At 41.7% G+C, this 138,776-nt stretch overlaps 8 protein-coding genes and 21 non-coding genes across 33 annotated transcripts; 8 read left to right on the top strand and 21 right to left on the bottom strand.

The window, feature by feature from the left end:
- Positions 1–885: 885 nt before the first annotated feature.
- Positions 886–957, bottom strand: TRNAM-CAU. Its single transcript has one exon. It is a non-coding gene; the product is annotated as a tRNA-Met (tRNA).
- A 2,498-nt stretch (positions 958–3,455) lies between these two features.
- Positions 3,456–3,529, bottom strand: TRNAI-AAU. Its single transcript has one exon. It is a non-coding gene; the product is annotated as a tRNA-Ile (tRNA).
- Positions 3,530–4,086: 557 nt separating this feature from the next.
- Positions 4,087–4,160, bottom strand: TRNAR-CCU. Its single transcript has one exon. It is a non-coding gene; the product is annotated as a tRNA-Arg (tRNA).
- Positions 4,161–5,228: 1,068 nt separating this feature from the next.
- TRNAI-AAU lies at positions 5,229–5,302 on the top strand. Its single transcript has one exon. It is a non-coding gene; the product is annotated as a tRNA-Ile (tRNA).
- A 688-nt stretch (positions 5,303–5,990) lies between these two features.
- TRNAR-ACG lies at positions 5,991–6,063 on the bottom strand. The gene has a single exon. It is a non-coding gene; the product is annotated as a tRNA-Arg (tRNA).
- A 3,189-nt stretch (positions 6,064–9,252) lies between these two features.
- TRNAV-UAC lies at positions 9,253–9,325 on the bottom strand. The gene has a single exon. It is a non-coding gene; the product is annotated as a tRNA-Val (tRNA).
- A 2,275-nt stretch (positions 9,326–11,600) lies between these two features.
- TRNAT-AGU lies at positions 11,601–11,674 on the bottom strand. Its single transcript has one exon. It is a non-coding gene; the product is annotated as a tRNA-Thr (tRNA).
- A 6,886-nt stretch (positions 11,675–18,560) lies between these two features.
- POM121L2 (POM121 transmembrane nucleoporin like 2) lies at positions 18,561–21,620 on the bottom strand. The gene is given in 4 exon segments (XM_036869503.1): positions 18,561–19,114; positions 19,117–19,968; positions 19,971–20,258; positions 20,261–21,620. Coding segments are annotated over 4 exon segments (3,054 nt in total).
- Positions 21,621–23,495: 1,875 nt separating this feature from the next.
- Positions 23,496–23,567, bottom strand: TRNAM-CAU. Its single transcript has one exon. It is a non-coding gene; the product is annotated as a tRNA-Met (tRNA).
- Positions 23,568–29,639: 6,072 nt separating this feature from the next.
- On the bottom strand, positions 29,640–29,712 carry TRNAK-UUU. The gene has a single exon. It is a non-coding gene; the product is annotated as a tRNA-Lys (tRNA).
- A 6,174-nt stretch (positions 29,713–35,886) lies between these two features.
- On the bottom strand, positions 35,887–35,960 carry TRNAI-AAU. Its single transcript has one exon. It is a non-coding gene; the product is annotated as a tRNA-Ile (tRNA).
- Positions 35,961–38,409: 2,449 nt separating this feature from the next.
- On the bottom strand, positions 38,410–44,908 carry PRSS16 (serine protease 16). Its single transcript, XM_036869545.1, has 12 exons — positions 44,839–44,908; positions 44,603–44,763; positions 43,667–43,766; positions 43,395–43,524; positions 42,497–42,620; positions 42,150–42,227; positions 42,015–42,062; positions 41,268–41,558; positions 40,372–40,513; positions 38,820–38,999; positions 38,595–38,740; positions 38,410–38,478 (listed from the first exon to the last, which is right to left on the bottom strand). The coding sequence occupies exons 1-12, from the start codon at positions 44,906–44,908 to the stop codon at positions 38,410–38,412; spliced, it is 1,539 nt and encodes a 512-aa protein (XP_036725440.1).
- Positions 44,909–46,603: 1,695 nt separating this feature from the next.
- TRNAI-AAU lies at positions 46,604–46,677 on the top strand. The gene has a single exon. It is a non-coding gene; the product is annotated as a tRNA-Ile (tRNA).
- Positions 46,678–49,502: 2,825 nt separating this feature from the next.
- TRNAL-UAA lies at positions 49,503–49,585 on the top strand. Its single transcript has one exon. It is a non-coding gene; the product is annotated as a tRNA-Leu (tRNA).
- Positions 49,586–56,514: 6,929 nt separating this feature from the next.
- TRNAS-CGA lies at positions 56,515–56,596 on the bottom strand. The gene has a single exon. It is a non-coding gene; the product is annotated as a tRNA-Ser (tRNA).
- A 7,659-nt stretch (positions 56,597–64,255) lies between these two features.
- TRNAI-AAU lies at positions 64,256–64,329 on the top strand. The gene has a single exon. It is a non-coding gene; the product is annotated as a tRNA-Ile (tRNA).
- A 2,922-nt stretch (positions 64,330–67,251) lies between these two features.
- On the bottom strand, positions 67,252–67,325 carry TRNAT-AGU. Its single transcript has one exon. It is a non-coding gene; the product is annotated as a tRNA-Thr (tRNA).
- A 4,241-nt stretch (positions 67,326–71,566) lies between these two features.
- Positions 71,567–71,639, top strand: TRNAV-UAC. Its single transcript has one exon. It is a non-coding gene; the product is annotated as a tRNA-Val (tRNA).
- Positions 71,640–74,109: 2,470 nt separating this feature from the next.
- LOC118903992 (histone H2A type 1-J-like) lies at positions 74,110–83,908 on the bottom strand. 2 transcript variants are annotated; one of them, XM_036869619.1, is made up of 2 exons: positions 83,503–83,908; positions 74,110–74,467 (listed from the first exon to the last, which is right to left on the bottom strand). In XM_036869619.1, the coding sequence occupies exon 1, from the start codon at positions 83,898–83,900 to the stop codon at positions 83,511–83,513; it is 390 nt and encodes a 129-aa protein (XP_036725514.1). In that variant the 5' UTR covers positions 83,901–83,908; the 3' UTR covers positions 74,110–74,467; positions 83,503–83,510. The 2 variants fall into 2 exon arrangements, with proteins under 2 accessions (XP_036725514.1, XP_036725513.1); XM_036869618.1 differs by lacking the exon at positions 74,110–74,467 and adding an exon at positions 80,845–81,377.
- Positions 83,909–84,212: 304 nt separating this feature from the next.
- On the top strand, positions 84,213–84,593 carry LOC118904002 (histone H2B type 1-K-like). Its single transcript, XM_036869629.1, has one exon. The coding sequence runs from the start codon at positions 84,213–84,215 to the stop codon at positions 84,591–84,593; it is 381 nt and encodes a 126-aa protein (XP_036725524.1).
- Positions 84,594–85,652: 1,059 nt separating this feature from the next.
- Positions 85,653–85,967, bottom strand: LOC118904008 (histone H4). The gene has a single exon (XM_036869639.1). The coding sequence runs from the start codon at positions 85,962–85,964 to the stop codon at positions 85,653–85,655; it is 312 nt and encodes a 103-aa protein (XP_036725534.1). The 5' UTR covers positions 85,965–85,967.
- Positions 85,968–91,909: 5,942 nt separating this feature from the next.
- On the bottom strand, positions 91,910–92,628 carry LOC118903519 (histone H3-4-like). Its single transcript, XM_036868673.1, is given in 4 exon segments — positions 91,910–92,076; positions 92,079–92,379; positions 92,453–92,466; positions 92,619–92,628. Coding segments are annotated over 4 exon segments (492 nt in total).
- A 100-nt stretch (positions 92,629–92,728) lies between these two features.
- LOC118903986 (histone H2A type 1-like) lies at positions 92,729–93,124 on the bottom strand. The gene has a single exon (XM_036869610.1). It carries the CDS (start codon positions 93,122–93,124, stop codon positions 92,729–92,731), a length of 396 nt encoding a protein of 131 aa, XP_036725505.1.
- Positions 93,125–93,438: 314 nt separating this feature from the next.
- LOC118903994 (histone H2B type 1-J-like) lies at positions 93,439–103,800 on the top strand. 4 transcript variants are annotated; one of them, XR_005021910.1, is made up of 4 exons: positions 93,439–93,834; positions 95,517–95,570; positions 102,809–102,849; positions 102,984–103,009. XR_005021910.1 is itself a non-coding variant. In XM_036869622.1 (2 exons), the coding sequence occupies exons 1-2, from the start codon at positions 93,451–93,453 to the stop codon at positions 95,521–95,523; spliced, it is 384 nt and encodes a 127-aa protein (XP_036725517.1). In that variant the 5' UTR covers positions 93,439–93,450; the 3' UTR covers positions 95,524–95,570. The 4 variants fall into 4 exon arrangements, 1 of the variants encoding a protein (XP_036725517.1); XR_005021912.1 differs by lacking the exon at positions 102,809–102,849 and having other exon boundaries at positions 102,984–103,800; XR_005021911.1 differs by having other exon boundaries at positions 102,806–103,800.
- Positions 103,801–109,550: 5,750 nt separating this feature from the next.
- TRNAS-GCU lies at positions 109,551–109,632 on the bottom strand. The gene has a single exon. It is a non-coding gene; the product is annotated as a tRNA-Ser (tRNA).
- A 5,846-nt stretch (positions 109,633–115,478) lies between these two features.
- TRNAP-CGG lies at positions 115,479–115,550 on the bottom strand. Its single transcript has one exon. It is a non-coding gene; the product is annotated as a tRNA-Pro (tRNA).
- Positions 115,551–129,718: 14,168 nt separating this feature from the next.
- TRNAS-GCU lies at positions 129,719–129,800 on the bottom strand. The gene has a single exon. It is a non-coding gene; the product is annotated as a tRNA-Ser (tRNA).
- A 2,868-nt stretch (positions 129,801–132,668) lies between these two features.
- Positions 132,669–132,741, top strand: TRNAA-UGC. Its single transcript has one exon. It is a non-coding gene; the product is annotated as a tRNA-Ala (tRNA).
- A 3,171-nt stretch (positions 132,742–135,912) lies between these two features.
- On the bottom strand, positions 135,913–136,005 carry TRNAI-UAU. The gene is made up of 2 exons: positions 135,969–136,005; positions 135,913–135,948 (listed from the first exon to the last, which is right to left on the bottom strand). It is a non-coding gene; the product is annotated as a tRNA-Ile (tRNA).
- Between the last annotated feature and the right edge of the window lie 2,771 nt (positions 136,006–138,776).

Raw genomic sequence — 138,776 nt, 5'->3', positions numbered from 1 at the left:
ACTTAGGGTGCTTCCTGTTTGAAGGAATTTACACTTCCTTGTCATAATGTAAGGACCCAATTAAAGAGCACTTTCACTAAAAGTTTTCCTCAAAAAACGGAAAAAAATTTTTTTTCCTAAGACGTCCCATGTGTGTGTTTCCCCCCTGAGCTTGACAGTTAGATAGTGATGCACAGATCTTTTTATTTTAACACACCATTTCATTTTCTCCTGCCATTTCACATTTAACTCCTTTGCTTCTGTTTTCCCCACAGAGTGCACGCGAATGGTGTCTTCATGGTAATTGCAACATGTATTGCTTTCAAAAAGGATTCACAAAACATTCGCATTAACTTGATCTAAATTGATAAATCATGCATAGGAGCGAAAAAAAAAGAGGCGACAAAAGGTAGTAGGAGACTCGCGCCCAAGTAAAAATGCAACATAGTCATCGGGCAGAAATCAGGAAAAAATGTTTTTCTTTCGAGTGTAAAAAGAAAAATATAAAACCCTAACTGGAGTGAAGTGTGTATTTTATTTCCTGGAAGAAATAATACTGATCCATTGGAAACGAACGGTAAATTTTTTAACTATTCTCGAGTGAGAAGGGCTAGAGATTCGCCTCTCTTTTGAAATGAGTGAGGAGGATGGATTGTTCCCCACCTCCGTCCCCCCCTCCCAACTGGCAAAAGAAAAAAGAAAAAAAGAAAAGAAAAGAAAAGAAAAAGAAAAGGAAAGGAGGGGAAAGGAAAACGCTAACTGGTTTACAACGATTAGGTAGGGGCTGGCAATGGATTCTAGAGGTGGTCGAAGAAGAAGGTGCATCTGTAAGTTGACGAGATTTCTTCATGCTATGTTGTGCCTGCGATCCAGGAGAAAAGAACTGGGCGTTAGAAGAAGGAAGCTTAGCAGAGGATGGTTTCGATCCATCGACCTCTGGGTTATGGGCCCAGCACGCTCCCGCTGCGCCACTCTGCTGACAGGCCGCCACGCTGAGCTCCTTTTTTCCCACTATGAACATCATGAGCTATGTCATGTGCCCGCGTATATGCAGATACATTTTGGTTTGTCTATAGAATCGAAAGAATAAACTTCCCAGCAATAAGAGGAACAAAGTTCTGTGACATTGCACGTGTAAGGACTCAGATCACTCTCAAAAATATCATGCTGGACCCCCAAAATGCCTCACAATAGGATATGCTGTATGATTCCACTTCTATGAAGTTCAAGAGCAGGCAAACTGTCTGGTGCTAGAAATCAGACAGCGATTAGCTTGCAGGATGCAATATTGACTGGTAAGGGGGCATAAGGCGATTTTCTGGACTAATGGGGATGTTCTCAGTCTCCAGCTGGGTGGTGGTCACATGGGAGTAGGATACATCGGTAAAGTTTATCAGCTCAAACTACACATAAACTCTTTTCATTTAAAAATATACTTCAATAAAGTATTGGGAAAAGGGTACCACAGAGAAGTAGTAACCTAATGGAAAGGAGAGACGGGCGTGTGTGTGGGGAGAGAGAGAGAAAGAAAGGGGACTAGAGGCAGCAAGGGAAGGAAGGACGGAGCGGGGTCATCCCGGTGGACTCAGGCGCTGGGCGGGTCCCACTGATTCATCCAGTCTCAGCCTCTGAGGCTGTGCTAAGTGGCAGTCATCACCAGGCCACCGAGAGGACGACCGGAATTCACCCACGGGGAGGCACTGACGGAGCACGTAGGTGTTCCGATGCCCCGCGGGCGACAGCGGGGCGGCGGTAAGGAAAGAGCGCCCGGATCCCACGCCCTCCAAGGCTCCCACCCCCTCATCAGAAAACTCCCACCTTCAGCCCGCCAGCCGGACAGAGATCCGAATGCCCGTTTTGGCGGCCTCGGCCCCTCAGCACTCCTGGACTCAGCCCTGCTCTCACACAAGAGCCCTCCTCTCCCGCAAACAGCCCTGGCCCAAACCCCCCCCCCCCACCGCCCCCCAACACACACACACATCACACTCACACACCAGAGGAGACCATCTGACCGGCGCTGAGGCCTTGTAGCCTGAGCCCTCCAGACAGGTTGGCCCAGTTGGAGCCTGGAGGCCCAGTGCAATAGCTGTGCACACTGCTTGCCACACGCAACATGAGGCCCCACGTTTCCCAGAAAGGCAATGCCAGCTGCCCTGAGACAGGCCGCTGCACTAACCAGCCCGCCCCTCTCTGCTCCCCCGGAGCCTGCAACCCGCAGCACACACCGAAGAGGCCTCAGCTTTCCCCCTTCGTCCTCCAAAGGGCAGAAAGTCCTGTTTCCAGCTAAGACGAAATCTCAAGGATCAGATACACCCTCCTGCTTGAAAGAAGCAAAACCTGACAAAATAGACGAAACAGTTTTCAAGACACCAAACATCAGGCAAAGAAGGATGGTACTCCCTGACAGAAAAAAAGGAATGAGCGATTTTGCTGGGAATGAGGTGAGATCTAGGACGGCACCCTAGTCCTTACTGCCCTGAGAGAGTTTCCAGGCCCCAGTGCATGCAACAGGAACCCAGGCGGAGGCTGGTGAACTCCCTGAGTTGAAGTGACGGGGCGGATAGTCCAGGAGACCAAGGCAGCTAGAGCTGGCAGGACAGAGTACCGGAAAGGAGAGAGCCGTGAGAAGAGAAACCTCCAGAAAGCACTCCACGTGGAGCTTAGCACTGGTCAGCGCACGCAGGTAGGGAAACTGTACAAGTCTGGGGAAGGACTTCCCACAAAGATCAGAGAAGTTACCATGATACTGAACTGTCCTTTCAAGTCAGAAGCAACGATATGAGATGCACGTCTGTCTAAGGAATCCAGATTCGATTCCTGTCCTTAAAAGAAAAGAAAAGAAAAGAAAAGAAAAGAAAAGAAAAGAGAAGTCTGTGTTTTGTGTTTCTTGCTCAAAGTGTTCAAAGTGCTGCCGACATGGAGGGAACAGGAAGTATCCTGAACCAGTCCACCTGGCGTGGTCCTTCCTCACAGGGCAATCTCGGCTGTCAGTTCCTCTGAAAGAGTCGTCAGAGACGTGGAAAGAACGACCTTTGAAGAACGCCTCTTTACTTTGTATCTCTTGAGGATTTGAGACAGGACGTTGATTGCGCAACTACTTTGGAAAGAGAATTTAAAAGCGAATAAGCTTGTAACAAAAGGTTGCGAGTAATCTTTTCCACCTTTTCCCGCCCAGTTTTCGTGTTAGGTCGAGCTGCCACTCTTGTGCCCTCTGGCCCTGCACGTCTCTCTGTCCTCAGCCACTGGTCCCGGAGGAAAGAGAACACTGCCTGCCGGGAAGAATGTTCACGTTGTGGTAGGACGAGAGCCGAGTTGGCTAAGGAGTGGATAAAAGGTATGCGAGGGAGGTGGATTTGGAACGTGTTATTATGGAGAGGACTCTCCACTCCTCGCAGTCGTGTGTAGGTTAAGAAGCAAGAAGTTTCCTCTGAGAAGAGTTAGCAGGTGAGAGTCCCTGCAGCGGTGACCGAAAGAAGTGGCCAGTACGGGGGTCGAACCCGCGACCTTGGCGTTATTAGCACCACGCTCTAACCAACTGAGCTAACCGGCCACCGAGGATCGGGGCGTTCTTCTCTTCTTTCGTTCCTCTTGCGCCCTCTCTCCCTCCCCGCCCCCAACCCCCAACCCCTTTAAAAGGTTAAGTAAGTTCCAAGTGTAGCTTCTCTCAGGAGAATTTGGTTATTGTTGTTGCTTTCCACCCTTAATAAACAGAATGAGACGCTTTCTCTTGATAGAAAGCCAAAGGGAAAGAAGGCACACTGGTTTTCAGTCGTATTCCTGGACGTGAAAGAGGAAGCCGACGTTTTTGGAGGAAGCTGCGGCCAACGGCCGGGGGAATCCATGGAAGTATGTGCTGTTGTGTAAATGGCTGGCAGTCAGCCCCTGAACTAGGAGTGAGTGCAGGCTCTGTCATACAAGACGGAATATGGTGCCTGAAGGATATTCCGACGGGTCCGATTGTCGATGCTCGCGGAGTCCCCCAGGTTTCCGGGTGAGACTTGGTTGGCGTTCGGGAGCCGTTCGTAACCAGCCGCCTACCTGGTTTCTCGGAAGGTTCCTGAGAGGTTCAGGAGGATGCTTCAAAAAGCAAACTCCGGAGAGGTGAGATGTATCCCGCCCGGTTTCGAACCGGGAACCTTTCGCGTAGGAGGCGAACGTGATAACCACTACACTACGGAAACTGCGCTTCCCTTGCTTGTGCTTATTCCCCCCCACCCCCCCCGCTGGTGTGTCTAAGAGAGAAGAGACTTTCTGGCTAGCCCAGGTTCGGCCACGTTGAATTGCTTCTCTCCTCCAGGAAATGATCGGGGTTACTGCGCTTTTGTATTAAAACCAATAATACTAAAGTCAATGAGTCACACCAGGCAAATACTACCCTTAAGCGAAGAATTCCTTTCCAAAGGCAGGACAGACATTTTAGGCAGCGTCCGGGTACAGTAGATTTCTGAAAATTGCTCGATTTTGTCCTATGTGGGTTATGTGACCTTAGGAAGTTCTGTGATCACCATCTCTTAGGTGCCAGAACATGATCGCAGAAAAGTAACCGGGATTCGGTGCCCTTGAACTCTGGCAGCTGCCCATTCTGTGCCGGGGCAGTGTTTGACCGACAGAAACCGAGGGACGACGGAGAGGGGGAAATGCCCACTGGTCTGCCAGGCAGTCCTTTCTTGACCCCTCTGACCTCAATTCTGTGCCAATTGAGCACTAATCAACCAGAGTCAGACTAAAATTGCTGTTGTTGATAACATCGTTAATGTAGTAAAATTGCTGTTATAGATATCATCACTAACGTCCAACGTCAGTTTGTTTCTGCAGGGCAAGTTGAGCTAAGAGATCCCCGAGCCGTGGACCACCTGGCCAGAGAATGGTAAACCGGAAACATCCTGACTCCTGAAGCAATGATTCCGAAATGTCAGAAGTCGGTGGTCAATGCCAGCTTCTTTGTTCCCCACCCACCCGCCCCCCCCCCCTTTAAAAACACCCGTATCTCAAAGACGAAGGCGGAGTGGACGTGAGACTTGTCTCGCAGTCCCTTGCTTGGCGCCGTGCAACCCAAGGCTTCCTTTTGGACAAAGGGCTGCTGTCCGAGTTTGGCTTTCTGTGTAGAGGGCACAGCAGATCTTTGGTGGGTTACACATGGAGCAGCTAGGTATCCGAGGACCGTGAAAAGTAAACGTTTGTCTTTGCCCGAAGAGGTACTGCGGGAAATGGTGGTTAAAAGTTTTAAGCGAAAGGGCCTGGCGTGTCGCGGCCGGTTAGCTCAGTTGGTTAGAGCGTGGTGCTAATAACGCCAAGGTCGCGGGTTCGATCCCCGTACTGGCCACGGTCGCTTTTACTCCTTACCACCCAAGGTGGTTACACGTCTCTTGCTGAGACTTAGAAAGCTCAGGTTACTTAAAGAAAAGAAAAAAAAAAAAAAAAAATCAACACGTCACTCACGTTAACCCCTCGTTTTGGAACTGTCGAACCAGCGCTCTTCTGGAAGTCGCGGTGCTGGGAAGCAAGCTGCGGCCTGGAATCTTGAGTGCGTGGTGGTCAGGACCAGCTCCGATATCCGGTCCGCACAAGCCCGGCCTTTCTGGATTTACCATTGCCTCAGTCAAAGCCTCTTGTCTTTCTATTCGGAAGGGGTTGAGGGGTAAACCAGTGAGGCTAATATTGGTGAAGACACTCGTAGATCCACATTGTTTCTTTCTTTCTTCTTGTTCTTCCTCCTCCTCTTCTGTTTTCTTAACGCCTCTTTGATTTGAATCTGTGTATAGGTGTCTCTGTGTGATCCTTTCTCCATATTTGCGGTATGAGATTGAAACCAGAAAACGTTAGACTGTGAGCGTTCCTGTGATCGCCTTTGAAGGGTCCTTCCGCGTTGCGCAAGAGGCGGGATTGATTGCCCTGCGGGGCAACAAGAAGCAAGGTGAGGGAGCTTTTCCCAGCACGTCATTGTGATCCGAGAAAGTTTGAAGAACTGGTCGGCGTGTCGATTGCAAGGCGATCGGGTGTCAAAAGGGCTCCGAGCCAGCCAGGAGTCGAACCTAGACTCTTCTGATCCGTAGTCAGACGCGTTATCCATTGCGCCACTGGCCCCCACGCGAAACAAGCGCTTAAGTATGCCTATTTAATTAAATGAGACCTACGAAGTCGCTGGTTCCGGAATGAGGATAGAAATAACCGCAAAACCTTTGACTCCGACAGATTCATGTAATTTGCGGTGAATGTACAGAATACAACGTTGTTTTCAATTTCTATATTTAAAATCATAAGAATTGTAACCCTTAGAACATTCCATACGTGATAGCAAGCATGTCATTCCCTGAAAGCAAGTTTTCGCCTGCGAGTGCTCTTTGCTAATTTTTGCAATCAATCTGTTGATCTGCCATGCTTCCACCCGCGTCATATATTCTTATGTACTTCTATTGGACCCTGAGGATGTGTGCGCGGATGACTAATGACTGCCCTGTATTCTCTTTAATTAAGTGTTATAAAGTAGTGCACATTTATTTGGTTTGGAAATGCATTCGGCTGTAAGAATCACATCTTTTCCTCTTACTGTTAAAAGAGTAAGCCTCACTAAGAGGGAGAATCATGGGCAAATTCTGTGATGAACCATGCATCGGATAAAAGCATGCAAAAGTCAACGGTAAAGGCAAAAAGAGGCAAGAATTCAGTCATTCAGTAAAGGTACACACATTCCAGAAATCAAATTTGACACAGAATGTGGGAAGTTAGGAACTGATTTAATACCACATACATTTCAAACAGACAGACATGCTCTTTTTAGACAATGTGGTTGTATGTTTATTTTAGTTTTCAAATTGGGCAAAAGAGACGCCTCAAAATGTACAACTGCCTCGAGAGAAGGATCTTGGATGTTGAGAGAGAGACACGGTATGGTAATGTTCTTGACGGCACAAACTTGGAATCCAGAATGCAATGCTTTCTCATCCCAGCTTTGCCATCTTTCACCAAACTGGCTTTTGCCATGAAAGAGAGGTGTACAGTGCTAACAGAAATGTGAAGATTTACTTAGAAAGTTTTATCTGAAGGAGTAATGGTGGAGGTCAAGTTTCAAGGTTGAGGAGATGTTCACTAGGTATAGAGAAGTATTTGAGGTAGAACGAATAATATGTGCACACATCCCTGGGAAATAAGAGGAACTGCTTGCAAGTAGGACAGTGTGGTTGGGAGAGAGGGGGCAGTGAGGTACGAAATGAAGCTGAAGACATAGGAGTGGCCATGGAGAGGATTTCAGGCCATAATCTTCAGGGCCACATAATAAAATAGCCATCAGATGTTTAGGTCATAGGCAACTCTTTTAGAAACACTGCTTTCTGTCTGTCATACTTTTGTCCTCTCAAAGTTCACAGAATCTGAGATCTAGTCTGACCTAATCTAAGCAAAAGCCAGCTAAAATCCCCCCAAACATTTGAGAAAACTCCCAGGCATTCAGATCATGTGACTCCCCTTAGTCCACGAGGGACAAGAGCCAGGGTCCCTGTAGAGAGGCAGTACTACTGGCACTGGCGTCCCAGGAAGGGAGGCGTTTAATCTCCATCTTTAAAATAGACATTTTTACTTCTGGTAATGGTAAAAGTTAAATGGTTAAAGCAGATGTAATGGTATGGTTTTGGGGTTTTTTTTAATGGTTAAAGCAGATGTAAAAGGTATGTTTAATAGGTCGCAAAACAGGCTGTTCTAGTCAGGGTTAAGTTTTAGTTAAATCATATGTAAGCCATAATGACTTCCCCATATCTTAATATGTGAACATTTCTTCCATAACCATCAAGTAGAAATACTGTATGCGGTACTTCATGTGTTTTTGTAAATAAGAAAATCGGTGTCTAAAACACACACACCACCAGCTCAATATACTATCAGGACATTTCCCCCTGTCCTTCCTCTCTTCTGAGAAATCCCTCACACAGCCCGGCAAATCCAGAGTGCGCTGTTCATGGCCCTGACTCCGGGAAGAGGCGGGCTTCCTGGTGGCAACGCGGGCCATCTCCGCCCGCCGGGCACGCACCTTGAGTTGAGCGGGATGCCGAGCCCCTGAAGCGTCCGAGAGGAGCCCCTGCCGGCCTCGGTACCCTGCCTGCGAGGGCCCCCGCGCCCCATTCCGCGTACGTCTGTCCCACAGACTTGTCTCTAAACACACACGCCGGTAAACCCACCCTCACCCCTTTCCGAGCCCGGCCGGGACTGTTCTGTGCCTACAAGGCAACTGCCTTTTGAACCCACGCAAGCGACAGGTCTCTGCGCCCAAAGGACAACTCGTGGCAGCGAGCGGCCACCCCTCGCAGGCAAGCCTGGGTGGCTCAGGCCAGTCGGCCTACGGATCCCGGCGCGCAGCCTGGGCTTCCGGAGAAGGGGCGACTTGGCCTTGACCGCGTTGTGGAAGCACCTGAGCAGAGAGACCCGGATCAAGGCGGGCTGCAGACCGAGTCCCTGAGGGTATTGACGGGGGTACGAACGCGGACCCCGGGAACTAGGAGAAAAAGGAAAGGACAGTGAGGTTAAGCAACGGCCTCTGCCGGACACGAAATCCCCGTGTAGTTTCTGGGGACGGGAAACGTTTCTGATTCATTTCCTCCGCCCTCTCCTCCATTCCTTTCCACCTTCTCCACACACAAATTTTATACTGAAGGTTTCTGAAAATGTTTCTGGCAAGGAAAAAAGAAAATGCCAGAGATGGAAGACATCTGGAAACATCACCTTTTGTTTTTCGTTTGTTTGTTTTACATCCTTGTTTGTCTGATGGCATTCATTCACTTATTCAATTCTAATTGCGGTAAGCACACCTCAGCTGCTTCCTGGCCATTTGCTTGCATTTCAAATCATTTGCCTATACAGTGAAAGTGAAAACAGTAAGGTCTGTTGAAGAAAATTTAGCAAAATACTCCACGCCTTTGAGATGAGCAACTATACGTTAGACAGGACATAATAAGGACTAAGCATACAAGAAAGATTGCTACACTGTATCCCCCCCAAAACTGAACACGTTTTTCCTCAAAAGTCCATTAGGAGAGAAAAACACTAGGCACAGACTGGAAGGACATACTCATAATTCACACATTGTAAAAGGTGTTGGAGTCTGAGGAACCTACAGATACGTGAAAATACAGTAAGTACTTTAACAAGATGTAGGTCTGAGCACTGCTGCTGTGAGGCTAGGTTGGAAGCCCTTTGTTTTGAGGTCGGGCACCTTAGAGAGGGCAGCAAGGTAGTAAGGAAGTAGTTGCACTTGTGGGTAAAGTGTCAAAAGCCTAGGCAGAGAGCTGTTTCCGCCCGGTTTCGAACCGGGGACCTTTCGCGTGTAAGGCGAACGTGCTGACCACTACACCACGGAAACGTCGCACGCACGTCGCATTTTACAAGTCCAATAAAACGGCATTTGTTTGGTGCTCCCCAAGTCTAATAATTTTGAGTATTTCTCTTTTAGTATATTTTCACTCACTCACCTTGCTTTCCCTCCTTTTGAAAAACGTGCTAAAACAAGAATATAGGAACTCTACGACTCATAACCAAACGTAACTCAAAAGCAGAGTCCAAATTCCTTCCCCAACATCAGGCAGCGTAACCTCAGGCTCCTAGGGCATGTGATTACAAGGAATTACCCGATAGTACCCTGTGACTTTCATTTCCATCTCTCTTGCTCATCGTAGGACCCAGGACATAACACACAGAGCCCTGAAGACCCCCAAGCTACCGAGAGAGCATGCTTGTCTGGAGGAGACTGCTGAGCGGGGCGGGGTGGGCTGTGCCCCAGGAGGGAGTGACGAAAGGAGTAGTGTTTGGGAATTCATGGGACCGGACTTTGTGCCGAGTAGGTTGAGGTGGGAGTCGTCAGTCAACTTCTTATCCAGTGTCACTCACACTGCCCTGGAACGCCTGTGCTTCGAGCCATGTCAATCTGTGCAACAGCTGACGTACTAGCCTATACTTTATTTTTCTCCTCACTTCACCTGCCCTTCGTCACTGTATTTGTCCACTTCCCAGCTTTTACCTCAAGGATCAGGAAGGTGCTCGGCAGCAAAACCATGGTCTTTCCTCGAATTCTCTGTGAGAAATTCGTGATAGGACAGCTCTGCATCAGCACGTCTGACAAAGAGCAAAGCTGAAAACTCCTGCTCTCAGCAACTCACACTTGGATTGGTCACAAGGCTGCAGGAAACAGAGAAGAGAGACAGTATTTCCCAGCTAGCAAGATTGGAGTCCGTTTTTTCCCTGATATCGAGTTGGCAGCATAAATGATGATTTATTATTTTCCAATAATTTGATTAGAAGTTTATTGTTAAGCAAGTAATGAGTAGCCCCCAACGTGGCCAATCCTGACCCTACCAGATGTCCTGAAAAAGTATGCAAGCCTGAGGTGGCAAAGGGCACATGCACTGAGTATTATAATAAGTTTGCATGAAATCAGTTAATTACTTTTAAAATTGCCAAATGAAACCACAGAGATAAATGGTCGTTCACTTTCTGGTACAGATGAACTTATTTGCAAGGCAGAAATAGAGACAAAGATGTAGGGAGCAAAGTTATGGATACCAAGGTGGGAAGGGGGAGTGAGATGAATTGGGAGATTGGGATTGACATATATACACGACTATGTATAAAAGACATAACTAATGAGAACCTACCATATAGCACAGGGAACTCTGCTCAATGCTTGTGGTGACCTAAGTGGGAAGGAAATCTGAAAAAGAGGGGATATATGTGTACGTATAACTGATTCACTTTGCTGTACAGCGGAAACAGACACAACATTGTAAAGCAACTACACTCCAGTAAAAATAAACTAAAAACAAAAAAAGAGGAAACGGTTATAACACTACTTGGTTTACACTACTCTAATTTATATTAGAATTTTTTTCTTGTTCTTTTATTTGTTTTGGATTAGATTTGACTAAAGGCAAAGGAGTGAAAACAACTCCAGATTAAGTAATGGGTGTGGAAAATAGCTGTAAACATATGAAAGTGCAGAAATTGAAAGCACACCCATTGAAACTAGATCACTAGTTCAGTAGCCTTGCCTCACACTGTATGGTCCACGTAACAGTAATGTAGATGTCACTCATCTGGGAGACTGTAGAAATGGTGACTTTCAGGCCCTGTTGCAGATGTAGTAATCTAAAATCCTCACTGTAATGGACCATACCAGGTCATTCATGTGCTCACAAAATTTTGAGAAGCATGGCTCTAAGGCGCTATTCAATGTGCCAAAAAGTTATCGGGCGCAAAACTGGGGGGATCTGAGGGGAGAGGTTGACCATTCAATGAATCAATCAAGAAAAACGAACGTCTCCGTTGTGTTAAAAGTTCTAGGAGGCAAAAATAATTGAAGAGGTCACACAAAACCGAACTGGCAATGTCTGACACCTGATCTAAAAGGTAAAGGAAAGACCAAGAAGCAATCACTCTAGGCAATTCTAATCTTCATCTCATGATTTCAGGGCAAGTATTCTGGGTTTTTAGCACCTTTCAAGGCTCTTGGGAGAGTTGTTGATATTATATTTATTTTGTAAGCAAGGGGACTAATGCTGTCCTCTCTCCTCCTAGGACTTCAACGCATATCAACTCCAGTTAATTCCAATTTGTACTTGTCATATTTAAAACATTGCCTCCTAAGGCCCCGCTGGGATTCGAACCCAGGATCTCCTGTTTACTAGACAGGCGCTTTCACCAACTAAGCCACAGAGCCAATTATGACACAGTGCTGATTCTGATAGTATTTGAAGTAGATGTCACTTTCCTGTTTCACCAATGCATTTCTCAAGAATTTTTGACTAATGCTAGAGTCTCGGGACTATTTCTCAGAATTTCTATCAAGTTCTTTTCCTTTCTCTCGCCTGAAATATGCACAGAAGTTTACATGCTGTGCCAAGACACGAAAAACTTTCTGAGCCTCTGGACCCTTGAATAGGTAGCCAACCACTTCACTTCTAGGAGCTTCTTCAACTTCGTTATAGGAGATACTTCTCAGTTTCAAATCTGCAACTGGGAAATGATGGTGCTTATCGGTCTTGAAACATAACATGAACTGGAGCACTTTGAAGGACTTCACCACACCTTTTGCTACTCTTACTGTGAAAAAGCAATATCTTACAAAAGAGAACTGTGCTTTCCAATATTGATATTGGAGCTATGTGGCAGGTAAAGGCATGCAAAAGGAAAAAAGAAGGTAAGAATTCAGCAAATGTATACACGTTAAGAACGATGTTTGACACAGAGATATAGACAATATAAAACTTAGGTAGATACGTCTTACTTAAAAATGTCATAAAGTTCTTAACTGGTCCTAGTTCCTGAAATAAACAATCAATGCATAAATATCAGAGAGTTATCCTCTCCTTTGAGAATGAGAGGCAGTATGGAATGATGCTTGAGAGCACAGACTGTGATGCCAGGCTCCATTGGTTCTTTGTTCCAAACCTGTCATTGTATTTGTGACCTTGAGAAAATAATGTAAAATCTCTATTTCTTGTTTTCATTTACTCAAATTCTTTGGGAAGTGCTGGCAGATAGTGTAGGTTATGACTAGCCTCAATCTGTAAGACTTCTACAAGCGTGTTATATCTAGGCCAGGTACACAACATTGCTTCCTGAGCTGATAGAGAATAGTGTAAAGAAACTGCCTGTATCTCTTGCAATAGCAGGCAATTTGTTTCCTTTTGTTGTTCCTTTTATTTCAACAGCTATAGCTGCCTTCTGTAAAGGTAGGTCACATTTTCCACTCATTTCTATTTGAAGAACTCCTTTGTTGTAATCAAATCTGTATGATTTAAAATTTTCTGCCCAGTGCAATACACCTCTCCTATTGTATTTTAAGTGTCAGGTATTATGTGTATTAATGGGAAGACTAAGTTAAATTAGGAACCACCTGAATTTATGCATATCAGAGATGCCTAAAACTTACACACACACACACACACACACACACACACACACACACACACACACACACACACAAATCCACTCAGCATTAAAGTAATCTATGAAGTCTTTAAGAACAAAAAAGAAGGCGTGATGAATATTACCTGGGAGAAGTCTGAGCTCTGTGAAGAACCCACCAAAGAACATTGAACTGGCCGCTGTTCTTTCTGAAAAACTTGGATTTTATAATGGGACCATGGTGTGATAGATAAACCCAGTTTTGTGGGGCAGGATGTAACAAAGAGAAGTGGTTCAGATGTTTATTGGCCCAAATGGAAATAGTTTAGGGCCAAGATAGGAAAGAAAACACTTTGGGTGTGATTTGAAACTTTGTGAGAGAAACCCACCAAACTTCAAGTTCAACATAAACCAGATGGCTCCATTTCAGATGTCTTTTACAGGCTAAAGACAAATCTCGTTGGTCTGGTTTGCATTTCAGTGTGTGAATGGGACTCTAGGAGAGTATTTGGCAGGACAGGTATACATCATCTAGCACAGATAACCATATAGATATCTCTGCCATGTCCCTCACCAAAATAAAACAACAATATCACATTCCTTCAGCTTTGAACAACTACTTATCATGGACCTACTGTCAACCAGGCGTTTGCCTCAACACTGATTTCAGTGGTGGCAAAGAGATATGTTCCTTATTGTAATTTTTAAAATTAAATTTTTATTTTGGAATAATTTTAGAAAAGTTGCAAAGACAATACAGAGAATTGCCTTATACCCATTACCTAGTTTCCCTTAATATTAGCTCCTTCCATTACCATGGTACCTTTGTTAAAACTAAGAAACCAACGTGGGTACTTTACTAATAACTAAACTCCTGACTTTGTCTATATCACATCAGTTTTCACACTGATGTCCCTTTTGTTTCCAGGATCCTACATTGTATTCAGCCTCCTCTAGTCTGTGACAGTTTCTCAGTGCTGATGAAGTATTTCTGTAGTATACTTGACTGTTTTCCAATCTGGGTTTGTCTGATATTTTTGACATGATTGGTTTGGGGTTATAGGTTTTTGTGGGAGACCACAGAGATAAAGTACTGGTCCCATCGCACCATAGCAGATGTTACATGATAGGAGCATAGCTTACCATTGGTGATGCCAACCCTGATCATTCTGAAGGTAGTGTTTGCCATTTTTCTCCCTTGTGAAGTTCCTATTTTTTTTCCTACTTCCTACTCTACTATTTAGAAGTTAGTCACTAAGTATGGCCCATATACCGGAAGGGAGGGGATTAAGCTTCATCTCCTGGGGTGGGGGGGGGGGGGGGGGGGGAGTATTTACTTATATTAGTTGGAATTCTTCTGTAAGGAAAATGTTTCCCTTCTCCTGTATTCATTGATTGATTTATATCAGTATGGACTCGTGAATATGTATTTTATACTTCGGATGATAATCCAAAACCACACTATCTGTTGTTCAAACTGTTCCAGCTTTGGTCATTGGGAGCGCTTTCCCTGCTATAAAGAGACAATTGGCAAAGCTCTTTCTTTCCTACTGTGTTGATATTAATAAATTTTTTTTCACACATCATATAAAAAAATCGTGTTTCATCTTTCGCTGAACTAGTTAAGACCCAAGTGTGGAAGTGTAGAAAGTGTGGATGGTTTCCCAGTTTATTTTTGGACGAAAATAATCCAATAGGGTCAGTTTCTTTGCAAGAATCAGTTACCCAGAGGAAAAATAATATGCCCAAAGCCGCTCTATTTCCTTTGCTGGTCACTCACTACTATCCTTTCGCCCTGTAGATGGGATTCAAACGAGGACTTCAACCTTGAGGGAAATCAAAGATGTACGTCCAAATCTTTTTAAGTTCTCCGCGCGAGGTTTGTCTCTCACCCTGAGGTTAATTGTGACATCGCAGTGGACCTGAGACTGGAAGAACTCTCATCTGTGTTGAAATCTAAGAGGAAAGTCTTGTGGCACAAATTGCCCGGTGCGGGGACCGAACCCACAACCTTGGCGTTATTAGCAGCAGGCTCTAACCAACTGAGCTAACCGCTAGTACGCTCCTCTGTAAGCAATTAAATGAAAAGGAAACAAAATGGTTTCTTCAAATTCTCGGGGCGGGGTGCCGGGGGGGGCTGGGGGGCCGGAGGGGTGGGGCGGGGGGAGGCGGGGAGGGAGGAGAAGGAGAGGGAACACAAAGAACCGAAACAACCGAAAAGTAACGTTAATTTTTTAAATCTCCACATTCTTCCTATTTCACTCTCCCCCATCTCGGAGTTAGGAAAAAGAAAAAGAGAAAAAAAAAAAAAATTTGGCCTGATTGAACTCTGCTTCTTGGAGGCCTCCCTCTAACTGACGACTCTGAGCCCCCCCCTAAAGATCAGATTCAAAGTCCCCGAGTGAGGCTTCCTTCCTCCTACCTATTTAAAATAACTTATAAAAATAAATTATTTTTAAAATAATTTATAAAAATAAATTATTTTTAAAATAATTTTATTTCATACTATCAGAGTCCTTAATCCATCTGGAATTCATTTCTGTTAATTGTATGAGATGAGGCAATTTTCTTTTCTTTGAAGAGTTTAGCTACTTGTACCAACTGCACTTGAAAAGTTCATTAACTTCCTGCCGTTCTAAAACGACGAATTTAGCCCTGTTTTTCATATTCTATACCCTCCCCGTAAGGGATCTCACCTTTTCCGAAGGTTTCGATATTCTAAGGTACATTGACAATGCTCCAGTCTTTCCCTAGCCCTCACCAGACACTCCATACATTCATTTGCTCTAACCAAAAACCTTTGCTTTATCCCGGATTCCTCTCTTCATCTCACACCTCACAACCCCTTTAAGAGCAAATCGATTAAATATATATATAAATCTGACCACTTCTCACCACTTGCATTGTAAGCGTCCTCGGCTGGGCCACCATTGAATCCCACCTGGATTCCTGCAGAACCCTCCTCCCAGTCTCCCCGCTTTCACTCCTCTACCGTCCCATCTCAGCCAGCAGCCAGAACAATCCTAAAAATGAGTCAAGTCATGTCATCTATTTGTCCCAAAGCCTCTACTTGTTCCACATCTCACTCTTGGGGACTTCCACCAGGTTTTCTCTTTGCCTGGAATCCTCTTCCCTCATACTCTGGCATGGCTAAGTCTGTCAGTGAATTCAAGTCTTTGCTCAGATGTCAACCTCTCATAAGAGCTCAGATGAAACTGTAGCGCCATCTTAATCCACCTACCCTGCTCTATATTTTTGCCATGCCGGTTACAATCTCTTTCACATGGTAGTTATTTCCTATTATGTTTATTGTTTATTTTTTAATCACACCCCCTACTAGAACATAAACTCCACAAGAACAGGAATTTTATCTGTCACTGAGAACATCCCAAATATTAGAAGAGTGCCTAGTAACCAGCATCAGACGCCCAGTATTTTTTGAGTGAATGAATGATTGAATGTGACAAATATTTCCTTCATATTCCTTGGTCATTTCACACTCAGTCTATACAAAACTCCATGTATTCTGCCAAAATTACATTTTCCATCCTCCAAGTCAGATGGCTAAGGGTCGGTCTTCTCCAACTCCCCCTTACCCTTATTCTGCCCATCTCCTCTGCCCACACGGTGCAATCTGTCACCAAGTCCTGCTTCTTAATCCCTCCTCTCTCTACTGCCTCCCCACGCCCACTCTTAACTACCTGGTTAACAATCCCTGTTAACCAGGTAATTAATTACCTAGTTGGAATGTATTGTATCTTTCATCTTTGTTGGTGTCTCCGCAGTCTCCCACACATTTCCAAGCCTCCAGCCTGTCCCCATTTGACTCCTCCCTCACATGACAGCCAGAGCAATCTAAACCCAAGCTTGTCTCTTTCCTACTTAAAATCTTTCCATGACTCTCCGTTGCATTTGGAATCCTGTGCACACTGCACGATATGGTTTATAAGCATATCCATAATCTGCCCCTTCTTCTCCCAAACCATGTCTGACTCCTTGAAAGTTATCCAGATAGATGCGTTCTGTCTTCCAGACCCTCCTTTGCACGTGTTTTGTCTTTGGCCTGAAATACCCTTCTCCAGTTGCTAGAACTGGAGAACACACACCGTAAAACAGAATTCAAGTTTCAAGACTTAGATAAGAAAGGACCTTCTGCCCTGCTTCCATTCCCTTAGTACCTGTCGCTTGTTATGGAATCACTGGCTTACTTACCAGTCTCCCCACTAAATTGTAATCTCCAAAGCAGAAGTTTTCCTTCACCTCTGAATGTCTGGTGCAAAGCACGATACAAGGTATATAGACATCACCGTATAAATGTTAAATTATCATGTAAAGAGCTGTAGAAATTGTCTAATACTTTTCCTCTTGCCCCCCTCTGTAAGATGGCAATCTTGGGTTGTGGAATGCCTTTCAAAGTAGAAACAGCATGGATATTTAGAGTCGTATATACCTGGGTTAGAGGTCTGACTTTGGTGATTTGCTGTAGTGAGGGAGAAGCGAACACAGACTTTGGAGCCAATAGGGTTGAAATCCCAAATCTAACCTTTTCTAACTGGTTGACCTTGGGCAAGTTTCTTAATATCTTTCTGCCTCTGAATAGATATGAGTTTTATAGCAATTCCTGTATCATAAACTCATTTCAACAATTTATTTTTATTTTATCAACCAACTTAAGATTGCTTATTTTTCCAATGAGGTCTCTTCCAATGTATCCATAAAACAGGAGACAGATGTATTCAGGGAGTCATTCTTGCCTTTTCTTTTTTTCCATCAGGATGACATGTGCTAAGGAATATATCGTAGCTACTCAAAGACCTCCCATTGGTTACAGTACAGAGGTCAGCTTAGGTATCTGCTCTTCCTCCCTTTCTCCCTTTGTTCTCAGGCCCAAGAGTTTTCCTGCCCTACCCACCCTATCTGGGAGAGATGTGAGGGTAGAGGGTGATTTTATAAGGTACACATTAAAAGAAAAGTAGAAGCTTTGGTTCCTTAATTGAGCATTTCTCACTCGTAATTATGGAGGAATTATGACCTATGGTGTAAGGAAACGAAGCAAGGTTGCACCACTCTCTTTTTTCCTCCCCTGGCCCTCCCACGGATGCTCTCATGGGTAGACCATTGATCCTCCAGGAAAAGTTGGCTTCAAGGTCAAATTGCATTAAAAGCTTCTCCAAAATAAATAAATTAAATTAAAAAAAATCTTCCCCAAGAACCAACTGAGGAGCAAAATGGCAAGAAATGAGGAATTGGCCTCCCTAGGGGACCAGATAAAGGAACCACTTCTTTGAGCCAAATAAAAGCAGGCTAAGATTTAGAGAGAATCTATTCCTCTTCCCGAAGATGCAAGAGAATATGGGTTGTACTTTTTGCCTCCCTGGCACGTTTGTTCCCAGAGAAAACAGCAGGAGGCAGTGTCCTGACTGAGCTCACCCTTGACACAGAAAGGAGTGGGTAGGGAGGGGAAGGCAAGTCTCCGTTCAATTCCAAAGCTATGGTTCCACTCATTTTCATTCTGCTATCACCACTAGATACTTTAGTCCTTCATTTTCCTCTAGAATGTAGGTTAGGACCACAAAGTGAATGTGTAAAGCTCTCACCTTAGATCTGGGGTATTTTTGCTGTAGAAAATTAGAAGTGACTGAGGCACTTCACTATGCTGAGGTCCAAATCAGAGTACGAATGGCAAGGAACACAAGTTATTTCTTGTGGGCATGAGGCCTTCGGGAATGCCCTTGCTCCCTATTCTTCGGGGATTTTGATTTTGCCCCAATGGAAAAGGAAGGGGCTGACAGTCTGAAAGATCTTCTCCCAACAGAGCCCTGGGGCGGTGGAGAGGGCATCCCAAAGCCGAGGCTGCTGCCTGCCTTAACTGATCCAGTGACAGGGGTGCTCTGAGCAAAGGGGGTCATGGAGGGGTCCCCAAACATAGTTTTTCTTGCAGAAATGCTGGCCTTCCCCAAGGCAAAATGTGTGCCCTGGCTGGTCCGGCCCTGGTTGTTTGGGCCGCAGCCTGTTCCCAAGGGTGTGATGCTGCTAGTGGTCCCACTTGGCTCTGCTCCAGTGCTGAATGCTCCAGGGTTGGAGCTCATGTCTGGGGCAGTGACGCCCATCCCAGTCTCCTCACAGTCTATAGGGGTCACTAATCCCCCAAAGTCAAAAGGTCGTGGGGCTGTACTGCCAAACACTGAGCCACAAGCCCCACTCCGGTGGGTTGGGGTGACAACTCCCAAACCGTTCGTATTAGCTTGACTGGAGTGCTGCCAAAGGCCGGCCAGAAGCTGGCCGGGATGTGAAAGGTGGAGGCTGATGGTGCCAAACCCCCAAAGGCTGCCTGCGCGGCACCGCTGAAGGATGGCTGGGCTGGAGTCGGTGTTGGGATTGAGGAGGCCACTGGTGAGCTTCCAAAAATGAAAGAGCTACTGAAGCTTGGGCCAAGGGCTGGTTGGGGGACTTCTTGCTTCTGCACATATGCAGCCCCAAACGCAGGTTGGGGAGTGGCTCCCAGGGATAGTGGGAAAGGTGGCCTTGAGCTTGACTCCAAGGGAATCGTGAATGCTGCGGTCGAACTGGAGATCCTGGATGACAATGCAGGCTGGTTGGTGGTTACTAGGGCTGAAGTTGCCAGAGGGCTACCCACGGCGCTACAATTGGCAGTGCTCCTGGTAGGGGATATCTGGACAGCACTGGGAAGAACCTGGCTAAAGATGGTGACTGTGTGCACAGTAGGAACGGTTGGACGCTGGCATAGTGGGAAAGTGAAGCCTGCAGCTGGGGAGAAGCTGGCCCTGAAGGCACAGGCAGCCCCGAGAGGGAAAGGGGGGCAAGTGGAAGGGATGGAGCAAGTGTTGCCCATGGTACTGGTAACATTCACTACACCAAAATCCAAAGGTGGCTTAAAAGAGCCTTTGGATGTGCTGGCTGGGGTGGTGGACACGACTACAGAGGCAGCCTTGACCAGGCCATGGAAGAGACGGGTAGAAGCAGGAGTAGGTGGAGGAGAGGTCTGCTTGAAAGAGAAAGGAGCTCTCACGGGCATAGTTTTAAGTGGTCTTAGGCTGCCAAAGATAGGCTTGAAGGTGGGAGTTGAGATACCCGGAGGTGTAAGATGCTGTAAGATGCTGCAGCTGTGATTGAAATTCTGGAATATGAGGAGCCTCCTATCTCACTATTGGCTGGGAGCCCCAAAATGCGTTTTGACAAGCGTTCAGCAGAAGTTGCAACAGGAGGTGTAGATGCAGAAAGATGGGGACCTGGGCTGCTCATCAATCCAAACAAAGTGCTTTGCATAGTGGGTGCTGCTGGGATAATGGCAGGTGAGTCTCGGGGTATGGCAGCCTGAGACGTTGAAGGTGGCCACGTGGTGTCAGTGACTGGTGATGTGGGAAAACAAGGGTCAGAAGGATGAAAGTAGTTGTGGGTTTTGAGTCTGAAGAGGTGCCTGAAAGGGGCTCTGACTGTGAGCACCCACGTGGGGCCAGCAGGCTCGCTGTCTTCAGAGGCGAGTGGGCCACACTGATTGCCTCTCCGGTAGGTTGTGGGAAGGCCAGTGGACTTGGAGACTTCTGCATTTTATGTAAGCTTTCCAGCGGAGGATCAGCGCCCTGGGACAGGGAAGGCTGAAGAGCAGACCAAGTGTCAGGGACAGAGTCTGTGGTGACCTCAGTCGTATCCTCTCTGGCTTTGTTGCTCCGTTGGAGTCCAGCTTTCTTCCCTAAGGCCAGGTCTTCAGGAACTGCATAACCAAGCTGAGGAGGTGGAGTCAGGGACAGCAGGCTGCCAGGGCTTGATAGAAGCAGGGGAATCTGATTTTGCTGCCCAGAGCTGCCAGATGTTTCTCGGGACTCGTCTGATACCGGTGGGACTGGAGAGTGAGACGGATGGCCATGTTCTTTCCTTGTTATTGGCCACTCTGGTATCTGGAGTGATGTACTGGGAATACTTCTCTTCCAAGGCTCAGAGAAATCTCTAGAAGAGCTGTAAGAGCTTGTAATAGCATTTCTTTGGGAGCTAAGGGGGCCACCTGTGTGTGTGCTGGCCAAGGAGTCCATGGAGGAGCAGCTGGGCCTGTTATTCAAGCTGTGATCCGAGCCCCAGCAGTCGAGGCTTCTCTGCAGAGGCCCAGGCCTGGGCACAAAAGAAGTGAGGACTCCATTTTTCGTCAGAGGCTTAAACGCAGATGGTCTGGTCTCTGGAATCCTTCTCCTACTGTCCAAGCTCTCATGGAACAGTCGTTCTTCCCACCTCACTTTCCCCTTCTTGCACTCTCTGAGGGCCCTCAGCACTGTCTCCTTCGCACATGGGTCTGGGGGCTTCTCAGAAGGTGAGAACCCTGCAGAGTTCGTTTCCTCTGCTGCGGCAGTGGAGGGGGGCGCTGTCCGCTCACGAGGAGCGAGCCTGATGGTCACCGGGCTCCAGATTGCCCTGGGGTGCCGAAGAGACCAGATACTCCGCTTGAAGTAACTTTCCCACCCGTCTGAGGGAAGAGGCCCCATGATGGAGCTCCGGGACCTGTTCATGGGAAAGCGCCTCCAAGCCTCGTTGACCACCCACGCGTTGGGACTGGTAGGATCCCCGTTCGGCGGCCTCCTCGCAGGTCTGTGCCGAGGGGCAGGGTGGGCACGATGGACGTGCTGAACCCGGGGGACCTGATGAAGGGGCTGAGCTGGCCGGCCGTTCAAGGGCCTCTCCGACAAGTCTGTGCGCCCCTCTGCTGGGGATGACGGCGAGAGTCCCAGCTTGCCCACGTAAGTGCCCATGTGGAGCAGTGAGGCGGAGTCGGTGACTCTGACTTCGGGTTTGGGCTCCCGAGGTTTCTGACGCCTGCTGACTCAGCCGCAGTCGAAGTGTTCCGGTGACGGTTGGGATCCCTGCGCGAGGAGAGTGAAAGGGTCTCGGGGCGCTCCTCACCCTCCAGGTCCTGCATCCGAAAGTGAGCGGCCGGTGGAAACAGAGGACACGCGGGACCTCGGCAGCCCCCGTAGCCTGCTCTGCTAGTTTGAGGCCTAAGCTGGCCGCTCTGGCCTCTTTTCTCTCCTCTCCGGGTTGCAGCGCGCGGCACGAGGAGAGGGATTGGAGAGGAAGCGCGCGGCCGGAGTCCCAGAGCTAGAGTCGAGCAGGCGCCGGGTCTCCAGACTCCGGCTCCCGGCCCCGGCACCGCTCCGTCCGCCCGCCCGCCCGTCCCCCGGAGTCGGAGTAGGGAGGGCAGTCCGAGCCCCTCAGCGTGAGTCGGTGGAGGTTGGGGGCGGGGGGCGGGGCGCTGGCGGGAGCGCGGGACCGGAGACCCGGGCGCGTGGACCTGGGCAGCCCAGACGGCGTTCGTGGCGCCAGCAGCGGGGAATAACGGAGGCCGGGTTTGCTGCTTGGGGATTCCCGCCCTTCTTCCTTTCCTTTGCCCTTTCCTTTCTGCAGCCAGTAGGTGTCAGTCATTTGCCTCCGGGATGACAAGCTCCGGACGCAGCCACCATCCAGGGTCGCCTCCCCGAGGCTGACTGTGTGTCGCCCTCCGATTGTTCGCACTTTGAGTATGCAGGTACGGTGGCACCGTGGCGGGGTCTCGAGGCTCCGGAGGGGGCCAAAGGGATTTCTTGTCTGCCGACCGAGAACCTGAGCGCCTCCGCAGGCACCCGGCTTTGTCCCTCGCTCAGCAACCCCCCCGCCCCCCCGCCCCGGCCACCCTCTCCAATCGCGATCCTCACCTAGCCCAGTGGGGTCGGAGCGCCAGGAGGGGAGCAAAGAAGTGGGAGATTTAATCTGCGGCTGAATATTCAGGCTAAGCCAGAGTGAACTAGGGCACTAACATTCTGAGAAATTCAAAAACGAATAACGTTTTAAGATTTCCAATACCATTCCTTCCAATAACGATAAAAATGGCACGGATTGAATACGATTCTTTCAAGAAAGGTCATTTTAGTTGTTAAGTTAAGGAACTCGGAGAACGAGTTCCATTCAAAACCCACACTGTCCAAAAATGGGTCCAGACATCTCCCACTTCATCGATCTCTTTCTCCTTGAATTTGTATTTCCACAGAATTTTACGCCAATATAATGTATGTTTACGCTTAAAGTCTTTATTCCATCGTTCTACTATACTAGTCTGCACCAAATAGAGGTATAGACACTGAAATCTGAAATTTTGATATGTGACGGAACCACAAATCTGTTATAATTAATTCTTTTGGTTTCATTTATATTTGCATTTACTAATAGAATGCAATCAATCAGAACATCGTAATTAGATAATAAATTTGAAAGGCCCTTTACTGGAAGTTGTAACAGAAGTAAATATGGAATGTATCACCTCTTTCTCCAAGAGGTCGCATACAATATATTGATATAAGACCACCTCCACTGAAGGAATATTTCCATTGCTCCTCTACTGGACACCAGGGATGGAAGGAATTTTACAATTCGGGGCAGTGTGTCCCTTCAGATAGGTAGAAGAGTTTTGGAACTGCCTAGTGAGAGAATGGTGGGATTTCAAAGTAAGGTGGGAAGCAAGAAGCCAAACTAGCGGATTCTCAAACTCGTGGATGTCAACTGGTTGAACATGGAAGAGGTAGAAATTGATTCGGTTTTTGTGCGTGCTTGTAGCCTAGTTGGAGTAAAGTTGAGCAAGGGACGGAAAAGCTCTGTAGCAGAGGATGGTTTCGATCCATCGACCTCTGGGTTATGGGCCCAGCACGCTTCCGCTGCGCCACTCTGCTTCACCTTGGAAGACTGCCACTGGTCTTCCCTTCGATGATTATGGCACCGTTTCTGCGCTGAACATTTTTTTCGATTTCCTTTCTTTCTGATGGTTTTCGTCGCCCCTCTCTCTCGAGGCACGTAAGAGATCAGCTCTTCCGCAACCAGATGACCTCGGGTCATCACCTTCGGGTCTGCAATTCTCCAGCCTGCCCAAGAGTGCCCAAGCTCGTCATTGAACCCCCTCGCCAGCACCCCTCCCCACTCCCTGGAGCCGCTAGCCTCTCGGAGCGGAGGAAGAGCCCGCGGAGCAAAACTCTGGGTGGACCCTTCTCGGGGAGAAGAGCGGAAGTCGTGGAGCCAACTCTGCTGCCGCCGGAAAGGAAACGTGTTAACCATCTCCTCTGTTACCTGTCGGAAAATCTTAGATAACACTTTGAGTAAAAGAGAGGCATTTTGTTTGCTCGCAAGGGCGCAAGATTTTCAGGACGGTGTGCCTGAAATAGAGTTAACCCAATTTGTTTCTCAAATTATTACACGGGGGTCACAATTCCGATTGTATCTCGTTTGGGGCCGTTTGGACTAAACAAATTTTTTAAAAGATAGGACCTTCCTTTTCTCGAGGCTTATATTAGAGAGCAGAGCCTTTGGGAAGTTCCTGGACACAGCTCTCGTTTGCAGCTGCCTCTGCGATGACGCCGCTAGAAGGGACCGGTCTGGAAGGTTGTAAATCTTTTCTCTTTAGTACTGGAAGCTTTTGGAGAGTGAGCGTAGAGTGTCCCTTCAGTCACATGGCTAGGCCGAGGCTTGTATGCTAGTGTGTTTCTGTTTGTTTGTTTTTTCTCCTTGTACTCCATGTCCCCGTCCACAATAAAACTTAAGGAGCGATGGTGGAGTGGCGAGCTTAGCAGCTCGCACCAGCAGAGTACCCTCCTCCGGTCTGCAGCCACGCGCACTGCCCTACCTGAGCCCAGCTATGCAGCTACCCCAGCCAAGGAAAGCGAAACTCCATTATTCCTTTGGGGCTCTTACCCCGACCCCCCACCCCGAGATCTTTGTCATCTCAGGGAGATGCTGCCATCTTCAAATTGTACCCTCTCAAGAAAGTCTTTTTTCAAAACTTTTCTGACTGCAACTCAGTGTCGAAATACATTTTAAGTCACAACTCAATATAATATGCAAACAAATGTATGTATATATATATATATACACATTTATACATATGAGAGAGAGATTTATATATATATATAGGACATATATGTCCTTTTTTTCTTTTCCTTTTTTTTGTAAAACTGTGACTACAACTTCCCTCTTCATATTGTCTTCTTGAAAAATTTGTCATGTGTTGAATTTTCTTGCCTATTCCCTACCCCAGGGCATTTTTTGAGGGCAGGTTTCATTTACAGCCCTGCAGTCCTTGTGACTATTAAGCAACCATTAGCACTGAGTTTAAAGCTGCTGTTGTGGGAAACAGCCACAAGACGACAGCAGTATTACGTTCTCAACTATTGTTACTAGGGCAACAGAGTCTTCCTGGAGGTAGTGTTCCGAGGTTGTAAATTAGAGTGCAATGTGCTGGGACAAGCCCCCAGAAGTTTATGTCTCCTTACTTATGTTTGTTTTTTAAATTTAATTTCTATTTCTTATCGGAGTAAATTTGATTAGAGTGTTGTGATTGTCTGGCTGTACAGAATCTGCTCAATGATTCATACATATGTCTGTTCATCTTCGGATCCTGTTACCATGTATGTTATTACAGAATGTTGAGTAGACCTCCCTTGGTATTTGGTAGGTGTTTTGTCATTATATATTTTATATGTATTGGTGATATATAATTCATATAGTTTATATGTTATATGTTTATATACATTTAACATACATTAGTATATGTATGTTAGCCCCATAATCCTAATTTATCCATCCTCCCACCTTTCATTTTGGTTAGTAAATGAGAAAGATAACTATCTGAATCTACCTCTATCTATCTGTCTATTAATCATCTATACCAATATCGATATAGCTGTAGATAGATGATAGATATTTGGAGAGACAGAGAGGCCAAACTCTACCAAACAGTATTTTACTGCATGGGTTTATTCTGATATTTCCTATTTCTATTCCTATACCTTCTATTTCATTTATTAAAATACCATTCATGACCTTTTTTTACATTGATTTTACCCATTCACTTCTGAGTGATTTCAAAAACACTGTCACTTATATAATGGTATTCAAAATGTCTCTTCCTTTTAGAGTCAGATAAGGAAGATGTGAAAGACAGTGACCGTTCCACAGTGGTCAAAGAATTAAGGAAATGGTTCTAATGCCACCAGCTTTTTTTTGGTATCAAACAGGACACAGTGTTAACTCTCCCAGAGACTACACTCCACATGCCCCTATCTGTGATTATTCCTGCAGTTAGTGAAGGGAAATCACACTTATTCTAAACAGTCCTCTCTGATTAGGGTTTTTTTTTTTTTTCCACCTCTATTTCACAGTTGTGATGTGGATTCTTTTTCTCCTCATCTGCTGAAGGATTCTTGCCTGTGTGACTAAGTAGGTATCTGTCCTCACCTCTTAGAGAATATTTTGCTTTTATTTCTCTATTTTACCATGTCCAACATATTGTTCTGATGCTGTTCCCTCTGTGTAGAGAATTCTTACCTCAGATATCTAGAAGATTTATTCCCTCGCCTCCTTCAAGCTTTTGTTCAAATGTTGGGATCAATGGATCCAAAGGTTTTGGACAAATGCGGTCTGCCCTCCATTTTCCGTGACTACTTCAAACGATTTGCCTATTAAGTTCCCCTAACGTTTCTTCTAGGATGAATAATTCTCACCTTCCTTTGCTGTGTTGTCACAGTACACTGGTTGCAGTGTTACCCCATTCATTCAGCATTTACTCTTCCTAGCTGTGGTTTATGGCTCTCTACAATCAGTTAGATGTTTGTATACTGGAAATTTCAACCTTAAAGTATTTGGGATCATTTGAGATACTTGGAGACATGACTCACCACACTTCAGCCCCACACTGAGAAGAAAAAAAAAAAAAAAGAAGAGGATAAAAAACCTTCCTTCAATCTTTTAATAATATTTTAAAATAAGAAATTCCTGTTGTTGATGTCTGAGGGTGATGACATCTACTGGATGAGTTGATCTGTCCAGCTAATTGTTCAGTGGCTGTTCTGAAGTAGATTTTATCTGGTAGGTATTAATATATGATAAAAGATCCTCAACACTGTGACAATTCCCACAAGTCAATCCACATGCATTTCTCCACACCTCTGGTCTCTAATCTTCAAATCTTACTCTTTTCAGATTCCTGACCTTCCAGCCAACCATTCCCTTTTGCCTAGGATTCCATATACAGCTTTATCTTAGGCCACTTCTCTCTCCATGTAAAGAGGAACATCAAATGAACCATCTAAAGCTCTAACCACTGGGAGGATTTCTTTTCACCACTATCTTGCAGGGTTACTTCTGAGTGGGAGATTGTGTCACAGCAGTTCATTTAGAGCTCACAGCACCATACAGAACTCACCTATCTATGAACCAAGTGATTTGATTACCAAGGGCTCTTCTACCTAATTCCCCACATAATGGTTCTTAACTTCTCTGATATGTCAGACTGGACATTTCCACGGACATTTCATTAGTCAAACCAAGTCACATGGCCAAGTTCATGAGGAAGAGGAAGTGTTTATATTATATAATAAATATATTATTTCAATGAAATAATCATAAATAATTATAAATTCACATGAAGTAATTATACTTATAAATTCACATGAAGTTGCAAAGATAATGTATCAAGGTGGCATGTATCAATAGTTCATTTTTTTTTACTGTTGAGTAGTATTCCATAGTATAGATGGACAACAGCTTGTTTAACCTATTCACCTATTAAGGAACATTTTGGTTGTTTTCAGGTTTGAACTATTACAAATAAAGCTCCTATAAATAATAATGCACAGGGTTTTGTGTGGATATAAGTTTTCATTGTTCTGGGATCAATGCCTAGGAGTGGAATTGCTGAGTTGTATGGTAAGTGTGTGTTTAGTTCTTTAAGAAACTGACAAACTACTTTTCAGAGTGGCTACACCATTCTATAGTCCTATGAGCAATGTATAACAGATCCAGTTTCTCTGTATTCTTACCAACCTTTGGCAGTTGTTACCATTTGTTATTTTATCTCTTACAATAGGTGTGTAATGATATCTCACCATGGTCTTAATATATATTTCCTAAATGACTAGTGATATTGAACATCTTTTCATGTGCTTATTTCCCATTTGTATATCCTCTTTGGTGAAATATCTTTTCATGTTTCTTGCCCATTTTCGAATTGGATTGAGTGTTGTTAATGTGGAGTTTTGAGAGGTCTTTGTATATTCTAGATACATCTTAGCCAGATATGTGATTTGCAAATATTTTCTCCCAGTCTGTAGCTTGTTTTTTAAATTTTCTTAAGAGTCCTTTGCAGAGCAAAAGTTTTTAATTTTGATGAAATCCAGTTAGTCAAATTTGTCTTTTATGGATTGTGTGTTTGGTGTTATGTCTAGGAATTCTCCACCAAGCCCCAGGTCCCCCAAATTTTCTCATATTTTTTCTAAAAGTTTTAGAGTTTTATATTTTATTTTAAATCTATGAACCATTTTCAGTTACTTTTTAAATAAAGTGTGAGGTTTAGGCTGCAGTTGGCTTCTTTTGCCTATGGATTGCTCCACCCCAATCTTGTGAAAAGACTTTTCTTCCTCTACTGAATTGCTTCTGCACTTCTGTAAAAAATAATTTAGATGTACTTGCATGTGGTGCTTTCTGGATTCTCTATACTCTTTCATCGAAATATATCTCTCCCTCTGCCAAAAATGTACACTCTTTTTTACTGTGGCTGTATAATAAGTCTTGAAATAATAAGAATGTTTTCTTCCACTTTATTCCTGTTTTTCAGAATCATTCTAGTTATTCTAACTCATTTGTCTTCCTATATAAATTTTAGAATAGTCATGTCTATAGCTACAAAAAAATCTTACCTGGATCTTGATAGGAATTATGTTAAATTATGTTAAACCTCTATATCATTTTCAGGAGAGTTGACGTCTTAGCTATGTTGAGTTTTATAATCCCAGAATCTCTCTCCACTTATTTAGGTGTTTGATTTATTTCATCAGAATTTTATAGTTTTGTTCTTTCCAGCATGTACATGTTCACATGTCTGGATAGATTTTCATCTAAGTGTTCCTTTCCTTTTTTAAAAAAAGTACTGTCTTTTAATTCTGGGGTCCACATGTTTATTGTTAGTATATAAAAATACAATTGATTTTTCTATTTTGATCTCCTATTCTGTGACTTTGCTGAACATAATTATTAGTTCCAGGAGGATTTTTCTTTGTTTGTTTGTTTTTAGGTTACTTAGGATTTTCTATGTAGACCATCACATAATCTTCAAATGGCATGGGAAGTACAATCCTTCCACAGAGAGGGAGGGGGGAAATGTATATTTCTAAAGAGAAATACAATCCACTGAGCAAGAAATTGCACCATCAACACACAACAGGACAAAATTGCAGAAACGTATGGTAAAGTATGCCAATATTTCTGGGTAGGGTGAGCATTTCACCTAAAGATCATACTGCAGTATTTGTGAAATAACTCCCTACCATTTGGGTTTATCATTAGAATGTGACATTTCCATGGTTTAGTGGAGGGCTTTCCCATCTGCCAAGTAGCTCAGTTGTGAGAGTGAATAACTGAAAATCTAAAGGTCCTGACCCAGAGAATACTTTACCCAACAAATATAGTTTCCAGTTCCTTTTCTAAAACACCCTAGTCTAGAGGGATAGCTTTCTTATATTTCATGGGCTATAAGGGTTTTGTACTGTGTTCCTCAGGAAGTCTCTATTATTAAAAACTGCTAAAATCATCTATTGTTTGGAACAGAATATCAAATCTCAACCACTAGTTAAGGCTGAAGGTAACTGACTTCTTGGCATTTTCTCACTGTAGGTAGATAAAAGTCATCAAAGTTTAACCCACATTTTCTTGGGAGAAAAGCTTAAGTACTACTGGCCCATGGAAACACAGGTCCATAGCGCCTGGACAGGGACTTGAACCCTGGACCCTCAGATTAAAAGTCTGATGCTCTACCAACTGAGCTACCCAGGCTCTGGAAGCATCTCTTTATTCGGTCTCCTTTGTACAGTTCAATTGCTTTGGGAGCATTCTTAACCGCCAACAGAATTTTAATAAATTCGATATTCCCCCTCACATTTTTTTTTCAGTGGACATGTAACATTTTTCTTCATAAGGTTCAATTTTTCTGAAGGATAGAGTAACTTATATCAAAGGAATTTTAAAACTATAGTAATTTAATACTTACCAACATCTCTTGAGAAAGAGAGAGAAGAGAAAGCCCTTGTTAAACTTCTGTGAAAGATTTTCCTTTGATTTTTTATTTCCTTGAATTTGTGATTGCCATCCCGTGTCTCTCATAAAATTTTATTCCAATACAACATCTTTATATATTTAGTATCTTCTTGATTTTCCTACCATGCTTCTCTGTACCAAATACAGGTATAAACATTGAAGTCTGATGTTTTTCTTTTGAACCCAAATCTGTATTAAAAATACTTCTTGTGGATTGTGCTATATCTGCATCTACTTGCACATAATTAATCAAAGCATAATAAACAGATAATAATTTAAAGACCCTTTAATGGAGGACATAATGGAAATAAATGTGGAATTTGTCCTCCTCCCTCCTCCATGAAATCGTGTACAAGACTACGTCTACTGAAGGATTCAGTTCTTCCCATTGTTCCCGTGATGGGAATCCGAGAGGAGAGCATATTTACACCCCGGGGCACTGTGCCACAGCCAAATGAGTCTTAATTTATCAGAAATGTCTTAATTTATCAAGCAGAAGGGCGAGATTTTTCCATGAAAGGTGAGAACGTGGGACTTACGTGCCACACTTCTATGGCAGGCTGATACTCTGAGAGGTGACTTTTGAAAGGTAAAACCTTAGGAAAGGTGAAATATGTAAGATCTAGAAGTAGATTTAGTTCAACTGTTTGAATACAGCTTAACGATGGAGTTGCTATAAAACTTGCAGCCAAGGTTGGTTCCGATGCATCGATCTCTGTGTTTCCTGTCCAACACGCTTCAGCTGGTCCATTCTGCTTATAAACGGATGTTCCCTCGTCGATATTCAACTCCGTTATCACAACTGGGTTTTCAAACACAAGAATGGCTTCTTTTCTTTCCTTCTTTCCCCCGTCTTTTTCTTCCTCCCCCCTAGCTCAGCTCACTGCTCCCTTTACTCGGCCTCTTTTCGGTCCCCTTGAGAACCACAGGGTTCCAGCAGCGCCCCCAGGCCTGCTCGTTTCCAATCCGGCAAATATTCAGTCTCTGAACCCGCTTCTTCAGAAGCTTGTCTGGGCTCACAGGAGGATCTGCAGGGGGAACCGAGGAGGGGGCGGCGGGGCAAAGCCTTGAGGAAAACCCTCGCTTGAGAAGAACCTGTCAAAAATCTCAAGAGGTTTTTCTTTGCCTGCAAGGGAGCCAGATTTTCAGAATTCCATTTTCGATTGGATAACATTTGGATCCGTTCTGACAGAGGACAGGAGTTCCTGTGTCTGAAAACAGGATTTTCGTTTTCGGAGTTGGTCTCGGAATAGGGCTTTTGGAAGCCTCTGCACACCAAGGCTCCTGTTGTTCGCGGCTGCCTCTGCGTGCTACCTTCCAGAAATTGCACTGCTAGATGCCGAATAAGAACTTCACTCCACACAGAAGTAACTAGAAGCCACAAAAATATTGCTCACCAAATCCAAATCTTAAATCTCTCTAATTTAACTTCCCTCCAAACGTCTATAGTCCTTCCTCCAGCAGGAGGGTGAATGTGACAGAGAAGTTGGAGTGGAAAGGGGCAGGGCAATTCCTGACTGTTTCGTGTCCTCTCTTGCTTGTGGACGTCGAGGTTGCATTTCCCCTGGAATTCCTTCTCCCTTTCCCATTTGCCAGTTCCTACTTGTCCTTTGGATCTCAGTTCAGACATTACCCACTACCTCTTCCCCGAAGCTTTTGCTGACTCCTCAAGACTGGTTTAGAAACTCCTAGAATACACCCAGGATCCCTGAAGTTATTTCAATCTTATTAATAGTCCTATTTACATGTTGTATTATAACTATCTCTTGTATGAATCTTACATTTGCACGCTCAGGGCTCAGTCCTTAAATACCACGTATATGCAAATGTCTTTCCATCTTGGACTGCTCCTTCAAACTCCAAATTCACAAACGCAGCTGCCTTCTCGACAAGTATTTTATACTTAACATTGCCAAAGACTGAATTACTAATCTTCCCCCCAAACTTTCTCCTCCCCAATCTTCCCCCATCTCAGTAAACAACTACTCCATCTGTGCAGTTATCTGTGAATCTTTGCTTTTGCTCAGATCTTACATCTCATCTAACAGCTCCACCTTCAAAATATATCCATAATTCAACCAGTTTTTACTATTTCATTTACTATCATACAAGAAGGCCTATCAATTTCTTGCCTAATTTAAAAAAATCTTTATTTTATATTAGAGTATAGTTGATTTACAATGTGTTAGTTTCAGGTATACAGCAAAGTGGTTCAGTTATACATATACATATATCTATTCTTCTTTCAGATTATTTTCCCACATAGGTTATTACAGCATATTGAGTAGAGATCCCTGTGCTATACAGTAGGTCCTTGTTGAATATTTATTTTATATATAGTAGCGTGTATATGTTAATCCCAACCTCCTCCCCTCTCCTTTTTTTTCCTTTGACACAATTTTACATTAATTTTTGTTTCCTTTCTACAAAACCATTTTAAAGGCATTTTACTGATTGAGCACCTCAGGTTTTATGTGAAGTTGCTCCTGTCGTGAATAAGGAGGGAGTTCTTTATTCTGGAATTTTGCTTCTGTCTTTTCCTCCAGGCCAGTTCTACCTGGCAACAAGATACAATTTGAGGTGAAGTCCAAACAGTCCTCATTTCACTTAAGAAAGAACAGAGTCTTAGCCTGCCCTGTGACCAATAGTGGTTGTGACCATAGCTGGCCATTGGGAACATTTCCAGTATGTAGATCCTCAGGTGTTTCTCGGGTCCATCACCTCAATTTTTGCAGTAGACCCGTCACTGGTCCCCTGGTTTCTAGAAACCTTGCCCCTTTCCTGTCTATTCTACACACAGAAGTAGTGCAAAATTCCCCAAGGGTTTGAAACTCTCCAAGAGTTTCCCTCCTGTTCAGTAAAGAAACTGAAGTGTTTCTAGTGGCCTGCAAGAGCCCTCCCCTCCTCCCCTCCACCCTCCTCTCTAGTTCCTTGCTCTTCCTCAACAAGTCAGACATACTCCTGCCTCAGTCCTTTGCACAGTCTGCTTCCTCTGCCTGGAAACACCCTTTCCCAAATACGTGCCTAACTCATTTCCTCATATCCTTCAGGTCTGCTCAGATATCACTTTCTCAGTGCAGGCTTACCTGTTCAACATATTTAAAATTACAAGACATTAAAAAGAAAAAAAAAGCCATCCCTATTATCTTTTTGCTATATTTTTAAATTCATACTTATCACCATCTACTGCACTATACATTTTACTTATTCATTGGTCTGCATTTCCCATTACAATGCAAACTCCATGAGGATAGAGTTTTGCCCATTTTGTTCGCATGTTTAGTCCCAGTATCTCGAGGAGTACATGTTAAATAGCAGCTACTCATTAACAATTTGTTGAATACATGTTGAATGAATGGTCTACCAGGGTACAATAAATGAGTTTTTCCACAGGTGGATATACAAGCAAATTTCAAGAGTTTAACCTTGAAAGGGGACAGGAATGGTCTGTTCATAGGTAAAGGTTCTGAATTCCATTTATATAGCTCCCTGTTGTGGGTGTGTGTACAAACCTGACTGAGTTGCTAACCGTGGGTCTTCTGTTTAATTATGTGACCCACCATTGCTAGTCAGTGCTTGTGCAAGGACTTAAAGCTTGACCCTGCAGTTAGGACTAAGCACCTAAGACTTCTAATCCCATCTGGAGAGGTGCAGATGTTCATCTGTGTAATCACTAGTTGTTCCACTTTCCAAACCTTCAACTGTCCAGGAATAAACCCTGACTCCTGAGCTACTGGAGCTAAGGCTGGATGAAGATAATACATGAGGCTCTGAGGGAGTGGGAATCTGTTCTAAAGAGGACACATTTTCCTATAAGGCTTCTGAATAGTGCTTTTAAGAAATTGTATTTATTTGGTTGTTTTGTATTTTGAAAAAGTAATATAGAGTTCAAAACTTTATAAATAGTTATACAGTTAAAAGTTTCCTTCCCATCCCTGTTACTCACCTACCTGGTTCCTTCTCTTTTCTCCACCATCCACAGGTTTCTACTATTATTAATTTGTTACTTAAACTTCTGGAGTTTCTTTGTCCACTTGCATGTAAATATATAGATTCATATGTTCTGGGTCTTGCTTTTGATACCTCACAATATGTTTTGGAAATCTTTACTCATTGATAACATAGAAAGCTTCCTTGTTTGTCTTTGCTTAGTTTTACACTTTGTTGCAAAACAAACATACAGAGAAGTAAATAAAACCTTATTTCTACAACTTAACAATTAATTACAAATTGAACACCCATTTAACCATTACTCAGGAGCAAAAAAAAAAAAAAAAAAAAAGAGCATTGCTGCACTCCAGAAGCCCTCAGTATGTCCCTTCCACTCACCCTGCCTTCCACACTCTTCTTATCCCCCCAGAAAACTACAATCCTGACTTTTATGGTAACCGTTTTTTACATTCTTAATACATTTTACCATCTACACATACATCCCTAAACAATATACCATAATTTTGTGGTTTTTAAATTTATATAAGTATAATCATACTAAATGTTTCCTTTGTGTCTTTTTTTCACAAAATTATGCTTGTAAGATTCATCCATAGTTTTGTGTATAGCTCTGATCTGTTCATTGTCAACTGTTGAATAGTATTCAACATTATTTATCCAATTTACTGTAAAGGTTCATTCAGGTTGTTTCCAGTTCTTGGCTATACACACAATACTACTATGAACATTCTTATACAGATCTCCTTGTGCACATATTTCCAACAACTTACTAGATAGAGTCTAACTGTTTTCTAAAGTAGTTGTATCAGTTTAGACAATAGTGGTGATGAAAGTTCTTATTATGTCACATCCTTGCCAAATAGTACTTCTTGTCATATTAATTTTAGTAATTCTGGTGGAAGATCAGTAGTATTTAATTATAGGATAACTTGCATTTTCCTAATTTCTAATAAAGTTGGTTGCTGTAGTTTTAAAAATATATATTTCCACAAATTCTTTGGCACTCCTCTTATCAAAAGGTGGAATCTGATTGCCTTCTCCTTGACTATGGGCTGGGCTTAGTGACTCGCTTCTAAGAAAGAATGGAGCCGAGGTGACGCTGTTTGACGTCTCAAGCTAAATAAAAGACAAACATCTTCTGCCTGGCTCACTCTCTCAAGAAGTCATAGACTTCATAGAGTCATGGACTCATAGAAGTTCTTTATACCATATTTTCATGCTAGTCCTTTTCGTTATTTATATTGGAAATATCTTCTCCCATTCTGTGTTTCATTATTTTATAGTTTTTTTTTTTGATAAACAGAGTTCTTCATTTCACTTAAATTTATCAAATTTCCCCTTATGTTTAGCGCTGTTGTGTCTTATTCCTTTAGAAACCTTCTCCTATCCCAAAGTATAAATATAAGTGTCTCTTACAAAAAGGTAACTTCTATAATCCAAAACCACACTATTTGTTGTTCAGACTGTTCCAGGTTTGGTCATTGGGAGCTCTTTCCCTGTTATAAAGAGACGATTGTCAAAGCTGTTTCTTTTTTAGTGTTGATATTAATATATTTTTTTCACACGTCATATAAAAGATCTTGTTTCATCTTCGCTGAACTAGTTAAGACCCAAGTGTGGAAGTGTAGAAAGTGTGGATGGTTTCCCAGCTTTTTTTTGGACGAAAATAATCCAATAGGGTCAGTTTCTTTGCAAGAATCAGTTACCCAGTGGAAAAATAATATGCTCAAAACGGCTCTATTTCCCTTGCTGGGTCACTCACTGCTAATCTTTCTCCCTGCAGATGGGAGTCAAAACAGGACTTCAACCTGAGGGCACATCAAAGATGTGTGTTCAGATTTTTTAAAGTTCTCAGCGAGAGGTTTGTCTTCTAGACATCAATTGTGACATCGTAGTGGACCTGAAACTGGCAGAACTCTCAGCTGTGTATGAGTGTAAGAAAGTGGTCTATCTTACACAGTTTGGCCCGTACGGGGATCGAACCCGCGACCTTGGCGTTATTAGCACCACGCTCTAACCAACTGAGCTAACCAGCCGCTAGACGTCAAAGGTATTCCTCCTTAGGTAATTAAATGAAAACGAAATAAAACGGTTTCTTCAAATTCTTCTGGGGCTGGGGAAAAGGGAACATAAAGAACCAAAATAACCCAAAATTAACATTAAAAATAAAATCACATTCTTCCTATTTCACTCTCCCCTATCGTGGAGTTAGGAAAAAGAAAAAGAGAAAAACTTAACATTTGGCCTGAATGAACTCTACTTCTTGGGGGCGTCTCTCAAACTGACAGTTCTGACCCCAAACGATCAGAGCCCCGGAGTGAGGTGTCCTTCCTCCTACCCAGGGAAGCCCGGGGGCCAACGAGAAGATGCTCCAAGCCAGATTTGGCGGCGGGCGGATCACGGAACTGACCACGGAGCGGCCACGGAGCAGGGCTCCGAGGGCTCGGCCCCTGCGCGTGCCTCTTGCGGATGTACTTCGCTCCTGGAGACCCATTCGGACAGATCCCAGGACATGAGACCTGCGAACTTGCACTCTCTTGCCGCCGGCCTCGGCCTCGGCCTCGGCCTCGGAGTGATCCTGAAATGCCTTCCGCCCCGCGCACTGTGTGGTGGGCCCTGACCCGGAGCAGAACTACGTCCCCAGAATCAGGGGCCTTTATCTGGACCAGAAGAGAAACATCTAGATCTGAGAAGGGTGGCAGCGTCGAGACTCAAATTGAGCAACTTCAGAGGAAAGAGGCAGAAACACCTGCACCTGCCAGGTGCAGAGCAGCCCCGGCTTTTTTCACTGGCCAAAGGGCCTCCAGAGAAAACCCTCAAAGGCTGAGGTAATCAATATTCTGGAATACCTGAGAGCTAGCCCTGGCACCACAGACACATTGGTAGGGAAGTTCTGAGAATACTTAAGGGAAAGTAGCCCAGCACCAAACCCAAACCCATTCGAATAATAAATGGAGAAGTTTGCAAAGGAAAATGAAAGAAGTTGCATCCAGCAAAGTAGGAGGAAAACCAAAAGTATGTGAAGAGTTGAGGGTTGACCTCATTCTTTCATTTCTCAACAGGTACTGAGCACCCACGATGTGTCAGACCATGGTGCACATGCTAAATATATAAAGGGACACACTGAGGCTAGACCTCAGCATGAGGGGCTGTGGTTAAAGAGCAGTAAGTGGTACAGGGTAGCACCCGGTGAGCGGGGCTGGGATTAATCCTCAGAAGAAAAAAAAAAAGTTACTCCTCAGGGTTTGGAGTCAAGAAAGGCAGGGAGTGACTTCCTCACAGAATGGGCTTTATGGCTTCTGTTACCATCCCAGCCCCCAACCCCCTTGTCCTGACTTGCCTTTACTTCTCCTCCACTTCCCAGCTTCCCAGAGGCACTCAGTCGCCCTGACTTGCTAATTCCTGCTCCTGGTGGCTGCTGCTCCGAGTGGTGAACAGGGCACTGCTGGCAGTGCTAAAGCAGGCTAAGCGGGACCCTTAGTACTGGGGTTGGACCCCTTGGTACTGGGCCCAACCTCTTAGAACTTGGGGGTGTCCCCATCAAGAAGGTTTGACCAGAACCCTAAATCCCTAGGGTTGGAAGCTGAAAATGCCCGAGAGTGACATTTAATTATGGAAAAAGATGGTGAGTGAAAAAGATGGAAAACTGAAAGACAGAGAAAGACAAAGATTAAGTGACAGGAAGAGAAATAGAGACAGTGGGGAAGAGCATAAGGGACAGAAACAGAGCCTGAGGGAGAGAGATATTGAGAAGATAACGAAGGAGAGACGGAAAGTCTGAAGAGAGGGAAATAGAGGCAGAGAGAGAGAGTGAGAGAGAAAGTGACTAAAGGGACACAGGGACCAGAAATGAGAGACAGGAGTAGAGCAGTGGAGATAACTAAGGACCGAGCAAGCAGGAGAGGAGAAGAGTAGAGGAGATACTGACTGAGAGACAGGGACAGAGACACAGACACAGAGAAATAAACAGAAACAGACTAAGACACAGAGAGAGACAGAAAGGAAGATATCCAGAGAAACAGGAGGAGGTGGAGAGACAATTTGAGACAGAGACAAGTTAGACAGGAAGAGACTGAGGGAGGAGGGCACAGTGAGACAAACAGTGAGAAGCAGAGACAGGTCAGGGTCTGAGGTCCAGAGAGAGACATGAAGCAAGGCACCCAGTCCAGGAGCTGAGCAGAATTTGAGACAGAAGCTGATTTGCAGGGGGAGGAGAGGAGCATAAAGAGCCATATTTCTTTGACATTTAAAATAACAATATTCACGATGAGAATAATCACTTATATTCACATAACTCTTTGTCTGTAACAAAGCACTTTTAGTTGGGAGTGAGGACGTTTGCAGACACAAGTCAGTTTTATGCAGAACAGGTGCTAAATCTGAATTGCTGGGAATTTCCTCTTTCAAAACAAGCTTTCTCTTGTCCAATAAGTGTATACATCCAGGACTGAGGTGGCCACACAGGGAATGGTGAGGATGTGGGGCTCAGACCCCACCCCTAACCTGGCTCTTCTTTGCCAGACCAAGCCAGGTCTGCAGCTGCTGGAAGATGTTCTGTGGTGAGGTGGAGAGAATTTGGACAGTCAGACTCCAGCACTTGCAGAGAGCAGGAACATGCAAATTAGTATGCAAGTGACAATGCAAATCACCCAGAGCTTTTTCTCTCTTACCTGGCGTGCTAGGCGGAGGCTGGGGGAGTCTGAGGGTCTCTCAGGTGCCATGTCCAAGCAATGAGAAGCACTAGGGATGAGAAGGGCTGACTCTGAGGGTCCCAAAGGCTGTGTTATACTTAGCACATGCCAGGGGTCTATATCCCCTGGAAAGAAAGGAGAGAATGGTGTGTTGAGCTGGCGCCAGGTAGACACTAAGGAGTCAGGTTCTGATAGCATGCTCACCATTAACAAACAGCACTTGGGTGGCCCCTGGGGTCTGGCCACCATAGTAGGAGTTCGTCTGGGACACAGCCTGGGCTATGGATGAGGCTGAAAACCCGAACACCTGCTCACATAGCTCTAGTTTGGAGGGCAGAGCTGGGAGCTGGGAGAAAGGGCATCCAGGGACCTCACAGGTGACATCTGTGGAGAGAGGTATCCATAAGTGTGGAGTACATAGCCATCCCCCTACCTCTTTAATAATCATTTACAGAGCTCTCCCCACTGATGACCAAGACAGCTCTAGACCCTCCTTTCAATGAGTTCACGGTCCTGTCAGAGACATACTCAGCCCCAGACAGCGATGGCCCAGAATGATCAGGGCTGTTATGGACAAAGGCCTGGAGTAGGGGTGGGGCCATCTCAGAGGGAGCAGAGTGGGCTCAGGGACAGCATCCTGCAAGGGATAAGACCTTAAGGAATTAGCCGGTGTGAGGCAAACAAAGAGAGGAAAGAGGAAACCGCATGTGCAAAGGTCTAGAGGTGAGAAGGAGCCTGGAGTGCTGAAAGCACAAATTGGACACCTGCTTAATATCCATAGCTCCCCTGTGCTTTCAGGGTAAATCTAACTTCTCAGCCTCACATTAATTCATTCCTTCCTTCACCATTTATTTGAGCACCTACCATGTAGTCAGATATATGTTGAACAATATATTGGGAACATAGTGACAACAAAACAGCCCCAGGCTTTGCTGTCACAGGACTCACCGTCCAGAGGGGAGATAGGCAATAAAGAATGTATGATAAGACTGTGGAAAGTGCTAAGGAGAAGAACACGGAGCTAATGGGGTAGGGGGCAGGGAGGCAGACTTATCTTGAGAGATCGTGCCCCCCTTCCTGAGGAGGGGACATCCTGTGTTGAGACTTGGAAACGAGTAAATTGTGTGAAGAGGGGAAGATAAGTAATCCAAGAAAATGCCTGAGGATTAGGAAGATTGGTGTATCGGGCAGGGGGTGTCAAAATATGCAAAGCCCTGTGAGGAAGTTGCATTGTATGGGTGAAGGGAAGGCCTAGAGACCAGAGAAGAGGCTGCGTCAGGGATCCAGGCAGGAGAGCATGGGGACCCCTACCAGGACAGCAGAGGTGGGAAGAGAAAGGGGTTGGGTGAACTGCCGAGTTGTCCAGGATAAACAGTGGGCAAGACTCAGTGATTGACAAGCTATGGGGATGACAGGAAGAAGGCATGCAAAGCACTGTTAGGGTTTCTAGCCTGGTAACTGGAGAGGGTAGGGCCATTCCTGGGACAGGCACATAGATGAAGAGCAGATTGAAGGGACGATCACTCATGTTGAGGGCTAAGTGTGTGAGTGAGAAGGTACATGAGGGTCAAGCGCACATGCACACTCTAGTACGGCTGTTCACCCCACACCCCACACCTGCAGGTTAAACGAGGCCCAGCAGTCCGGCTAGTTGTCCTATGGAAATGAAAACGAGTCCAGACTACCTGTTAGATAGCTTGTCTGGGCATAGCACAGAATGTATGTTTTGGGGGTGAGGGTTAGGCCAGTCACTCACAGTAGCCAAACTCGGTACAGGTCTGGTACAACCACTGCCGGTCGCCAACGCCGGCCACTTGGGGTTCTGTGACCTTCAGCTGTGCCACTGTCTCTGCTCGAGAAAAGCTTAAACACTTCTGGCCCAGGCTGTGTGCGACAACCTAGGGGACAATATACATACATACATACATACATACATACATTCCTCCCTTCCTCCCATCAAGCCAGAGCATGGAGCCATAGATCCCTACAAGTCAAAAGTCAGAAGTCAGAAGAGTGAGTCCCTGAGTTCTCCTGGGAGTCAGTCGTCAGAGGTGGTGGGGACCTAGGTCCCTGTGGGTTAGAGATTAAGGTACTAGATGACCAAGAACATCTTACCTGTGAGATTTTGGACATGTGAGAATATCTTAGATCTCAGTTTCCTCAGCTGTGCCTACCTCGAACTATTGTGAGAATTCAATGAAATAATAAATGTGAAGCACACTGCACACTACTTGGTGCAGACAGCGCTGGAAAAGTGACAGCTGGATTGTAGCTGTGGATTCCGAGGCTGGGAGCCCGGTCTCTAGGAGAACTGTGTCCCCAGGGCTACCTTTTTTCATTCTATAAATACTAATTGAGAGCTTTCCGTGTGCTAGACGCTGTTGCAGGCTCCAGGAAGAGGCCAGAACAAGGTAGGCAAGCTAGATAGTAAGCATAGTCGTTAACATTTGCATACGGTGTGCCAGGCTCCCTGTTGAGTGTTTTCCATGCCCCTACTTCATTTCACCTCCGAGGTCCCTATGAGATGTCATACCCATTTTACAGATGAGGAAACTAAGGTGCAGAAGGCTTTACGCTTGCGGAAGATCACACAGCGGAGGTGGAGCAGGAACCCTTGTCTGCCGACGCCTGGCGATGCTCAGGGGTGCTCACCTGCACTGCCCGACGAAGCCCGCGGTAGGGCGCAGGGCTGCTGCAGTTGTCCCGGTCCCCGAGGAGGAGCCCGCAGAGCTGTCGCACACTCAGCGGCGCTCCCGCTTGCCCGTCGTACTGCACCGCCCCTCCCACGAGTGCCTGCAGCGCCCCCAGAAGCTCTGCCTGGTCCGCAGCGCGCCCCAGGGACCCACATGCGCCCAGCTCCGCTCGCAGCGCTGCCTGAGCCGAGCCGCCCGCGCGCAGCCGTCGCTCCACCTCCGCAAAGGCTGCGGACGCAGCAGCCCGGCACTGTTGGGAGCGAGAGGCAGCGTTGGCGAAGACTCGGACCCGGGCCCCGGCTTTTCCCTTTCCATGACCTGCATCCTCCCTGGGCTCCCACACTTTCCCGGCGCCAGATTCATCCCGGGGGCAGTTGAACGCCACTCAGACCCGAGGCCCCGCCCTCTTCCGGCTCCTCCTCCGGGTCGTCCCCCAGGCCCCGCCCCACAGTGGAACAGCCTCCTGATAGGGTCTTCCGTCCCCAGGCCCCGCCTCCGTATCAGCCCCGCCCCTGTTGGGTCTCCTCCCTTCTTGGTACCCGGACCCATCTTCAGCTCCCGCCTTCTTCCCAAATCCACCCATCTCTCGGGGATCCCAAGTCCCTCAGACCCCGACACCTTGCAAGCTTCAACCTTTTCTTTTGGCCCCCATCCTCAAGGCCTCTTCTCTCTCCCTATCCCCCTCGGACTGGGTCCCACATCCTACCTCCGGGGATCCGCCAATCGCAGTGTTCATTAGGCTTCTAGACACCACCTAAAAGTCCGACCGCCGGAGAGTATCAGGTGACTCCGACCACTGAGGCCCTCCTCCCCACCCGGACCCACCGCCCGCCATCCTTACGTCATTATACTCGGAGAAATCCAGTATGGCCCGCACCGGAGCGGAAGAGGCGACGGAGGCGAAAATGAGATGGGGAAACTGAGGGAAGAGAAGTTGTCAGCCTGGGGGCTTAGGGACTGGGATCCCATATCTTCCCGCCCCTGTGTCACTCACTCGTTGTGTGATCTTAGGCAAGTCCCTACCTTCTATACACGGGACTCCCGTGAAGGCAGATTGTAGGAAGCTCTTCTGGGCGGAAAGGAGGGTGTGGGAGGAGGGAGTGTGGCGGGCAGGTATTCTATTATCTGAGTTGGGGACCCCGGAGTCCAAGTTCCCTCCCCCCAGTCCTCTCAGAGGAGTCCCGGGACCTTCAGCCTGGCCCAGGCAGCCAGGGAGCCGGCATAGGAGCCTCCGAAGCAGAGCCAGGGGCTGGAGAAGGAGACGTTGAAGAGGCGGGAGAGTGCGAGGCGGGCAGAGACCACATCGGCCAGCCTAGGGTCAGAGGGGAGGCTGGGTCAGTCCCCATCACTGGGAATCCCTGAAGATTCCCCCATTGCATAGGCGGGAATGGAGAGTGGAGGGAGTCTGGCCAGAAGCTAGGGCTCTTTTCTCATGATGTATTTCTGAGAACTCCCCATGCCCACAAACTCATTTCTACATGAGTGCCTAGGTCAGGGGAGACCCATCTGGAAAGCCTCCACCATTCTCTTCCAGACTAGGTGGGAGAGGAAAAACCTCCAAGGCAGTTTGGGTGAAAATCTAGCCTGTAGGAGAGATCAGAGAGTTAACTGGGGAGCCAGAGCCAATCAGACCTTGTGGCCACTGCAAAGCTTTTGTCTCTACTCTGAGTGTGATGAGAGACATGTGAGGGATTTGAGCCGGGAGAGAGGTGATCTGGTTTATGCTCTAATGATCACTCTGCTTCATCTGGAGAATAGACTGGAGGGATCAAGGGCAGAAACAAGGAGACCAGTGAGGAGGCTGTGTCATCCAGGTAAGAGATGCTGGTGGGCTGGACCAACAGGCCATAGTGAGACAGCAAAACGTAAGAATACAGTGGAAGGGGGGATTGAGGGAAAGGGAAGGAGAGAGACCCAGAGATGGGGAAAGAAAGAACAGGGCACTGAAAGACAGAGGCAAAAACATGGGACCAGAGACTCAGAGGTCAACTTCGGGCAGTGGAGGAGAGAGACACAGATGCAGAGATGCCAAAACACAGACATCCGCAGTCCCATGACCCCAAACACTTTCCCGACCCCTACTCACGCATGGCGGCTGGACAAGAAGCGGAGCTGGGCCACGTCGAGCCCCTCAGCGGGTATACTCAGGCCATAAAATCTATGTTCCAGACCTATCACCAGGGCCCCCCAGACTGGGGCCAGGGTTGCAGGGTGCCCTGTGAAGAGTCCAAAGGGGGTGTGTGTGAAGTGGGTGTCAACTCCTGCAACCCTCAGACCTCATAGCACTGCAATATGCAACTCCCCTTCCTGGCCTCCACCAATTCCTCAGCTATGTCTCTCCTCACCCTTGCATCTTACCTCTCATCACGGAGCCAGGCCCAAGGCTGCCTTCGCCTCCCAGATGCAGGAATACAGGCCCATCCTGGCTGGTCCAATGTTGGTCATTTACCCAATACCGCTAAGAGGTAGGATGGGGAAGAAGAAATGGGATTGTGAGAGTTCTGACCTGTTCTTTATTCCCTGTTCGCTCCAGTCTCTCTCCCTAATGGATCTCTGTATACTTATAGTATCTGAAATAGGTTTGTTTATTTAAGTGTTCATTTCTCTCCTGTTTGTCTCCTCATCTAGAATGTAAGATCTACAAGAGCAGATATTTTTGTCAGCTTTCTCACTCTTATATCCCCAGGGTCAAGAGTAGTGGCTAACACTTGGTAGGCACTTGCAGTATACTGAAATAATAATTGTAGAATAAGTAATGAATGCAGATGGATTTAGGAATAGGGCCTACGTGAGATGACCTCTGGAGACTGTGGATAGAGTAGGTGTGAAAAATGGTAAATCTGTTCATTCATTCACTAGATATCTTCAAGTGCCTATTGTGAGCCAGGTCTGGTTCCAAAGACGGTCCAGATTTTTGCTCCATACTGAGACTTGGTGGTGGGTTTAGTGTTTAATCTGAAGGATGCGGGGGCAGTGTTGAGGGGCAGTGAGGGAGTGAGAGTGAATGACAGGGAAAAGGAAAGACTGAAGGACAGGACCTGAGGGACAAAAAAAGTGGGAGGCTGAAGAAAGGAAGGGGAGACTAGGGGGTAGAGGGCAAATCCAAAAATCAGAGGGGCTAGACTAAAGGGCCATAAGGGATTCTGACAGCAGGCATCGGATAAGACTGAGGGGGAGAGGGATGGGGAGACAGAGGTGTAGAGATAGGAATGGAAAGCAGAGACTGAGGGGCAGGGTAGGGAGACTGAGGAGGGGGGCAGGGGACACAGTGGACTCCCCTTCTCCGGGCCTCACCTGCAGGAAGGATCGTCTGTCAGAGGCATTGAAGGGGTCCAGTGGCTGCTCCAGCCACCCCTCTTTTGGGAGGGCCACACCTCCCTGGTCCAGGCTCAGGCCCAGGCCAGAGCTCTCCTGAAACCGCTGAATGTGCTCACCTAGGCGCCTAAGGAGGGAAGCTGTGGGACGTGGAGGGGAAAGAGTCAGTCCAGGCCCCCTTAGGAGCCCCTGCCTGACCCTCAGGATCCTCCTACCTGGAGCTGAGGACCCCCAGAGGGAAACCATGAGCAGAGGGCCCAGCCACAGGACAGGCCCAATGGCCATGCCGTCCAGTCCTCCGTGCAAGGGCTCTAGGTGCTGTGTTCTCCCTGCTCACTCAAGACTTCAGCTAACATTCCCAGGGCTGGCCTTTAAATTTATAGTCTTTGATCAGGAGCTCAGGTTTCTTTTCTGACTCCTGTCCTGGGACAGGTCAAGCTTCTGCTGGAACCACTAAAGCGAGGCAGGGACGCCAGAGTCTGTATATAGAGACCTGCTGGTGTGTCCCCTGGATATCCAATTACTTCTCTCTCTGCTCCCGATTTTCTCCTCTCTTGCCCCCTGATCTCCCTCCCCTCTGGCCCTCAGTCTCCCTGCCTGCGCCTCAGTCTCTTCTTTCCTTCAGTCACCACTTCTTTCTACCTCAGGACCCCCTCTTGCCCTCTTCCTCTCTCTGCCCTCAGCACACTTTCAGTCCCCCTCAGTTGCCCCAACACTCAGTGTGTCCTTCTCTTTGTTTCTCGCTTCTCTTTCAGTCTTCTCTCTACTTCAGTCTCTCTCTCATTTAGTCTCACCATGTCTATTTTCCAGTCTCCCCCTTTTCTGCCCCTCATCAACCCCACCCCCAACCCTCTGACCCACAATCTCACCACGTTCCTTAGAGTCCTTAGAACACTTTGAATATCTCAGGCTTGCTCCTGCCTCAGAATGCTTGCTCCTGCCCTTCTCACTCTGTGGATTCCTATTTCTCCATAAACACTCATGTCGTGCTCCCTCACCTCAATCAGATCTCTATTCAAAGGTCAGACAGGTCTTTCATGGTCAGCTCTTTACAAATTGTCAAACCTGTAGGTCTCCTTTATTCTTTACTCTTCTTCATAGCAACTTATCACTATCAGAAGTATACATATTTTATATGGTTCATCATCTGTCTCCCAGACTAGAAAGTAAGCTCCATGGGGCTATGGATTTTCATCTCTTTTGTCCATTGCTAAATGTTGGGTCCTTACTACAGTGTACATAGTGGGCAATCAATAAGTGTTTGTTGAGGGAATGACTAATACATCAACTAATGTTGCTGGTTCTACTCTAAAAATTTATCCAGAATCCAATGACTTCTCCCCATGTCCAGCACTATCACTTTCTTCTAGCCACCATCATCTCTGACTTGGACTATCAACAAGCCTCTTAGCTTTATCTCTATCTTCAAAACGGACATATTTTACTTCTGGACAATGCACCCTTTTTAATGGTTAAAGCAGATGTATAAGGTATGTTTGATGGGCCACAAGACAGGCTGTTCTAGTTAGCATAAAGTTCACGCCAAATCATGTGTAAGTCACAATGACTTCCCCATATCTCAATATATGAGGTGGCAACCTTGTCTGGGTTTGATTTCAGGGTAATGCTTGCCTGGTAAAATGTGTTTGGAAGAGTTTCCCCCTCTTCTACTTTTTGGACGAGTTTGAGAAGGACTGGTCTTAATTATTCTTTGAATGTTTGGTAGAATTTACCAGTGAAGCCGTCTGGTCCTAGACATTTGTTTGTTGGGAGGTTTTTGGTTACTGATTCAATCTCCTTGTTAGTAATAGGACTGTTCAGATTTTCTGTTTCATCACGATTCAGTGTCGGTAGGTTGTATATTTCTAGGAATCTATTTCTTCTAGGTTGTCCAATTTGTGGACGTATCATTTAGTCTTAGGCAGGCACAAGAAGGTGAAACTTATTGTTATTTTATGTGAAAAGTAATTTTTGCCTCGTGGCCGGTTAGCTCAGTTGGTTAGAGCGTGGTGCTAATAACGCCAAGGTCGCGGGTTCGATCCCCGTACGGGCCAACTGGTGCTTTTGGCTCTTCACTTACTAAATAATCTTGCTGCAGGCACCTATCAAATTGGAAATAACCTCGCAGACTTAAAATTGGGATTAAATGTTGACTTCATTTGTTCTTCAGCAATGGCACCCACCTTCCTTGTCTCCCCCCCAGGCCCCGCCCCCAGCAAACATAGTCCCAGCAAGAAATGAAATTTAGATGTTTCAGGTTTGACAAAGGTGCATTTTCATCACTCAATACTTGAAATACAAAACCAAAGTTCATTTAAGGAGGGAGCAATGTTGGTAAGGCACAGTCCCTTTGAAAGAGCTGATGGCTGATGTTTTCTGGGAGGGGGCTTAACACAGGCTTTCAGAGGCTAAGTGGGTTGACATATTCTATGGACGCATGGTTATTGGGAGGAACTGCTGTTGTTTGGTTGGCACTCAAAGATATGTTTATTGGAGTGAGTGCATCCCTGGCTGGCTCACTTTCAGAAAGCAGGGGTTGACAGTGATTGGTTGTCATACAAAAGTATGTTCACAAAACAATTGTCATGGATAGATTGCATTGGTCTAAATTCAGGTCTGGTGGCTACTTGTCACCACTGCTACAGGACAATCAGTCTTTTCCTAAGTTTGTGATTAGTATGTGTTCTCAATATTTTACTTTGGCATAAAGCAAAATTAGTTGTTTAAATATCCAAGTAATGTATAATAAAACACTGATTTTTATTATTAATGACTTTTCATTAATTTTTTAATTACCTTGAGGGTATTATGCTAAGTGAAGATAAGTGAGACAGAAACAGACAAATTTTGTATGATCTCACTTACATGTGGAATCTAAAACACAAAAACAAAATCAAAATCGAGTTCACAGACACAGAGAACAGATTGGCGGTTGCCAGAGGCGGGGTGTTGGGAGATGGGCTAAATGAATGAAAGGGGTCAAAGGTACAAATTTCCAGTTATTAAATAAGTTATGGGGATGTAAGGTACAACATGGTAGAATAGTTAATAACTTATTATAAAATAAGTTATAGGGATGTAAGGTACACCATGGTAGAATAGTTAATAGCACTGTGTTGAATATTTGAAAGTTGCTAAGAGAATAAATCCTAAAAGTTTTCATCACACAAAGAAATATGTAACAATGTATAGTGATGGATGTTAACTAGACTTATTGTGGTGATCATTTTGTAGTATATACAAATATCGAATCATTACATTTTATACTTGAAATTAATATAAGGTTTATGTCAATTATACCTCAATAAAAATACTGACCAAAAAAGAATTACAATAATAGAATAATAGAAAAACTCTCGTGTATGTAAACGTATGGGGACTCCTTTCTCTGATATGCCCTTTCTTGCACCCACTACTCACCCCTCCCAATTCAGCTCTGACCCAGACACTGACAGGCCTGGATTTCCCTCAATATGCAAAGGCAAGAATCTCTCAGGCCATGTCTTTGCTCATTAGCACATAGTATCTAAAAGGCCAGAGACAGAACCTGGCACTGGATGGGCCAATGAAGTGAGTGACATATTCCTTTCTCCTGGTTTTATAAGGCAATGGAGGACATAGGTTTTTGAACTCAGTAAGCATTGTGCATTGCCAACAAGGGATGGACTCCTTCTGCATCAGTGGTTTTAAGCTTGAGGAGAGTTACCCTTGGACCTTTTGTGCTTGTATGTTACAGCTGACACAATCCTCTCATATTATCTCATATTATTGTATGGGATGCAGAACCCACAGACAGGGAGAGCCGACTGTAAGGAACTTAATCAGCCACAAATTTTGGTATCTGAGGGGGCAATCTCCGCAGATGCAGATACCAAGGGGTGACTGTATTTAATTATTTTTGTGGCTTGCAATAGATGTTTTATGATGTTTATAAATTAATTCTATTCCAAACCCTACTTCAGGATTTAATTTCATCTCTGGTTCCAGAAGCCTTCACAGACTTTCAACACAACTCCCCAAATACCCATCTGAAACCTGTTTTAATGAGTTCTGAAACAACCCAGTACCCCAACCCCGAAGTGTCTGGCAGCATCTTACTGACTTGATAGATTATGTACACCTGGCTCAGTACTTAGCACATAGTAAGTACTCAGGAAAGAAATTTCATTAGTGGAGAGATAGAACTTCTGGTTAAAATACTTCCTTATTAAAACCAATGTCCTGTATTCAAATTCCAAACTCCATATGCTTGCACTAGGGTTTTCCAAATGTACTCCAAGAGGAACTTGTCTCGATATTAACTGTCCTCTGATTCCAAACCTGAAGCCCTTACCTGGGCAATTAGATTCAGTGGGTTTGGAATGGGGCAAAACAGTGTTCTGTAGTGAGTAATAAAACATGTACATTCCACCTTTGTAGAGTTGTGAGACATGGTTCATGAGGCTGCATTCTCACCACCTCTGTTATACCACTTCCTTTCCTCTTTGGTTTCCACTAAAAGAAGTGTCTTCTCTTGAGCATAGTGAGTTGGGTCTGGAAAAGTATGTATTCCTGTAGCATCATGTGCTTTTTTTTTTTTTTTTTTTTGGTCATAATATTCCTCATCTTAATGTAAGTCCATAAGATCAGGGGTGGTTCAGTGTTTCCCTAACCCTGGTTAAAGCGTGGCACAAACTTTGTGGTTAGATAAACTAATAAACTAGTGAAAATAAACGTTTTCATTAGTTTTTTCCAAGAAACATTACAAGGATTTGTTTTCTCTCTTTAAAGCTTGGTCCCAGATTTCATGCGTGTAAAATTATTCATAATCTTCCAGGGACTAGGAAATCTAATTAATTTTAACCCAGTAATACTTGACATGTTGCTTTTAGTAACCAAGACCGGGATGGCCGAGTGGTTAAGGCGTTGGACTTAAGATCCAATGGACGTGTGTCCGCGTGGGTTCGAACCCCACTCCCGGTAGACTTCTTTTAGCGGGTGTCTTACCTGAAAATGAAAATTCCTTGTGCAAAGTTGGAAGATAGTCCAGCATGTAGATGGTTCTGAACTTCTTTTATCCGATCTGACAGGATCTATCTATAATTGGGTGATTTAGATAGTTTAGATATAATGTAAATATTGACATATTTGTATCAAAATCCACTATCTAATTAGTTGTTTTCTACGTGTTCCTTTTGTCCTTTGTTCCTTTCTTGTATCTCTTTCTTCCTGTCTTTGAAATGTATGAGCATTTTGCATGATTTGATCATATCTCCAGCATTGCCTTATCATTTGTATGTCTTAAAAAAATCATTACTCGTTTCCCTAGAGTTTTCTATATACAGCTACAATTAATCAAAGTCCACCTTCAAATAAGGTGGAGACTCCTTTCTCCGATATGCCCTTTTTTGCACCCACTACTCACCCCTCCCAATTCAGCTCTCAATATTTTGTTATGCTGATTCCGGTGCAGTGTAAGAAGCTTGCAATAATATACTCCCTCCTATATTGTGTGTTATTGTTGTCATAGATTTTGCTTTCATGTATGCTGTAACTGTACAATACGTCAATACTACTTTTGCTTAATGCAGTCTATCATTTTTAGTGATTAAAATTGGGAAAAAGTATTCCTTATATGTACCTCCATTATATGTACAGAAATGAATATTCATTCTTTTGTATTCCTTTTTCCTGAAGTCCATCTTATAACATTTCCTATTTTGCAGGTCTGATAGTAATGCACTCTTCAGTTTTTGTTTGTCTGGAAAGACCTTTATTTCTTCTTCACTTTTGGAAAATATTTTTTGCTTTTTTTTAGCTTCTCATCACTTTAAAATGTCATTCCGTTAACTTCTGGTATACTTAATTTCTGATAAGTCTGCTGTTTTAGATAGATAGATAGATAGATAGATGATAGATAGATAGATGATAGATAGATAGATAGATAAATGATAGATAGATAGATAGATAGATGATAGATAGATAGATAGATAGCTTGGAATTCTCTGACCTTGGAGCTGAGGTTTGATGTACAGGTTTCCTCTGCTATCGGGAAGTAGAGCATTCCTATAAAACCTTTCACAAGCTGAATTGGTGTGAAGTGAAGAAGCAGTTACCTTAGGACACTTCTTGCACATGGATGCACAAAATAAATGTAGGTGAAGCGCAGATGCTCACAGACACAGTTCAAAGCTATAGCGGCTTGATGCTGAGATGCTGACTGTAGTTCCTGGGGGAGGAGCTTGGCGGTCCCACCCTTGCTGCTCCTGATGCGCGCTGCCTCTATAATGGCTTTCTACAAAACAGGTACAAACGTAGGTCTTTCCTAAAAATGAAGTGGAAGCAAAGTGAAATTTTGAAAAGTGAGGGACACCTGTATTTCATTATCTTGGGAAAATACTCGGCCATTAACTCTTCAAATATTTTTTCTGCTCTTTTCTCTCTCTCTTCACCTTCTGGGATTCTGATTACGAATATATTAATCAATAATTCTTCAGTGCTCTTTTTTTCTTTTTTTTCTTGGTGTTTCAGCTTGGGTAGTTTTTAGGCCTACCTTCAAGTTTATCACTTCTTTTCTCAGCTCTATAGAGTCTACTAGTTAGTCTATCAAAGGCATTTGATAGACTAACTAGTAGACTAGTTAGTCTTACTGTGTGTGTGTTTAAATTTAACATATTTATTGGACTTTTAGTTTGCAACAATCTACTGAAATGTGTCATCTGTTTATGTGTTGGGGTGACGTGGGGACCTACTACTTTCCATTGGCATCTGAAATGGGTGCGGTCTCGAGGGACTAAGCCTGTAACCTGTGGGATCTGATGCTATCTCCAGATAAAAATAGTGTCAGAATTGAGTTAAACTGTAGGACACTCAGCTAGTGCTGTAGAATTGCTTGGTGGGGGGAAAACTCCTATGTAGTTGGTGGCCAGAAGTGTCAGATGCAAAGTGTTCTTGTGTGAGTAGTGAAGGAGACACACAGGAGGAAAAACAGGTTTTTTTCTAATGCACTTCTCAGCCACAAATTCACCCTTTTAGACTACTGTTTGAAAAGGGTTCTGGGCCTTTTAAACATTTATTTTCTTGTGCCAGCTGGCACTGAAATTTTGTCAGTAGAGGGTGCAGGAGAGACACAGTAGGAGGAAAGAGTTTTGCTTTCTGGTTCCAGGAGCTCCTGCAGCCGTCAGCATCTCCAGCATCCAGCTCCATTCTACTGACTTACAAAATAGTAGAGAAAAGAAACTGGATATTCACAAATCCATTCACAAATATTTATTGACCACATCATGTGTGGTAAATATTCCAGGATGCAAAAAAGAATTAAGACTGTTTGTGGGAATCATACAAAATAAAAAAACAGTGGTTGCCAATAACTGCTGTAGCTCTCATTGCAAAGTCTCAGATGGTAAAGTCATTGATTAAAGACAAAATATCCAATGATTTGCAAAGCAAATCACTGATAATCTCATTGCATATGAGAGGGGCATTGTCATCTGATGAGAATTCTGAACTGTTTGGTGTCCAAATAATAATTTACAGTGCTTCATTCATGCCATGTGTGGAATGATTTTTCATGCAACTTTTTACATAGTCCATCCAGTCTTTCCCTCTCTTCTTTGAAAACTTCCAGTGCCTGCCACCTTCAGAAACCACATGTATAAAGTAAACATCAGGCTCTTACTTTTCCACATCATACAGCAATTGAATAACACGGGTTTGATCAAGGATCAATTCCCCAAACTGTGTTCAACAAAATGAGGGCTAACACTTTTCAAAATTATAAAACCTATGGAGACAGCCCCACCAAATTGCAATCCAGGGTATTTGTTTACTAAGCATGCTCTTTAACCAGCCAACCCACAGAGCCCTCTTGAACAGAAAAAGAAAAACAGGTAAAGAAATATAGTGTGAGAAAGTTTTCATTTTCACATACTAAGAATTGCATTTGGAGAAGAATACACATATTTTTTGAAGTAAAGAACAAACAAATTCTTTGGAATATGACACTGCCATGGTGCCTGCTTCAAAGAACCACATCTTTGGCAAACTGATCACACTTTACTGATGTTGCTACATCAAAAACCGCAAGAAGATGTGAGAGTTAACAAATAATATCACATAAGAAGTAAGTTTAATTTTTCTAGTAGTCATATTTTAAGAAGTAGAAATAAATAAGTGGAATTAATTTCAATGTTTTAACTCCAAATATTATCATTTCAACATGCAATCAATAAAAAAATTAATGAGATATTGTACATTCTTTTTTTAAAAAAATAAATTTTAGAAACAAGTGTTAATGGGTATTGTTTTGGACAGGGCACTTCTACAACATTCTGGGGGAAAGGAAAAAATACTTCACAGTATAATCTCTGTAGATTATTTGGGGGGGGGGCAGGGACGTTCCCAATATGCAGAGTTTTGAAAAAACCTAACTTATCTCCTTTAAGTCCAAGAGTGATTTGATTATTATATCAAAGGTCTTTTTGTTTATTTGAGAGGGAGGTTGAAATGGGCGTCTTTCTAAAACAAGCCTCCACTACCAAAAAAAAAAAAAAGTATTCAATGAAACTTACACGTTTATAAAAGAGAAAAACAAACCAAAAATCTTGAGAGTAGAAAAGTCGGTTACCTTGGTTGGTTAAAGCCTAGTGGAATAATACTAAAGTTGTGAGCGTCTCCATATAGATGTTCTATTTTTTTTTCTTCTACCGTGGAAGTTCCCTGTTGATGTTAGCTGGAAAAAGTGGGTAATAAAATACAACGCACTAGTCCAGTGCTGCTTAAAGTATGGTCAGCGGAATAGCAGCAGAAGCATCACCTTGCTAAAAATTCATGGGCTGCATCCTAGTACCAATATAGAATCTCGGAGGGGGGGGAGGGGGGTGAAGCCTAGAAAACTGGGCTTAATACTTTTTCTTAGCACGGTTTCTTAGCACGGTTTCTCCACGGTGCCCACAGCTTTTATCCATACTTCTCCGCGCTAAGTTTTGAGAAGCATTTACATCAGGAAGTTCCAAATCCTTTGGACCTTCTCTCCCCACCCCGCTCCCCTTTTAATTCGGTAACAGCCCAACAGATGATGTATCAAACGAGGTCTAGACGCGTGGCAGGTTCATTCTTTCGGTTGCCGGCACCCCTCACAACGCACACTGTCCAGAGTCAATCAACTTTTGTAAGATAAATACATGAATACCAACAAATGAAAGTCTCCTTTGCATGTTTTTGTTCCTTTCCCAGCTTCACCTTGATTTCCTTCCCAGGCTCCTCCACTCGGCCCCAAGCGTCTGAAGTCACGCCCCAGGAACACCTAGAAAGGAGATCCAGCTGTTGAAAGAGACACCACCCCCAAACTGCCACTTTCCTCTTCTCCTTTGACACCGTCGCCCTCTTCTTGTCTGTTTAACTTTTGTCTAGGATCGCTTACAACTCGGAACACTTTCTTAGTCTCAGTCTTCGGCGGTGAGGCTGCCGCGCTCTTCTAGTTGAGATTCGGAGCTGGGCGGGGAGATAAGAGTCTGAATAGCTTTCTCGGGTGTCAGGGCAGATCTTTGCCAAGATCGCTGAATTGAGGGCCTAAGGGGGACGCTATGATTTCGTTTGTCCACAGAAGCGTCTTTCCTGCTTCAGTTTCTCCAGTTGATGTCCCTTCTTTTTCCTCTAGGACTGATGCTCAGAGACAGAAAGTGTGCAGGGGAGGAGCCGGAAGAGTGAGAGCCCTGCCCAATGGGGGAAAAATTAATGAAGAAAATACTGGTCAGACTTTGTTTCTTTTCTTTGACACTTCTTTGATCTTTAAAAATTAATATATACTTCACATTCTATAATATTCACATAAAAGTGTACAATTCAGTGTTTTTGAGTATATTCCCAGAGTTGTGCAACCATCGCCGTTATCGAGTTTCAAAACATTTCCATCACCTGCAAACCAACTCTGTACCCTTTCCCCAGCTCTTGGCAACTACTACTGCCGCTATGGATTTACCTATTCCGGACATTTCATATAAATGGAATCATACAACATCTGGCTTTTTGTGTCTGGCTTCTTTCATTTAGCATGAAGTCTTCAAGTTTCACTCATGTTGTAGCATGTATCAGAAATTCATTCCTTTTTATGGTCAAATAATATTCCGTATTTAATTTTTTAAAGTTGTCTTTCTAAAGACCTTTCCGTCAACTCCCCTTCTCAGTATCATTAAAAGAAACGAGATTAAAAGGACATTTCAGAAGAGAGATACCTTACGCATCCATTCAGACTTAACGGACAGCCAAAATTGCACTGTGTGGCGGGCACCATGCAAGGCGAAGAACCAGATCGAAGGACGTTAAGAATTTGTTTGTTACCAATTTGAAACATGTACACAGAGACGTATTTTTATTTTTTCCTAAAAGACAAGGGGAAGTCGAACCAGGAATCTTCTGATCCGTAGTCAGACGCGTTATCCATTGCGCCACTGGCCCCCCTTGTCACAAAAGTATCTATTACTCATTATTCACTAGAATCATTGAGAAAACAGTTGATTCATGATACAGACGGAAATTAGTTGTACAAGAAAGACCTATGGATTCTAGTAAAACTGATTGGTTATCTTCGGGGTCAATTTGTATAAGTTACATTCACTTAAAATATTTATAATTATGAAAGAATTTTCTGCCTTGGAGCATCATGTATGTGATAGAACGACTGTGGTTAGCATTCCCCCTCCCCCCCAATTATGTGCGTGATTGTCTGTGTTGTTTCTACTTATGAACGCTTCTTTAACTTCTGCAGTCGGTTCATCTGTCCATTCATCAAGTCATTTCATTTTCCTTTGGCACTTACTGATGTTGAGTATGGGTCAAAAATTAGTGACCCATTTAATTTTCAATTTTGATATAGTGAAAGTGGAATAAAACACATTCTTGAGGTATTATCATATTTTTCAATCTCACTCTCCAAAGAGCCGAAACTCTTTACACAGGAAATAATTTCAGATTCTATGCAGCAGAAAAACATTCCGAAACACCCATCCTCCCAAATTGGGCGAAATGGGGATAATAATTTAATAAAGGTAAACACTTTAAGAACCAAATTCATATAGGAACTTAGAAGTTCAGAGTTAATATAATTATAAAATTAGAGAATACCGGTATCATTACATAAATTGGCTAGTTATATTTAAGGGCTCAATGTAGGCGAAATAGATATGTGGAAATACAAAAGTGTTTATAAGTGAGGGCAGTTCTTTGAGCGAGAAGTACAATAGTTTGGGTCCGAGTGCAGTCACGGTGCCCACAGCTTTTATCCATACTCTTCCCTCGTTAGATTTATTGCGTTGGCCCAAGTTGTGTATCTTCTCTTTGCCTCGGTTTCCTCACTTCTATAGCACAATGTTTTAAAGAGCGCGCGCGCGCGCACACACACACACACACACACACACACACACAGATATTTATGATCCTAGACCTTCATGGTTCTCACTAGCCTGTTTTATTTGTTTGTTTTTTTAAATACCAGAGGACTCTTTAAGGAAGCTACCTGCATCTCCATTAACAGAGCGGGGAATTTTATTACAGATTTTTAAAAACAGAATTTCTTATTTCTCTTTGCCATTGGGACCTGCTGCTACTTTTAGATTTAACAGAATGGATACAAAACAAGCAGCTGTTTTGAGCGTTCACTAAGTCTCTAGCTTCTCGGGTACTGAGGGGTAGCTGCAGATAGTTGGGCTGAAGGAAGCCCCGCCCCCGCGCTCAAGGGATTCACAGGTGCCCGCCCAGTTTGGAGGAGGATGGAAGAGCCAAAATACTGAGAGTGTACTCGGGGCGGGACGGAAAGCTGCCTCCTTACTCCTCAGTTTGTTTATGGAATAAGACGAATAGTCGAGAACCACACTGAGGAAGTCATCTCGTAACTTGAATAGAAAAGCACCGAGAAACGCTGTGAGCAGGATTTGAACCTGCGCGGGGAAGCCCCATTGGATTTCGAGTCCAACGCCTTAACCACTCGGCCATCACAGCTTGACTCCCAGTTCCTATTTAGGTGTTAAAAAAACACCATCTAGGTCCCTGATTTATAATCCTGCTTATCAATTCTAGCTATCCTTGCTTATTTGGCGTGTTTACTTTAAGCAGTACGTAAAAGGAGATCACTCCTCAAGTCCCCTCATCAGATCTCTCCACTCAGCCTCATCCAACTTGTCCCCATCCTGCCAGGCTCCAGGCTGCGAAGTCTCACCTCCTTGAGAGAAGGCAATATTCCAGCATCACAAGAATCCTTGATTTTCTAAAATTTTCTACGGTCTCCGTGGATTGCCTGGTTTAGCTTCATACTGGGCATGGAATGAAGTAAGAGTTGTATTAAGTGTGTCTACGATCCTGCTCATTTGTGTTCTCCACAAATACACTATGCCTTGCTGCTAGGAGGACAATGTGGCAGGATCTACCAATATTTCAAATGCATATACTCTTTGAAACAGCATTTCCACAAATGTAAAACACAGACTTGAACACATAAGAAATTATATTGTGTTCTAACTTATTCTCTGCAGCATTAACTGTAATAGTAAGATTGAGAAAAACCTAGTTAGTCAGAACTATTAATTAGATAAATTATGGCATAACTACACAGTGGAATGCTATGCATATTTAAAACAAAATGATAAAGATCACTATGTACATACATATACTATAAAATAGAAGCAAGGTTCAGAGCAATCTCTATAGAATGATACTATTGGAGATATATTTATGTTAGATTATATATGCACTTTACAAAAACAAAACAAAACAAAAACCAAAAAAAAAAACCCAAACTCTCAAGGATAATCAGTAAACTCACAACAAAGTTCCCAGTTGAGGGGCTGGAGACTAAGGAGGTGGAATTCTTTGGAAGCAGGAGGAAGAAATTTACTGCATGTCACATTAGACTTTAGATGCTACCTATTTAAAAAATCAAATAAAAGCTCAAGAAAACACTATAAATGAGGAAGTGGAGGAGAAAATTTTTCTTACCAGAGTTCTCCTCTGGAATGGTGACTAGCCCTTCCTTTCTGGAACTCAGCAATAGCCAGCACTCTGAAGGAGGCCTCACTTCGAGCCTCAGAAGGAGCTAATCACACAAATAAGATTTGAAGCCACTCAGGAAGCCTGAGGCAAAAAGGCAAGAAGGTTCTGGAATGCTGTCCAAGCCTAGCCCTGGACACACAGGGCACGGGAGACCTGGGAGTCTCTAGGAGAATCACCTGATCCAAGATCAAACGATTCTGGAATGATCCACTGAATTGGATCTTCCATTTGTGAGCAACCAGGACCAGCTCAGTAGGTCAGGCCCACCATCTTCACACCCTGACTTCAAGGCCCTTGATTTGCTCTAGGATGTTCTGAAGGAAGTGGAAGAATTAGCAGAATTTAAATAGCTTAAACTTTCTCCTTTAGGTCTAGAAATACAACTTTAAAAGTTGTTTTTGTGTGTGTCCTGTTTTGTTGATTTGTTTTTGCAGAGAAAAGAGCATAGCTCTCTTTTTATTTTCTGTCTTGGCCACAGTGTAGTCCTCTTTACAGCGGACAGTGCCCAGGAGTTGTTTTCACAGGAAATCCTTTCCCGGGGCAAAGAGCACTGAGTGAAGTGACTCTGTATAAATCTCCAGTGTCCTGTCCCCAGTTTTGTCATTTAACCAGTGCACAGTTCTGGCGGTTTCATAGCTCTTCCAACAGAACACTTTGGAGAATTAAATAATCTTGGGGTGAAGACTGTGAAATCCACTCACAAATTAAAAAGCTCTTTTGAAATGTTTGTGTTTTTTTCTCAGCTAGATCTTGATTTTCTTCCTAGTACTTCTACTCTACTAAGGAATTCACCCCCAAGTGGAGGTGCGGACAGAAAAAGGAGGTTGTTTAAAATAACGTCATCCAAAAGCAGTCACTGTTCATCCCGTCCTCCCTGTGTCCACCTTGGGAGTTTAACTTTTGCCAGGGATTCTTTTCAGTTCTAAATGGTACCACATTCTTCTACACATCAACATTCCCCCAGGAGATGTTCTTTCTCTTTCCTCCTGGATTGACGTCTGCCGACTGGTATTTTCTTTAAAGCGTCTTTGATTTTAAAATTTGTCCAAGCGTCTTTCTCAGTCAACTTCCTTTCTCAATTTCAGGAAGAAATGGGAGGTAAAAAGATATCTTAGAAAATGCCTCCTTTGATGGCTACGAAGACTCTTTCAGACTCAACTGACAGTCAGGACTGTATGGTGGGGCAGCGCTTCTGGATGTGAAGGATCAGTTCAGGATAATTTCCTTTCAAAATGTTTTAATAATTGGTTGCAACATCACCCATTGGCCACTGGTCTCCCTGCACAAAAAGTCAATATCAACTTATACTTGACTAAACATCAAGTCAGAAAAGGAAATGGATGTTTTGGTGATTGCTATAGACTGAACGTGCCTCTCTCCCCCAAATTACGTTGAAACCTAATCCCCAATAAGATGGTATTTGGAGGCGGGGGCTTTAGGTCATGAGGATGGAGTCCTCATGAGTGGGATTAGGTCCTCATAAAAGAGATGTCAGAGAGCTCTTTCACCCTTTTCTTCATCTGAGGACACAGTGAGAAGACTGCTGTCTATGAGACAGGGAGCCAGGAGGCAAACTTTCACCAGACTGAGAATCGACACTAGCCTCCGGAACTGTGAGAAATAAATGTTTGTCCTTTAAGCCACCTGGTCTATGGTATTTTTGTTACAGCAGCCCATATGGACTAAAACTGGGATAGAGATGCAAATGAGGCGCACAAGACTGAGCCAGTTCTGGAAAGGTAGACCCACTCACTTGTGATCAGTTTGCACAATATACATTTGCCTACAGTGTTCATATTTAAAACAACAAAAATCAGCTTTCAACTTTAGAACAAATGGTAAGGTGGTGAAGGTGGAAAGGGCACTATAAATTAGTCTGTAGACTAATTTATAACATATGATTGAAGAGCTGATATACCCCTGAGGTAAGGCAGGTAAGGTGTACTGTTGGCTCAGCCAGCTGAAGGCTCACTGCTTCTGATGGTCTTTCTGACTGGGTATAGAGAAAATAACACTAACCATATCAGTAGCTGCATACCAGGTGACAGGGCATGTGTTAATTTTCTCCATTAATAAAAGAACATCTGGAATAGCAGATGCAATGGAAATAATCACTTGACTAGATCTACAATAACTGTCATTTTCCACAACCCATTTACCTTCTACAGTTGAGTAAGTGAGTTGAATAGAAATTTGGTGAATCTCTGTCCCTGTATCTTTCAAGTTTTTGATGTTGGCACTAATCTCTGCAATCGGTCCAGGAATACCAGTATTGCGTTTTGTTTAATTATTTTCACAGAGGAGTTTCTGGTGGCCTCTAATTGGCCTTTTATGCCATAATAGCCTTCACTCCATTAGTCATGGAAATGATATAGAGATTCTGTCTGGAACTGGGAAAGTAACCACAGGGTGGGCTCAGGGATCCACTGTGCCCACAGTGAAATGGACAGGGGGCAAAACTTCATTGGTTGTCTGACCTTCATGAGTACCTACTGCCTGGGGACAGCAATGATGTTTTTTTATCTCTAGCAAGTAATGCCGGTTCCGAGCCATTGTCTAGGAATTCCTGAAAAGTCTGATTTTTTCCTTTTCCCTAATGCACAATCACTTTGGTACATGAGCGCAGGTCCCTTTAGGAAAGGCTAGGAGGAAGAATAACAGTATAAGTTTTTGGCAATGTGCCGGTAGTCTTTCTCAAGGGGAAACAGATTTCTCTTCATTCAAAATTGGCTTGAGTCTGGGAGACTTTTCTGCTACAGATCAGGTCCAAGATCAAGCTGCCCTCAGGGTCGGTTCCTGGTGAAGCCTCTTTTTGTAGAAATCCAAATTCCGAAGAGAGCAACCACTTCCGCGGCGCCGGCTCATCTCCTCTGATATTTTCCCAGGGACCCTCACAGGCCTCGTCGGAACCCAGCAGAGGAGAGACGGGAGAAAGGGGAAAACTGCCCCATGTGAACAGCGAAACCATGCATCGGCGCGGGACTCTCAGGATAATTTCTTCTTTCAAACAAAGAGTAAGTGCGAAGATTTGTGGGGTTTGTTATTTTTTAATATAAGCAAGTTTTCGAAATCAAGCAGAAGTACATAACATTTCAGGAAAAAAACACTTTTTTTTGCGTGGTTTCGAAGCGGGGATTTTTCGTGTGTGAGGCGAATGGGATAACCACTACACTAAGGAAACACCTGCTTGCGGCTGCGCCAGCCCTTATACATAACTGAGTAGACTTTGTCTGTAGCTCCCAGGTTTGTTTACTTCATGCCTGTTGAGGAAATGTTCATTGTTGCAGCGCATTTCTCTCCCCTTTCCTCCATTTATGAAAACAAAAACCAAAACAAAAACCTTTCATAATCCCAATTCTTGAAAAAATTCCAGGCTTGGAAAGCTAAGGCAGCATTCTGGAGAATTTTTTTTTTTTTTTTTTGTGAATTAAGGATGTAAGTTTGTTGTTGTTGTTGTTTGTTTTTGTTTATTTGTTTTACTTTTTTGTTTGCTTGTTTTTTAATGCTCTGATGCTTGCATTCAGACTCCACTGCTCTCCATAATATACTGGTGTTACGGAATGAGAATGCTGCAGCCTACAGTTTCCAAGACAGAATTTAAGGTACTCTTTTGAGGCCCCACTGGGAGTGATTTTTCACGCAGTCTTTTATATGAACGAATCCTTCCACCTCAGCACTTCTATACAAAATACCCCACTGTCATCTCCTTACCTCAGGATCCTCATTTCCTAGCTGACAACAGGTTCACAATTTTCTCCATCATTTAACTTCTAAAAATATCTGCTTTATCAAGCTGTCTTCAACATTGCTGGTGATATTATTCTCCAAAATTACAAAAAGCAAGAGATAGGATTCCAAACAGGATATTCTGTTTAAGCAGATGTGCCGAGATATGGAAGATACGTGCCCATATATGGAAGTTTTCCATGGCGCATAGTATAAGTGCTTTCACTGGATAATGTTGCTAATCTGTCCTGATCATTTGTGTAGAAAATACACCAGTATCAGATGCAAAAGACTGAAGAAGATATTTCTTAAAGTAGAATGAAGATACCACTTCTGTGGAGAAGGCCATCTCCACTGTTAGACAACTAATCAGAAGTCATGGTGGTATTGGATTTTAAGCTCTGGGAGGGTGAGGAAGGGATCATGTGTAGCTTTGGGACCATTATACTGGTAGTTCTCAATAAACATTTGTCAAATCAGGGGACAATATTCGAGGTAACTTTCTGAAATGTATCCAAATTCCATGTGACATTATTTTTCCCTGCAAGTGCCCAGCAGTATCACCTGGAAGTCTAAGTAAAATCTGGCGACATACCTGCAGGTGGTCACTCATTTCACTTCTTGAAGTTTTCATGGTGTCGTATGGATATTATATCTCACTTCTTCTCACTTCAATATAAGAACAAAACTGGCTGTTTTAAAATATCAATTGAATAAATGACATGTGACATAAGGATTACCTGAAACAATATGCAAAGCACCTGGCAACATGGTTAATTTCCTTATTGAAAGAGATTAGTCTGTTGCTATATATTTTAAAGGAAATAGTTTCAAGGAATGACAAAAGTACTTTTGGCACAGAAATTTGGAAATATTTTAAAAATACAAAGCACTGAGTTCCATTTTGGTTAAGTTGTAGGAAGTTGCAAGTGTGTGTCCCTCTCAACCTACTAACTAAAGCAAAGCCATAAGCTTAAGGGGAGTAGATTTTCTGAACTCATCAGGAGCTGAGGATACAAAAGAATCAACATAAACTAAATTCTAGAAAGAGGCCTTCATAGGAGGAAAGAAGCCTCTGGCTGTCCTTATTCCTAGCAGATGGGCAGCGGCACAGAGGAGGAAAAACCTGTGAAGACCAGATTAGGAGAAACCAGAAGAAACTTAGACATTTTTAAGGTTTGTTTGTGGGCTTGCTTGACCCAAACAGAATTTCAAGTAGCCAAAACCAGTTCTGGTTGTCTCTGATGAGGAGAGTAGGTCAAAAGGGGGTGAGGAAAAAGGCCAGAAAGTGGAAATACCCACTGAGGCACTCTCAAGTTCAAAACATTCTGAAGTTGGGGAGTACCGCAGGAACACGAAGAGCAAACAGTACAAGGCACTTTGTGTTTTAGCTGCCAACAGCCAGGACTGGAGAGCTGAGAGAAATCTCTCCAAAGCTTACTGAATGGAGAGAGATCTCACAGCCAAAGAAACCTGGGGGAGGACAGGAGAGCAAAGAGAATGTCCAGTCACCCAAACAGCTGACATTCTGGCTGTTAAGCAGAGAGAGGTTTCTCAAGGTTTGGAAATCCGGGAGAGTGGCAGTAAAGCACTAAGGGAGGAGAAAAGACTACAGATCAAGTACTGTAGTAAAAAATTTTTTAATAAAAATAAATAAATACATACAATTAGATTTTAAAAATTGGTTTTTCCACTCACTGTCCACCGAATTTTTACTAGAGGACAAAGAAAATGAAGACAGCTACTAGTTCATATGGTGGATGCTGATACAAAGTTAAAGAAATGTACTAAAGATAAGAAATACCATCTTGCAGCTTTTTAAACAATTAAAAACAAAATTTATAAATTGCATAATGTAAAACAAGTAAATGAATAGTTAACTTGCCTCATTAAAAGAAATAGCTCTCTTTAGAATAGTCTTTCAAATCTTACTCGATATACTATATATATAAAACGAGTCAATTAACTTCAGATGCAAAAAAAATAGAAAAAAAAAAAAAGAGAGAGAGAGAGGGTTGTAGGGTCCAACAGAGAAAAGAAAGCAAGCAGAAATTTGCTGCTCTACTGGTCCCTGCCATCGTTGACACCTGCTTGCAGGTAGATCAGGCCAGGCTCAAAAGGGCAAAGGTTTCCCAACTCCTTCCTCTGAGTTGCCTGCCTTTGGCTTCAGTTCCCCTACTCCTCTCAGATTCCGGTGTTTCTCCCTGGTCCGGAACAAGGCCCTAACTCCGGACTCGCTGTGGTCTCGACTTCCCTCGTCATAGATCTGGAGATTTTGGGGAGATGGGGAGGGGTCAGAGGTTCAGGAGGGGGGCGGTCTTCACAGTCCTTTTGCCTCAGACCTCAGCCCTGCACTCGGGCGCCACCAAGTGGCCTATGTCTGGCATTGCAGCATCAGGTCCCTGTCTTATTCCGCTCCGGACGAACGGCTACAGATTTAGCTTAAAGGCGACTGCGGAACCACCCTGAAGCCCAGCGGCTAAAGGCCTCTGGGAAGAGATGACCCTCCCGGTATGACCTCCAAGAGCCGAGAATCCGCACCCCGTGCCCGGAAGCCGAGTCCACCAAGCTCTGCTCTGTGCTCAGTTCTGTGATCCTCCCGCCACCATCTCAGGCTTGCAAGGGCTTCGCGTTTCCCGAGGCCTTCTGGGAATAGTTGCAAGGAGGTAGTTGCTCCCGGACATTGATCTGAGTCTTCCTCGGTCGGTTTGAGAAAGACTGAGTTTTCCTGGGGAGAAGCACGGTTCATCCGTGCAGGCAACTGGGAATTGTCTTTTCCTTTTTGATAGAAAAAAGAACATTTCTAAAAACATTTTACAAAGAAGACCGCCGACTTTAATTAGGTATGACTTTAAAACATGTAAGTGAAAACGTTTTCTGCGGGTTGGCCGGTTAGCTCAGTTGGTTAGAGCGTGGTGCTAATAACGCCAAGGTCGCGGGTTCGATCCCCGTACGGGCCAGTACCCTCCGCCTTCCTTTTCTCGTCCTACCTATAGACCACATCACCGGTGGAAATTGCACCCGTACATCTAATTACAGACAGTCCTAATATCACTACCGCTGAACGATTTGATTGTGTTTTTTTTTTGGTTTTTAAAGAAATAAAGTACCAGAGTCAGGATGGAGAGCTTTTAAAGAAAATTGAATGAGGTAAGGTGGATGTATTTAGGGGAAGAGGAAACTGGGAGAATTAGAGAAATGTCTTGCATCATTCTGTAAAAAACTTCAGGCAATAATGTTTTGATATAGTTTATACTTCTGAAATGTAAAAGCATCATTCCTCTTCATGGTAAGTTGCTCAGTTGGTTAGGGTATTTATTGTTTTTATAATGTCAAGGTCGCTGATTCGATTCCTCTTGAAGAATATGCCTCGTGGTATTTCGGTTTTCTTTTTCTCAGTGTGGGAATATCTCAGGCTTGTGGCGTAGCCTCAGACCAGCAACCGAATGCTCTGCGATAAAATGGAGCAATGGTCAGCCTTTGGGTTATATTTGACCGTTACCTCGGTGCTGCCAGTTACGAAGCCATTTACAACTCGTCTAAATTGTTTTCGAACGTTTATCATAAAAGCGTTAGATTTAAGATTTGAATCCAAAATGAAAACGGGGTGCACAGTGGGGGATAGGAGGGCAAGAGCCCCTGGGGCTACTCTCAGTCTAAGTGCCTCACTCTCCCTGTCTGTCCTTTTCTTGAGGTCTGGCGCCTGGGTCTCCGTGTGCCCAGCACGAGACTCCTGTTTCTCTCCTCGACCCTTGCACTGTCCCTCAGACTCCCAGCATATGTTTACTCTTTCTCTTGTTTAAAAGTATAGGGTTACTTTGAAAATGACATACATGATATTGATTAAATAATGACATAAGTAATGTCTCAAGCACAGTGCCAGGGACATAGTGGGTGCTCAATAAGTCCAAGAAGGCAAGGCCTTCCTCTGCTTTGGTCAGTGCTGCATCCTTCGTGTCAAGTACTGTGACTGGCTCAAAGCCAGCGCCTGAAAAAATGTTTTTAATTAATAAAGGGCATCCACTACTCCATTGCATATTAAATAATATACTTACAGATTTTAAGTATGAGAAGGCCTCGACAGGTCACTGCTAACTTTGAAGATGAAGGCGGCCACCAGCCATGGAATGTGGACATTCACTAGAAACCGAGAATGACCGCTAGCTGACAGCCTTCAAGGAATGGAAAATTCCTAGAGATTTATCAGTACCCACTGTTCATAACATATTTCCATTTGTCAGAGTCCTGGTGTTGTTTTGCCTGATATTAGACAACATCAGTAGAATACAATGAGTCATAATTTCAGTTATCTTTCTAAATGTTAACTTGGTACACTTTGAATCTAACATCTAGGCAACTGGCTTTCAATTGAAGATTTACATTACTTACCTGTGAAACCTTATTAATATATAAATGTGTAGGACCTACTCCAGACTTATTGAATCTCTCTGCTTGATATTGTTGATATATTGTTTATATATTCTTATTACATGGTTTGGATATTCATGGCATATTGTGTCTCAGAATTATTATATGTTATGTATCAAGAATTTTTTTCTCTGTAAAGATTATGTTCATTCACATTTATAAATTAGATGCACTGTTTTCTGTCTTCTTTGAAAATATGGTTGATTGTTATGTCTAAAGAGATTTTTGTCTAAAATTTATTTTGGAATGGCTCTGTTATTCCTTGCTATTCTTGTTCCAAAGTTCCTTGTTAGTGGCATTAGTCTTGTTATAAACTCTCATCAGATCTTTCACTTCAGAAAGGCTGGTTAGTAAAATTTGTTATTTAGATTCCAGGCTGATAGGGTCTAAAGTTGTCTCTGGGGATTAATCTTTGCCCTTCTTGGTGGTGGGGGGGACTTTTTAAATGTATTATGTCCTTTGTATGTCCTGCTTTATAGGCAAATAGGGAAAGTGCAGTGAGCTTTTCTTGTATCTGCTTCTTCTCATTTGTCTTCAGCTCACAATAGTCCTTATGCCAAAGTGGTATATTTTGGGGTGGCATAATCTGCTACCCTTCATGACTACCTTTTTTGCTCACATTCCTTGGGAAGTAGATGGGGAAGAACTCTATGGATAAACTGAGGAAAATGAAACCAGGTTTCCAGTGAAGTATAAACAGGATTTCAGGCATAGTGCAGGACTATTTCTACTAAAGTGAAAAGACAGTGACTCTGGTGGAACTCCAGTCATAATCTTTGAAATTTCTCTAGATAAAAGGGAAAAGCCCAATGTATAGGCCAGTGCTACACAGTGTACATTTTAGCTATAAACTACAATGTCACTTAAGATTCAAGAAAGTGATAATCTACTTGTGATTTATTTCCTCAAAACGTCATTGAGCTCCAGTTTTCCCCCTGTGCACTCAGTAGGTTCTCCTGATGCACAAATACAGTTCTTAGGGCTGTACAAAACCAAAATGATGGGGGTCTACATTTGATATTGCTCTCTTGTTCTCAAAAATAAAAATGAGTCTGATTCCAAACCAAATGTCGTGGCTTATTAATTCTTTGCCTGACACTGATAACCAAACTCCATCATTTAGCTATGTTGGATGTCACAGGTTAAGAGAGCTGAGACTGAACTTCCAAGACAGAATTTGAAATCTTACTCTCTATCAGGTACTGCAAGATAATTTGTGCTCAATTCATATACCAATCATTAGCAAATCCATCACTTTCTATCAATTACAGGAAACTTATTCACTTTTCCCTTCATCACAACTCTTCATATTGTGATGCTATTATCTGGAAAAAGACTCTCCACAATTGGAATAACAATTCAATACAGACTTTACCAGTAATATAAATTCCTCAATGCATCTCCAGCATGTTTAGTGGCAACTACACTGTTGAAATACAAAAACCGAAGGGGAAAGGCCCCGCTGGGATTCGAACCCAGGATCTCCTGTTTACTAGACAGGCGCTTTGACCAGCTAAGCCACAGGGCCCCCTCTCAAACTACAATTCAGTTATATCATATTTGTAATATTTTCTGTGAAGTGTAGCATTTTGCCAGAAACGTACTTTTTGTGACAGAGAGAACGCACCTGTATTTCTGAACTATATTTCTACACTAAAGCAGAAAATTCAACATTAAAAATAAAAATGCATTCTTCAGCGCGAGGTTTTAAAAATTATTTTAAATTGGAGTGAAATTCCTATTTCATGGTGACTATCTCCCTCTAGAGGAAATATTGGATATTGCAACACATTTAAAAATATTCTCCGTTAATTCATTTTGTCCACAAATGTGGTCACTACTGTATTTCAGGTAATTTTCTAGGTACTGGAGATAGAGCAGCGAACCAACCAAACAAAAACTTCTTCATCTATAGGATTTGTATTCTAGAAGCAGGGAAATAAAGCAAGTTTTTTAAATTTCTCCCTCCAACACCCTCCCCCCACCCCAAACGAGAGATGTAAGCACTAATTCCGCTACTGCAAGGTTACAGAGGCCACGGTGCTACTTTCTGAGCTAATTCACTGCACGTGAGCAAGACTATCATGCTTCCTTCTATTTTATCTAACCTGGCACAAGAAAGCAAGCAAAGATAAGGACACGCTGATGCACAGGAGATTCTGCTCATTGCACCGTTGAGTTAAAACTGACTTGATTCCTGTCTTCATAGGTTGTAAAAATGAGTGGAGGATGCAGAGAATTAAAGAGAAAATTAGGGTACAATGTGGTAAATAACTCCCGCAGGATGCCGTGGGAGCCTCTAACTTGGGCAAATGCAGGGCGTGTCTTAGCAGAGTCACATGACCTCTCTTCTCAGTTTCCAGATCAGGTTGATGATTGCAGAAGGGGTTGTGGCATGTTGGCTGAATACAGCTTAGCGTGGGGGAAGAATAGATGAGACCATCATTCTGAAATGTTTAAATAACCGCCTTGTGCCTTGTGCTTTATGGGAAAGGACGAGGGCTTATGTATTCACTGAACATCCACAAAATGCAAGACCCTGGAGAAAAGAGAAATCACTTAGGAGATCCTGTGACAGATCTACACACCCCATTTCCTCTAGGCAGCCCTCAGCTCTTCCCTGCCTGTCTAGCCTGTACCTAATCTACTTGCCCTTTCTTACAACAAGATTTATTCATTCCCTTTGTCCCTATGTCCTGCTGCCATTCCTCTCCTTACATAAACAACTTTTCTAATTTGTTTATTGTGTATCACTTTGATCATATTTTTTTTTGCAAAATTGACATTTTTGTTTTGTGCACATATATTATAAATTTATATAAATGATATATATTCTTATGCCTTTAAAAGAACATTATGACTTTAAGATCCATCAAAGTTGCTCTGTGTGCACTTAAATCATTGCTTCTAATTGCTATGTAAGATCCCATAATGGGCACTGTATTTCCTTTCTTCTGTCCCAGTGATGGGCTCACAGGTTGCCTCCATTGTCCCCCCACTCCATATAACACCACTTCCTCATCCATCCCCCTTTATGTACTTGTGCGAGTGTGTATATATATGTGTGTATATATATACGCACACTGATTAGTGTATATATATATGTATACTAATTAATCCCAGTTTATTTTTGTAAGCCTACACTCCCACCAGCACTGCATATCCTTTTATCCCTGCCCAGGCTTAACATTATTCAGCTTTCTACTTTGTAATCTAGTATGTGTAGAGTGATAAATCTCATCATTGTTTTCTTTAAAATTTTATTTATGTTTTCTAAAGATTTTGAGCATCTGTCTATATGTTTTTTAGTCATTCGAATTGCATCTTATGTACACTGATACTTTTCTTATCATTTGTCCATATTCGTATAGAGGTTGGTGTATTTTTCATGTTGATATACCTGGGGTACATTGTATATTGTAGTTATTAGTCTATTGTGAATTTTAGACCTTGCAGTATTGTCTACTATTATGTTACCTGTCTGTTGACTTTGACAGAACTTCATGGCAGAGCCTTGATTTTATTAAGCATTTATCTTTTTTTCCCCTACTGGTTTGTACTTTTGAGGTTATGCTTAAAGGGTCTTTCTCTGCTACTAGGTTAAAAAATATTCTCTCTTTTAAAAAGTATAGATTTTCTTTTTTATATTTGAGACATGATCTGTCTAGATATCTAGAGAAGTGTACTGGGTTTTTCAATGATAGTCTATTGGGGTTGTGTCTTCTAGTGTCCTAAGTTTTGGTTTAGTAAGGGTCTCCAGGATGTGTTGGTGGTCATGTAGCATCCTACACCTCCTTTACTTAGCCTTCTCACATTTTCATGACATTATGTATTTAGTAAAATTGTGTGCTTTTCCTGTTAAAATATATGTCTGCAAGGTCAGGGAGAGTCTAACAACCCAGCACAAGTCATAGCACATAAATAGTAAATTTTATGAAAATAATTGTTTGAATTATGTTTTATGAATTTCCCATCAAAGAACCTTCTAAAGATTTGTTTTTTGTTTATATTCTTGTAAGCCTGGGCCAATGTTTCATGGACCTATGAGGCCAATCCTAGACTCCCCAGATTGTAAACAAATACTTTTTGGTTTCTTATAAGAAAAGATATGAGAACAAGAATCCTATGTTGCTGTGATTGGTGAGTGGGAAGGTTTTGAACTTAAAGTTTATAAATTGCATACCTGCTTGGGTTCAATCCTTGCTTCTGGCACATGAGCTTATTTTCTAATTTGTCCTTTTCGATAAGAACTGGAAACCTCTCACGTTTGTTCCAGAAAACTTATGAGTTTCTGTTTTGTGCTCAGGCTATTTGGTTATTTTTCGCTCTCCTATAATCCTACACCTTACCTCCAGAGCATAGAAAAAAAATCCAAGTAGGCAGTGTTTAATAGGTACATGGCTGAATCTTTCCACTGTGGTCCTTGCCCACCATCAGTTTGGTATAACCACCCCAAGCCCATCAGTTTTTAAGTCTACTGTAAATTGATTCTAAAGAGAAATGAAAACTGAGAAGACCTTGAACAGCTAGGATTATGTGACCTGCAAACAACCTCCTCAGTCTGGTGGCCCTCACCAGTGACTCGATTTCCAAAAGGCTCCCGACTCTTCAAGAAGGCTCTGGAAATCAGGGCCCAGAGTTTGACGGAGATGTGTTGGACCAATATTATATCACAAGGAAGGAGGGAGGGAAGAGAGAGAGATTGTGAACGGGAAGTAAAATTTCCCCTCTATTCTTAGGGTTTCTGGCTGGGCCTGAGAAGTAAACTAGCATAAAACAGATAAATAGGAGAAAAACATACAAATTTTATTAAGTAAGTTTTACATGTACGTGGGAGCCCTCACAAGAAAAATGAAGACTCAAAGAAGCAATCAGAGCCCAACGCTTATGCACTAGGTTGGACAAACGTTGTGAAAACGTGCCAAGAGGAAAGGGTTTGGACTAGGGCAATTATGTGGAAAAGTGACTAGGAAGATAAGGGTTAGTTTAAGGAGGTTTTTTGGTACAGATTTCTCTCGGCTTGGACTCCCCAGTCTCTGGTGATAAGAATGCTTCCTTCCTTCTGGTACAGAGAGGGCATATGGGTATTTTATCTCCTGCTTTTGGAAAGAAAAAGGAAGGTAAGAGTGCCCTTCTTGCATCTGCTGTTTTTCAAGTGTCTTTAGCTTAAAACAATCAACATATCAGAGAGGCATATTTTGGGGTGGCATGCTCTGAACCCCTACAATTGAAAACATTTTTTTTGCCTCCCATCTTAATGCACAAATATCCCAAGTTTAACTTAGTGAGCAGTCCCCAATTGGCCAGCTCTAACCCAGCTGCAAAAAAAGGGAGGTCATGTGAGTGCTGTTAACTTCGTTTATAATTCCCTTGAAACAAAGATACGTTTATTCAGCCCCCGTTATTTGCTAGGAACTACAGCAAAAGATGCGTACACACAGGGGTTTTAATTGTTGCACTTCTCTATCTGCAGCACTTCGACAAGTGCTTGGCACGTAGGCTCAAAATAAATACTCTCTGAGTGACTGGATAAATATAGATTAGTTTAGAAGTGTTCAAAGGGGCACAAATCAAGAATCATGTGTTCACAGATGATGCAATTTGAGGACATATTTCAAGCTTGTGCGTGAGTGAGATGCACTAGAAATGTAATTAAGCTCCAAAATTTCCTGTGTTCAAAGTTATCTATCTTTGAATCAAATAGCTATATTTTCTGATGTATTTTTCTAGAAACTTTTGTACCTGGGGACAGAAAACCCACGTACTTCTGGTTCCATAGTGTAGTGGTTAGCACATCTGCTTTACACGCAGAAGGTCCTGGGTTCGATCCCCAGTGGAACCAACTTATAAACTGCTTTTTTTTTTTTTTTTTCCTTTTCCTTCTCTCACTCCAAGGCTAACAGAGTGGGTTTTCGCTTTCGTTTTTGTTTTTCTAGATTAGGCTTCTGAGAGCTATTTACGAAACAGAATTGCAGATTGTCTCCCGACTTTTCTTTGGGAGCTCCACTTTCATACACTGCTTAGTTCTCTGAGGCAGTGTAGAGCATCGGGTTGTTACTGAAAAATAGTCTTGTTATTTCTGTTATCTCCAGTCACCATAAAAGTCAAGCAGAAATAGATTTCAATGAGGCCTGAGCGCTGGGGACAATAAACGTCTCACCTCAAGAGTGAGAGAGCCTAATCAGCAAGAATTTCTAAAATTGTAAAACTGGGCGGAGGGGCGAGGATCCGATTTCAGATCAAAAGGGTGTAGCCTGGGCCTCAGATTGGGAACAGTGCCAAAGAAATGTGTGGACAGGTCTCAACAGAGGCTGAACCCTACAGCATTTCCCAGTTCTTCAGAGGACTCAGGTTCTCTCTCCTAGAAAGTCAAGCTCTCCTAGCTCCTGCCTGGAAGTCTCAGGAAGAAGGCTCCAGGTTTATGCTCCTAAAAGGATAAAACAGTGATCTCTGTCCTGAGAGGCATTTGATGTGTTTGATGGCTGAGGTTCCAGACTAAAGACAGGAGACATCTATGAAAACCTTGACCTTACCCAGTGATCTTCCCAACCCTCTTCGACCCCACTTCCACTCAAAATAAGCAAGCACTGTCCAAAGGGTCAGAGCTTGCAATAGACTTTCACATATTCTGCTCTAAACCATGAATAGAAAGTCAGAATCATGATATTTCTGAAGAATGTATTAAATAAATGTAACAAAAACAGAAACAAAAAGCAACTTATGGACAAAGGCTACATAGGTAGAACAATGCTGAGAATAAACCAATATTAATATACTCAGAGAGATGGGAGACAACATTGAATACTGAAATAAAGATAAGTGTATTTGCACAAGGAAAGAGGCTTTTGTAAAATAAAAATATATTATCAGAAATGAAAATTTTAATAAATAGATCATAAAGTGTGATACTATCCTGGAATATCAAGCAAAAAAGTTAGTGATACAGAGAAAAAAAATAAGTTTATTAGAGGAAAAGTCTAGGATGTGCAATATCTAAGTAGTATTACTTCCTGATATAAAGAATAGGGAAAATGCAAGGATGATAAACCTCAAAAAATTAAGTACATATCACAACACTAAAAAAAAAATCTAGATAGGCAGGGATCACTGAGTAGTCCGTAAAAAGGATTTTTGAAAAGTCACAGAAGGGATAAGTTAACAGAGTAGCTGACTTTTCAAAATTGGCACCAGAAGCTAGATGACAATAAAGCAATGGATTCAAATCTGAAAGAAAATGAAATCCACCCTAGAATCCTATATGAAACCCAAGTATCCATCAAGTATGAGTGTAAAAGAGAGACATTTTCAAATATACACTGCCTTGTATAATTTACCTTCAGTACTTCCTTTCTTGGGATCCATGGGAGGATACGTTCTACCAAAATGAAAGTGTGGGTTAAGAAGTAGGAAGACTTGGGATACAGAAAGAATGAGATGCAAGTGCAACATAGGAGATAAGTGAAGGGACAGTCCAGGATGACGGGAATATCATACAGATGGAGTGTTAAGGGGAGCAAGACCAGACTGTAAGAGTTCAGAAATGTCTGGGGAAGAATTCTTCAAGGAGATGAAGTTGAGAGAAACCTGGATGTGGATAAACACCCTGAAAAGAGATTTAAATAACTGGTGGATGGATTTGGGGGTGAAATAATAAGACCTATTGAAAATTGTGCAAATAAAAATATGATTAATTATTCCATGTGGGAGGAGTAATAATAGTTCATTAGGCTGGTTTAAAATTAGAAAATATGTATAAGGAGTGAACAGGAATAAATAAGTAATCGTTAGTTGCAGATGACGTGATATCTACAGAGAAAACTGGAGAATCAATAAATGTTTAAAATCAATAAATGAGTTTAGCACATTTGCTAGATAACTGTTCATAATTTTAATTCAGAAATACATAGAAAATAAGGTTTAAAAAATTATACTTAAGAATAAATCTGACAAATTATGTACAGTACTTTCACAGGGAAAGTTATAAAATATTATGGAAAGATATAAAAAACTACCTAAATAAATGCAGTGATACAACATATTAATGAGAGCAAAAGTTCTATAAAATAAAAATACAAAATTTCTTTAAAATTATATAAAATTATATATATACAATGAGATTTCAATCAAAATTCCAACAGATTCTAATACTTGGAAGAACTAGAGAGCTTTAGCAAACTAAATTATTTTAAAAAAGAAAAGAATGTTAGTGGTGTTTTCTTTTCTAACGTCAGATGTATTTTAAAGGATAGTAATTAATATGTGTGGTATTTTTGCAGAGATAGATAAACCAATGGAACAGAATAGATAGCACGATATAGTCCAAGGCAAATAATGAAACACCAAATACCTATATAGGACAGTGGAGGTAGAAGGGAGGGAATTGGAAAGAGTGGGTGGAATATTCATGACTTATCTGAGAACACGGGTGTGGTTTAGGCCCAGAACTGATGCAATCCTCCTTTTCAGTCCTTGTATGAGCTTTTCCCATTGTTGTCATGGTAACTCTCAACTGTCAAGGTGCTGGTGGGTGTGTCATTTAGCATGCTAATGTATTCTAATAAACATATAATGAGGCTCAAGGTCTACTGGAAGTCAAATCTTCTGCCATCTTGCGTGTAGTTGGTTCTAAACAGTTCCTGTATTTTTTCTCTTTGCAGCTTCCTCCTGAAACTTAGATAAGAGTATTCTTATCTAAGAATTCCCTATTCGAGGGAGGGGGTAGGGGTATGATTCTGGGGAAACAGCCTTGGTAACACTATGGCAAACATTTTGGCAGGCATGGGGCCGAAAAATAGCCTAGCTGAAATCTTGAAGTGAACCTTAATTCTGAGGACAGACAAAACTCTTCCTGCCATGGCTGGAATTAACTTATCACCATCAAAATAGCTGAGGACTGTAGTCGATTTAAGTAGATGCTGAGTTCAGCATCAGTGTTTACAACATTACTACTACAAAGGCACAGATAGCAATCCTATTTATTTACTTATTTATTTAACAATAACAACAATGGCTTATTTTATCATGTTTTTGGTTTCTACCTCACTGAGTTAGTGCCCCATGCATATCATGTCCTTAAATCTTTAGAACAATTTTCGAAAGTGGTAACTCTCATTAACTTCCATTGAGAGATGAGGATGATGAGCCACAGAGAAATTAAAAAGCAGACCATGAGTGCCATAGATAGAGGAGGGCAGTTTTCCCTCTGCAAATGTGATTGGCAGGTTGTGAATGATGCTCCCAACCAATATTCAAGCAATCATAAAAGGACACCTGGAAAATGCAAATTTTTAACCTTATAATTCCCCTGCTCAGTTTATATCAGATTTGCTAGTGATGTCATACAAAGCTACACAATATAATTGTGAACCAGAGAAACTGACAAGTCTAGTAGAAATGTATTGGCACTAAGTATCATGTGGTGCATGCCAAGCAAATTCTCTACTTTTTGAGCAAATCACCAAGTGTAGGTCTTCTTTAACCCATTACTAGCCTGGCACTACAAGTTCATTCTGTGCCAGATTTAGGACCCTAACCCTCTTACCAAGAAGTAGCCTCTGGGCCATAGTACATGGATTTCCTCTACTCAGGCCAGTAAGTGCTGGAGAAAGTATGTTCTAGAGAATTGAAAGATCAAGATGTTTGTCTCTGTTCTAAATCTGAGTTTCCTCACTCACTGGTGGGAAAAAAAAATTGATAGGAGCCAGTCTGGGTTAATACATACTTGATCCCTGAACTCACCCTTATAAAACTGAGTAGAAATAACACACACAAAAGAGAAAATTGAAGTAGATGTGATCCAAATGAACATGGATGGTCATTGTGAATATTGTTATACTACTGGGAAGCAGCCTCAAACCTGGGCTGCTTAAGGGATGACACTGAAAATATAAGGCATTTCAGCTTAATTACAATATCTCTGAAGCTTTGTTGGTTCGAGTTTCAGAATCCGTGTCAGGTGGACACTTGGGGAAGAAGTGGGGGCTATTTTAGCCCTATGAAGGGAAGGCTTTAGGAAATCGAAGACGATATCTTCATGTTGAAACTCCTAATAAGCTGCTAAAAATATGAGATAGAAGACAGAAGACAGTATTTTTTTGAGCACTGAAAATTTACAAGGCCCAGGGGAGATGAGGTACCATATATGTATTCTCAGAGTGCTGTGCTATGAGAAGTGAACTCACCGCTCCTCTGGGGATCTGCTTCTTTTTAGTCACCTCACTGTGGTCCCCAGGTAGCATCCACTGCTTCTGCTTTCCAGCCACCTCCCCACCTCAGATCAATGCTCTTCCACTCCCACCTGACCCAGTCCACTTGCCTCTTTCTAACTCACTCAAGAAACTGAAGAGGCTAGAGATAGTGGCTATTCTTCTGAGTCATGATCCCCACCCCCCAAAAGTTCCTCTAATTTTTCCCAGATTATCAGAGTTTACAGTTTCTCACCACTGACCTAGCCACGATACTTATACACCCTACTATATATAAAATAGATAACTAATAAGGACCTACTGTATATATAGCACAGGGAACTCTATTCAATACTCTGTAATGACCTATATGGGAAAAGAATCTTAAAAAAGAGTGGATATATGTATATGTATAACTGATTCACTTTGCTGTACAGCAGAAACTAACACAACATTGTAAATCAACTATGCTCCAAGAAAAATTAAAAAAACAATAAAATGCATCTAAAAGAAGAAAAAAAGAAATGTGTGATTCATAATCAGTCCTTTGTGTGCTAGAAAAGATTGCCACAATAAACCGGATCTGCATTTGAACAGTCATTTCATCGTGTTTAGAAGAAAAAGTTTTCTATTTTTATTGTTATTACCTCAACTTCATTGAGACTTCCAGGCAATGCCAATAGGAGTGTTGGACATGGGTATGGTTGGGAAGAGAAGAATTGGAGAAAAACAAACAAACATAAAACCCCCCCAAAAGGGGCTTCCCTGGTGGCGCAGTGGTTGAGAATCTGCCTGCCAATGCAGGGGACACGGGTTCGAACCCTGGTCTGGGAAGATTCCACATGCCGCGGAGCAACTAGGTCCGTGAGCCACAACTACTGAGCCTGCGCGTCTGGAGCCTCTGCTCCACAACAAGAGAGGCCGCGATAGTGAGAAGCCCGCGCACCGCGATGAAGAGTGGCCCCCACTTGCCGCAACTAGAGAAAGCCCTCACACAGAGGCGAAGACCCAACACAGCCAAAAATAAAAATAATAAATAAATAATAAATAAAATATTAAAAAAAAAAATAAAAAACCCCCAAACCATGGATACTTTCTGTTTGGCTGGCCAGTGGGGGCAGGATGCTGAACATTTGTCTTCAATTTTGCAAAGGTTTTAGAGAGGCTGTCTCCATGGCAGTGTTGAAAAAAATCGGTGATGTGCATATGAGGAACAAAGCTACTGCCGTGACTCGGTTTCGAACCGAGGTTACTGCGGCCACAACGCAGAGTACTAACCACTATACGATCACAGCATGCCTTCAGGAAGCATCTATTTTAGAGCTGTACCTCTGCTCTTTTCTCAGGAACGTCTATTCCTGTCATCTAAAGAAACATGCACTTTGTTTTCCATCTTTAGTTAGAAATGCTTTCTCAGTTTATTGCCTTATTCTGCTCCTCCACTTGCTAATACAGTATGTTGCTCCTGGCAAACAAACCAAAAGGAACAAAAATTAGGTTTCACTACATGGAATTTTCCAAATATGATGGCTCCTCTCTGGGGTTGCTAACACTTGCGGACTGACTACTCTCACTTCCACTTCAGCCCATGCAGGTCTCTTGCTTAGTTTTAAAAAGCGTGGTCCTCAGACCTCCAGCGATAGAATGGAGAGGGTGTTGCTTCGAATTGAACCTTACTGGGTCCCATTTTTGGCCAAACTGGTCAGAATCTCCAGGTGCTTGGCGTAGAATCTGGCATCATATCAGGTGCCAAAAGTGAGTTCAAAGGAAGGGATATGGCTCCATCCTGACCCACACATCTGTGAATCTGGCACGCCCCTGGACTCAGCCTGCCCAACTGAGAAAATGTTCAGTGCCTCGGGGTGCTTACACCTCATTGAAACTTGTTTCTCCCAGTTTTGCCAGTTGCCCGAGGGGGACAGGGGACAGTGCTTCTTGTATGGCCTGGAAGCTCTATGGGCCACCCGCACCCCGTCACAGACACCTCTGCCTGCGCACCGTAGAGTCAGGGTCCTGGACATGCTCTTTCCTTGGTACAGAATGATTTCCTTTCTTCTCTTTACCTGGTTAAATTCCATTCATGCTTCAGCTCTCCACGGAATTCACTGGGGAAGGTTTTCCTGAACTCCCCTCTCCACACAACACGTTCCTCTCGGTCTAAGTCAAATTTATTTTCTCTGTTCCATGATTCTTTTTTTATTTTTCCATCACTGTCCCCATATCAGTTTCTTATGATGTATTAGTTACTGGAGTTATTTTAAATTAATGTCAGTCTCCTCCCTACCTCCCTCCCCTCCCCAGCTGTGCTCCAAGAGGAGATAACTGTCGTGTTCAATATAGTCTATCGCCAGGGTTCCACATTTAGTAAGTTCTTTATGAATATTGCTCGGGCGCACAATGAATGAATGAATGCACAGAGATTCCAATCCAATCCTTTATGGAGGCAACTTCTCCCAACAGTATGTGGCCAGGCACATGGCTTTATTGTGTGCAGAGGCTGTGGGTAGGAAAGATCGTTAGGAAATGAAGGCAAAGGAGTTCAGAATTACCTCAGCAGCTGACCATATAAAGCTTCTCAGCAGAGCCAAAATGATGTCTTTAATTTTCTGAGATTTTCTTTATCTCCTTTCTTCTAGATCACACAAAGCCACCCTAATTACTGGCAGGTTTGCTGAAGAATTACCTGCTTCCCAGTATTAATTTGATCAGGGAAGAGAGCTAGGGATTTTCTGTCTCAAGGAAATGAGCTCAGTTAAGCTGAAGGAAAGGAAATCCTGCCTGTACAGGGAATGCAGGCTGCTTTTGTCTCAGGCCTGTTTGAGTTGGACCTCTCTTTCCTTTCTTTCCCTCAGGGACTTCCTCTCACCCTATTTAGAAAGCACCCTATTTATGGACACAAGTGCTTTTCTGCATTTTCTGCTGGGGTGTTTTTGGCAATTGGACTCATTTGCATGTGCTTCCCTATAAGAAGAGAGAAAAGCCAATCCTGTGTGTTAGTCCTTGGTGTGGCACAGGCCTAGAAAATGGCCTCTCTTCTTGTGCTTTTTATTTTTGAAAGCCTTTCTGAGGATTTTGCCTGACACTTTTACTACAGTGATTCTGAGTAGGATAAGAGACAGGGTGGCCTAATCCAACCTGCTAGCTCTATGTTTATCAATGCCATGGACTTTTCTACTTCTGACTTTCCTAAATTTTCTATTAAAAATAAATTTAAAACTCTCTCTCTTACTCAGGGGCATAGCTCCAGCAACCCTTCCCTCTCTTTCCTATATTATTTAAAAAAAAAATCTCTGTAGGGGGAGTTCCCTGATGGTCCAATGGTTAGGACTCCATGCTTTCACTGCCTTGGGCCCAGGTTCAATCCCGGGTTGGGGAACTAAGATGCCATGTAATGTGGCCAAATAATAATAGTAATAGTAATAATAACATCTGTAGGATCTTTCCTATCAGCTTTTATTTCTTTCATCTGAAATGTTCTCTTGCTACCCTTTGAGCTACTAACATTATTGTCCTTCAGTTAACAGTCATATTTCCCCAAAGTGACATGTACCATATCTGGATATGCTACCCTCACCAGCTATCAGATAATTTGTAAGCCTGCTGGTTTTCACTTGGCCCCACTTTGAAGTGCATATCCTGCCACTTGGGCTTTATGATGCATAAGAGTCATTGGTCTGGAGTTATGCATGGCAGACAGAAATGCTCTAAGGAGACTCTTGCAGAACTCATGAAGAGTATCACACCTGGGGATTTAGAATAAGGCCAAGTCTTACGCTGATGGCAACTATTATTTATTTGAAAAGTAGCTTCTAGCATCTACTGAGCCATTTTAATTACTGAATGCCTGACAGTGGGACAAAAAGCAAATATGTGCCCCAAAATATTCACCAGGAACTGGGTGTCCTATGATCTACCAAATTATAAAGATGGATATCACAGTAGCATTTCATTTTAAAATGAAATTCTATAGACAAGACCAGATCTGTGATGGTCTGAGCAAGATGTGTGATGCCCAGACTCCTGTACTATCTGTTTCTATTGCTTTGCTACCTCTCCTTCAACTCTTTTTTATAACCTCTTGGTAAACTCCCTATGACCAGTTAAAAAAGGATTAACAATCATGGCCTTGTTTTAGAGTGGCTTTGCAGAGCATTTTAGCACTAGTAGAATTGGATAGCTGTGCGCTACAAGTTATGCCTCCACTTAGAGATGGGAGGTCTTGAGAGAGAGTAGTGAAAAGAAATCCCCCCTGTCAGCAGAATATTGGGTGGTACATCTGGTTGTCCACTTCTTATGGTAGGGAATCTGGCCTGATGCAGGAAAAGCGAGTCTATATGTATCTTTACTAATTTATAGACAGTGACTAGTGAGTTATCCAGCTAATCAAGGACATGGAAAACATGACTAGAAAATTATTATCATGAAGGTCTTGTGGAGGGTAATGTACAAGGACACAGTCAGTATATGAGTTACCCCAAAATGACCACCAGAGGGCTTCCACCATGAAGGAGGCTCTTAAGAATGGGGTAGAAATGATGAACTATCCTGTGGATATTAGTCAACCTCTTTCCCCAACCAATCAGTGATTGCAAAATTGCCCATGTACAAATTTTTCAACATCTCTCTTTAACATTCCTACTCATACCTTAGACCAAAGTGTATAAGACCAGGTAGTTAAGAGAAGGCAGTTATGTGTGGGTTCTGTGTTGAGGTAGCTAATATCTTGATTTATAGCTTTATCTCTTACAAATTGAGAATCTGATTGAATAAATTACATTGTGCTTTCTTGTCTTACTCAGTTTGGGCTGCTATGACAAATATTATAGGATGGGTGGCTTAAACAACAAACATTTATTTCTCATAGTTCTGGAATCTGGGAAGTCCAAGAGCAAGGGGCCAACAGATTCCATGTCTGGTGAAGACCTGCTTCCTGGTTTGTAGGTGCTGCCATCTCTCTGTGTGCTCATGTGATTTCTTCTTTGTGGGCTCCAGGAGTGCGTGGGGAGCTCTGGTCTCTTCTTCTTACAAGAGTGCTAATCCCACCATGAGGATTCTACCTTCATGACCTCATCTAAACCCATTTACCTCCCAAGCCCCCATCTCCAAATACCATCACATTGGGGGGTTAGGATTTCAATATATGAAAGGGGGGCAGGGGGCTCAAACATTCAGTCCCATAGCATTTCTTTTCTAAATTGTAACTGGAACGATACCCACCTAAAGTGCATTCATGTTACATATGTAGCCCATAAATGGTCTGTACTGAATATCTCTTCCATGTTTTCTTTAAAGCCTCATTCTCTTCTCTTTTGGGGCCTCAACTATTCACTTTGAAGCCTTCACATTATGGTACAAAACTGGAACCCAGGACTGGATAAGTGAAGTGATTGCTGGATCTGGAGGAGGGAGAAAAGGCCAGTGGAAGATTCTCTCTTATTCCTTATTGTTTTATATCACCTTCCATTTGCAATGACTGTGGCGTCTAAAACTCTTACAGGAGTATATGAAATTAGTAAAGATTTTTAGAAAGTAAGTTTTCTCATTTCTCTAAAAAGAAAACACATCCCTTTTAAATTCCCCAATGAAGGTAAAGAAACCATGTATGCTAAAGTCAGTTTTACAAATACCATCATAGACATTACTCAACACTGATACTTATATTCATGTTAATGTATGTCATAGACATGGAAATGCAGTATCTAGATCCCCCACCAAGGAAAGAATTGCTGCCCAACTGTAGAATGCACTTAGTAGATAGGCAGCAGCTCTTATCTCCAGGGTTCGCCAGAGTTGCAGATCTCCACCCAACTCAAGGCACGCCCTTCCTCAGGGCAGTCCACATCAGTGGCAGAAGTAAAGCCTGATCCAGGGACATTTTCACCGAATGTGGGGCAACTCTGACAGGCAATACAGGCTCCATTGCTCCCCACATGTTTGTCTGGCCTGTATCACAGTTTGACATTCTCTGTCCAATCTAGTTCCTTCCTCCCTTCACAGATGTTGGTCCCTAATAAACATCTTGCACCCCAAACTCCATCTCAGCATCTGCTTCCAGAGAACTCAAGCTACATCACTATATCACCATAATTTTTTTCCTGGGTGTCTTGCATTTTATTATCACTTCATTCGACAGGGCTTCTGCAAGCAAAGACTAGGAGTAGCAAATAAATCCTGTATTGAATTATAAACTATGTTCTCAATCTTTCAGTTTTTGAACCACATAATAAAGTCGATATTATTTTTTTAATTAATTTTTATTGGAGTGTAGTTGTTTTACAATGTTGTTAGTTTCTACTGTACAGCAAAGTGAATCATCTGTACGTATACGTATATCCCCTCTTTTTTGCATTTCCTTCCCATTTAGGTCACCAGAGAGCATTGAGTAGAGTTCCCTGAGCTATATTGTAGGTTCTCATTAGTTATCTATTTTATACATAGCATCAATAGTGTATATGTCAATCCCAATCTCCCAATTCATCCCCCCCCACCCAGTCAATACTATTTTTATGGTGTCTTTTTTAAAAGGTGGGTTGGATTCCACAGCTTTTTCTATCTAGCTAATCTGTATTATCAAATTATCTCAGAGATCAGGGTTGCTATTGCTTTTGATTACTTATACACATTAATTTACACACCCGAAGTCCTATATTATGGTGTCCTCCCCCCCGCCCCCTTTAAGTTCATCGCCTAATGGGCCTTCTGGCTGTTCCCAAGAAAAACACATTTTCTGTCCTAAGGCTTTTGCATTTTCAGTTCCCTCTACTTGAAATACTCTTCCTCTAGTATCTGCCTGTCTCGTTCTTTTTTTTATGTATGTCTCTGAGCAAGTAACACTTTTAAGAGGTAATCTCCATTTACCCCCTATCTAAAATGAGTCCCCATAATGCTCTATGGCTTATCTCCTCACTGTTTTTCACAGGATGTGTGTCATCTTACATATTATATATTCACATGTTTATTTATGGCTCCCTCACCTAGAGTAAATTTCAGGGAGGTAGATTTTCTAGGTTTGAACTGACTGTTGTATCCTGAGTTACAAGAGTGCGTTAAATGAACACGAGTCCCAAAGAAATAGGACCAAGGATTTACTAATATGGGATTAAATAAATTCTGCATATTTTTAATCGACAAACTCTAGTTCCCATTAGAATTAAATCTTAAAGAAAATGTAAACGGCTGCTGAGTGGAATTTTAAGAATTTCATCATCTAATGTAACTATCCTTTAGTTAGGTCACTTAACCAGGATGCTCTTTCAAAGGACTTTTCTAAACAGTACATTCAAAATTGCTAAGTTTCCTAAAAGTAATTAGTGCATCCGTATTTTGGCTGCCTAAGGACACTACTTGTAGATAACATTAGCTTTAACTGACTTCAGATACTTGCCTATCGGATTCATCTCCCAACTTCTGAACAAGCCTCTCCACATACTATCACTCAAAACACAAAACTGTGTGTACCAGCTTTCTCTTTGACAGTGTAGGTGGCTCTGAAAAGAGCCTTTGTTTTTCAGCTTTTCTCACCTTGTTACTTATTTGGTCTTGTGGTGGCTCTCGGTCTTCTTAGGCAGCAGCACGGCCTGGATGTTGGGCAAGACGCCGCCCTGAGCGATGGTGACTTTGCCCAGCAACTTGTTGAGCTCCTCGTCGTTGCGGATGGCCAGCTGCAGGTGGCGCGGGATGATACGCGTCTTCTTATTGTCGCGGGCCGCGTTGCCCGCCAGCTCCAGGATCTCGGCCGTCAGATACTCCAGCACCGCCGCCAGGTACACCGGCGCGCCGGCCCCAACCCGCTCGGCGTAGTTGCCCTTGCGGAGCAAGCGGTGCACCCGGCCCACGGGGAACTGAAGCCCGGCTCGCGAAGACCGAGTCTTGGCCTTAGCGCGAGCCTTACCGCTTTGTTTGCCTCGTCCGGACATCATGAGCTGAGCAACGTCTCCTCAAATAGCTATCAAAACGAAGGAGCAAGGGCAGCACTTTTTATAACCCTATTGGGCGCGAAAAAGGAAGCGTGTCATTGGTTAGGATGTGGCTTCATTTTAACCAATGGAAAGGCGAAATTGGGATTCTTGCGTTCTGATTGGGCAGAACTAATCTCTGACGGCTTCTTGAACAGTCACCAATCAGACATAGGACTTCGACTTACCTTATTTGCATAAGAGGTTCTATATAAATGAGGTACTTTGGGTTTCTATTATTTTTTCGTCGTTGTACGTTGCGTGATTTAATAGATCATGCCTGAGCTGGCGAAGTCCGCTCTAGCCCCGAAGAAGGGCTCTAAGAAGGCGGTGACCAAAGCGCAGAAGAAGGATGGGAAGAAACGGAAGCGCAGCCGCAAGGAGAGCTACTCCGTGTACGTGTACAAAGTGTTGAAGCAGGTCCACCCAGACACCGGCATCTCGTCCAAGGCCATGGGCATCATGAACTCGTTCGTTAATGACATCTTCGAGCGCATCGCGGGCGAGGCGTCGCGCCTGGCGCACTACAACAAGCGCTCGACCATCACGTCCAGGGAGATTCAGACGGCCGTACGCCTGCTGTTGCCCGGGGAGCTGGCGAAGCACGCTGTGTCCGAGGGTACCAAAGCTGTTACCAAGTACACCAGCGCCAAGTAACTGTCTTTTAGATCTAACCCCAAAGGCTCTTTTAAGAGCCACTAAGTTGTCAGTATTAGAGCTGAAAATACGAACTCTGAATTTAGGTTTAAGTTCTAGCAGTAATGTGAGCGATTAAGAATTCTATTGTACTGAGTCATATGTACTGTGGTCGTAATTTGCCTCTAAATAGAAGGAAACCAGTTATACTACCAAGTGCCTCAGAAACACGGCCCGTAGACTTGGTAAGTTAACACGTGAACACAAAGCGAATCATTCTTGTTTCGGGGGTCTTCTGTATTAGTAAACTTGGTCTCCAATGACCTCCCAAAATGTAGCCTTTTAACTCAGCAGTTATCTCATGTCCCTGGCCGTACGATGTGCTTAAAAAGAGAATGGCGGGAAGAGCATTAAATTGGCAAAACAATGCTTTCGCTCGGCTTTTAAATTTTGGCCTTTCCAGCCCATTTGGGGTCAGGACAATGCTAGAACTCTCCGTCGCCCTCCCTGCCCCCCCCGCCCACCCCACCCCCCGGCCCCCCCCACCCCCCGCCCCCAGCCAGGAGGAATAGTCTGCAAGGCAAAGAGAAACATGTCTTCAGAGTAAAGATATGTAATATGAGGGCCCACAAAAAAGATTTTATGTGGTCAGTTTACTAGTTTTTAAAAACCATATACGGCTAGAGAAACAAGTAACGGGTGGTAAAATGGGGAAAAACAAGGTCATATCCTTCACCCCTGACATTAAGAAATATAAAGGACTGGAGGGAGGTTTTAGAGTTGGGCCTGAGTCCAGGCCTCTGGTCTCATAAAACTCAGGCCTCCAGACAAATCCAACCCGCAGCCGAGAAGCTTGTTGGAGGCCCCACCCGTGCCCGGGGGAATCTTGGCCCGCGATCACTAAATACTGTGCTCTGCCCATATTTTCCAGAGTTAACTATGTGAACTGCCTTGAGCGATCTATTTTAAATGGTTTAAGACACCAACGTACAAACGGATTGTTACTTTAGCCCTTTCCTTGAAAAGTTGGGGGCCCTAAAAAGGGCCTTTTTAATAAACAAACAGGATCCAATTTTTTTTTTAGCCGCCGAAGCCGTAGAGAGTACGTCCTTGGCGCTTGAGCGCGTAGACTACGTCCATGGCCGTGACCGTCTTGCGCTTGGCGTGCTCGGTGTAGGTGACGGCGTCCCGGATCACGTTCTCCAAGAACACTTTCAGCACCCCACGGGTCTCCTCGTAGATGAGACCAGAGATGCGCTTGACACCTCCACGCCGGGCCAGGCGGCGGATGGCGGGCTTGGTGATGCCCTGGATATTGTCGCGCAAGACTTTGCGGTGGCGCTTGGCGCCCCCTTTCCCCAAACCTTTCCCCCCCTTACCACGTCCGGACATTCTGAGGAAATGAGCAGAAAACTGCACTCAACTTGTCGCAGCTCCTTTTAAAAAGTAACCTCTGCGGACCAGAGTGAAAACCAATAGAGCTGTGGCGGGAATCCCTCTGGGTTGGGGGAGGGGACCTAAAGACCTAAAGGAACAAGCCGGCCATACTACTCCTGTTTGTTCTCTTTCAGTTAATTCTTTTGATTCCTCAAGACCTAGGGTATTTTTCTCCCCTTTTCTCATTTAATGTGTTTCGCTCCTCATCCTCGTTAAACAACAAAACTTTAACATTGTAGATGATACATAAAATAGCACAGAGAATAAAATATTCTGCTTTTATCTATACCTATATACATGTGTCTTCTTCCTCTACCAGTATTTGCATACGGTTAATACCATTTTATGAAGTTTTTCTCCTAATATATGGGGGAAATATACTACCTAGAAATAGAGCAAGATGGGCTAATAAAATAGAGAATTTCAAGATCTTCCAGGTATATTGCTAAATTCTCTTCCACCAAATGTGTGTCAATTTTCATTTTTAATATAAGTTCCTATTATTATTTTACTGATAATGGGTAGAATCATTAAAAATTTTAACTCTATAATAATCCAGACTTGGTTTCTTGTATAGAGAATTAACTTAAAAAATTAACCAGCTGGCTAATCAGTATAACATAGTAAATATTTTCTCCACTGATTTGAGGAACTTAATTGATCGTTTCTTGAATATTTCACTTAAAATTATTTCGAGTTTTTATTGTTCTGCTGATCAGTCTATGTATAGTGCTCTAGCATTTTAATTATTTGTAATGTTGAAAAATAAGTATTTGCCTGTGAATTCATACCTCATAATTATTTATTTCAAATTAATTTCTACTATTATAGAAAAATAAATCATTTTATCTAGCTTCAACAAAGTAGTTCTTTTAGTACTCTTAACTGTATTAAATCTATACAATTTATTAGGGTAAATTTGTTATTTTTGAAGTACTGTGTCCTCCTAACCTGCAAAATACCGAATCTGGGTCTTTAAATGTCTCAGTAGATTTTTTTTCTAGGTAACATATAATTAAAAAAAAATTTTTAACTTTCATTAATTAGGAGAGCAGTTAATTTGTCATTAGTGAACAAGTAGAAAATTCAAATGCAGAGAAAAGAAAGTCTACCTTTGTCTAAGAAAGCCTTTATTAAAAGAATGATTATATATTTCAAACATTCTTGGTTATATATACTTAATTTAAAAAATATATACTATTTTACTATTAAATTCTGAGAAATTTTAATCCCGTCTTTCAGCATTAGCATATAATCCCATTGTTATTCAATGATTTTCTTTCACTTTATTTCAATGAGAGTTACTTTCAGCAAGGTTGCAATACAGTATTTTCAAAGTATTCCTATAAACTATAAGTTTCATAAAATAAATAAAAACCTTTGCAAAAACAAAACTGATTCAACCAACAGGAACAAAATTCAGTATATATTACAGAGATGGGTATAGAGCCAGCATAATTCAACAAGTTAAGGCCAAATACAAATTGAAAATAAGAAGTTTAATTCTCCCCAAGGGTCCCTTTCCTTTCCTTTTTCTCTTTCAAAATTTCTTTCTCTGTCCTTTTCAAATGTACTTAAAATGGCTAAAAAAGCCCTTTGCCAGCCTCTTAACTCAGGAAAGTTTCCTCAAGGACCTTAGAGTCCTCTCTTTAATCATCAAGGAAAATAGTACTCTATTTCCCAGTTTCCTGACCCCAGATTGCAAAATCTACCTAATGTAATGGGTAGTATCTACTTACCTATATAAAAGAGTGAGATTTTTTTCTCTCTTTGCAATCTCTTTAAAAGATTGCCCGTGTAGAGCATAATATTTTGAATAAGCATTAAGCTTATTCAATAATAAACTTTCTTCTTTTGTTTTACATTATATTTCCCCAACATTAGTTAACTGGAATATATTTTACAGACCCTTCTCTACTTTAAAAAAAAAAAAATTATTTATTTGGCTGAGCCGGGTCTTATGCGGCACGCGGGACCTTCGTTGCAGCCTGCGGGGTCTTTAGCTGCGGCATGCAGGGATGGAACCCAGGCCCTTTGCATTGTGAGTGCGGGGTCTTAACCACTGGACCAACAGGGGAGGCCCCCTTCTCTACTTTAAAAATGAGTAAAATTCCCACCAACTACTAGCCTCCCTTCCTATCTGATTTCATAACTTTTTGCATAACAACTAGTGATTATAAGACTAGCAATGGATGGATATCTGAAAAGTTTGTCAGATTCTTTATAATTTCTGAAATTGATAAGCAAAGGTTTATTGTTCTATAAACATACAATATATTATTTTATAAAAATACAATGCTCTTCGGGCCATTTTCTAACATAGTAACTGACTTAATATGTCGAGATGAACAGTTCAAATAAAGTATTTTCTTTGTATCTTTATGTTCTTTCACTGTTGAAGGGCAGCTGAATATGCCACCCCAAACTATGCCTCTTTGTCATAAGGGTTATTTTGAACTAATTATTTTTGAGAAACAGCATAGACAGGTGAATCTCTGAAAACAGAAGTTACCTTTTTGTAAGAAACACATATTTATAGAGGAAAGCTCCATTTGTGTCTCCCTCTCTATACTATGAAGAGAAGGATGATTCTAAATCATGAAAAAGATCTTATGGGAGAAGGCACCCACTTTAACCTGCATAACAAACCCTTGTTTATTATGCTTTTTTATGATAATGTGTCTCCCCTCCCCTACACAACTTTCTTTTGTCTTTAGCTAAAGATGGTGTGTAAGGTGGTGGCTTGGGCCATCTTGAGGAGTTTACTCATTTTTCCTGTGTCTCTCCTGTATACATGAGGTATACATGTTAATAAAATTTTGGTGGTTTTTCTCTTTTTAACTTGTCTTTTATTCTAGGCAGTCACAGCCAAGAATTCAAAGGGAAAATTTTTTTTCCTCTCCTACACAGTACAAATCAAATCCAGCAGCAAACTTTATTGGTTACACTTGTGAAATATATCCTATACCTAACCATTGTCTATTACTCCAATTTAAGCCAAACCACCATTATCTCTCAAAAAGACCACTGCAATAGCTTCCTAATTTATATCATTACTTCTAAACTTTGTATTCACCATACAGTTGCCTTAGTGAACTTTCAAAGAAATGTAAATCAGGTTATGCCATTCACCTGTTCAAAACTCTTAGAATGATTTGCAAAAACTTATAGCATGGCATATAAAACCCTACATGATCATAAAGCCCTACATGATCTGACCTCTGCCTATCTCTGTGAACTCACTTTCTACCCTTGCTTTCTCTGCTCTTGATCTTCCTTAAATATTCTTGATCTTAAACTTGATCTTTAACTTTCTATCTCAAAATGCCCAAATAGATGGGCAAATGCCCAAATAGTTTGGGCAGAATAGATGCCCAAACTGACTGTAATGGATATACACACAACTAGTAAAACAACTTTAGACCCTTATCAATGGAGAAGGCATCAATTTAAATATGCCTAACAAAGCTTACCCTTGTTTCCCTGGTAACCTCCCTGTACCTGACCTCCCTTCCATCTTTAGCAGAAGATGGTATTTAAGCTGGAGTTCTTTTTGTTTGTTTTGTTTTGTTTTTTGGCCGCACCTCACAGCTTGCGGGATCTTAATTCCCTGACCAGGGATTGAACTCGCGACCTTGTCAGTGAAAGCCACCAGGGAATTCCCTGGAATTCTAAGGCACCTCTAGAGGTACTCATTTTTCCCTGGGTTTCTCCCATGTATACATGAGGTATAGTTGTTAAGAAACCTGTTTTTCTCTTTCGAATTTGGCTTTTATTACAGGGCTTGTTACCCGAAAACTGGGTTCGCCTCTTGGTGGGTGTCGCACCAAAAGACACAACCAAGCCAAAGATCAGGGGAAGGAAGAAAGAATTTATTACTACTTGCAGCAAGTAAGGAGAACACTAGGGATCTTCCCAAAGCAGTGTCTCCCTGAACAGCAAAACTGGGGAAGTTTTAAGCTAAGGGTACATGCATATTCATGAAGGGGCTCAAGCAGAGAATTCAGCACAGAATTGGGGCAAAGGCTGACCGAGTCCAGGCTTTAGTTGATCTGAAGTCACTAGGGGCAAAATTATCATTCCATTCTCCACTTAGGTGGGGGCCTTAGTTCCTGCAGAACTCAAAGACTGTATCAGATTTTTATCTATATCCCTTGAGGAGGAACTAGGGCTTTGTTTTTATTGTTGAACTATTGTTTCTTGACTGCTTTTCCTTTGTTCCTGCACTCCCTTACTTTCCTTAAGATCATTGATTACTGAGACACGTTCAAGGGCAAGCATTGCGGCCACGCTTAGATCACAAAATGGCTTAGGCCAAAATGTCTTCTCATGTAAATAAAGCCATTCCTGGGAATTCCCCGGTGGTCCAGTGGTTAGGATTCCACGCTTTCACTGCCAAGGGCCCGGGTTCAATCCCTTGTCAGGTGCGGGGACCCCCTAACCTATCTGCTTACAGGCTCTCAGCCAAAAACTCAGAAGGGTGGAGGAAAAATTATTTTTCTTCCCTACAATTGGAAGACATATTTAAAGACAGAACAATTGAATAATGAATGAAATCATTTGGGTTACATAACTTCTAAAAAGCCTATGAAAAGTCAAATATTTTACTGCTTTTTGATGGGTCATTTGAGTGTCTAGCATTGTTAGATATTGTTGTTGGCATTTCTTTTTATTTCAAGAAGTCTTATTTATACTAGGATTGGAAGTAGTTCTCTTTTAAGTACAAAAAACAGAGACAATAAAAGGGTATGAATAATTATATATTAGTAGACTTAAGTGCTAAAGAAATTCCAGCTATGAAGAGGCAGCTTCAGTGAAAAATCATAATTAAGTTGCAAAAGAATAGGTTAGATTGACCAAATCTTACAGCAAGGGTTTTCCACCTGGGATCCATATATGCCACAATACCTCTGAGGATAAAAATCAGCAGGATGTGGATGGGGTGGTGGCGGTAGTGGTGAGGGGGGAAGTCCATGAGTTTAGATGGAGAAAAATATATATTTTAATTAACCTTTAACTGAACTTTGGCATTTCACTTTATTATGAATTTAGGCCTCAAACCTCAGTACCTGTTACTTTGTTACCCAGTGGAAATCACAGATGTTTCATTTTTCACAACAATTGCTGAGTTATCTTAAACCATCTTTTATACTTATTACTGATGGCAGTTAGGCTCCCCAAAAGATTGTGTTATGTACTGTGTTAACTATATAAGCACATATGTCACTCTATCAAATTTACTTTTAAAAATACTTTGATAACTGTAATGTAATAAATTTTTTTGCAACTTTTGCATTTTGTACACTTAAAACATTATTCTGAGAATTTTCCACTTAGTCACCACACAGCCAAAGGTGTTCACGATATTCAAGAAAAAAAAAGTTAACGTCTTTTATTTTGAGATGACATCAATTAAAAGAGTTCAGTGAGTGGAGAGTAAGAGGCTAGATTCTGCGACCTAGGCAGTAAAAACCATTGGCAGGGGTATTCCTTATTTGGTTACAGCAACAGAAGTTACTTGTAATGTCACATCAAATAACTCTTTCAAAGGTAACCCTGTCAGCTTTGCTGACTTGGTTTCTGTCAGGAGCCCACAACACACTACATTTCTCCACTACTTACCAACTATTTTGTCGAAACATATCATAATCCTCTATATTATTTTCCTTACCCCACACTTACTTTAAGTCTACGAGGCAGAAGTTTAAGTCTGCGTGATTGGCAACACTTTACATTTCAATAGCAATAGTTATGGAAAACATTTCCTCAAATGTCTTGATCGGTTTAAAGTTTGTTAGAAATAACTAACCTGTCAAGTTCTCCTGAGGCAACAGCACTTGAGATTTAGGCCGCATCCCAAATATGAGAAACCTTTCTCGGGCTCCAGAGTGGTGTCCCATCTACAGATGTAATCCCAATATTTTAACGTAGCAACATTGCCTCGTGGCACATGTACTGTTAGGGAAAACGTATGTGGCTGACAGTATTTGGGTGGGGGAGACTATCGTGCCAGGAAGCTCTCCGTTGATCTGTAGGGGAACTGGATGTCCTTGGGCATGATGGTGACGCGCTTGGCGTGGATGGCACACAGGTTGGTGTCCTCGAAGAGCCCCACCAGGTAGGCCTCGCACGCCTCCTGCAGCGCCATGACGGCCGAGCTCTGGAAGAGCAGGTCGTTCTTGAAGTCCTGCGCGATCTCGCGCACCAACCGCTGGAACGGCATCTTGCGGATCAGCAGCTCCGTGGACTTCTGGTAGCGGCGGATCTCGCGCAGGGCCACCGTGCCGGACCGGTAGCGGTGCGGCTTCTTCACGCCGCCCGTGGCCGGCGCGCTCTCGCAAGCCGCCTTGTCAGGTCCTTGCTGCACCGTCTGCTAAATTCGAGTCAGGGTAGTGCCTCTTTTGTACCAAAATATTTCAGAAACTGATGATGCTAATGGTTACCTGTGGACGCACACCTATTAAAGATTAGCGATAAAGCCCTAATAAATCCGTAGACAATCACTGCAGCTAACTTTCTTTAAAACGTGATGAAATGCTTTTACCTTACTTTGCTTTCAACAAGGCAGAAAATGGTAAAGTGACTCAAGCTTTTATTAAATCTCACTACCCCGTTTCATCGTCCAACGTAACAAATGTTAAGCTCTCCTACAGAAAATATGGGTGGCCCTGAAAAGAGCCTTTGGTTTTAACTTATTCCAGTTGCTATAATCTGAGCAATTACTTGCCCTTGGCCTTGTGGTGGCTCTCGGTCTTTTTGGGCAGCAGCACAGCCTGGATATTGGGCAGTACGCCACCCTGAGCGATGGTGACTTTGCCCAGTAGCTTGTTAAGCTCCTCGTCGTTGCGAATGGCCAGCTGCAGATGACGCGGAATGATACGCGTCTTCTTGTTGTCGCGGGCCGCGTTGCCCGCCAACTCCAGGATCTCCGCGGTCAGGTACTCCAGCACCGCCGCCAGGTACACCGGCGCGCCGGCCCCGACTCGCTCGGCGTAGTTGCCCTTGCGGAGCAGGCGGTGCACTCGGCCCACCGGGAACTGGAGCCCGGCCCGTGAAGAACGGGTCTTGGCCTTGGCGCGAACTTTCCCGCCTTGCTTGCCCCGTCCAGACATCATGAAACCATACGACTGCACCTCAGAAGGCTAACAAAACAAAAGCATGGGGGCAGCACTTTTTATATCCCTTATTGGGCGCGAAAAAGGAGGTATGTCATTGGTTAGGATTGTGGCTTCATTTTAACCAATGGAAAGGCGGCATTAGGATTCTTGCGTTGTGATTGGGCAGAACTAATTTCTGACGGCTTCTTGAACAGCCACCAATCAGACACAAGACTTTAACTTATCACCTTATTTGCATAAGAGGTTCTATATAAAAAGGACACATCGTATCTTTCATCCCGCTATTTTTCTTTCTCCCGAGTGCTTTTGAGTTGCTTTTTATCATGCCGGAAGCGGCTAAATCTGCTCCTGCTCCGAAGAAGGGATCCAAGAAGGCGGTTACTAAAGCGCAGAAGAAAGATGGTAAAAAGCGCAAACGCAGCCGCAAAGAGAGTTATTCCATCTATGTGTACAAGGTGCTGAAGCAGGTCCACCCGGACACCGGTATTTCGTCTAAGGCCATGGGCATCATGAACTCGTTTGTCAACGACATTTTCGAGCGCATCGCGGGCGAGGCGTCGCGCCTGGCGCATTACAACAAGCGGTCGACCATCACGTCCAGGGAAATCCAGACGGCCGTGCGCCTCCTGCTGCCCGGGGAGCTGGCCAAGCACGCCGTGTCCGAGGGCACCAAGGCTGTCACCAAGTACACCAGCGCCAAGTAAACAGTGAGTGGGTTGCAAACAGTTTTAACGGCTCTTTTAAGGGCCACCATATGCTCAGAGAGAGAGCTGGTGCTAGTTCTGTTTCTGCGCTGGGCCTTCGTAGCTCATTACAGTATTTAGTGTGCGAAGTAGAGCAATTACTGAGCAGTTCTTTAGGACTTTTCTGTCACGGTAAGCTTGAGATACGCTAACTACAAAAACGCTAACTACAAAGATGATGTTACCTGACCCTGGCAAAACTCTGAAACTCTTTGTAACCCTGCCCTGGCCTTTTCATTGTCGTTTAGGTACTTCGTATGTTTGAAAGGGCTCAGGTACCAATTCTGATATCTATTAGGGTTACCATTTAGGGTTAAGTAACGAGGGAGGAGTTAATTTTTAAATTCGTAGTAAATCCCAAACGGCTCTGGGACAAAGAATTAGATTCCTGAGGGGGTGCAGAGATTGCGCGGGCAGTTTAAATTTGCCCGGGCGCCCGCTCTTTCCCTCCACGGCCTGATTGGTTGCCGGCATCCAGGAAGAGACAGGGGGTTTCGGTGCGCGGGAGGAATCCACTTCCTGTTTCTCAGTCTAGCACACAGAAGCTCCTTAAATAAACGTTTTCGGGTAGTTCCTGCTTTTTTCATTTTTGTCTTTTTCTTAGTTCTTTTTCCCTTTCGAGAATGAGATTTATTTAAAAATCGAAATTTTCTTTGGAGAGAAAGGAACTTGGTGGATGTGATTTTCAGCTTGAGAAATACCAACGGCTTATTTCTAATGAGAATATTGTTTTCGTTTTGCGCTATATCCATATAATAGGAAACATTACAAGACTAAACATGACTATTTGGGGTCCGATGAAGGCGAGAACCTTGAGGGCGTTTATCTCAAACTTTTTTCTGAAAAAAATCCGTTTCTACTTTAAAGTTGCTTTGGTTGGTATTTTAAATGCTGTTTTAACATTGCCTGGAACCAGTGAAGAAAAACAAATTCCGCGTCGTTCAGGTTGTCATAAATGAGAACCAGGCACTCAACAAACAATGCTTCTCTAGATTACGGTTGTTTAAAATTACGTGTCTCTTTTAGGTCAAAAGCCATTATCTATAAAGTTTGGAAGCTTCCACTATGGCTGTTTTTTGATTTAGGTCGTGATTTTCAATGAATTTAATTTACGTAAATAAAGCACCTAATTTATCTAAAATGGATCTAAATTTAGCATAGTAATAATGTCTAAAAGCAATTAATATTTGTTAAATCCACTATCAAATGTACTCTTCCCCTTTGTTGACCCAAAGCCTACCCATGTTTCAACGCCCACTTTAGCCTTGCCTGCTCTCTGAAATTTCTTCCCTTTTTTGAGCTTTTTCTAACAGCTTGTCCAGAATTTGGAAACTGCTTCCACAGTGTCTCATATATCTATTTGAGTTGCTGCTAACTGGCTTGTTGTGTGTTTCCATATAGAGAAGGTACACTCATTATGACATGAAAAATAAAGAAAGAAAGGAAGAAAGAAAAAAGTTCTTTTCTTTCACCATCTCTATCCAACACTAATGGTAACCGAGTCCTGTAAATAAACAGAACATAAATGATTTTTGTTTCTTGTTGTGTCATGTGTCACGTGAACCTCCCATCTTCTCCATTAATCCAAATAATTAGATGATAATTTCCAAGCTAAATACTTTTTTGGTTGTTTCTTTGTCTTTTAGTATATAGCAATCAGAATAAAATCTGTGGAAGAAGGAGAGGGATTGGAATAGAAGGTGAGTCATCCTTTATCCCCAGATGAAAATTCATAAAGACTAAATTTTTTAAAACTACAAAGTTGAAAAGGTCCCAGCCAATTCTCCTGTTACGCAGAAAATGAAACTGCCTAAGAGATAAATAAACCAGGTAAATAAATCAAATTTTCATCTTTTGGGTTGTTTGCACCTTGATGGAATCCCCTTATTAGTAAGGGGAGGATTTACTCCTTTGCTTGAAAAACCAAATGCTATCAGTTTATCTCATTGGTAATCAGCTTCAGAAGAACTGGTTCAAGGCTAAACTTATACAGTATGTCATTTGAAAAAATGTACGTTGTGATGTATCTTATCACAAAATAAATAGACATTTGTTGCTCACAATACTTAGAACTAATTGCCAGGTCTTCCCCAGAGGTCACAAATCAGAATGATGCCTTGACTATTGCCTTAGATGAACCAGCTGGTTGTAAAGGACTTTTTTTCAAGGTACATTAAATGATTATATTTCCTTTTCTACTGTACACATATTTTTTTTAAACTAATCTACAATGGTTATTGAAATCAAGGCACCCATTCCCTCAGAAGTTAATAGAGACACACTGACAGAGTCTGTCAAAAGATTAGTGGCCCTATATGTAGATACCATGCAGATATCTGTTCTTCAATTATAACCTTATCTTTGCTATGTTAGAGTTAATTTCATTATAATATAAATTTCCGTTAATTTTATTTTCAATTGTTGATGATATATGGAAAATACTCAATTAGTAATAACTACATTTACAAACTATCCATTGATTTCAATAAATTTTGTCCTGGATGAGGCAGGGATTTGTCGCCGACGAGGTAGACACTTACTCTAGATTTGGATGTGCTTCACTTTCTCTTATGTTGTTGCTAGCAAGACTATCTGTGGACCTCTTGAATACTTTATACCTCATATCTCACAACATTTTTTTAACCGATCTCAATACATTATAGAGAAAAAGTAAGGCGATGTACAAATGGCAATGAGACTTACTGCAATCTTTTTTTTTTTTTAACATCTTTATTGGAGTATAATTGCTTTACAATGGTGTGTTAGTTTCTGCTTTATGACAAAGTAAATCAGTTATACATATACATATGTCCCCATATCTCTTCTCTCTTGCATCTCCCTCCCTCCCACCCTCCCTATCCCACCCCTCTAGGTGGTCACAAAGCACCGAGCTGACCTCCCTGCGCTATGCCACTGCTTCCCACTAGCTATCTATTTTACGTTTGGTAGTGTATATATGTCCATGCCACTCTCTCACTTTGTCCCAGCTTACCCTTCCCCCTCCCTGTATCCTCAAGTCCATTCTCTAGTAGGTATGCATCTTTATTCCCATCTTGCCCCTAGGTTCTTCATGACCATTTTTTTTTTTTTTAGATTCCATACATACATGTTAGCATACGGTATTTGTTTTTCTCTTTCTGACTTACTTCACTCTGTATGACAGTCTCTAGGTCCATCCACCTCACTACAAATAACTCAGTTTCGTTCCTTTTTATGGCTGAGTAATATTCCATTGTATATAGGTGCCACATCTTCTTTATCCATTCATCTGTTGATGGACACTTCAGTTGCTTCCACGTCCTGGCTATTGTAAATAGAGCTGCAATGAACATTGTGGTACATGACTCTTTTTGAATTATGGTTTTCTCAGGGTATATGTCCAGTAGTGGGATTGCTGGGTCGTATGGTAGTTCTATTTTTAGTTTTTTAAGGAACGTCCATACTGTTCTCCATAGTGGCTGTATCAATTTACATTCCCACCAACAGTGCAAGAGGGTTCCCTTTTCTCCACACCCTTTCCAGCATTTATTGTTTCTAGATTTTTTGATGATGGCCATTCTGACTGGTGTGAGATGATATCTCATTGTAGTTTTGATTTGCATTTCTCTAATGATTAATGATGTTGAGCATTCTTTCATGTGTCTGTTGGCAATCTGTATATCTTCTTTGTTGAAATGTTTATTTAGGTCTTCTGCCCATTTTTGGATTGGGTTTTTTTTTTTTTTAATGTTGAGCTGCATGAGCTGCTTGTAAATTTTGGAGATTAATCCTTTGTCAGTTGCTTCATTTGCAAATATTTTCTCCCATTCTGAAGGTTGTCTTTTCGTCTTGTTTATGGTTTCCTTTGCTGTGCAAAAGCTTTTAAGTTTCATTAGGTCCCATTTGTTGATTTTTGTTTTTATTTCCATTTCTCTAGGAGGTGGGTCAAAAAGGATCTTGCTGTGATTTATGTCATAGAGTGTTCTGCCTATGTTTTCCTCTAAGAGTTTGATGGTGTCTGGCCTTACACTTAGGTCTTTAATCCATTTTGAGTTTATTTTTGTGTGTGGTGTTAGGGAGTGTTCTAATTTCATTCTTTTACATGTAGCTGTCCAGTTTTCCCAGCACCACTTATTGAAGAGGCTGTCTTTTCTCCACTGTATATTCTTGCCTCCTTTATCAAAGATAAGGTGACCATATGTGCGTCGGTTTATCTCTGGGCTTTCTATCCTGTTCCATTGATCTATATTTCTGTTTCTGTGTCAGTACCATACTGTCTTGATTACTGTAGCTTTGTAGTATAGTCTGAAGTCAGGGAGCCTGATTCCTCCAGCTCCGTTTTTCTTTCTCAAGATTGCTTTGGCTATTCGGGGTCTTTTGTGTTTCCATACAAATTGTGAAATTTTTTGTTCTAGTTCTGTGAAAAATGCCAGTGGTAGTTTGATAGGGACTGCATTGAATCTGTAGATTGCTTTGGGTAGTAGAGTCATTTTCACAATGTTGATTCTTCCAATCCAAGAACATGGTATATCTCTCCATCTATTTGTATCATCTTTAATTTCTTTCATCAGTGTCTTATAATTTTCTGCATACAGGTCTTTTGTCTCCTTAGGTAGGTTTATTCCTAGATATTTTATTCTTTTTGTTGCAATGTTAAATGGGAATGTTTTCCTAATTTCACTTTCAGATTTTTCATCATTAGTGTATAGGAATGCAAGAGATTTCTGTGCATTAATTTTGTGTCCTGCTACTTTACCAAATTCATTGATTAGCTCTAGTAGTTTTCTGGTAGCATCTTTAGGATTCTCTATGTATAGTATCATGTCATCTGCCAACAGTGACAGCTTTACTTCTTTTCCAGTTTGGATTCCTTTTATTTTTTTTTCTTCTCTGATTGCTGTTGGTAAAACTTCCAAAACTATGTTGAATAATAGTGGTGAGAGTGGGCAACCTTGTCTTGTTCCTGATCTTAGTGGAAATGGTTTCAGTTTTTCACCATTGAGGACGATGTTGGCTGTGGGTTTGTCATATATGGCCTTTATTATGTTGAGGAAAGTTCCCTCTATGCCTACTTTCTGGAGCGTTTGTATCATAAATGGGTGTTGAATTTTGTCGAAAGCTTTCTCTGCATCTATTGAGATGATCATATGGTTTTTCTCCTTCAGTTTGTTAATATGGTGTATCACGTTGATTGATTTGCACATATTGAAGAATCCTTGCATGCCTGGGATAAACCCCACTTGATCATAGTGTATGATCCTTTTAATGTGCTGTTGGATTCTGTTTGCTAGTATTTTGTTGAGGATTTTTGCATCTATTTTCATCAGTGATATTGGCCTGTAGTTTTCTTTCTTTGTGACATCTTTTTCTGGTTTTGGTATCAGAGTGATGGTGGCCTCGTAGAATGAGTTTGGGAGTGTTCCTCCCTCTGCTATATTTTGGAAGAGTTTGAGAAGAATAGGTGTTAGCTCTTCTCTAAATGTTTGATAGAATTCGCCTGTGAAGCCATCTGGTCCTGGGCTTTTGTTTGTTGGAAGATTTTTAATCACAGTTTCAATTTCAGTGCCTGTGATTGGTCTGTTCATATTTTCTATTTCTTCCTGGTTCAGTCTCGGCAGGTTGTGCATTTCTAAGAATTTGTCCATTTCTTCCAGGTTGTCCGTTTTACTGGCATAGAGTTGCTTGTAGTAATCTCTCATGATCCTTTGTATTTCTGCAGTGACAGTTGTTACTTCTCCTTTTTCATTTCTAATTCTATTGATTTGAATCTTCTCCCTTTTTTTCTTGATAAGTCTGGGTAATGGTTTATCAATTTTGTTTATCTTCTCAAAGAACCAGCTTTTAGTTTTATTGATCTTTGCTATCATTTCCTTCATTTCGTTTTCATTTATTTCTAATCCGATCTTTATGATTTCTTTCCTTCTGCTAACTTTGGGGTTTTTTTGTTCTTCTTTCTCTAATTACTTTAGGTGTAAGGTTAGGTTGTTTATTTGAGATGTTTCTTGTTTCTTAAGATAGGATTGTATTGCTATAAACTTCCTTCTTAGAAATGCTTTTGCTGCATCCCATAGGTTTTGGGTCATCGTGTTTTCATTGTCATTTGTTTCTAGGTATTTTTTGATTTCCTCTTTGATTTCTTCAGTGATCTCTTGGTTATTAAGTAGTGCGTTGTTTAGCCTCCATGTGTTTGTATTTCTTACAGATTTTTTCCTGTAATTGATATCTAGTCTCATAGCGTTGTGGTCGGAAAAGATACTTGATACGATTTCAATTTTCTTAAATTTACCAAGGCTTGATTTGTGACCCAAAGTATGGTCTATCCTGGAGAATGTTCCATGAGCACTTGAGAAGAATGTGTATTGTGTTGTTTTTGGATGGAATGTCCTATAAATATCAATTAAGTCCATCTTGTTTAATGTATCATTTAAAGTTTGTGTTTCCTTATTTATTTTCATTTTGGATGATCTGTCCACTGGTGAAAGTGGGGTGTTAAAGTCCCCTACTATGATTGTGTTACTGTCGATTTCCCCTTTTATGGCTGTTAGTATTTGCCTTATGTATTGAGGTGCTCCTATGTTGGGTGCATAAATATTTACAATTGTTATATCTTCTTCTTGGATTGATCCCTTGATCATTATGTAGTGTCCTTCTTTGTCTCTTGTAATAGTCTTTGTTTTAAAGTCTATTTTGTCTGATATGAGAATTGCTACTCCAGCTTTCTTTTGATTTCCATTTCCATGGAATATCTTTTTCCATCCCCTCACTTTCCATCTGTATGTGTCCCTAGGTGTGAAGTGGGTCTCTTGTAGACAGCATATATACGGGTCTTGTTTTTGTGTCCATTCAGCCAATCTATGTCTTTTGGTGGGAGCATTTAATCCATTTACATTTAAGGTAATTATCGATATGTATGTTTCTATTTTATTGCAGTCTTAATGTGTACCACATCCTTCATTGATAAAGAAGCAGCCTTATCAATTATTGGGAGACTCAAAGTGGCACCTAGCAGTTTGGCACATTACTGGAGTCCTGTTCAACTGGATACTGTATGTGTGCTGAATAGTGACAAAGAATTGGCGTAATTTCTCCCCTTGTCAAAACACATTTGTTAAAGAACTAAGAGGTAGAAATGGAGTGGTACCACTGCTATTACACTTACTTAATTACCAACTTGAAAAATTTCACTTTCCATCCTTGCATCTCTGCTGTGTTTATTTTACTTTATTTTTTTAGAAGTTTTAGTATCCGAAGGAGGACTGACAAAATCAGGTAATTTCAGTCAAAATCCTAGCTTTGGAATTTGGAAGTTAATTCTAACATTTATTTGAGGATCAAAAGGGTAAAAAAAAAATCCAAGAAACTCCTGATGAGGTAGAATATGATTCAGTGTTAAAAAAAGAGTCATATAGCTATAATCCTGGGTGGTATTGCACAGAGATGGACACATTTACCAGCTGAATTAGATAGAAAGGCAAAGATCATATCTAATATTTTGTTGAATCTTTAGAAGTGAAAATGGTGAGGTAAGTGAGGAAAAGATAAGCTGTTCAAAAATTTATCAGGACGATTGGTTACCCACAGGGGAAAAAAGACCCTTAAATGTAACAGGAAAACCATTAAGCCTTTTTAGAAGGTAAGCTAAGAAAATATCTCACAGTACCAAAGGATTTCTTAAACAAGAAACAAAAGTACTAACCGTGAAGATAAGAGTGTTATGTTACACTTCATTAGAGGAGGCATTTTCTTTTTAAACTATTTTGCAGCGTCAAGACTTCTATGTTCTTTCTTAATTTGGGAAGGACAGAATATTAGTGAATATCAATTTTAAATGAGGAAAGAGTTGAAAAGTCTATTTCTACTAAAATCTGACCTTGACCTCACTCAAGGTCAGATTTTAGTAGGTTCAAACCTTTCTTTTCTTTTTCATTCTAGTTTCTAATTCAGAATAATTAAAGTGTTAAGATGTCTTTTCTTATTTTGTCTATAGAGAAAACAAGTCTTTTTTTATCATATAAGAAACTAAGTTTTTCAGAATAAAAGAATTTCAATTATAACCTTAAAGATGTTAAGTAAAAAAAAAACAAAATGGTGCTGATGAACCTAGTGGCAGGGCAGGAATAAAGACGTAGACATAGAGAATGGACTTGAGGACACAGTGGGGAGGGGGAAGTTGGGGGAAGTGAGAGTAGCATTGACATATATACACTAACAAATGTAAAATAGTTGACTAGTGGAAAGTGGCAGCATAGCACAGGGAGATCAGCTCGGTGCTTTGCGAAGACCTAGAGGGGTGGGATAGCGAGGGTGGCAGGGAGGCTCAAGAGGGAGGGGATATGGGGATATATGTATGCATATGGCTGATTCACTTTGTTGTACAACAGAAACTAACACAGTATTGTGAAGCAATTATACTCCAAGAAAAATCTATTAAAAAATGTTAAGTAAAAAACGCTTTTGACTTAAATTTGAATGGAAAGTATCAGTATGATCTTTTTTTTTTTTCTTTTAAGAAAACCCTTATTTCCCCCATCACTTTTCAGAGAAAAGGTCTGCAAGCAGTGACCACCCATGGACAATGAGAATTCCCATCACCCAGATTATAGTTTCTCAACTCCTTTTCCAAAGAGCAAACTCAGATTTGGTTAAACATCATGAATTAAAATAGATTTAAGAGACACAGTAACCAAATGCCATTTGTAGATCTAATGGAATACCATTCAGACAAAATCATTGTAAAAAAATATTTGAGGCCATTGAGGATTGTTTTTTAGTACTAGATATTGGATGATGTTACAAATCATTTACAATTTTTCTTAGGTGAGAAAATCTTGTATTTTGTTTAACTCTGTATCCGTTAGGATGTTTGTGAAAATATTCATGATTGAAAAAAACATGTTTATGATTTCTTTACATTGCTACCCTCCCCCACAATGTATGCCTGGATAATGAAACAAAGCAGATGTTGGTAATTGTTGAAGCTTGTCTGATGGACACCTGGAGGTACGTTTTCGTGTACTTTTGGGTATACTTCAAGACCTCCATAATCCTTTCCCCGCCTCCCTCCCCCTTACCCTCCTCCCCAAAAAAAGGTTTCAAGAAAGCTGGCCCAATTAACGAACATAATTCTCTTTCAGTCAACAAGGGGTGACAATGAGAGGAATCAAGTGCTGGCAAAGAGAAATTCTGGCGACTGAACTAAGGGAACAAGAAGGCCATTTGCACAAGGGAGGAGCTCATAGCAGCAGCCGTCCCCTCCTCCCATCTCACAGGCTCGACAATCAAGAAACGCTATCGCCATCTTGTGGCCCTTTAAGAAAATGTAGCTAATATTGTTTTGTGGTTTCTACTAGGCAGTCCATTGCTAGGGTTTAATAATTGCATATATAAATAATACAATAAACAATCCTATTTCAAACACAGCCCTCATCTGCCCAGTTCCCCCATCAATAACAAAGAACCACATTTATTAATTTCCTGTGTACCCATCTGGAATTTCTTTATACAAACACAAATATGTAAGGGTGAATTCTGTTATGTCCCCATTAACATAAATGGCCAATGGCTATATTCCTTTCACGGTTCTGTGCCTTGCTTTTCTCATTATCTAGCTTGGAACTCTTTCCTATTAGTAAGTAGAGTGGCTGAAACTTCTCAGCAGGTGCACCTGAGCCAGTGATCCTAGGAGTGTAACCTGAGGCCAAACCTTTTCCTACACTGGCTGCATCTTCCCTGAAAATAAGCCTGATGCTTATTTGAGAGGAAGCCTGGGACTCTTCGATGAGCTGCCCAGGGGCTGAACCTGGTCCGGAAAGCTCTGGGGTGGCTGAATTCCTGTTCCCTTCCTGAGATGGGACTTCCATGCTTTGTAATAAGGGTCATTGAGGTCCTAATGCAAGTATTCGTCTTGTCAGTGAGGCCGCCTTTGACTGTCATCTTTAATAATTAAGCCACCCCATGCAAATTTCCTATTTCTATTACTATATTTTTCTTCATAATGGGTATCAAGATCTGGCATGTTATATACTTATTCTTTTGCTTATAATCTTCACCATACTGCCCTCTTCACCAGAATGTAAGTCCCTTGAGAGATGTATTTTTCTGTTTTGGTCTACTTTGATCACTACTGTATCCCCAAGCTTCTAGAACGGTGCTTGGCACAAAGTATATCTGGATAAAGTAATATTCCTTGGCTCCACTGCTGTTATGGGAAACCCTCAAAGAATTTTCTTTACTTCCTTGGGTGTAAAGGAAGTAAAGAAATCCTTCCTTGGGATTCAACAGATCAAAGACAAATTGTTTTCACTTCCTGCCATTCTCTGAGTGCTCCTTCTGGTGACTCCCAGTTTTCTCTCCCCTGCAAAAACCTTTGGTTTTGTTAAAACTCAGATTGCTTCTTCTTCCTAAATATTTTTCATTAATGGTTATTGGTACATACATTATTTTATTTTTATATGCCAAATAAGGCAAGTGACACATTGTGTCACATCAAGATAGTCTGCCCTCTCAGAATTTCAAACTTAGCGCCATTCTGTCAGGAAAGACATGCAGCCTGGTTGGTTTCAGGGGTTGTGGCTAACAGGAAATGACAAATCTCCCTCCCCTCAAAGTACTGTTTTCTGAATTAACATTTCTCCCAGTAGAGAAACACTGGTATCTAAGGACTTCTCCACATGGGCCAAGGCTTCCATTTCACCCCTGCAGTTAGAGGGACCCAGCACTAGAGGGCAGTGCTGTCGATGCCATTCGCTGCTCATCCAGCGGGAGGACCCTGTGGACATGTGAGTGGAGACAGTGGTGTTCGCATTTGGCTAGTCTTTTTTCTTCACCTGAACTCCCTTGCCTTCCGAAATTTCAATCACTCTTTCACTGCCCATAGTCTCCTCTCTGGCCATAGTAGATGGAGTATTCTATCTAGTCCAACCAATGAAGGGACGAATTACTGCCAAACTTGTCTCCAGCCTAAATCTGCACTTCCAACCAAGTGGCCTGAGATCCTCTTCAAAATACCATCAAAAGGACCTCATAGCAATAATCGCCACTATCTGTCCAGTGCTGTGTACCACAGAAATATAAAAATCTAATTACATTGCTTTATTTAATCTAATTTAATTTATTCATGAACATGTATCATTATCCCCATTTTAGATGTGAAGCTGAGGCTCAGGGGAAAATAAATTCTTCAAGTCACATGGCTGATAAGTGGCAAAGCCAGTACTGGAAAGCAAATTTTTTTGATTCTAAAATGTGTGTTCTTTCTTCCATCTCAGCTCATGTTCTCTCCATGTTCCTTCTCCATGTGTCCTTGCAAGTTCTCTTAACACATATTTACAGATTTGAGGATTTCTTCACCAGTTAAAGAGATATCCCCACCTCCGAGGGCTTGCCAGATCTTGTAGATTATTCCTGCACATTCTTTTTCTTTTCACTCATTCCTTCAGCCATTCGTGGTACATAGTACTGTAGAGGAAATGCTGTGTCACATATAGGCCACCTCTTACTTCAGAGGTTGATGGAAGGAACATGGCCCAGCATCTGGGGCCCTTCCATGTTTGAATAGCTTCTGGTTTCTTCACCTCTAGACACACCATCTTGTAATCTTTCTGACACAGCTAAAGAAGTGTACTTCAAAACTCAGTTTGAAATGTAACTCCTCTGCTCAAAGTTCTTCAAAAGATCTTCCATCCCCTTAATCTGAATTTCAAACCATTACTCAACATTATGTGCAACTTTCGAGCTTACTAAAAATTCATTTCTATCCTGAATGAATGTTTTATACCCAATTAAACAAGTTCTTCTTTCCTCAGAGAGAAGTTCCCATTTCCATGCTTGTGGCCTCTACGCTCTTTTCTTGCTTCAGTTTTATTCTTTAATGCCCATTCTTGATTCCTTTGATCTGATACATTGTTTTTCTCTAAACTCCCCACAGCTTTTTATTTATACTTGTTTGGTGTTTTTACTTTCCCACCATATATTTTTTTGGGGGTGTGTGTGGCTTCTTTTCTGAACATCTCCATCTCCCCAAGAGCAGTAACTATCACACTGTAACCTAGCACATTTTCAACACCTAGCTTGTAAACTTCAGTATTTGTTGATTTGTCCTGGAGAGTGGAAAGACCTGTGTTTGTTTTTTTTTTTTAGAACAACTTTTTATAGCTGTCAAGATAGGAAATGAAAAACAGACAGTTTGTATCTTTCCTTTTCCACAATTGACAGCTTCCTTTGTTCAGGCCTTGACAGTGTTTTGTACCAAGGAGCTTTGTCTTGGTATGTTTCCTGCTCCAAACAATATGTGACTTAATGACAAATTCTAAAACTCTACTGGCATGCTCTTAAAAGTTGTCCATATGATGCATATCAAATAATTTTAATACAATATAGGGATTGTTGTTTGTTGTGCATTCTACTGGTAAGCAAGAGGTGTTGGATTCAAATCTGTACAGGATTTTGTTTTTGCATTGTCTAGTACGGCCTGATACTCATTTCTTTCCACAAAACTGTTGCCCTGGATTGTCTCATTTGTTTTATTTAGGGGAGAGAGACAGAGAGAGAAAGAGAGGGAAAGAAAGGGAGGAGAAGAGAGAACAGGAAAGAGAAAGAAAGAGTCATCTAAACTGGAAAGGAAGTCCACCCCTGAAACTTTCCAGTTTTTCCCCATAGAACCCTTTTCACTCTAACTGGCGACTTGGAGATGGTTTTTGGGAGGCAAGTCTGCCATCTCCCCAGGTTGCCTGCTTCCTAAATAAAGCATCTTTCTTTTTCCATCAACGCTTGTCTCTCGAACATTGACTTTTGAGCAATGAGCAGCCAAATATGAGTTCTGTTCCGGCTCCAGCCAGTAACATTCTGGCTGGTCTAAGAATTAAATGGACATGAGACAGCTTAACAAGAGAAAAATCAAACAAAACTTTAATAACATGTATATGTGGGAGAGACCCAGGAAAACTGAGTAACTTGACAAAATGATCAAAATCCTCATCTTAAATACCATTTTCAGCTAAAGACAAAAGAGGATGTTGGGGTAGTGGTTTGGCACGTCAGTGGGGCGGGAGACAATTCACATGGAGGTGGGAAAACATATGCTTGGTAAACAAATATTCCCTGGGCTAGGCAGAGACAATGGGAAATGGAGTGAGGTCTGATCTCTATGCCCTGCCAAGTTTCCCCTGCCACAACTCGCCCAGATTTTTTGTAGATACCTCTGGTGATAGCTCTAGTCTGGAACAGGCCTTTTATCTAAATTCTTTTAGGCAATTAAGGAGGAGGTAACAAGGAAAACTCCCCAAGTCTTGTTTCTTAAAAATAATCAGCCTAAATGAATCCTCATGCCAAAGGGATGCACTTGGGTTGGCAAATTTGGCTCCCCTACAACATGTTTACCTTGTATATACATGGGAGATACCCAAGAAAACTGAGTACAACTCCCTGAAATGCCCCGAGCCACTACATTAAGTGCCATCTTCAGCTAAAGACAAAAGAAAGATGGTGGTGATTAGGAACATCAGTTACAGGAGGTTATCAGGAAAAACACAGTGAGCAAGGGTAATGTTCTTATGCACATTTAAGTCGGGTACTTTCTCCATTGATAAGAGTTTCTCTTCCTGGTAGGGATTCACCCTTACAAGTGGAGACTTCCCTTATAAATGTAAAGTTCCCTTATAAAAGGGTAAAGTCTACTGTTTTTTAGTGCATCTCCTGTGTCTGTTTTCTTCTCAAAAATAATCAGCTCAAAATAATCCTTATGCCAAAGAGGCGTATTTTGGGGTGGCGTATTCTGCTGCCCTTCAATTGGCTAGGGAAGAATCTGCTTCCAAGCCCCCTCAGGTTGTTGGCAGAATTTATTTCCTTGCAGCTTTAGGACTGAAGGCACAGGCTTCTTGCTGGTTGTTAGCTGGAAGTATCTTTCAGTTTTCAGGGGCTACCTGCACTTCCTAGAGGTGCCTGAAGCTCCTTGCCAAGTGGGCTTTCCCTCCTTGACCATTTACACCATGAAGCCAGCAAGGATACTCTCTAGAGTGAATCAGCTAGCAAGAATGAGTCTTATATAGCTCAGTATAATCACAGGAATGATCCAATCATCTTTGCCATATTCTATTAGTTAAAGTAAGTCCCAGGTCCAACTCACACTCAAGGGGAGGACATAGACAAAAGCCCAAACACCTGGATGTGGGGCTCATGGGAGGAGTCTGTCCACCACACACATAAAATGGATAAATCTCAGAATAATTAGGCTGAATGAAAGGAGTCAATCAAAGTAAAGTACATACTGAACTATATTTATACAAAACTTTAGAACAAGTGAGCTAATCTATAGTGACAAAATGCAGATCAGTTATCCTGTGGGGATGGGGGACAGAGGGGACAGGAGAAAAGAATTACAAAGGGGGACAATGAGATTTTAGGGCTGATAGATAAGTTCACTATCTTGATTGGGATCATGGTTTCATGTGTAAACATATGTCAAAATTCATTAAAATGTACTCTTTAAATATATGCAGTCCATCATATGCCAATTATACTTTAATAAAGCTGTTTTTAAAAATAAAGGCAAAAATTCAATTCTTTGGTCAACTTAAAATATAATAGGAAAAGGAAAATTTGCAATATACTTTCTTAAAATTAGTTATGAAAAGCCTACAAGTAAGGAACAAGAACTCTAGTTCACAAGTGGAAATGCATTAGAGCCTGCGAAGTACTTCCAGGAAAATTTGTCTGGTGTCCACTTGGTGGCTTATGAGAGTCCCACCCTATGTATAGTCAAGGATGTCACTTCCTAGCAGGCTAAGAACATTAAATATGTGTACCTCAGGGAAAGAGGACACCCTTTCTTTCAGTTTGGGATACTTTAGTGGCAATGTGGTAGAGTGAAGAACATGTATGTAGCATCTATTACCAAAAAGAACAAATATTAATCTCAGAATGGGGTAAAATATTGCTTTATTGTTTCCTATTGATTCAACCTTCAATTCATTTAAAGTTGGGCTCAGATAGGTCCTACAAGTCACTCTTCCCAGACTTTCCGACCATCTCCCCTACCAAATCCTGGGACACTGTGTTCCTCTGAATCTCTCTAAACCATGCATCTCCTTACCATGTGGCCCTTACATGGGGCATCTTCATTTTCAAGTCCTCAGGGGTACGGTCTGGGAATGTCCAACCCAATCAATCTTCAGCAACAGGTTCTTGGTTCCATCCTTAAGCCGCATCCTGCCTGTGGCCTCTTGGAAAGAGGTTTGTGTGGTTGTCACTTGAAACCAACTTACCGCTGAATTTCTTAATTTTTAAAAAACTCGTGTACTCATCTCTTCAGTGCTATACGTTTCTTCGATTTTGGTCAGTAGATTTGTTCTTGAGAATCTAAGTAATTGAAATTCTACCTTGGTGTGTTTGTCCTGTTGAATATCTTTTTGATGAATTTATTTTACTGCTCATTGGAGTAATGACTTCTAAAATGAGGGACTAGAGAGACCAGACTCCAGTTTCTACCAGCTTCATCTGTCTTTCACTTTCTTCTCCTCCTCCACCTACATGAAGGAACTTTATCAAATGACAGTAGCCAATCAGCTATCAATGGGAACCATCATTGGGAAAATCCACACATATGACAGTTGGGAGTAGGGAAGGGAGGGCAGGTTTCTCCTAGGTGGATTCAAAGTTGAGATCTCGGCAGATGGTCTTCCTTTCTCCTTAACAAAAGGTCAAGCCGACGAAGGTGGGATTCGAACCCACGCGTGCAGAGCACAATGGATTAGCAGTCCATCGCCTTAACCACTCGGCCACCTCGTCCACGTGTACCTCCGCCCTCGGCGTGCTTTATTTCAGAGTTTATACTCGGGAACTCGCTGACTCTCCCGGAGGGAAAGACGCTTAGGAGACGGCTTAGACACGTCTGGGAGACGTGGAGGTGGCTAGCTTCCACACGAATGGACAAAGAACTGGGATGGGAAAGCTGCGACGGGGACAAAAAACGGGCTTAGCTTTCACAGGAGTCATAAAATTGGTGGAGACGTGTTAGAAACACACCTGCCTGGGCTTTCACTCCCCTTTCTCGGGCTGCCTGGTCCCCGGCAGGAGGCGCCTCAGCGTCAAGTCCTGGCAGGCGGTGGGCGTGACGCGGCCAACCTGGGCTGAACCAGTTTGCTGTCACCGTCCCTCGTCAGGGGAGCCTGGGCCCGCGGGCCGAGAGCGCGGCCGGGTGTCCGCAGGGGCAGAGCTTCCCAGAGCCGGTTCCACTGGAGTCGCTGTCAGGGGAGCTGGCGAATGTGGACTCCTAATTCGTGGTTAACGAGACAGTCTGGAAAATTAGACGACGGATCTGAATAGGGCTCAATTTCTATTCCGTGTTATTGCCGCTTCTACAATACTTTCGGGTGAAATTGCATAGAGAAGAATCTTTAACTTCGTGGGGCTCTCCTCCCGGGTCATCCGCATCTGAGGAACCACGAATTCTGTTTTCCTTCCAAATTCCTGTGTGTTTCTTGAGTGGCTTTCTAGGGGAAATGTTTCCCAACTTTCATTCTATATTCCAAGGGATGCGGTGCTAAAAATGTTGAGACTCACTTCTAGTGAGAAAATGATTCTGGGAAAGGGTGAAAAAAGCTATTTTAGCTGCTTTTTTTTTTTTTTTTTTTTGGTTTTTGATTGGTTTGTTTCATGGAATGAATAAAATGCACATGAATGAACACGAGTAGGGACTAATTCTGACTAATCATAATGAATCATAAATGTCTGACAAAAGAAGGTAATATCGAAGGTGAGTCTTGAAGAGCAAATTTTCTAGAGGTGCAAAAAATGAGGGTGTCCAGACTGAGGAAAGCACGTGATCAAAGGTGAGTAGTATCTAGAAAACTGTTGGAAATCACTGTGGCTGGCGCGTTGAAGCACGTGAGTGGCTGATCAGGAAGCATCAATAAATCTGAGAATAGAAGGTGGTCATGAAGATTTTTCTTTTGAAGCCCAAGCAAATCAACCACAACAGGATGAACAACAGGAAACATGGGGGAAATCCTGTAGGAACGGATCCCTGCGGCATTTTCACACTCTAAGTGTGGGGACACTACCTTAGGTTGCTCTAACATCTTCTTGAGTGAAGACCACCCTTTGCTTGTTCCAAAAAATCAATCTCTCTTCTTAACCTGGACAAGTCCTTATATTTTAGTGTTTGTTGCATTGTCCTGCCTGGATCTTCAACCTCAATTTAACCCACTTCCCTCCACCTTGTTTTCTATGCTTAGTCCAATTTATGATTTTGTATCAAGAAGAATCTATTTCCCGTCTCTTCCGACAAGTCATTTCCCTCACAGGGTGCTCTTGACCTTTTCATTTAACCTGGATAAATGTTTTTATCCATACCTGGTTGTCAGTTTAAAGCTTATTTTTTTTAATTAAAAATTTAAAACCAAAGTTAACCACACATGTTTAAAAATATCAAGTAATTCAGAAATATGTGTATGTAAAAAAGTGTTCCTCCCCCTCTTTGGTAGAGGCAAAGATTTTCAGCCATTTGGCTTTTTGTTTGTGTTGTTGTTTCTGTTTTTACCAACATGTCTCCAAATATCATGCTATGGCGGAGATGGCTAGTTGCCATCAATATTTGTGCTTTCCTTCCAAGAAATGGAAATTTAGCAGAGTTCATAGCCACCCATGAGAAGATTACAATGCACAACTTTCCTTGATGTATGGTCATGTGGCCAATTCCTAAACTAGGGCATTAGAGAGAAAGTGGATGTAAAACTTCCAGGTTATGTCCAGAAGAGGAAAGAAATACCATTCACTTCTCTCTTCTTACTGTATCTGCTTGCTGGAAAAGGCAACATCATAGGAATGAAGGTGTCATGAAATATAAAGAGATTGGACCCAGCAACCCATAGAAAGGAGGGATCCATGAGATAGAAGACTGGAACCAACACCCTGGAGCCAAAGTATCGCCCTGCTCTTGATTATAGCTTCAAACTATTACATGAGAAATCAGTAAACTTCTGCTTCCTTCAAGCTACAGTTCATTGGGGTCTTTGTTACAAAGACAAAACTGTATTCTAATTAATACTGATGCTTTTATTTCTACTTTTTGATTTTTTAAGTTTAGTATTTTCTATTGATTACCCCTTATACAAAAAGAAGATTCACTTCTCTTTCCTCACCTTAAACACCACCATATACAGATACTTTTCCTATCAAATTTTCTTCCAAATATAATTATATCATAATGTGTATTGAATTAGTATCACTGTTCATATATTATGATTGGCAAATATCATTCACTGATCTCTCATGATATTTTGTTTCCTGAACATTAGATTTTTTTCTCAAATTACCACAAATAACCATAAGTTTTTGCCAAAAGAAATTGGGTGTTTTCTATACTTGCTATACGGTTTTCATCCTGAGGTCTTCCTTCACCATCATCTGCATACTTTCTTCCCCTGGAGACCCCATTTTCCAAGTAAGTAGCTTCCTGAGAAAGAGTTTATTGGAGATAAGACTTTGGAATATTTGGGTATTGGAGAATATCTTTCAAGTTTCTCTAACACTTGATTGAATACTTGGTTGGGTATGGAATGCTAGGCTGGGGAATATTTTCTTTCAGGATTTTGAAAGAGTTCTCCATTTTCTTCTAGCTTCCAGTATTGCTTTCGAGAATTACAAAGTCATTCTAATTACTATGCTTCATTTGTAATTAGTTTTTCTCTCTTTCAGGATGATTTCTTTGTCCTAAATGCTCTGAAATGTCTGAAAGATATGCCTTTGTATGTTTGTATTTTCATTCACTGTTCTGGGACCTCCATTACATCATTAAATTTGGAAAATCATGTATTTCAGTTTGAGAAATTAGCTTGAATTATTTGTTTCTAATTTTCTCACTTATGTGTTCTCTATATTCTCACTTTACCTTTTTTCTGGAATTTCTTATTCTTGGATTTTAAACCTCCAGGATGTCTCCTCTACTTTAAAAAAAAAATTATTATTCTGTCCTAGTTACATTCTGTTTATACTTTTTAAATAGACTCTATTTTTTTAGGTAGTTTTAGGTTTACAGAAAAATTAATTCACAAGTACAGAGTTCACACATACCTCCTCCCATGCCCCACAGCTTCTCCTATTATTTACATCTTATATTATTTTGGCACATTTGTTACAACTGATGAACCAATATTAATATATTATTATTAACATGATTCATGTTAGGGTTTACTCTTCCCTTTAGACAATCTATGGGTTTTGACAAATGTATAATGACATGTGTCCATCATTACTGCATCATACACAATAGTTACGCTGCCCTGTGCTCCACGTCTTCATCCCTACAGCCCCCATACCCCTGAGAACTCCTGATATTTTGTGTCTATAGTTTTACTTTTCCCAGAATGTCGTATAGTTGGAATCATACAATATGCAACCTTTTCAAATTGGCTTCTTTCACTTAGTAATATGCTTTTAAGTTTCCTTCATGTCCTTTTGTGGCTTGATAGCTTATTTCTTCTTATTACTGAAAAATAGTCCATTGTACGGATGTACCACAGTTTGTTTATCCATTCATTTATTGAAGGACATTTTGGTTGTTTCCAAGTATTGACAATTATGAATAAAGCTGCTATAAACATTCATGTGCAGGTTTTTTTGTGGACATAAGTTTTCAACTTATTTGGGTATATAACCAAGGAGCATGACTGCTGGAGTGTGCCTTTATATTTTTACTCCACATTCTGGAGGATGTCTTTTACATTTTATTCCAATTACTCCATTACGTTTTTCATACCTACTCTCACAATTTCAACTTTAAGAGACATCTGTACTTAAGAGTTACCCAGCATTCTCTTAAAAAAACAAGAATAGATATAATAACTTTCCTGAATGCTTTCTCCTCTCTGCATTATATTTTCCTCTATTTTTTTAGTTCACTTTTATCTCTGTCTTTCATATTAGACATTAACTTTAGATGTCTAGTGATCTTTGGTTGCTGATCTATAGATATAATTAGGCCCTACAAATAACTGAAAATGAGATTATGAGGCCAATTTATTGATTGTGGGCTATATGATAAAGTGATCTGCCTGTGCCATTTACTATCAGACAATATATTTAACTCATCCTGCTTGGGATAGTAAAATCCCTTGAAGAAGGATCATTCATTCAATCTGCTTAGATGGCATAAAACTGACTTCTTGAATTCTGAGAAAATTCTTAAAGGACAGGAGTTGGAGGAAATTCTTTTTGAATCTCAAGCTTAATGAATGACACCATCTACTCCAAATTATAGTTAAATTACAAATAAATTATAAATTTATATTCGTATATACAAAGAGACAATATATACACACCACTTCTGAATAAGGACCTGTATCTTCATACTTAATGGGTTCCCAAAGCTGATCAAGGAAAGATTAAACAGAACAAGGAAAGGTAAAAGGATCCATACTATTTCAGAACACCAAGATGAGCAGGGCCAGGTCAGCCTCTGTGGTGTCATGAAGCAAGGAAGAAACTGCGGTGGTGTGTGTATATGTGTGTGTCCACTTTCAGTTTTGGCCACATAACCACACGGTTATTCTGAGGAAATAATTTAGCTAGCATGAGTAAAGTAACTGGATTAATACCTTCCTCTCCATCTATTTTTCGTCTTCCAAATTTCCATACTAATCAATTCACCTGAGCGTTTTCAACAATTCCGAAGTGAGAGCTTTTCCTGGGGCCAAGGATAAGGGTACTGGTAAGTTTCCACGTTTGGGGTGGGGAAGACCTTGAACTTCCAGTATTAGCGATTGCTCCTCGTGGTTTTTCTCTCCGGGGGGAAAAACTCTGGCCCGCAATATTCCCCGGAATCTACAGGTAGCCTCTGGTGCTATGTGCTTCTGTGGGAATTCTACACTTCTTCAGAGGACGCATGATAATTGTAAACATTTAGTTACTTGTGATATTAAATTCCATTGAAACAAAACCTTCTTTTTTTTTTTTTTTTTTTTTTTTTTTTTTAATTCCTGGTCCTCCATCGCATTCCTGGCATCCAGTAGAGGCTGACACGCAGTATTCACTGAATATCGATTCGTTGAGTGAATAAGTGAATGAACTTTGACCAGGGAATGCAGGTCCATGGCGCAACGCAGGAAAAGAAAGAGGCAGCTTACAGTGGGATTAAATGTAAACGGTTGATTACAGTGGGAGCCGTGGCAGCAGCAGCTGGGGTGACTTTTACTTTAGTCAGTGCGGTAGCAGTAAATGCTGCGAATCCGAAAATGATCACTCAAGTTGGACGTAGCAGTGGAAATGAAAATTCACGTCTCTACGAGAGGAAGGAAGGTACGGGTTGACTATAATTCACGCTTCCCCGCCCTACTCAGTCAAGTACGCACACGCACGTACGTATGCACGTACACACGTACGCGCAGACTAGGTGCCCAAGGCCTTCCTTCTTGACTTTTTTGGGAAGGGATCCACAGGAGAACTGGAACTGGGCCGGCGCCAGCAAACTCGCATCAACACTCCTGATACCTCCCAGTCAAGGATATCTGGAATTAAGCACCCAGCTTCTCCGAAGGCAATCCTGCGGCCAATGTAATGAAAGCCCATCTTTCTGGCAATAATACTAGAGAAAATACTTTTTCTGATTCCTTATTCCAATTGGTCGAAAAGGAGGCGGGCTCGTCCGGGATTTGAACCCGGGACCTCTCGCACCCGAAGCGAGAATCATACCCCTAGACCAACGAGCCACCTCTGAAAATAAAAAAATAAAGCATCCCCATACTTAATATAAAGAGAATTAGAATCATTTCTTTTTCCACACTTTGAGTCAGAAGGATGAGCCCCAATTTTCCAATTTAATCAATGTAACTGTATTTAAATTGCAACTAATATACATTTTGGGGCCTTATGATGACCTCTTAGCTTAGGCTCAAGTTACTAAATTTTTCATCCTTCCTCCGGTCAGTTGTGTAATAACCACTCCTAAGTGAATTCCCTCAGTAGACTAATCTGTGATTTAATTGACATGATTACATGATAAAGGTTACATTAGGGCAGTACTCTATTTTTCATCCTTATTTTTTAAATTGAAATATAGTTGAGTACAATATTATGTTAGTTTCTGGTTTGATCCATATTTTTATCTAAAGAGGTACATATTCCAAATTTCATTATGTATAGATACTTCGTGGTGTGACAAATAATTTGAGTGACATTCATGTTAGTTTTCTATACTTTACTTTCATAGCGGAAATTGTCTGACATTTTCTTTGACAAGTCCCCTAAAAACGTGCTTTTTCATAAGTAAGCATTTTTGTCAAGATATTATTTCAATATGTGGTCCCCTAAAACAGGATTGTACCCCAAGTACAGGTCATTATTATTGCATCTGTTTTATGACTTTGAAATCTCTATATTCTGCTAGGACTAAGAACAGAATCCTTCAAAGATTTAACACTTTAGAAAACAGCTTGCAAAGACCTTCTCTTCAGCGCAAGCAGTTGTCTTCAAATTCTTTATAGATTGGCATCCCTGCTTGCTGAGTTTCCCATAAGACTTCTCTGAAAAATGGCAATGCTGGCAGATGAATGCTTAGTTTGGCTCCCTCTTGTATATCTCTTTAGCTTTAGAAGAAGGTTTTGGCTTTTCAGAAGGATTGAGAGAGAGGAATCTGAAGTGCCAGCTCCTTTGAAAGATGGTTCTTTTTCCCTGTTTATGTCACATCCTTATGACACCTCATAATCATAGCTAAAACCTCATAGCTAAACTCCTGTTCGTTCATCATAAACCAGCCATTATGAATGTTTGTTTCCCCCCAGATTCATATGTTGAAATCCTAACCCCTAATGTGATGGTATTAGGAGGTGGGGCCTTTGGGAGGTAATTAGGTTTAAATGAGTCATGAAGGTGGAGCTTTTCATGGTGGGATTAGTGCCCTTATAAGAAGAGACCATAGCCCCTCTCTTTCCCACACCCACAAAGAAGAAATCATGTGAGCAACAGCAAGATGATGCCTACAAGCTAGGAAGTGGACTTCACCAACACTGAATCAACTGGACCTTGATCTTGGGACTTCCCAGCCTCCAGAACTGTGGTAAATAAATTTCTATTGTTAAACCATCCAGTCTCCAGTATTTTGTTATAGCAGCCTGAGCAGACTAAGACACCAGCTTAGACTTCCCTTGCCTAATAAGCTCTCACTAAATTCATTGAACTGTGATGCTGTTGCTTCTCGCTTTTCTCCTCCACTTCTAAGCTACACAGGTAACTTACTTCCACCTAGTATCTAAATTACCAGACTCTGTATCTTGCAAAATAATATTAAATAAACAGTTTTAAAAATAAATAATCAAAATGAGGCATGGAGTTATGGTTGTAAAAGTACATTTTAATGACAGAGATGAAGTTAGGGGCCAATTAGGAGAGGGATTTGAGGAGATTCTTTTTCTTTATGAATCTAAAAAGTCGATGACTTGAGAACTCAAGTCAATCTATGTTGAGTGGCACATTTATTGGGACCTCAGTGTCTCCTCAGATAAATAGGTGGGTTTGAACTTCAAGGCTCCCATTAATGTTATTGGCTCAATAAGACACACGGCCATCTTTCAAGAGACAGTAAAATCTGACAAATTTACACTTAGCCTTTCACTGCTTCTGATTAATAGTTGTTACTTGACAGACACCACCACTCTAAGAACCCCAGAGCCGTTTTGGATTGAGAATTTTTTTCTTTGCTATTCACAGAGGATTGAAAATGGACTGGGCAGGTGTTACTTTTATAACTACTTGGTTGCTGGAGGGGGAGAGGTTACATAAATTTCTAAAAAACCTTTGCAAGGCATTTACAGCCAGCATTTAAGGATCAACTAAAGGCAATCTGCAAACACGCTATACTCCTCCTGGAGTTCTTTGGCAGAGCCTTTCTACATGAGGACCAGCATAACCCAGAAGAGATATCTGGCCATGAGGCTAGTGATGTTTAAATCTCTGCCGATGTAGCTTCACTAGTGAGATTATTTTTCAAGCCTATAATTAAGGAACATGGGTTCAGTATCAAGAAGGAGAATTTCCAGAAGTTTTAAACATTTAATCATGGTACGTATAAAGCCCAACTTATCTTCTGATTCTGACCTAAAGTCTTCATTTATCATCATCTATATATCTCTATCTATCTCACTAGTAAGCATTTTTCTGATTTGAGACTTTCAAAATGGGTTAGACTCAGATACTATCCCGAAGTACATAATGGATCAGCTCCCTCATAGACTAAAAAAAACCCAGATGTTTCCGTATGGCAGCTGGGAAATGATCAGCTGTTTTTGCCCTGGGTCCTGGCAGCTTCCTCTTCCATAAGTGACAAAAGAGCTCAGAGACTTCTCTCTTACAGCCTGCCCCTCACCAGCCCTGCCTCCAATGGCCTCTCTTCCAAAGCCAAAGGCTGTCCCAATCCACGGTTGTCAGGTATACTCACCTTGGTGCAGCACTGGGCGGTGTTCTGGCAGAGCAGCACCAGCCAGGCCCTGTTTATAGTTCCCAAAGCCCCAGTACTCATGCCTAACTCTCACTGTTGTCAAGATGTCAACATCATCAGTTTTGCCTTCACAAGGGGTAAAGAGCTTCTTCTGCACAATGTTGATCCCTGGGGCACATCTCTCTCCTCTCCCTAATGCTCCATAATTTGCTGAGCCCAGAAACATTCCAAAGCCAGTTACAGTCAGTGGACAGTAATGAGTAGGAGGCACTGTGAGTGTGAGTAGTTACCACTGCACAGCTCCCTGAGAGATTCAGGTTTCCTAGACTTTATTACAGCCTCTTGCCATGCCCTCCACTCACCACCAAAGCTCAGGAACAATTTGGAAGAAACATCTGAGAATCAGAAGTGGCCATTAAAAAAAAAAATGTATAACTATCCTCTTCATTGATAATGAAAAATCATTCAGTGTTAGAAGAAGGATACTGGATACCCATGATAGGTAGTAACTAGAAGACAGCAAAAGAGGAAACTTCTGGAGTGCTGGTTTCTTGATCTGGGTGCTGGATATATGCATATGAATCAGTTCACACAACCAAGTGAGATGTTCACTTATGATTTATGTACTTCCTTGTATGTTTATTTCTATTAAAAATTTACTGCCATTATATAGAAACCCTCTCTGGTCACAATAATGCTCTTTTATCTTAACTATTTTGCCTTGTATTAATATGGGTTCTCCAACATTCTTATTGTTTTGTATTAGTCAAGACACCTTGGGCTTCCCTGGTTGCGCAGTGGTCGAGAATACGCCTGCCAATGCAGGGGACACGGGCTCGAACCCTGGTCTGGGAATATCCCACAGGCAGTGGAGCGGCTGGGCCCGTGAGCCATAATTACTAAGCCTGCGCGTCTGGAGCCTGTGCCCCGCAACAAGAGAGGCCGCGATAGTAAGAGGCCCGCGCACCGCGATGAAGAGTGGCCCCCGCTTGCCACAACTAGAGAAAGCCCTCGCACAGAAATGAAGACCCAACACAGCCATAAATAAATAAATAAAAATTAAAAAAATAAAAAAGATATCTTATTCCATAATTCTATTGTCAACCTAATCTCTCGTTATGTGTTGGATAGGTCTCTTGAAAATGGAAAATAGCAGCACTTAATATCTAGTTTTATATAATATAATATAATATGATATAATATAATATTCACAGGCAGAAAAGAATAATGGTTTGATCTATGGCCTCTAGAATTACTTTTCCTGAGTTTGATGCCACTAATTGCTAGCTCTGAGACCTTGGGAACATTACTTTGTGCTTTCTCACCAGTAAATTGATGATAGTGAAATTAAAATTTTAATATATAGGAAGCATTGTATAAATGTTTAATGTTTGAAAGAGTAAAGCTTGTCTGGATTGAAAGAGTAAAAAATCAGCTCATACTGAAAGAGGAAAAAAAAAAACCCAAACCCTGCCATTCACCAGGCTGGGAGAACATATACAGATAAAGCAGGCTGCGAAATTATAGGAAGCATTTTTTCATGTGCCTGTTGGTCATCTGTACGTCTTCTTTGGAGAAATGTCTATTTAGGTCTTCTGCCCATTTTTTGACTGGGTTCTTTGTTTTTTAGATGTTGAGCTGTATGAGCTGTTTGTATATTTTTGGATATTAACCCCTTGTCAGTCACATTGGTTGCAAATATTTTCTCCCATTCCATAGGTTGTCTTTTCATTTTGTTCACGGTTTCCTTTGCTGTGCAAAACCTTTTAAGTTTGATTAGGTCGCATTTGTTTAGTTTTGCCTTAATTTTATTTTGCCTTGGGAGACTGATTTAAGAAAATATCGCTATGATTTATGTCCAAGAATAGTTTGCCTATGTTCTTTTCTAGGAGTCTTATGGTGGCATGTCTTATATTTAGGTATTTAAATCATTTTGAGTTTATTTTTGTGTATGGTGTGAGGGAGTGTTCTAATTTCATTGATTTACATGCAGCTCTCCAGCTTTCCCGACACCACTTGTTGAAGAGAATGATTGTATCTTGTTTTAATGAATACATAAATTGAAAATAGTGGGGTTTTTTTAAGACATCATTTGATAGTTCCCTGGTACTTCCTACAATACAATCAGCCTTTTCATTATCAAAGAGTTACAAAGTAAGCCGGCTCTACCTTAATTTAACTGAAGGATTCTTAAATTGGAACCATTAAATATAGGTATTTGGTACAATGCATAGTTCTGGCAATAAGATATCTGATGAATCCATTTGGAAAAATATCTGATGCTTTTAAATTTGTTACACATGTTTATGGTACAAAATCTTAAAATTGATATAAGCAGGTTTTACTCCATTTTTAAGACTCTCTCTACCGTATTCCATTATTGTCCTTGTACGCTAAGGTTTTTTATCCCTGTACTAAACAATGGTAAGTGCCTACTTTTTGGCTTCATTATACCATGTCCACACAGTTTTTGAATAACTCAGCTATATTATTATGTTATAGTAAATTTGTTTAAGAGCTTATTTTCCTCACATTACTGTGGTTTGCTTGAAGGCAAGGACTATGTTATTTACCTTAGTTTCATAGCTTTCCTGTGAAAGTTTCACAACCTTTTCCTAACATCTAGCATGGAGAACAAGAAAAAACACTCTCCAAGTTGGTCATTGGTAATTGTTGGAAAAGCAAGGGATATAAGAGCCTGGAACAAATTAAGAGCATCATTTTAAAATTTAATCATGAAGAAAAGATTATTGAGCACTAAGAACAGACAGGAAGTATCTATATAAATAAGGAGACGTTGTGTGATTGCTGGCACAAAATGGTTAATGGTAAATTGAAATCTAAGTTCTCCAAATAAGTGCTATTCTGTGCTTACCTCTTAAAAATTCGAATTGAATTTAGAAATTTAAATTAACTCTAGATTCTTAAAAAGAAAATAATTTGAAATAGAAGAACACATGACTAAATTGTTACATATCTAAAGGAATGTCAGGTAGGAGGCAGAAACTGATAATAATTTTAGAACACACAGATATGGCTGGTGGACATGTCAACTGCCTCTTACCTTTCATGTATTTATAATTTTTGTTACCAGTAGGAAAGAAGTAAGACGATGAACTCTGCATCAATTTTTCCTGTGAAATCGCACATGAAATTAAAAGAAATAATGGCTGAAAAATCTCAAATTTGGTGAAAGACATAAAGCTCCAGATTTTAAAGATCTCAGAGAACTCAAAACTGTTTATACTCAGGCCAATCATAGTCAAGTTTGTAAAAATGAAAACACAGAAAAAACCTTGTAAATGGCCCAAGAGAAGCAGTATTTTTACCTATAAGGGAACAAAAAATTCTCAAATGACAGTGAATTTCTTACAAGAAATGATGGACCTGAGACAAAACTCCATTGATCACCTGATCCTATAAAATCCCTTACTCTAACTGGTGGTCCACAATGACACTATGGATCTTCAGGAATTATTGTCAATTCAGAGCCAGTGTCTATTAATCTCTGAAAATACTGATTACATTTCCTTTCCCATTACATAGTGCTCTAGTAAATGACTGCAGGTCCTTTTGGGGAAGGCTGAGAGGTAGATTAACAGTATACAATTTTGGCAGTGTAGCAGGGATGGGTTCCAGTCTTCTCCTTCATCCCAGGCGTTCCGGATCTGTGAATTGGCTGAAGTCTGGGAATTGATTGATGATCTGTTTTAGTGATTCATGTCAGATTTCTGTTCACCAGATCTGAGGCTTTTCTCCTTATACAGTTCAAGTAAGACTTCAGTAGACCTCTCATATGCTTCAGCTCTACAGACACCATGATCAACCAGTCATTACCAAAGATTTCTGTCAGTCAGCCTATTCTGATTAACATCTGTAATCGTACCCACTTTGTCTTTGATGATTAAATGCTATCACTGGCCCCTGTCACCTTGAGTTCCAGTCATCACCATTATGTTTAGGGATTCCAGTACAATAGGGAAGACCCACGATACAGCTCTTCTTTTATGCTGGGGCTATCCTCATGAATTTACTAGTCACAGCCACGGTGAAAGGCATTCCTCCGGAACCCCTTGGTTTGGATGAACAGAACCAACACAAACACTGTCTCTAGCATCCCTAAGACTTTGGGTATTTCCCTCTACAGTATAGTAAGAAGGTCCTGAGATTTCAACTTCATTTAGTGTAGGCCATATGTGGGTCTATTTTTTAATCAACAAACATAGAGAACTTTTAGAGTCATTCCTAGGCCCTCAAGTTAAAATTTTGAATTCATAATCTCTGCTCAGTAGTCCCATATCAATATATTTTAACTGATCTAACTTTATATTACTTTCAGCATGATCCTGCACCCTTAAGATCCATTCCCACGCGTATATCTCTAGCTGGAATCACAAGCAATCTGGGAACTGTTTCTGAATTCGTTTCTGCATTGCAGATGGCTTTGCTCTAAAACCTGTTCCAGGATTTTCATGTTTCCAAAGAGCATCCTGAACTGCCACGGTCATGTGGGTCATAATTAGATCACCTATTTCATAAGCCCCCTAATGGAAAACCTACCTCCTTCATGTCTGGACCTGACCAAAACCAAAACATCACACTGAATCCAATCAAGCTTATACATCTAGTTTTGAATTTACAGGAAATATGGGGGATGACAGCATATTTAATGACACCATGGGAATGAATAATATTCAGATGTCAAAAGTTCTGTTGCACAACAGTTCTGGTTCCAGAAAAAAGTAAATGATATGAAATTTAAAAAGAGGAGTGAAAATTTTACAGACACTTGTTAAAGAGACTTAACAGACAATTGAAAAGAACACAGTGTTGGATCTTTCTGGAGTCTTGTTTCAAATAAATCATATGACTACTGCTACTAATAACAACAATATAGTTACAAAGATTACTGAAGGTCTGCTTCGTATTAGGTGTTATTAAAGAATTAGTATAATTGTTGGGTGTGATATTGGCACAGTATCATTTTGTAGTATGTATTAGCAATGTATCCTGAAGTATTTACTATGGAATAAAATAATATCCTGAATTTACTCTAAAATATTCTAGCGTGGTAGGGAAAAAAGAGACAGGATACTTGAAAAGGACTGCCATTACGTTACTGATGGATGCTGAGGGATGGGCCCGTGGTCGTCGTAAGTCATTACATTCTTCTGTATTTGAGTGTATGTTTCACATTTTTCATATTAAATATAAAGGCTCAAGGGCCACATTCTGGAAGGCTGAAGCTTGAGGGGGCTCTACAGCTCTCCCAAGCCTGCCGGGACCTGGCAGGGGAGCTTGGGTCTGATCTGGTAGGGGAGCAGAGTCTCGTGGAAACTGAGGATCTGGAAGACAGAAGCGACAGGAAGCCACAGAGCCACCGCCTCCACCCTCCGGACACATTGGCCACAATCACATTACAACTACAGTTGTAAATATTATAATATTATAAATATTATTGTAAATTGTAAATAGAGCCTTTGGGATCTGCAGCACTATTTAGCCCGTAAGTAACCAGCAAGATCTTCCGTAGCTGGGACCTGTTTGCTCTCTGCTCCTCTTACAATTCAGGATCTTGAAACTAGCGAATCAGAGCTTTCCCGCCGCCACCTTCACTTTTCTAAGTGCTGAGCAATGAAGGGTCCCCTTGGCCTTGGCCGAGCCCTCCTTTTTAAAGACTTAAAGCCTCCTTAAGTTCAGATGGGTTTGTATGGTACTGAGACTGAACCCACGTCAGGCAAAGGTTTCCAAGGGAGGGAGTTTGCCTGGAAAGTTCTGGTTGGACGTGGCGTCTAACGCTCTGAAATTAAGGGATACAACTGGTACTCGGGAGGAATAGTTCAAATGGTAGACACCAGCGGACACGAAACAGGAGGATCAATGCCCATGTTCCCCAAAGTTTCTCTTCTTGTGGTAGGTGCGTTGTGGGTTCTTTGTAGAACTGTAGCCATAGCATAAGATGCTCTATCTTGAGCAGCACGAATTTTTTAACTTACATATGTTTTCCTTTCTTGCTGACCCTGACATGTCTTAGATAATGACTAGTTAACTAGGTGAGAATTAACCTTGCTTGATTAAGAATTCCAGGGACTGGCCTTAAAGAGGTGGAAGATGGCTGAACTTGGAATAGAAGATTAATTGCACATAAAACCATCAGAGGATGCTGATCAGACCACCCCACGACCAGTTTCAAGATGATTATCAGAGCTGACTGTGCTCTTCTGCACCTAGTTCCCCCACCTGTGCACCCCTGACACTCCCTTTTAAAACCATTGTCCTCTAACTGGTAACTTGGAGATGGTCTCAGGACATGAGTCCACAATCTCCCCAGGTTGCTGGCCTCCTGAATAAAGCAACTTTTCCTTTTCCACCAACACTTGTCTCTCCGATATTAGCCCTTCTGGCAGTGAGCAGCAGAACCTGAGTTGGACACTGGCCTCCTCCAGTCACAGAACTTAATGTGTAGGCAGTGTAAAAAGCAGGAACCGTGCGGCTTGTAGAGAGGGGAATATTTTATAAGCTTCTGGTTTTTCTCAGATCAATGTAGAACACAGGAAGATGAAGGTTTTAGTCAGTTCTTCAAATTAATGTCTATGAGTCATAAAGGAAGACACTAAGGTAGCAGTGGGTCCATGTTTAGAAAGCCCGTATGTGTTGGACATTTTCCTCTCAGGGTTCAAATGACCTTCAGCAAATCTTACTTCCACCCCTTCCTTCCTTGCTCTCCGTACCTTAAAGAAGCCAACTTGTTCTCTCCTTGGATACTTTCCAATACTACACATCTCTCTGCTCTTCCAATGCCTCTGTAGACCCTCCTAACACTTTCTCTTTCTTTTTTTTTTTTCCCCTAACACTTCCAATGACCTTGTTTAGGTTTAGATTTAGAGCCCTTGAGATTGATGAGGGCAGGAGCACTTGGTTCATCCCATCATCACCAGGGCCCAATCCTCCACCTTCAAGAAGTAATTATGAGTGAATGTGAGAATGAGTGAATGAGTTAAAAATATATATCATACAGGGTTGGTAAGTAATGTAAGATAAAGTTCTCTTCCAGTTACTCTTTGGGACAAGTATTAAAAATGTTTGTAGAGAGAAATGACAAGGATAAAGAATCATTTGGGTATGAAGATGAGGGAGGAAAGATAAAAAAAAAAAAAAAATGAGAAGTTTGGAAAGGTGCATTGCAGTCAGTCAGAAACCACATCTTTAAGTAATAAAAAACACACTGCCTGGGGCTTCCCTGGTGGCGCAGTGGTTGAGAATCTGCCTGCCAATGCAGGGGACACGGGTTCGAGCCCTGGTCTGGGAAGATCCCACATGCCGCGGAGCAACTAGGCCCGTGAGCCACAATTGCTGAGCCTGCGCGTCTGGAGCCTGTGCTCCGCAACAAGAGATGCCGTGAGAGTGAGAGGCCGCGCACCGCGATTGAAGAGTGGCCCCCACTTGCCGCAACTAGAGAAAGCCTCACACAGAAACAAGGGCCCAACACAGCCATAAATTAATAAATAAATAATAATAATAATAATAAAATAATAAAAAAAAAAAAAAAAAAGTATGCTTTTAAAAAAAAAAAAAAAAACACACTGCCTTATTGCACTGCTATAAACCACAACCTGGATATGATTTTCACCAAAAATGATACTATACACTGGAGTACTTTTATTTGAAAGAAAAATATTTGCTTCAGATTGGCTTTCCACAGAGCACTTGCTTCTGTGAAGCCAAGTGTTTCATCAAAGAGTCATATATTCAGATTTCCTTTCCCATTAATGCAGTTTCTTTTTCTCTTCTTCATAAATAACCAAAGACTCTAAATAGGTTTGCAAGCAAGCCTAATGAAGTTTGTAGGTGGTAACTGCTCTAGGGGATGTGGAAGAGGGGCTGCCAAGTTTCAGTTTCCTGATGAGAGGTTAATTTCCCAAAGAGAGGCATTGGGAAAAGCAGACCAGGAGGAGACTCATAGGCGAGTCCAGGCAATAGAGGGGTTAACTGAAGGTCTGAGATGAGTTTGCAGATACTTTTTACATTATGTCTAATTTTCAATATGTTTTAAAATTGCCAAAATAAAATGTTTTTACTTTTTTTTTTCAAAAAGGAAGAGTTTGGAAAAATATTTTTACTAAATAATCTTTAAGATAATAATTTTAAAAGAGAAGATAATTCTACAAACAACAAATGCTGGAGAGGGTGTGGAGAAAAGGGAACCCTCTTGCACTGTTGGTGGGAATGTAGATTGATGCAGCCACTATGGAGAACAGTATGGAGGTTCGTTAGAAAAGTAGAAATAGAGTTACCATGTGATCCAGCAATCCCACTACTGGGCATATACCCAGAGAAAACCATAATTCAGAAAGACACATGCACCCCAATGTTCACTGCGGCACTATTTACAATAGCCAGGTCATGGAGGCAACCTAAATGCCCATCGACATACGAATGGATTAGGAAGATGTGGTACATATATACAATGGAATATTACTCAGCTATAAAAAAGAACGAAATTGAGTCATTTGTTGAGACGTGGATGGATCCAGAGACTGTCATACAGAGTGAAGTAAGTCAGAAAGAGAAAAACAATCATCGTATATTAACGCATGTATGTGGAACCTAGAAAAATGCTACAGATTAACTGGTTTTCAGGGCAGAAATTGAGACACCGATGTAGAGAACAAACGTATGGACACCAAGGGGGGAAAACTGCGGTGTGGTGGGGATGGTGGTGTGCTGAATTGGGCGATTGGGATTGACATGTATACACTGGTGTGTATAAAATTGATGACTAATAAGAGCCTGTAGTATAAAAAAACAAAAACAAACAAACAAAAAAAACAACTAATACTAAACTTTCTTTGGGTTATTTGTATGGAAATATGTTAATATAAATGTTTCAGACATTACATGAAATTTCTAAAAATCTTATATGTTCTGGTATAATGTTATAAGTCATAATTCTAGTTATTACTTTAAAATGTAAATCTCAGAAGTAACTAAAAAATAAAAATAAAATCAACTTGTTTCACAATTTGTTAATTATAATGTAACCTGAAAACAGTGATGAGATCAACATCTTAAAATATAATCACATCTGCATAAAAGTGATTTATTTCCAAAAGGTACCTTTCTAGAAGTGAATTGCTAGGTGAAAGTGTAAGTTTTTGAGACTTGATATCCATTACTCCCCACAAAGACTGTTTACTTTAACATTCCCACCAGCAATATATCATACTCCCAGAACTGCAAATTGCTATTTTAAGATATTTGCCAATAATCACAGAAAAGGACTACCTTTAAAATGTGTGTTTCTTTGATAACAAACGAAGGTTGAGAGTTTTTTTCACGTTATTGACCATTTACATTCATTGTTTTGAGCATTGCTTAGTCATATCTTTCCTATATTCTCTTGGAGAGTTTGCCATTTTTATTGGTGTATATGTTTTTTTATGAATTAAGACGTCCATTTTTTTTCATGTGTTGTTACTGTTTTCATGTGTTACTTGCCTTTTAATACAGTTGATGGTGTTTCTGTGTAGAAGTTGTTTTCTTTAGGAGCCTACCTTTGCAGGTGTGCTAGAGCCTGCCTTCCCTATCCCAAGGATGGTTACAGATTTATCCTTATTTTCTTTTAGTACTTAAAAAATTTCACTTTTATACTTATTTTTAACTCAGAAGGAAATTTTTAATCCATCTCAAATTTATTTGGGAATATTGTATGAGGTGAGATTTAATTTTTAAAAAATTTTCACTGTACTGGTATAGAATATTAAATTCCTCTGTGTTTTTGTGTCTTGGACCTATTTCTGGGCCTTCTAGTTTTCCACACTATTTTAATAATTATGGCTGTAATCACTTAATATTTTGTAGTACAACTTCTCTCTCATTCTGTTAAATTTTGTGAAATATACAGAAAAGTACATAAAACAGATATGTACGTAAAACAGATATGCAGTTTAATGGGTGAAGCAAAAGCTATGTAATCACAAACCAGATGCAGAAAAGCCACTGCCAGCACTCCAAAATCTCCCTGCGTGTCCCCTCCAGCCTCACCTTTGTCTCCCAGAGGTAACTACTATTCTGACTTTATGGCAATACTCCCCTTTTAGAAAATAGTTTTACCGGTTATGTGTGCAACAATATGATTAGTTTGTTTTGCCTACTTTTGACGTATAAAAATGGAATCACACTGTATGTTGCGTCTGGTATCTTTCACTCAACATTGCTTATACAATTCACATCGCGTGTTGGTGTGATTTATTCATTTTCATTACTGTATGATGTGCCATTTCCTTAGTACCACTTTATTTTACTGCGACGGACACTTCTATAGTGATTTCAGTTTTTGGCTATTATAAGCAATGCTGCAACGAGCATCTTTGTGCACATAAACACATTTCTGTAGGGCATTTACCTAGGAGTTTAATTGCTGGATTATGAGGTAGGCATATCTTTAACATTTAATATCCCTCTCCTTTTCCCCTGCTGTGTATGAGTTCCAGTTCACCAACACTTGATATTGCCAGACTTTAACTTTGGCCAGAGTGATGTTGAGACATTCATTGTGGTTTTATTTTGCATTTCTCTAATTAGGAACAAATTTGAGCATCTGCCTACGTTCATTGGTCACTGCAATTCTTCTTTTGAAAAGTGCCCATTCAAAACTTGTCTCTGTTGTGTTCATGTCAGCTGTCTTTTACTCATTGATTTGTATATATTCTTGGTACTAATCATTATTGAGTTACATCTGTTGTAAATATCCTCTCCTTCTCTGATTATTTTTCATTCTCGTCATGGTTTTTTGATGAATAAAAATTCTTCATTTTAAAAAAAAAGAGAAGATAATGTAATTGGAAAAACTATGTAAGATAATGTAATTGAAATTTGAGGAGGGAAAAAATCCTCCAGTCATTCTCCTAATTGGATAGACCTCAAACATTTATACATACATAACCTATACTCTATTGTTATGTAAATATAAAATACTAAAATCATTGTGAAACTAGATTGTCCTTTGTACTGAAGAATCTGGCTTACTCAAGTATGAGTGGAGGCGTTGGAAAAAGAAACAAAAAATATGGAAACAAAATTGGTCGATTGTTAAAAAGATCCATAGAGTTCAAAGCCCTTAACCAATTAATTCTCCTAGATACGAGTTGCTTGAAAACAAAAGCTCCTTCAAGAAGTCTGTTAAATATCAAGAGAACAATATGTTATGGTAGAGCTGAAGAATAATCTGCAAAACCTGTTCTAAGAAGTCAGCACCTTAAATGCAAGTGCGTGCACACTTACAGAGGGGAGGGAAACACGACAGAGATCATAGAAAGTGGAGAGGAGGGCAAACCTCATTACGCCAAACTCAGAATACTGAACAAATACTTAAAGAGAGCATAACTGGAAATGCTAGGAAACTTTCGAAAACACTCCCACTTCTTCACACCAAAAGCACACGCCCGACGAAGGTGGGATTCGAACCCACGCGTGCAGAGCACAATGGATTAGCAGTCCATCGCCTTAACCACTCGGCCACCTCGTCCACGTATACTTCTCCCCTTGGCGTGCTTTATTTCAGAATTTATACTCGGGAACTCGCTGGCTCTCCCGGAGAGAAAGACGCTTAGGAGACGGTTTAGACACGTCTGGGAGACGTGGAGGTGGCTAGCTTCCACACGAATGGACAAAGAACTGGGATGGAAAAGCTGCGACGGGGGCAAAAAACGGGCTTAGCTTTCACAGGAGTCATAAAATTGGTGGAGACGTGGTAGAAACACATCTGCCTGGGCTTTCACTCCCCTTTCTCGGGCTGCCTAGTCCCCGGCAGGAGGCGCCTCAGCGTCAAGTCCTGGCAGGCGGTGGGCGTGACGCGGCCAACCTGGGCTGAACCAGTTTGCTGTCACCGTCCCTCGTCAGGGGAGCCTGAGCCCGCGGCCCGTGAGCGCGGCCGGGTGTCCGCAGGGGCAGAGGTTCCCAGAGCCGGTTCCACTGGAGTCGCTGTCAGGGGAGCTGGCGAATGTGGACTCCTAATTCGTGGTTAATGAGACAGTCTGGAAAATTAGACGACGAAACTGAATAGGGCTCAACTTCTATTCCGTGTTATTGCCGCTTCTACAATACTTTCGGGTGAAATTGCATAGAGAAGAATCTTTAACTTCGTGGGGCTCTCCTCCCGGGTCATCCGCATCTGAGGAACCACGAATTCTGATTCCTCCACGGCCCCCGCGCCCCCCCAGATACCTGTGTGTTTTCTAGGGAGGGTTTGCCCAACTTTCACTAGGTTTTCCAAGCGTTCTGGTACTGAAAACGTCAAGAAACTCAACACTAGCGAGAAAATAATTCGAAGGAAGAAAGAAGGAAAAAAAGTGTTCAGCTCCATCTCGTTGTTTCATAAGAATGAACACAACGGACAGATGAACGAACAAGAATAGGAACTAATTCTGACTAATCAGATTGATCATAAGTGCCCAGGAAAAGAAGGTAACATTGAAGATGAGTCTTGACGAGCAAGTTTTCTAGCGGTGGTGAAGAATGAGGTTGTCCCAGACTGAGGAAAGGACCTGAGCAAAGGCAAGGAGGCGTACAAAGCAATCATATGATTCATCCTGTTGTCAATTCTGATAGCAAAGGGTAAAAGAATTATATTCCTTTCACAAGGAAGGACAGTATAATTAACAGGAAAATTGTCAAAAGTAGGCCTTTCAGGAAGGGGTGGTGAATCATTGGGAAAGTAATACACTAACTCTCATGTATTTGAAATTATTAAAGAGGAATTTGAAAATTAAAACACTGAAAACATATACTTAAACAGATTTATTAGATGGCAGATTAGATAGAGCAGAAAGGAGAATTAGGACACTGGAAGTTAGATTTGAGGGAACTACGTAAAATACTATCCACTGATACAGGTAGTTGGAAATTAGGAAAGAGGAAAAGGAAAAATGAAGGCTAGGAGAGAAGTTCTACCATATATCTAATCAAAGTCCCAAAAGAAATTATTGAGAGAATAGGAAAGAGTCAAGTATCTCCAAGAACGCATCACATATGCTTCAACAATTATCAACATTTTGCCAAACTGGTTTTCCATATTATTGTAAGGTTAATCTCAGGCATTATATTATTTTATGTTTCCTTTCATCTGTTCAATAAGAATCTTTAATAGATAAAGAGGGTGTTCATTCGTCTTCAAAATTCTAGAAGTTATCAGTATAATTTGTTGAATAAATAGTTTTCAATCAGCCAATTCTGCCACTATTTTCAGGAACAGCTGTGGAGAGAACAACAGTTTTTGTTTGTTTGTTTATGATGCTATTGTCTATTACCTGTGTTTCCAGTTATTTTCTATTGCCGTTAAAAGTCTACAAAGTAGGAATGCTTCTAGATTTCACTGTTTAAAATGAGATGATCTATGCGTAAAACAAGAAGCAAAATTATTCTCAGTAGATTTCTACAAAAGTGCAAGGCTTGAGGAACATAAGCTTGCAAGTTCAAGACTACTACCTTCCTAATAATCTGCCCTGCCGCTCTCTTCCACTCCCGCATTTTAAAATCAAGACTAAAGTTGCTCCTCATTGCCTTCATCCATCTCTTCCCTCTTTAGGCATCCAGTCCAACTATTCTCGTGGTGACTTAACTCTCAAATACCTGACTGAGTTATCTCACTCTCTGGCCATGCTCTGTGGATGCCAGAGGTCTCCTGGTTAAGTAATCAGCATGCCAGCTCCAGCCCACTGTCTACCCAGACATCAAGACTGTAAACTGGCACCCTGAGCATACTATAAGCCTGATTAAAACCCTTTAATAACTATCGATGACCTACACCCTGGCGATAGACTTCTGCCCTCTCTCACCAGCCTCCCTTGCACTCTTCCACTCACACTCTGGCTGCATCCCGTATTTGGTAGCGATGTACTTGGGGAAAATCAAAATACCTTCTTTGGGGAAAATGTGTGAGAGTAGCTCATATTTTTTCAGAAGTCACATGTGGAAAAGCCTGGAGTGTGAGGCTGTGCTGGAGCTTTGCTCTTCTTTACACCTGCAGAAGTCTCTAAACTTCTCTATTCAGTGATAGCCCGCCTTTTATTCCAAAAGAAGAGCGCAGAGCATTTGGAGAGAGCTAAGTGATGGGTCGGTGGTCCTGCTCAGGGCTTCCTCTTCCTCTGCGGAGAGGTCCAGGAAGTTAAAATAGGGCGAAGCTAGAGCTTTCCTAGAGCGACCTTCCAGGTCTAGCTGTTTTTCACTCTCCTTTGCTCGGTGGTCGGGGATTCCTGCCCGAGGCTGCTTATGAGTTGTCTCAACTCCATTCCGTACAGTTTGGCCTTGGTGGACATAAAATTACTAACGGATCCTAGAGGGCCTGAAAGACACATGGATATAGAGATGACATCGATGACGTCAACTCGCAGACGAAGGGGAATTAGCTCAAGTGGAAGAGCACTCGCTTTGCATGCGAGGGGTAGCGGGATCGATACCCGCATTCTCCATCTGCAGTTTTGCGTCAGCGGCTTATGAGGCAGATTCAAAGCCAGGAATAATTGGATGTGTTAAAGGGAGGTAGTTAAAACATTCATGTTTTTTCTATGAGGTTGTTTACCATTCTACAACACCCAAGACAAGGGCACAGTGGTGGGGAACAAATCTAGAGCAAGTGATGACACTTAGGAAAAAAAGAAGGCCGTGGTGCATATATTTATTTTATTCTCTGTAATTATAGAAGTTTTAAGGATTAGAATTGAAACCTAAGTGGAGCCTTGACAGAACCATATAAACTTTAAGATATCTCATTTTCATTATTTTCTGACTATATTATGCTCTGACTACATTTTTCTTTTTTCTCAAAAAAAAAAGCATTTGAAAATATATATTAGTAGAAATAGTTTGTTTTCTATGTGCTACGGTCTGAATATTTGTGCCCCCCTAAAATTTATATTTTGAAAATCTAATGGTCAGGGTGATGGTATTAGGAGGTGGGGCCTTTGGGAGATGATTAGCTAATGAGGGCAGAGCCTTCATGAATGGGATTTGTGCCTTCATTTACAAGGCCCCAGAGTATAACTGATTCACTTCACTGTACAGCAGAAACTAACACAACATTGTAAATCAACTACACCCCAATAAAAAAAATTTTTTTAAGGCCCCAGAGAGCTTGCTTGCCCCTTCCACCATGTAGGAAGTCAGCAAAACCAGAAGGCTCTCACCAGACACCTGATCAGCTGGTGTCTTAACCTTGGTCTTTCCAGCCTCCAGCACTGTGAGAAATAAATGTTGGGTTTTTTTACAAGCCACGCAGTCTATGTATTTCTGTTATAGCAGCCCAAACCAACTAAGACACCATATTTACTCTTTTCATGTAAGTTTCTAATTTTATAAAGCCCAATTTTATTTTACTAAGTTTACAATGTATGTTTACTGTATGTTTTTATACTATTCTGTAAAAGGAAAGCACAATTTGGTAGGACTTTGTTAAAGTAATTAAACAAGGAGACCATTAGACTGAGGTGGCTCTAAATGCCTTGGTGGATTAGGTAAGCAAACCAAAACTGGAATCTGAGAAAATGAAATTTAAGAACAGCTTATCACAATGAGCCAGCTAGGCTTTCCCACATAAAGCAGTCTTAAGCTATAGCCAATCAAATAATTGCTTTGCTTTGCTTCTGACATATCTACAGAAGTCTTCCCTCTAGCTTCTGCCTGCAGAGCCTCCTAACCACTTTTTGTTTGGCACTCCCTAATTTGAATGGGTGCTTGCTCAAATAAACCCTTGTAAATTTTAATGTGCTTCAGTTTATGTTTCAATGGGTGCAATGGTTAAGTTTTTAAATCTAAGGAATTAAAATCATATTAAATAAAACAAAATGTCTAGTATGATACAAAATACTGCATATAGCCTAAATATATACTTTGACAGCTTCCAAGATACTCTGGTGGCTTAGCAGGAGCTATGAAGTGATAAAGTGTCCACTTTATTATCTGGTGCTTTTCTGGATGGGACCTCCCTACCTTTCCCAAAGAGATGACTCTGCAACTGGACAATGTCCTGGTACATGCAGGACATATTTAGGAATCCAGACCTCAAGAGAGAGTTCTCTGGACCCAGCTTTATTCCATGCACCTTCTGTGACTTGTCTTGGGTGGGACATACATGCTTTCAAGTATGGGATAATATTTACAGCTAGGAAAAGTACTCTAAATTACTTAGCTCAATTCACCCTCTTGGGGTGAAGTAAGGAGGCACGTGATAAGATGTATGACCAGGCAGACTCCTTGCGTCATTGTGGAGGGGGGAGCATATTTTTAAGTCAAAATCACTACCTACTTCCTATCTACCCCACTCACAACAATATGCTTTTTCCTGTAATGTTGTTCTACAGATTTCTGGTTTCTGGACCTCATTATCACTCATCCTTTTCCAGGCCCAGACAGTTGGATCATATGAGGATGCCAGGTTTTGTTTCTCAGTTGATAAAAGCTGCATGGCTGTTAGTTCATCAGGGTGAAATTAAATGGGAAAAATACTACAGGTGACTCTCTTTTCAGAAAACAGTATTTTAGTTTCCCCCAAAACCAGAGATTTAATCAAGCAGGAATTCCATGCAAGTTCCCACTTTTGATTCCCTCTAATGGAGTTCAATGCTCATCACCTCTGGGAAGTTACTTAGCGATTTCTAAGTACGCACCAGGGGATCCCTGAGGAATGATGGTCATAAGAGCAAAGTGACTATCTTGATGTGAACTTCTATGTTTAACTGATGATTTTAATAATCGGTTAAATTATGCAGTCACACTTCCAAACTCCTACTTCCTCACTGACTTTTCTCTATCAGTAATCCTGTCCTGAATGCTTCCTTAGCCAATTACTCCCATTGCCACACCCTGAGTTATTGTATACAATACTACTAGCAATTGTAATTTTAGTCACACCACCCTCTGTGACCACTATGTCTAGATCCAGCAATTAACTCCACTTAACTTGAACTTAAAGTCAGAAAGAGAAAAACAAATATCGTATAATATTGCTTAAATGTGGAATTTAGAAAAATGGTACAGATTAACTTATTTGCAAAGCAGAAATAGAGACACAGATGTAGAGAACAAAGATATGGATGGATACAAGGGGGAGGGGGTGGGATGAATTGGGAGATTGGGATTGACATATATACACTACTATGTATAAAATAGATAAATAATAACCTACTGTATAGCACAGGGAACTCTATTCAATGCTCTGTGGTGACCTAAATGGGAAGGAAATCTAAAAAAGAGGCGATATATGTATACGTATTGCTGATTCACTTTGCCGTACAGCTGAAACTAACACAACGTTGTAAAGCAACTATACTCCAATAAAAATTTTTTTTAAATGAAAAAAACAAAAAAAGAGCAAAGTGAGCCGGGGGGTGGGGGGGGAGGTCAGGAAATGTTCTTTATTTGAGATCAGCTTGCAAGACAAGGTGGGGATAAAGAATTAGAGAAACTAACCCACTGCAGCACAAAAGATTCATTCAGTCGGTAATTGCTTGACGCTAATTGGCGCTAAGGGAGCGGTAAGAATAAATGCTATAGGACAAATTCAAACACATCAAAGATGGTGTAGTAGACAGGAAAGCAAAGGGAAAGGGTCTCTTCAAGGGATGCTATCTCCGATTGGAAAATAATGCTCCAGGTGAGGGTCGAACTCACAACCTCGGCATCACTCGCACACATACTGCCATATAAGTACCGCGCGCTGTCCGATTGCGCCACTGAGCTCCTATATTCCCTTTCCGGTCGTCCATTACATGGCCTACGCAAGAATATTCAGAGTTTTTCTCCGGTAGTAAAGGTCCAAGTACCTCCATCCTTCCCGGAGTCCCGCAACTGCATCTTGCGCACAAAGGCGGACTGTGGTCAGCTGCAGACGCCACCTGGCCACCAATCCTGAAGACGCGAAAGGTGCTCTGCTAGCGGAAACGGGGGCGGATACTTTCAAGACGACCGCGAAAAGTGCAGACACTCGGGAGACTCCGACCTCCTCGAGCATTCCAAGGAGGACTTTCAGTGGGCAGAGTGGGCGGGAGAGACTTCTGCTGCTGCGTGGGTCCCAGAGCCTTTCCATTTGTCTCTCTCCGGGATGCTTCTCCTCGGGGCGTCGGAGGGAGGCTTGCTCTCTGAGCCTGGGAAGGGGGTGAATGTGGGAGGACCACGAAGCCGTTGCAGGCTATCTCAGAGTGTGTGAGCATCCAGAATTCCTGTGGGCTTCCAGAGCACATTTGCTTAGTGCTCTTTAGTTTGGTGGTAATCTTTCACGAGTTAGAAGACAATCTACCCCCAAGGTACACCTCTTATTGAATGTCTTTGACGTTTTTTAAATGTAATATTTGGATAACTTCAGAAAGCAGTATTTGAACCCAAAATGCATTTGTATCATCGGCCTCCTGTGACCCAGTTGACTTTCAAGTATTCCGAATCCAAGCATATAGTTTCAAATATGCGCAACGATAGCTCATTCGGCCTGTGTGCTGCTAGATTTTAAATTTGGGCAAGAATACAAACTACCTGGTGTATAAATTTTTATACTGTCCTAGGAGATTCTTTAAAACACTTAGTTTCTTTCTAGTCACTTCTTTAAGTTACTTAATTTTCTTAATGAGATAATAGGAATCTCCATGGAGCAATGCTTAGTGTCAAATTTTGGTATGATGTTTAAAAATGGAGCAAAGGATTCAAATTTCCAATAATAATTATGATGATGGCTTGAAGTAGAATTTATACAGGGCTTCTTTTTTTTAAAATACTTTTACATTTATTTTCTCAGTCTAGTTCTATAGCAATCCTACAGGGGTAGTTTTTTTTAATTGAAATAATACATAAACAATATTCTCTGACCACTTACTGTGTTTAATAAAAGATAAGTGTAAATGAACAAAACAGTCAATCTCTTGTGGAGTTTATATCTGAGAGACCCAGAAAAGTCATAGAATTTTAAAAATGTATCAGTGAGCATAATTGAATATAATAGAGAGCAGGTAGCATTTTCAGTCATGTGAGCAGAGCGTTTACAAAAGAAAAAGAAATTAGCTTCTAGCCTTTTAGGTGACTGAGATGTCAAATTTATATTTCTAAACATATTATTATGGAAATTTTCAAACATAATGAAGTTGGCGTAATTAGATAAAGAACTCCCATGTAATCGATCTTACGATCATTAACATGTTACCAATCTTGTTTCCTCTGTCTTACCAGTACTATTTTTGTGTTGGGGGTAGGCGGTTGGAGGTGGGAGTGAAAGTAAAATCTAGACATATCATTTCACCCTAACTTCTTCAGTTTGTATGCTTAGAGATAAGAACTCTTTTTCTTTTATTTCACTTTCTTTTCTTTATATGAGTGCAATATTTCTATTACATTCAGCAAATTTAGCAGCAATCTCTCACTATGAGAAGTGACTTAGCCAAAAAGTAAGTGACAAAACTAGGATTTGAATCGAGGTTCTCTGTCTCTAGCTTCTCCTACTTGATTCCTTTTCCAAGTCATTTTAAACAAGGAACTGTCATCTTATATTAAGGGAGTGTGTGCCTTCAAGTGAACGTGGAGTAATTAATTAATTCATTTTTTTAATGTGTAGACTGAGAAGTTGTCTATAAGGGAAAGAGTAAGTGACCCACTGTTTACAGTAAACAATTTGCTTGCTAAATATATTTATAGTTTCCCTTTATTCCTTTTTTGACATCAACAGAAATCTATTTGCCTGCATACTTTGTTTTCTGGGGTCAGTTCAAAGCTCAGGAGAAAGTATGGTGCTCTTCTCAATGGGGACCCCACCAACCTTGAGACTTAAAGATATTGTCTTGCAATATCTACTCTTCCTAAGTCTCAGGGCTCGGTTTCCATGTGCACATGATTGTCAAAAGCAGTCTTTACCTTGTTGAGTTACCTCTGGTTTCATAAATAGTCCTTCTCTTCCCAGCCAATAGCGTTATCATGCTATCCTCTTTTAATAGTTTAACTGATTGACACATAAACCTATAGTGCTAAGCTGGAAATGTATTACTATTGCACACTCTAACATCCTAGTTTATCCTAGGAATATGTTGGTATATAGTGCACATACAACAAAAAAAGTCAGTTGAGGGAAACTGACAGATATGCCAACCCTCTGTCCTAAGGATGATCCTTTTGTTCCTGAATTAGTCATCAATTCCACAAATATTTATTTAGCACCTGCCTTGTGCCAGAAGTCATACATGAATAGAAGAGACAAATAGGATCCCTGCATTCCCAGAGCTTACATTTAAGAAAATTTTAAACAGGCGTTCCTAGCAACCCTCTGCTTTTTTGTCTCACTTCCATTTATTCATTTATTTGCTAATTCCTTCATCAACAAACATGCAGAATGTCCACCATTGCCAAGCAGTGTGTTAGACAAAAGGTTGAGATCAAAAGGCATTACGTGTCTTAATATCATTCTGGTGAAGGAATTGAAGGGTGTAGTATGAACCACTGTACCCTTAACACAAAACGGATTTCCATTTAAATCTTC

The sequence above is a fragment of the Balaenoptera musculus genome, chromosome 11, assembly GCF_009873245.2.
Source record: "Balaenoptera musculus isolate JJ_BM4_2016_0621 chromosome 11, mBalMus1.pri.v3, whole genome shotgun sequence".
In the NCBI taxonomy this organism is placed as follows: Eukaryota; Metazoa; Chordata; class Mammalia; order Artiodactyla; family Balaenopteridae; genus Balaenoptera; species Balaenoptera musculus.
Note: the sequence above shows the minus strand (reverse complement) of the source record. Positions and strands in the feature narration are given on the sequence as shown.

Bases quoted from the DNA above. Each gene is read 5' to 3' on its own strand.
- LOC118904008 (XM_036869639.1), bottom strand. From the start codon at position 85,964: ATGTCCGGACGTGGTAAGGGGGGGAAAGGTTTGGGGAAAGGGGGCGCC.
- PRSS16 (XM_036869545.1), bottom strand. From the start codon at position 44,908: ATGGCCATTGGGCCTGTCCTGTGGCTGGGCCCTCTGCTCATGGTTTCC. The intron at 43,767-44,602 runs GTGAGGCCCGGA...CCTACCTCTTAG, and splicing joins ACAGACGATCCTTCCTGCAG to CGGTATTGGGTAAATGACCA. The intron at 41,559-42,014 runs GTAGGATGTGGG...CGCTCCCAACAG, and splicing joins CGATTGGCGGATCCCCGGAG to TGCCGGGCTGCTGCGTCCGC.
- LOC118904002 (XM_036869629.1), top strand. From the start codon at position 84,213: ATGCCTGAGCTGGCGAAGTCCGCTCTAGCCCCGAAGAAGGGCTCTAAG.
- LOC118903992 (XM_036869619.1), bottom strand. From the start codon at position 83,900: ATGATGTCCGGACGAGGCAAACAAAGCGGTAAGGCTCGCGCTAAGGCC.
- LOC118903986 (XM_036869610.1), bottom strand. From the start codon at position 93,124: ATGATGTCTGGACGGGGCAAGCAAGGCGGGAAAGTTCGCGCCAAGGCC.
- LOC118903994 (XM_036869622.1), top strand. From the start codon at position 93,451: ATGCCGGAAGCGGCTAAATCTGCTCCTGCTCCGAAGAAGGGATCCAAG.